General features: G+C 43.4%; 2 protein-coding genes and 2 pseudogenes across 2 annotated transcripts; all 4 read right to left on the bottom strand.

The window, feature by feature from the left end:
• Positions 1 to 17,017: 17,017 nt before the first annotated feature.
• LOC142198319 (cytochrome P450 2K1-like) lies at positions 17,018 to 35,314 on the bottom strand (annotated as a pseudogene).
• A 2,472-nt stretch (positions 35,315 to 37,786) lies between these two features.
• LOC142198320 (cytochrome P450 2K1-like) lies at positions 37,787 to 61,014 on the bottom strand. Its single transcript, XM_075269292.1, has 9 exons — positions 60,829 to 61,014; positions 59,182 to 59,344; positions 50,909 to 51,058; positions 49,471 to 49,631; positions 47,571 to 47,744; positions 47,151 to 47,292; positions 45,962 to 46,146; positions 40,574 to 40,715; positions 37,787 to 37,968 (listed from the first exon to the last, which is right to left on the bottom strand). Exons 1-9 carry the CDS (start codon positions 61,012 to 61,014, stop codon positions 37,787 to 37,789), a joined length of 1,485 nt encoding a protein of 494 aa, XP_075125393.1.
• Positions 61,015 to 63,260: 2,246 nt separating this feature from the next.
• LOC142198586 (cytochrome P450 2K1-like) lies at positions 63,261 to 89,741 on the bottom strand. The gene is made up of 9 exons (XM_075269616.1): positions 89,556 to 89,741; positions 86,794 to 86,956; positions 84,616 to 84,765; positions 84,243 to 84,403; positions 82,571 to 82,744; positions 81,431 to 81,572; positions 78,829 to 79,013; positions 67,963 to 68,104; positions 63,261 to 63,442 (listed from the first exon to the last, which is right to left on the bottom strand). The coding sequence occupies exons 1-9, from the start codon at positions 89,739 to 89,741 to the stop codon at positions 63,261 to 63,263; spliced, it is 1,485 nt and encodes a 494-aa protein (XP_075125717.1).
• A 7,401-nt stretch (positions 89,742 to 97,142) lies between these two features.
• LOC142198587 (cytochrome P450 2K1-like) lies at positions 97,143 to 112,232 on the bottom strand (annotated as a pseudogene).
• Positions 112,233 to 123,345: the final 11,113 nt, after the last annotated feature.

Here is a 123,345-nt window from a genome sequence, read left to right on the forward strand (position 1 = left end):
AATGATATTCAGGTCTGGGGACTGGGATGGCCATTCCAGAACATTGTAATTGTTCCTCTGCATGAATGCCTGAGTCGATTGGAGCAGTGTTTTGGATCATTGTCATGCTGAAATATCCATCCCCGGAGTAACTTTAACTTTGTCACTGATTCTCGGACATTATTCTCAAGAATCTGCTGATACTGAGTGGAATCCATGCAACCCTCAACTGTAACAAGATTCCCGGTGCCGGCATTGGCCACACAGCCCCAAAGCATGATGGAACCTCCACCAAATTTTGCAGTGGCTAGCAAGTGTTTTTCTTGGAATGCTGTTACTTTTTGTATGACCAAACAACTCAATCTTTGTTTCATCAGTCCACAGGACCTTCTTCCAAAATGAAGCTGGCTTGTCCAAATGTGCTTTTACATACCTCAGGCGACTCTGTTTGTGGCGTGCTTGCAGAAACGGCTTCTTTCTCATCACTCTCCCATACAGCTTCTATTTGTGCAAAGTGCGCTGTATAGTTGACTGATGCACAGTGACACCATCTGCAGCAAGATGATGCTGCAGCTCTTTGGAGGTGGTCTGTGGATTGTCCTTGACTGTTCTCACCATTCTTCTTCTCTGCCTTTCTGATATTTTTCTTGGCCTGCCACTTCTGGGCTTAACAAGAACTGTCCCTGTGGTCTTCCATTTCCTTACTATGTTCCTCACAGTGGAAACTGACAGGTTAAATCTCTGAGACAACGTTTTGTATCCTTCCCCTGAACAACTATGTTGAACAATCTTTGTTTTCAGATCATTTGAGAGCGGGCTGTCCATGCTCGGCGACCATCAAACTTAACTGAACTTGAATTGTTTTGTAAAGAGGAATGGTCCAAAATCCCTTCATCCAGGATCCAGGAACTGATTAAAAGCTACAGGAAGCGACTAGAGACTGTTATCTTTGCAAAAGGAGGATCTACTAAATATTAATGTCACTTTTCCGTTGAGGTGCCCATACTTTTACACCGGTCAAATTTTGGTTTAATGCATATTGCACATTTTCTGTTAGTACAATAAACCTCATTTCAATCCTGAAATATTACTGTGTCCATCAGTTATTAGATATATCAAACTGAAATGGCTGCTGCAAACACCAAAATATTTAGAACTAAAAATGATTGATTAATAGGGGTGCCCAAACTTTTTCATAGGACTGTATACAAAATACTGGGCCTCTCTATACACACAGTAATTGTGGCTGTTCTCATCCCCTACACCACTAGCAGATTATACACCTGCTGGAGCTGCTCAGTCCAGTGCGACCTCCACTCTTGTTGTGTGTTTTTAAATGTTTTTATGTGTTTGTGTTTTCCTGATACCAATATTTTTTACAATTAAAAACATTTTTGTAACAATAAATTTAGACTTAAAATCAAAAGAATTTTTTGTGTTATTTATACATTGATACCGTATTTTTCGGACTATAAGACGCACTTTTTTTCCCCCAAATTTGGGGGGAAAAGAAGGGTGCGTCTTATAGTCTGAATGTGGCGCCTGGCACCCGCCGTAATAGAGAGGCGGAAGCCGGCAAGTGATAGACGCCGACACAAGTGCCGGGGCCTGAGACATCGCTGCGCTCCTCTGCCCTGCATGAAGCCAGCAGCGGGAGGAGTGATGCTATTCCGCTCCTCCGTCCCCCCACCGCTGGCTTCATGCAGGACAGTGGAGCGCAGCGATGTCTCAGGCCCCGGCACCTGTGCCAGCGTCTATCCCTCCCCGGCATCCGCCTCTCTAGTACAGCGGATGCCGGGTCAGTATCAGTGGCCCCTTCTCCCCCGGGGCCGATCCCCACCGGCCCCGTACCTGTGAAGTTGCAGGCCGGCTCCTGCGCGTCGATATGACCAGCCGTAATACTAATAGACAGAATGTCCCATAGACGGCAATACAGTTGTATTGCCGTCTATGGGACTTGCAATCAAGTGACCGCAGGTTCAAGCCCCGGGTGGGAATAAAATAGTAAAAAAAAAAAAAAAAAAGCTTTAAAAATATAAATAAAAGTTCTAAATCACCTTCTGTCCCTAGAAAAAAAAAAAATATATATATATATATATATATATATATATATATATATATATATATATCATAAACCACCGTTTTTTTTTTTTTTTTTTTCAATACAAGGTGATCTAAGCAATAGATATTCCCCAAAATGGTATAACTAAAAAGTACAGCTGGCCCCTCAAAAAAAAAAACACTCTATGCGTCCCCGTACAGCTGCAGGGTCACCTGTCAATGTGGCCTTGCAGCTGTTGCAAAACTACAACTCCCATATATTAAATATTTTACCAGTTTTTGCTTCAAAATTTTTTTGCCCTATTTTCCTCCTCTAAAACCTAGGTGCGTCTTATAGTCCGAAAAATACGGTAGTTGGTGCTTTGAGTTTTTGCGGGTATCTTTGTTTTTTATCTAGTATTGAGATTGCTTTGGGTTTGATATTGATTTAAATTCTTCACAAAATGACGTGTATAGTTTTGGGGTTTACCATCTGTGCTCCTGGAACTAGATGTAGAGTATTGAGTAGTATTACTTCCATTGGAAATCACTGAATTGGAGCGGGGACGATCAGATAACTCCCGCATTTTCCATTTATAAATCCTGTTCTCTGTTAAGTCAGATAAATCACGCTGGTATTTTTTCATCTTGCCATCTTGTATATCTGACTCCCATTTTTTGTAATCCAATTCTAGTTGTCGGTCCCAATTGATGGTATGTTCAGGAGTCGCCATGGTTTTAATCTTCTCCTGTAGGGAAATAATCTGAGTTTCCAACAGCTCCAATGATTTTTTATCCAAACCAATCAATAATTCTATGAATGTTCTAGAACATACATTGCACGCTTCTTCCCACTTTTTTCAAAAGGTGTCATCCTCAACGGAGTAGGAGGGAAACAATTGAATACGAAGGCCTCTAGGAATCATGTGTTTGCACAAATATTGCTCCAGGGTGGCCTTATTCCACCAGGTTCTGGCTCTTTTAAATAACAAGTTGCGCAATTCACGTTGAATATCCTTCAATTCAGAGGGTGATTCAGACGCTATAGTTGTCCCATCTGTAAATATAGTATTCAAACGACTGGCCCACTCATTTTCCTTTAACCAAAAATCCATATTGGTTTCAAAAACATACACACATAGTATATACAAGAAATAAACGCAAACATAATGAGCAGAATGATGAACCGTCTGAGCTGAAGGTAATTAATCTGTCCAATCATTCTTTATCAGATGCACAAGTCTCGGTACTATCATTGGGACTCACCTTTTGTCCCACTGCACCCCTTGACAAATTTACAGCCATAAAAGATGTCTTTCTTTTTGCTAGGAAATTATTGCTTAAAAAACATTTTTTTAAAGAGGACATGACTTCTTGTTTCACAGCCCAAGAAGAACTGGAGGCACTCCAGATTTTAGAAGAACTCCTCGCAGAACAACTGGAACAGCAGGTGAGTACATTTCCTCCCAACATAGCCAGGAAATCCACCACATTCCCGCCCTTGAATTTAAGTCCGCATGTAGATATTTTTGTGAGATCTATGTGTGATGGCATCATGTCGATTCCTGCACATAAAAAATATGACAATCTAACAGGGTCACAGAGAACAGCCTTGAAAGAATTGAAGAATATGAAAGATGTGGTGATTAAACCAGCAGACAAGGGCGGGAATGTGGTGGTCTGGCCGGTTTTGGCTTATGAAAAAGAGGCATTTCGCCAATTAAACAACAGCAGATGTTATAAGAGGTTAGAACGGGATCCAACAACTACCTTTAGGAAGGAAATTGAAAATATTCTAAGGAAAGCTTTGAGTGAAAACCTTATCACACAAAAAGTATATGATGGCTTAATGGTAGAACACTCCATAATACCGACTATTTATTTCCTTCCAAAGGTACATAAGAACAGTCTCAATCCACCTGGGAGACCCATTGTTTCTGGGAGAGGTGGATTGTGTGAAGTGATTTGTAAATTCCTTGATTATTACCTCAAACCAATCGTACTCACCTTGCCATCATACATAAAGGATTCAACGGAGGTTCTGCAGCGGATTGAGGATATTACTCTGGAGGATGATATGTATTTGGTCACAGCAGATGTGGAATCGTTGTATACCTCCATTGACCATCCCTTGGGTATGCAAGCGATCAGGTTCTATTTGAGATCAAGTGGCATGGAAGCTGAGCTGATGGATCTTCTTCTTATACTATTGGAGTATGTCCTCAATCATAATTTTTTTGTTTTCAAGGACCGCCTCTTTCTCCAGATCCAAGGAGTGGCTATGGGGGCGGCTTGTGCCCCCTCTTACGCCAATCTTTTCCTTGGATTCTGGGAGAGGGAGGCGGTCGATCATACTTACCAGCATGGGGGACAGGTTTTGTCCTGGATGCGTTTTATTGATGATATCATCTTTGTTTGGCAGGGTACCAGACATCACCTGGATGAATTCTTGACGGAACTAAACAATAACACGCTGAATATTAAACTTACCTACAATATCTCTCAGAAGGAAGTTGATTTTTTAGATCTAAAAATTAGTGTAGATGATACAGGAAATCTACATACTACTATCTTCCGTAAGGAAACCAGTGTGAACGCGATCCTGCATGCTAACTCAGCTCATCCCTATCATGTCATAAGAGCAATACCGACTGGACAATTCCTCAGGGCTAAACGTATCTGTGACTTACCTGACAAATTTGAAGAAGAATCCAACCTTCTGCAACAACGATTTTTGGCTCGGGGCTATCAATCCAGTGATATTGAAAGGGGATATAACCGAGCAGTGGAAGAACCTAGGAGTAATCTCCTCAACTTCAAAAAACGGCCACGAGCAGGAAATCAGATACGGTTTATTACCAACTACAATAACAGGTGGAAAGATCTACGTAATGCTATGTCCAGATTTTGGCCGATTCTAAAACAGGATAAGACACTTGAAAAGATCTTGCCATCAGAACCCCTAATGGTGGCTAAACGTAGCAAAACCCTAGGGGATCACCTTGTCCGAAGCCACTACGTCCCTCCACCATCAAGATTTATCTTTTCTAGCAAAGGTCCAAAATGGGGCTCCTCTGAGTGTGGTCACTGTACAGCATGCAAATTTATGATAAGAACAGACTCCTTTCAGGACCCACAAGGATCTCGCCAATATAAGATAGTACACAGTATGAATTGCCGCAGTGAGGGTGTTGTATACCATCTGACGTGCCCCTGCGGACAAATCTATATTGGTATGACCACACGCCAATTACGTGTACGAATATTGGAACATATCCGTGACATCAGAAGGGCTCAGGATCCAAATGATGTATCTTTGCAACTGAACATAAAACCTGTTGCGAAACATTTCCGCGACCACCACATGGGGGATGTTTGCATACAGGTAAGGGCGATTGACAAAGTACATTTGGGTGTATGTGGGGGGGACATTAAGAAGAGGTTGTTACAATTGGAAACGAAGTGGATAACAATGTTGCAAACTGTATCACCTAAGGGATTAAATGATAAGGTGGGCTTTGGATGCTTCCTTTAATATAGGTTATTCATTCTCTGGCTTTTATTGTTTTTGAATGATTTATGTGATGTTTTGTATCGTACATTTTGGGGAGGGGGGCTTTTTATTGGGGTCTGTTTGGAGCTTATTTTGATGCAGTAAAGTGTACATATTATGTTTGTTTGTTTTTTTTCTCATGTAAATAAATAAAACATTCTTTTCAGTGTTTTTGCCATGAGACGGAAGGGATCACATATGTGGAGAGTTGCAGCCATCGTTCTCTACCATCGGAGCCTTCTACATATGGACTCCATATTTGTAGATTTGCAATGAAAAGAATGGATTTTTTTTTTTTCCAAATTTATTTTTAATTTTTTATTTATTTTTATTTTTAAATATTTTGTTAACCTATACAGACATAATTTTATTTTTTGCACACTTTCACTATTTATTATATTGTCACTTATTTGATTCACTTTATTGCCATCGTCTTATTAAATTTCATTGGCATCTTCAATTCACGTTTTCAAATTTGTTTTATTCGAGTGCATATTTCACTTGACTTTTCACATTCTTCTCTTGCACCTTTATCACATTTATCTTGAAAAAAACTTTGCTGGTTTACCTCTTTTTATCTTATATGTAGTATTGTAACAATAGTTCATATCTTTTTGAAAACCTTTTGTGTATATTAACATCATCCATAGTTCACTTTTTCTCTCTGGTGGCTATACACAGGCGTATATAAGATATTGCTCTTGGTTTATATGTGCGGTGGCTGTGGTTTTCCCCTCTATACACGCTGTATGTGTGTCTCCTTTTGACACTTCTACTGTTTTGATTAGCTCAAGCATTGTCATGTGATGCTCTCGCACCATTGTGATGCGGGAGCCGCACCTGAATGAATTAATGGCGCCATTAATTACTATTGTGTACCCTATAAAAGCTTCCCCTCCTGCCTCCACTCTGTAGCCCCCTGAAGAAGCAGGGGCGAAACGGTCCGTCAGGGCTCAGAGTGGAGGTCGCAGCTGGTGAGCAGTGGTTTAAGTATATGCTTCACATTTTGTCCTATGTAGGTTGGCTTATGTAACACTGGCATGTGTGTGTAACTTTACATTGGTTGTGTTACCTTATATGCTCTAACTATATAGTGGTGATGTGGGTATGATCTTTGCAATGCTACAGGTATTTTTCAATTATTGCCCTGATCTTGTGATATTGTGGGCAATAGGAGCCTATTTACATTTATATATACAAAATACAGGGCCTCTCTATACACACCTTTATTGTGGCTGTTCTCATCCCCTACACTACTAGCAGATTACACACCTGCTGGAGCTGCTCAGTCCAGTGCGACCTCCACTCTTGTTGTGTGTTTTTAAATGTTTTTATGTGTTTGTGTTTTCCTGATACCAATATTTTTTACAATTAAAAACATTTTTGTAACAATAAATTTAGATTTAAAATCAAAAAGAATTTTTTGTGTTATTTATACATTGATACTTAGTTGGTGCTTTGAGATGTTATTTTTATACCGGGCGTCGAGGATTGCAAAAATTCAGAATTGTTTGCTCTCCATGATGTGAACAATGCCTTTGTCTCTGGAAAAGCAGTCCAACATGAAATCAGCCATGTGTGTCAGAGTATTACTTGGCATGACTTTGCTGCCCCCACCGGAAGGGTCACTCTCCATTACCTCCACTTTCTACTTCCCTTCACACCATCTGCGCTGAAGCAATGGGATGCACTGAACTTCCCCGCTAGCCTCGTGTGAGACAGTGACATGAAATGCCACTTCATCCCCCTCCTCTTCCTCTGTCAGCCAATGGTGCGAAGATGACAGGAGTGCGCTCTGAATGTTTTCAGCCTAGCAGTGGCTACTTTAGACTTATGAAAATGGCCGCACTTTCACCAGTATATCAGGCACAATGGGGTAGGTTTTTAAAAACCTTTGTACCAACAAGTTGAAAACGTGGGCCAGGCGTGGACCATGTTTGAGTCTGGCAAGCTCCAGATCTGCTACAAGGTTCCAGCCATTATCACACATGACCATGCCTGGGCCCAGGTGCATCAGCGAAAACGACATTGCCGTTTCCTCTAGGATGGCATCCCTCACCTCGGGGCAGTGTGTTTTCTGTCGCCCAAGCTGATGAGCACGACCTGCTGACGTCTCCACACACCAGTGCTGCAGTGATTACAGCTCGCAGCTGGGGTCAATGTTGCAATGGAGGAGTATGCTTTCTGAGAACCCCTGGCATAAATTTTGGGCTGGGAGAGGAGATAGGCTGCCCCAGTTTGCGAGCCGGGCCCAGCCTCCACTACATTCACCCAGCCTGTCATTAGAGAGAAGCAGCGTCCCTGACCGCATGCGCTTGTCCAGGTGTTGGTAGTCAAGTGGACCTTAGAGCAGGGGTCTCAAACTCAATTAGCCCGGGGGGCCGCTAGAGGTAAAGTCTGGGTGAGGCTGGGCCGCATCAGGTTTTTCCCAATTTTTTTTTTCTCTAAAAGTCATATTCTGACACTCATAACTTTTTTATACGTCCGTGTACGGGGATGCATAGGGCGTCTTTTTTTGCGGGGCCGGGTGTACTTTTTAGTTCTACGATTTTGGGAAATTGCTTTTGCTTTGATAATTTTTTTTATTCAAATTTTTATCAGACTCAAAACAGTGAAAAAACGGCGGTTTGGCACTTTTGACTATTTTTACCGCTACGGCGTTTACCAAACAGGAAAAATATGTTTATAGCTTTGTAGAGCGGGCGATTTCGGACACGGGATTACCTAACATGTATGTGTTTCACAGTATTTAACTACTTTTATATGTGTTCTAGGGAAAGGGGGTGATTTGAATTTTTAATACTTTTTTAAAAAATTATATATATTTTTTTTACTTTCATTTAATTTTTTTTTTAGCATTTATTAGTCCTACTAGGGGTACTGAACCCCAGGGGGTCTGATCACTAATGCAATGCATTACAATGCTAATGCATTGCAAAAAATCATAATTTCTTTTGCAGGCTGCATAGACCAGCTTGCAAAAGAAAGAGATTGCAGTCTGGCCGGGAGCCTTTAACAAGGCTCCCTGCTGTCATGGCAACATGATGTCGGTCCTGGAGCTTTCTGGCAAAATGGCGGCGCCAATGCACCGCCGGTAAAATGGCGCCTCCGGCGCCTTTGATCGTGGCACTGGAGGGGTTAATGCCTCCGATCGGTCCGGGGACTGATCGGAGACATTAGCGCCGGTTGTCTACTGCTTAAATCGGTTGCCATAGTTAATCACTATTTTGACGTATGTCAGGAAGGGGTTAAACACCCGGCATCCGCCGGGGGGGCGCAAACTATTGTCCAGAGGGCCGCAGTTTGAGACCCCTGCCTTAGAGCAAAGCGCAGAATTCAGGGCCCGACTGATGTCATGGGACACGTGCAGGCGCAAGGTGGGGACGGCACACCAAGAGAAGTAATGACGGCTAGGGGCAGCATTGCGAGGTGCCGCAGCTGCTATCAGGTCATGGAAGGCCTGAGTCTTCACAGGCATAAACTCCACAAGCAGTTTAAAGTCCCCCTCCAGCTGCCCAATGGATTAATGTTCCTCACAAGCTGCCCCAGTTTAATGTCTCCCTCCAGTAAACCCAGTTTAATGTCCCTCTCAGATGCCCCCATGATTTAATCTCCCTCTCTAGTTGCCCTAGTTTAATATTCCCATTTAGTTACCCACAGTTTAATGTCCCTTGTGAGTTGCCCGAGGTTAAAGTCCTCCTCAAGCTGCCCCATGGTTTAATGTTTCTCACAAGTTGTCCCAGTTCAATGTCCCCCTCTGGTTGTCCCAGTTTAAAATTGGACAGCTGCAGGGTGACATTAAACTGTGGGTACCAAGAGAGAGACTTTATACTGTGGAGAACATTATAACATACCTCCCAAAAGTTCCGGATCCAATTGCACTTCGTACAACTCAACCTGGAACATCTACTTTACGATGGGTTTGCACAAAAGTTATCACTTTTCGGGCCCAAAGAAATTGAATATTTCTGGATTGTTACTGAAAATTTGCGAGTATCTCAGAAAATTTTTAATTATCGGCTACAATGCTTTGAGAAATTTTATATATATTTGTAATTATGCATTCCTTTCTTAGCCATGAAAAGAAAAAGAGAATTATAGTCATGACTAGCGTTGAGCCAATCTTGAGATTTCAAGATTGATTTTAAAATCCGATTTCCGATCCTTTACCAACCAAATCGGGAAATTTGCTCGATCGCCAATCGGAATCCGATCTTTTCTGATCCCGATCCTGAGATAACCTCCGATCTCGATCCCGCTGGAAAAGATCGGGTTGGAATTCCGATCGCGATCATGAAATTTACTCTGATTTTTTCCTATCCCGATCGCTCAACCCTAGTCATGAGAACTAGCCGTGAGAGGGCGTTGCTGGTGTTTTACTCTATAGTATCCAATTACCACGTCCATGACTTTCTTACTTCCACTGAGTCAAACTGCTATTCAGTGTCCAAATAATACAACCAAATATTTAATTCTGAATGTTTACTTGGACCATTGTGAGTCTGACCCTGGGAATATTTCCTCACAGGTCTCATAGGCAACATAACGCTGGGTAAAAGGTGACTGTACACAACAGGTACATACTGTACATACATAGAAATCACCGGGCCCTGTGGGGAAATCATTTATAGGTACAAAGGTTTAACTCTTGTGCTCAGTGTTGCAGAGGAGTTGTCTCCAATGTGTCGGAACACCCTGTGTAATTGGTATAGTCCTTGTGATACACAGTCCATGTATCAGTATAATCCTTAGATGGAATCCATAGCTTAGGTGTCAGAGGAAGAAGGAAGTCCGCTGACTCCATAGTATTTGCCTGCCCTGTCATCACTGATATTTAGTATGTTCTTTATAGTGTAGAATCTTTCAAAATCGTTTCTACACTTGTTCAAGTTGCAAACCAGCGGAAACAGCATTGAATATTTGCTCGTTTCTTTAGCAATCGTGCCGGTCTGTGCTACTGTCACGTCACTGGTTTATTCCTTGGAATTGGTATTGTCTTTAACCCACAAGAGTGGCGACTTTTTATAGATAGCTCATCTAGAAGTTTAAAGGCTGTGCTGCTACAGAATGGGAACAAGTATCCGTCTATTCCTTTAGCTCACTCCATACACTCAGAGGACTACAACAACGTCAAGACTGTATTGGAGATGCTGAAATATGCTACTCATTGTCGGGATGTTATTGGAGATTTTAAGATGGTAGTAGTGTTTTTTATGGGTTTACAGGGTGGTAACTAGAGATGAGCAAGTAGTGTTCGATCGAATACTACGGTATTCGAAATACTTGTACTCGAACTACTAGCTGTTCGAAGTTTAAGGTTCGATGCAGAACCAGCATTGATTGGCCGAATGCTATACATTCTGCCAATCAACGCTGGTTCTTCTCCTACCTTTAGAAGTCTTCTCCCACACTGTTCGGCTGTTCGAACGGATTTCAAACCCCATTATAGTCTATGGGGGGAAATGCTCGTTTCAGATAATAATTCGATAAAATTATTTTTACCAAGTCCCTTGAAGTCTTCTCCCAGCGCAGCGCCCCCGCGGCGTCTTCCGGCTGGAATTCACTCTGTCTAGGCATCCCGCCTAGGCAGAGCTGACTGCGCATGCGTGGGCATGCCCTCGCATGCGCAGTCGGCTCTGCTCAGGCGTCGGGCTGGGCAGAGCCGATCGCGCATGCGCAGTTGGCTCTGCCTAGGCCCCGATGCCTAGGCAGAGTGAATTCCAGCCGGAAGACGCCGCGGGGGCGCTGCGCTGGGAGAAGACTTCAAGGGGAATCCAGCCTGACCGTCACTTGTGGACTTGGTAAAAATAATTTTATCGAATTATTATCTGAAACGAGCATTTCCCCCCATAGACTATAATGGGGTTTGAAATCCGTTCGAACAGCCGAACAGTGTGCGGCTGTTCGAATCGGATTTTGAACCTCGGACATTTTAGTGTTCGCTCATCTCTAGTGGTAACACAAAATATCCCTGCTACCTTTGCCTATGGGACAGCAGGGACAAGAATGCGCATTACCACCAGAGGGACTGGCCACAACGTACTGAGTTCTCTTTAGGAAAGAGCAATGTAAAATGGGATTCGCTGGTGGAGCCCCACAAGGCATACCTCCCAACCGTCCCGATTTCCATGGGACATTCACGATTTCAGTGATGTGTCCCGCGGTCCCGGTTGGAGGGAGGTATGTCCCGATTTCAACTCAGATCTGTGTCTGCCGCACATTTTGTCCCTCTTTCTACTTTTCAAAAGTTGGGAGGTATGCACAAGATGCTAATGCCACTCCATATCAGATTAGGGCTCACAGCTCTAGATAGAGTCTCCAGCTTTCACATACCTTCAAAATATCTTTCCGAAGCTGTCTGAGGCCAAGATCAAAGCCGGCATTTTTGTGGGTCCTCAGGTAAATGAGGTGATGGAGTGTGTAGAATTTCCTCAGCTACTCATAAAGGAGAAAGCGGCTTGGCACATTGTTCTTGAAGTGCTGCGAGGTTTCCTTGGTAAGCACAAGGCAGAAAATTATGTAGATCTCGTCCAAACTCTTGTGTGCAAGTACCACGAAATGGGCTGCAGGATGTCTCTTAAAGTTCATATTCCTGATGCCCACCTTGACAAGTTTAAGGAGAATATGAGGGCGTTCTCTGAGGAGCAAGAAGAAGGCTTTCATCAAGATATACGGGATTTTGAACATCGCTACCAAGAACAGTACAACGAAAACATGATGGGAGATTACATTTGGGGACTTGTTCGAGAAAGCGACTTACAGTATAATCGTAAATCTAGAAAGCAAACACACTTAAGTTGAATATCTCGACTCTTACAGTTCTGTATAATGACATTTTTCTATGACATATTGTTGTTATAGATGAAGCTAGACAGCTGAATATAGTCATTATTTTTACCAATATCAGACATTTTTATTGTTTCCGATGCCCTGGTCATAAAAACAAAATTGATTACCGTATATATTCGAGTATAAGCTGACCCGAATATAAGCCAAGCCTAATTTTACCACAAAGAACTGGGAAAACTTATTGACTCGAGTATAAGCCTGGGGGGGTAGCAGCAGCTACTGGAAAACTTCAAAAATTAAAATGGTCAGAATTTTTGGGTGCAGTAGGTGCTGAGGGAGGGGAGGGGGTGTTTTGTTTGTCTGTCTTCCCCTTCCCTGAGCTTGAGGACTGAGGACTGACTTTTTTTTTTCTTTTGCTTGACTTGAGTATAAGCCGAGGGGGGGCTTTTTCAGCACAAAAATTGTGCTGAAAAATTCGGCTTATACTCGAGGGACTCCCAGGGACACTGGGATTGAGCGATCATGCTATACTTGAGTTTGGGGTTGCAAGAAGAAGAAGACCTGAGAAGACACAGACTTCAAGGCTCGACTTTAGCAGGGAAGACTTCAAGAGCCTGAAGGCAAGGGTTAGCAGAATTCCATGGTGCAAAATTCTTAAGCACAAAAATGCACATGAAGGGTGGGAAATCTTCCGTAGGGAAATCATTAAAGCACAGGAACTAACAATACCTAGAAGGAAGAAAAATGGGAAGCACCTAAAAATATCAGGATGGATAACCAAAAAATTATATAACCTGCTAAAAAGGAAAAAGGAAACATACAAAAAGTGGAAGATGGGAACTATACCTAAGGAAGAGTACACAGCAGTCTGCAGACTCTGCAAGACAAGCATCAAAGGAGCTAAGGCTGAACACGAATTGAAGCTTGCAAAAGAGGCAAAGGATAAGGTAAAAGGATTTTGGGGATATGTTAAAAGCAAAAAAAAAGTGAAGGAGACCATTGGAGTCCTGAAGAATGACAAAGGAGAAACAGTTGACATGGTGGAACAGCAGGTGGAGCTACTAAATTCATATTTTGTATCCGTCTTCTCCCAAGAAACTAATGGAAATATCGACATTAATGGTGATGGAGATGAGGGGAAGGAGGACTCCAAGCTGACTATAAGCGAAGGTCTGGTAAGAGAGCACTTAGCCAAGTTACAGGAAACCAAGTCCCCAGGACCAGATGATTTACACCCTAGAGTCCTGAAAGAGATAGCAGAGGAAATAACAGAACCCCTTGCTATAATCTTTGGTAAGTCATGGGAAACAGGAGTGGTCCCTTTAGATTGGAAAAGGGCAAATGTTGTCCCCATCTACAAAAAGGGGAAAAGGGACGATCCAGGAAATTACAGGCCGGTAAGTCTGACCTCGATAGCAGGAAAAATCTTTGAGCAAATTGTCAAGGAACATTTACTTCGGTACCTGGATGGGAAGGCATTAATTAACCAGAGCCAGCACGGCTTTATGACCAATAAATCTTGTCAGACTAACCTGATTTCCTTCTACAACAAAATCACTGAATGGTTGGACCAAGGGAATGCCGTGGACATAGTATATCTTGACTTCAGTAAGGCATTTGATAAAGTATCACATAACCTTCTTATTGAAAAAATGATTAAGTATGGCTTTGACAAAAAATCAGTTAGGTGGATTCACAACTGGCTTAATGATCGGGCACAACGAGTAATACTAAATGGCTACACATCGAACTGGAAGAAAGTCAAAAGCGGGGTGCCGCAGGGCTCTGTTCTGGGCCCAGTACTTTTTAATATCTTTATAAATGATCTGGACGATGGAATTATTGGGGAACTCATAAAATTTGCAGATGATACGAAGATAGGAGGAATAGCCAACACTAGAGAGGAGAGAGAGTGTATTCAAAAGGACTTAGACACACTGGAACAATGGGCTGAGGCCAACAAAATGGTATTTAACAGGGACAAATGCAAAGTTCTACATCTGGGTAACAGAAATGTAAAAAACATATATAGTATGGGAGGAATAGAACTAAGTGATAGCATAGGGGAAAAGGACTTGGGCATAATAGTAGATCACAAATTCAACATGAGCCAACAGTGCGGTGCTGCTGCAAAAAAGGCTAATACAATTCTGGGATGTATTAAGACAAGCATTGAATCTAGATCAAGAGAGGTCATTATTCCGCTGTACTCTTCCCTGGTCCGACCACACCTGGAATACTGTGTACAGTTCTGGGCGCCTCAATTCAAGAAAGACATCGATATATTGGAGCAAGTCCAGAGAAGAGCAACCAAAATGGTGGAAGGTCTGCAAACCATGTCCTATGAGGAGCTGCTAAAAGAACTGGGATTGTTTAGTTTGCAGAAGAGAAGGCTGAGGGGAGATTTAATAGCAGTCTACAAATATCTGAAAGGTAGTCACAGTGCAGAGGGATCTACCCTATTCTCATTAGCACAAGGAAGTACAAGAAGCAATGGGATGAAACTAAAGGGAAAGAGATACAGATTAGACATTAGGAAAAACTTTCTGACAGTGAGGGGAGTGAGAGAGTGGAATAGGCTGCCACGGGAGGTGGTGGGCGCTCCATCAATGGAAATCTTCAAGCGGAATATGGATAAACATATAGCTGGGATGATTTAGGAAGACCTGCACTCGCAGGGGGTTGGACTCGATGGCCCTTGAGGTTCCTTCCAACTCTACCAAAAAAAAAAAAAGTAAAAAAGAGTATAATAATAATTTGTATTTTCTGTAATGCCATCCTATGTACTGTTAGGAAATAACATTTGATGAACAAGGACAAAGTTACATAGTGTTATACCATTTTGTTTCTTACCTACTTTATAGATGTGAATTACTTATAATGGCAAGGATTAGAGAATCCCGAAGGCAAATTTGGAAAGGGAGGCGCTTTCCCTTATTATTTTGATATTGTTTGCTTGTATTCATATATTTATTACATCATTTTTTTCTGTAAGCACTCTACTCTTTGTGTATATTACATTTAAAATTTCAGATTGTTCCGGGCTCTAAACATTCCCACAATTCCCAAAGGTTGCTAGCCTTTTGTTTGCCATTGTGTGCCAGAGGGCTCAGGTGTGAGTGGTCTGGGTATATTGGTCTCTTGGCTACTGTGAGTACCAGGTGGGTGCAATTGTTTGTGTGGATGGTCGGAGAGTGGGGTCACTGCACTACTTTGAAGCCTAGTGTAATAGGTTAGTGTGGAAGAAGAGTTCCTCTTTAATGGTCACATTCGTAGTTACACCTTCTTGTGGCACTTGTTCGGAACATTCCAATCCTCTGATAGAACTATTGTGGGGGTCAGCAGATGTCTATTGTGAAATTTTAGTTGCTTCCACCTTAATGAGAAGAGGTACTGGAGGTTGTGTGAGGGTAAGTTCACAGGGTTTTTTTTGGTCTGGAACCTGAGGCAGAGGCCGCCTCAGGTTCTGGACCAAAATACAGGTAGCTGTGACTGGATGCCGGTGCGTTGCACCGACACCCAGTCGCGCACTCCGCTCCAGATGAATGGGCCTAGTCTGGAGGGAGTGCCTTCAGGCGGATGTCATGAGGCGAATCTGCCTGAAAGAATGAGCATCTCGCTTCTTTTTCCTGGAGCCGGAACAATTTGCTCCCAGAAAAAAGAACTGTCTGGCTCCCACTAATTTCAATGGGAGCTGTCTTTTTGGTCAGGATTTTTTTTTTTTTTTTTAAATGTAGATTGTGAGCCCCACATAGAGCTCACAATGTACATTTTTCCCTATCAGTATGTATTTTTTTGGAAAATGGGATGGAAATCCATGCAAACACGGGAAGAACATACAAACTCCTTGCAGATGGTTTTTTGCCCATGGCGGGATTTGAGCACCAGGACTCCAGCGCTGCAAGGCTGCAGTGCTAACCACTGAGCCACCATGTGGCCCCACTTTTTGGTCAGGATTTTGAGGCAGATACGGCCTCAAAATCCTGACCAAAAAACCCCATGTGAACTTACTCTAAGAGGCTGTATCACATCACAGCCTTACAGCTGAGAATTTATGCTCCAGTTGGAGTACTGTACATATTAGGGGAAGAAAAAAAATGCAAAAACTAAAAATATTGGTAAATATTTGGTAAATTCTTCAACTCTGCATATTCACAACACAAATGTGTACAGACTTTCCCTAGTAACAGCTAGAAGGATGCTAAAGAGAAGGTTATAGCCAGTTTTCTATTAAAAAGGAAGTTAGATAGGTTACATAACCTATATATTACAAAATGATCACCAAACACTCCCTCCCCAATACAATAGCAAAAAAATAAGAGAGTTACACTTTAAAACTTTTTATTTTATTGTTTTACCAATAAATGTATTAATAAATTATACAGTCATTAAAAGATGCATCTCATCACTCAATAAAATAATCCCTCATATGACTAGATACATGACACAGACACATATATGATACAGATATACACACAGTAAACTGAATTTATCATGTAATGGTTTATTGGATAAATCTTGATAAATCGGTGGAATCAAATATTTCCATGATTCTACATGAAACTTAGAGGAAGCCCCAACATAACAACAGCACATAATACCGGATTGTACCAAATGTTGTATCTTAGATATACTATGACACACGGTGGGTTTATTTTAATTACGAGGCACAGCACAAATCATGTGGGGTTTCGGTGAATTTGTAATTCCAAAGATAGGGGTCATGTCCACATCGGTGACCCCCAGGGGAAAACAGAAGGTGAATTTCTGCAGAAGGCTTGTAAAAAAGATGAAGAGCTCCATTCTTGCAAGTGTCTCTCCAACACAAACTCTACGACCTGAAATGGAAGAATTACGAGAGCTGTAGGACAAACAGGAAACTTGTATAGGAGTAAAATTCCAATAATCTCCAGTAGAGATAGCAGAAGAAGCAATGGTTGTTACAAGCGACCCGAAATAATCCCTTTTTGGGAAGTAGCAACAGGTTTGGTATTATTGTATTGAAGCTGGAATGTCCTCTCTGACAGTACATGGTAGGCTGGAGAAGACATATCATACCCTGTGGTCAGGAGAGATGCCAGAGAATAATAATAATAATAATAATAATAATAATAATAATAATAATAATTATTATTATTATTATTATTATTATTATTATTATTATTATTATTATTATTATTATTATTATTATATTTTTTATTATTATTATTATTATTATTATTATTATTATTATTATTATTATTATTAGGCAGCGGGGTCTGGGGGTGATTTTGGCACAAATTTGAAATATGTCTTTTATGTATATTCCAGTACACCTGGAATTCCTGAAACCAGCAAGTGACAATAAGGGGTGCGGTGTTGTTGATAAATATGGTGTTCATAATGCCCCAGGGGGCGCTATTGCAGAACCTTGTTTTGATGGTGCTTTCTGGTATTTTATTAGTAATTCACAGGAAAGTTTAACTGGGGTGCGTACTGTGAGTAGTTATATATGAGAATGAAGGGTGTGGTCTGGGAAGACAGGTATGTCCCAGCCAGGCAGCTAAAGAGTGTATGGTAAAGGCCCACACCAGGGAGGTCAGCTGACTAATCAAGGCCTGATATTAGTCTGAGTGTGAAGACTAGGAGTGTGGCACCACACTGACAGAGCTGACCTGTCCAGACCAAATCTACAGATCAGGTACTGTGCCACCCTTTATCCTCCCAAAATGGCAGCATTCATAGTTATCATCAGTTTTCTTATACATCTAATGCCCCTCATGACTGTCTAAGGCAGGTCTAGGCAACCTTCGGTACTCCAGCTGTTGTAAAACTACAACTCCCAGCATGCATCCTTGCTCTGCTGTTCTTGGAACGCCCATGGAAGTGAATGGAGCATGATGGGAGTTGTAGTGTCACAGCAGCTGGAGTGTGAAGGTTGCTGACCCTTGGATTAAGGGCTATCTGGAAGGCATTACAAGAACGCCTGAACACCAGAGGTTAAGTGATCCTCCTTTTTCTCTGGCTAGCTCTGTTCTGTGAAATGGTGACCGCCATATTGAGCAATCAATCAAAAACTAATTCTTAATAACTTAAAAAACAAGTTTTTGCTAAATCTCCCCCTTTGATTTTTTTTCGTAACTTTGTTATATATATATATATATATATATATATATATATATATATATATATATATAGATCACACGTGAATGTATTTTTCTCCATTTAATGTGAGATTCACATGTTTGGTGTGAGGAATTCTGTCATATTTGGGGAATTTATATCATTGATTATAATTCCCTAACTTGCCCACCATAATGGAGATTTTTCAACCCTGAGGAAAGAAAAGTACGAGTGGGATTACAAAAATCTTATATAGTGGTATTTACCTCTATATGTCATATTTATGATGTTCATTATATACTTACCTGCAGAGAATGGCATGAAGGCTTCCTTCTTTGTGAAATTTCCCTTGGAGTCAAGAAAATGCTCTGGATAAAACTCTTGTGGTTTCTTAAACTATGTCTCATCTTTTAATACCGATGTCAATAATGTCATTATATAGGTGCCCTTTACAGAAATGTAAAGTAAAAATACTGCAATGAGAACTCTGTTTTACAGCACACAAGACATAGCATAGGACACACACACATACTTTACACAAACATATCTATCTCCTATCTATCTATCTATCTATCTATCTATCTATCTATCTATCTATCTATCTATCTATAAGTTTCTCACAGTTACATGCACATTCACACATAGCACACATGTACATACAAAACACACACGTGCGCGCATACATACAAAGTTAAGATGATTATGGTTATGGATGAGTGTATCGCTATACCGGCCTAGTTCGTACATGTTACTTACTTTTGGAATAAAATACCCTTTAAATGTAACATCTTTAGTTGTCTCATGGCCCAGACTTAAAGGAATCACATCGGCAAACCTCTGGATTTCGTGTACTACTGCGTTTGTAAAGGGCATTTGCCGTCGGTGGCTGTACGTGGGCTGTGCAGAGCCAATGACTTTGGATATTTCTTCCTGGACCTTTTCTAAGTAAGATGAGAACAATGTAACAATGAATTAAGATGTTCTGAAGTGGTTTGTTTGTTTTTTTTTTGTTCTTTTTATATAGCTGACCCAAATTTGCTAATAGTTTGACAATGTGAACTGAAATGAAAGAAATTTTTTGAGAGAAGTCCTCAGTAGTTGATACCTTTTTTAATGGCTAACTCAAAAAGTTTTTTGATGACATATCAAGCTTTCGAGACTCTATAGAGGTCTCTTCATCAGGATGGTATAACACAATTTCTGAAGGTAGGCATATATATACACAGAGAAATGGAGTGTTAGATGCAAAATAGATGGAGAACAGAACACAATGTAAATAAACATATATATCAGTTCCCAGGGAAGTTCTCTGGGTTTATAGCTTCTTTGATCAGTGACGTGGTGTCTAGTGGTTGTAAAACGTCATAAAACCCTGGGCCTGGTTTAACCCCCTTTGGAGCGTGTCAAAGTTCGTCATAAGTTTAACCTCCCATATGAGGCGATGTTTTCTGCTCTTGAAATTCCCTCTCAGTACCAGGATCTTCATATCCTGGGTCATATTATGATTTCGATTGCAGAAGTGTTTTGGCACAGGGAGGTCCAGTCTCTGTTCTCTAATCGTATGTCTGTGTGAGTTCATCCTCATCCTAAGTTCATCCTCCCTGTGCCAAAACACTTCTGCAATCAAAATCATAATATGACCCAGGATATGAAGATCCTGGTACTGAGAGGGAATTTCAAGAGCAGAAAACATCGCCTCATATGGGAGGTTAAACTTATGACGAACTTTGACACGCTCCAAAGGGGGTTAAACCAGGCCCAGGGTTTTATGACGTTTTACAACCACTAGACACCACGTCACTGATCAAAGAAGCTACAAACCCAGAGAACTTCCCTGGGAACTGATATATATGTTTATTTACATTGTGTTCTGTTCTCCATCTATTTTGCATCTAACACTCCATTTCTCTGTGTATATATATGCCTACCTTCAGAAATTGTGTTATACCATCCTGATGAAGAGACCTCTATAGAGTCTCGAAAGCTTGATATGTCATCAAAAAACTTTTTGAGTTAGCCATTAAAAAAGGTATCAACTACTGAGGACTTCTCTCAAAAAATTTCTTTCATTTCATATCCACTGGCTAACACTGTACAAGGATATATATTTTTTCTTTTAATGTGAACTGAGGCAGTCTAAACATGTGCCAGATCACAATGGACAAGGGTGGATATTACATCTTTAGACTACTTTGTGTACCTTTTATACCAAAAATTTGTGGCAATTTGAGAACATTTTGGTGCATTTAAGACATAACGCTTTTCTGATTCATATAGGACTAAAAAAATAATACAAAACTTTACATGTACTGATATGTGCAAAGAATAGAGTTGAGATTTCAGGATCGATTTTAAAATCCGATTTCCAATCATTTTCCAGCCGATCGTGAAATTTGCTCGATCGCCGATCGGAATCCGATCTTTTCCGATCCCGATCGCTCAACCCTAGTCAATGCTTCTCTATGGGAAATGTCACTTTTAGGGTTGAGCCAATATTGAGATAACCTCCGAGCTCGATCCCGCTGGAAAAGATCTGGATCGGAATTCCGATCGCGATTGTGAAATTTCTTCGATCGTCGATCGTAATCCGATTTTTTCCGATCCCGATCGCTCAACCCTACCAAAGAACAATATTACACTATAGCAAAGTGCACTCATAAAACCATGTTCGTGGACAAAGGACCACCTTACGGGATCGTGAAGAGACAGCTTGGACCTTGGTAGATGGAGACTTGATAGGTGGGGGATAGAATCAACTTATCCCTTTCTATACCCTATACTGCAACATATAACTCGCAGCCTTACAAGGACGGTCCAACAAGAAATCTCTCCCCATTTCTCCAAGATATTCCATTTATTACGCATTTAATGCCAAACACAAAGATGGGCCATCTTTATGGGATTGGTAGTCTCAATAGAGAAAGAAGATAAGACCTAGTGTAATAGGTGAGTGCTATGAGCATATCAGCAACTCAACCCCTAGTTCAAGGGAAACGGTCAGATTGGGCTGAGCCCTTTTCTGAGAAGCCATGTCTTATAAGTAGAAAAATACGCACTAAGATGCATCTAACATGCCCCACATATCCAATGTGTAACCACAATAGCAAGTCTGGATCAATGTCTAAAGAAGTTTTGTTACTCTTTACACCCTGTTTGTTAGCCATAATAGTGAAAGCGTTCCTAAGCTCTGTTAATTCTCACACAGTTAGAATATTTTCTCTAGTCCCTACCATTCATGAGCCATCAATGCTGTTATTTTTGGTGTCTGATATGCTGCTTATACTCTGTACTGTCAGGAGGGCGGTGTCAGGCAGGAGTAGGAAAGGGCTGAGGTCCAAACAAAAGTGAGAAGTGCCAGATAATGGAGTCACGCTCCCTTTCCTGCTTCTTCCTGACACCGTCCAACTGACAGTAGAGGACCTAATTAGCATATCAGGCACCAAAACTAACAGTAGTTTTTGCTTGGGAACAATGGAGGCTAGGGAATAAAACTCCAATTCTTCCAGAATCAGTGGAGCATAGCCTATTGTATGATGCCAGAGGTGATTTAGACTCATGCTTAAGATATCATAGGAGCACTAAAGAATAAAGAAGGAAATGTTGTAGAAACACAGAAAAGGAAGCGCTAAACATAATAACATGGTGTGACATGATCAAGATTTAAGCCAAATGGCAAGAACATCTCTGCCCTACCCGTACCTTGGATTTTTGGATGTTTCATCATCATCAGAATTCCCCAGCGCAGTGTGGTGGACGTTGTCTCCATTCCTGCCGAAAACAAGTTTCTTACAACTTTTGTTAGATTCTCATTATGAAAATGTGACTTGGGGTTTCCTGCTTCCTGGAGAAATGAAGTATACACAGCAAGTAAATATCAGCTCACATAAAAGGAACAACTTTTAGATTGTTTCAGATCATGGAACTGTTAATGTATCATTATGCAGATGGCAGGGTGTAAAATACTGCCGACCGTTTCCAGAATGAATGGACCAGTTAAGATCAAACATGAGCGGACCAGTTAAGATCAAACCAGATTTCAACTAAGTTTTCTTAATGATTCAGGCTTGACCTGAGCCCAAAACTTTTGGGGTTCATCTCCCATAAACTCATACCACATCATGTGATAGGGTTTCTTACAGTTCATTGGACAAAGAACTCTAGTAAACCTACTTTTGGTAAACAGACCATAATGTGACACCTCTCAAGAGCTCAGTTCACCAGACTTCCTACTGAAGCTGTGACTACAGTCAAAGGGCCAATTGCAGTCATGGCAAGACCGCAATTAACCCATTCTTTGACACTCCGCAATTCCACGGCTTAGGTTCACACCTGAGCCCGATCTCGGCTTTGAAGGTTTCTGTCTTCTGCCCGAGAAACTGGACAGGAGACGGAAACCAGCAGTCAGTTTTCAAACCCATTCACTTGAGTGGATTTGCAAAGTGACCACCCGTGAGCGTCTTCTGCCTCTCCGTGGCAAAACCGTTTTTTTTTTACCGGACACAAAGTCGCTCAGAGGCTAAGTGCCATTTTAGCCATACTGAGTATGATCGGTGACGTCATGCCACCGCCCCTGTTGGGTGGGACTAGCTTTTATATAGTGTGAGCCGATGCCCATCCGGTGCTTGACTTTGACTGAAAATACCTTGAGACAGGAGGTCAGGGCTAGGTTCCAGTGTAAGGCAGGAGCCAGTGGCGGATCCAGGGTTTGCGGGGCCCTGGGCAATTGACTTTGGCGGGGCCCTACTTACTGGGGGTCTCGCACTTCTAACCTGTACTTCCCAACTGTTGAAGACTAGAAAGAGGGAACAAAATCGCGCCACAACAAATTAGGCCCCGCCCACTTTTATGTTGACTCCACCCATTCTCATTCAATTTTCATGTGATTCCACACAGTATAATCCTCCTACAGTCACCCGTAAATTATATCTCCCCCCCATTTTCATATACACCCTTCATCTACCTCTAGTTTCATGTCCCCCCTCTATCTCTGTCCCCAGTTTCATGCCATTCTCTCCCTTTATCTGCCCACAGTTTCATTTCCCCCCTGTCTCTGCCCCAGTGTCATGCCATCCCCCCCTTCATCTGCCCCAGTGTCATGCTGTTCTCTCCCCCTTCATTTGCCCCAGTGTCATGCTGTTCTCCCCCCTCCATCTGCCCCAGTGTCATGCTGTTCTCCCCCCTCCATCTGTCCCAGTGCCATGCCGTTCTCCCCCCTTCATCTGCCCCAGTGTCATGCTGTTCTCCCCCCCTTCATCTGCCCCAGTGTCATGCCGTTCTCCCCCCTTCATCTGCCCCAGTGTCATGCCATTCTCCCCCCTTCATCTGCCCCAGTGTCATGCTGTTCTCCCCCCCTCCATCTGCCCCAGTGTCATGCTGTTCTCCCCCCTCCATCTGCCCCAGTGTCATGCTGTTCTCTCCCCCCTCCATCTGCCCCAGTGTCATGCTGTTCTCTCCCCCTCCATCTGCCCCAGTGTCATGCCGTTCTCCCCCTCCATCTGCCCCAGTGTCATGCTGTTCTCTCCCCCTCCATCTGCCCCAGTGCCATGCCGTTCTCCCCCTCCATCTGCCCCAGTGTCATGCTGCTCTCCCCCCTCCATCTGCCCCAGTGTCATGCTGTTCTCTCCCCCTACATCTGCCCCAGTGTCATGCCGTTCTCCCCCCTCCATCTGCCCCAGTGTCATGCCGTTCTCACACACACACACACACACACACTCACCATTCCTCGTTCCCTCGCAGCTCTCTCCCTCATACACATATTGTAGCCGCGATGTGATGACGTCATCACATCGCGGCTACAAATGCCGGAGACCCGGGGCTAAGCGCGGGGCCCTGGACGGTTGCCCGGCTCGCCCGGCCCTGGATCCGCCCCTGGCAGGAGCTGAGTAGGGACCAAGTTAGGATTCCTTGGCTTTGCCAGTGGTAATCAGTAAAGCCTTTTCACTGTCTAATTGCATTGTAGATCCTAGCGGGTTAAGGAGTTCTTTGTGTTACTGACCAGGGGTGAAGTTAACCCCTGGCAGTCTTGTTTGTTCAGCAGAGTGAAGCATATGCTAGGGCCTGGTTCCCCTGCTGTAATTAGCAAGTGCTTCTTGCAAGGCTTCATTTGGCTTCACTCAAACAGCTATACACAGGCACGCTTTGGAGTGAAGTTAACTGGAGAGAGTCTCTTGCAGCCTGTTCACATTGGTGCCGCACAACATCACTGCCAGTGCAGTTTAACTGGTGGTTCATATTCAGGCAGACGGCTGCCCATCTGGGCTTGTGGACCTCGCTGCAGTGTTCTGCAGTTTAGCAGTTCTATTTGTGTTAATTATTATTTTTATATATACGCTCAGAACTATAACAGAGGCTCAGTGAACGACAATGAATACCGCTGTATCAGTGGTATCGGTAGTAATATCAATGCATGGTGTATATAATATATCAGCCCTATGATATATTGTAACCATATAGCTGGCTACCATAACAATTGTTCTTTGGGCACTTAGCAAGGCGTAGAAGGACTAGCACCCACTTTAGGACCATGTGAAACGGATTTGCCTGAAACGATTCCCAAGTCTCAAATGGTTTCATTGGGTTTCATCATCGGAAATTTTGAGACATTCTAGTCAAATCAAGTTTTGTTCAGAACCAGATTGCCCATCTCTAGTAGTATTGCATTGTATTACTTTGTATGGTCTCCCTATGGTATATCAGCATTTGGATGCTACCACTAATTTCCACCAGTCATGACAGCTTATATTCAGAGCACCCCAAAACTTACTGTACCTCTTTTTGTCTGACGAGGAAAGCATCAATAAAATTTCTTTGATCATTTTCATCCAAGTTCTTCAGACTTTCTACCATATTTTTTAGAATAAAGTCAGATAGTTCTTCAACATTTTTCACAATTGTTTTGTGACGACCAGGAAAAATCCCGAGGAATGGGAACATGTTATAGAGCTGTTAAAATAATCAAAATAGATTGTGATAGGGTAAATTTAACAATGGCGGTGGCATCACCTCACGAAAAACGTATATTCAAGAATTTTGGTTTGTGTCTGTTGTAACCCAAATGTATACAAGATAAGCACTGCGGAAGGAAGGAATATCCTGTATGTGTGTGATCAATGTTATTCTATGTGTATCGAACAGGAGGATGTATAAAAATCTTCTATGGACTGATGTTATTCATAGGGAATAGCAGATAGGTCAGGAGGGTGGTCTTTAGTAACTTGCAATTCTGCAGAATTCTCTTTTAATTTATTTCAGACTAATGTTATGCTTTAAATCGATGTCCATGCAAAGGATCTGGAGCTCGGTATCAGAACGAAACTGAGCGCTGAGCAACAAAAAGATGCAATAAAAATACATTAGTATAGATTTTAGATCATGACTAGCTGTACCTGTGACTTCGTCCGTGACCTCCTCACCCTTTGTGCGGCCCGTTGTCCCCGATGCCCCTTTCCTTCCGGTCGCAGTGAGCCTCTCCCACAACTGGTGGGGTGGTCCCCAAAGCCCCGCTTCTGTTTCCCTGGCTCCCTCCTGACTACCTAAGTGTACCCTTGGTCCCCCCCCCTTACCCGCGCCCCCTCTCCCCTTTAAAGCCTACAGTCACCTTGCACATTGCCAGCCCTGCGCCCACCACTACCCACCCGTGACACCAGTGATCCTCACACACCCCCATTTAACCTGTGGAATCAGCCTCCCCCCTACTCACCCTCGGCTCTCTACTCCCAACCCCCCTCCCTAATCAACACTTGAACCCCCCCACCTACCCCACCAAACACACCAACTGTTGAACCCACCCCAAAGAACGTGCCGTTGACAGAAGTCGCAGCACTCACCTTGTAGATGCTGGTGAGGTCTGCTTATGGTGACTGCAACATGAGCCGGTAGCAGCGGGGAGTTTGGCAAGACGTCTATGTTGTGGTCCGCACAGTATGCAGGTACGGGCGGCGTAGGGCTGGAGGCGTGTTTGCGCTGCTGCATGTTATGCCAGCATGGGGGGAGTGTGTGGCCGGCCGGCATGTCAGCGCTGGGAAGACCGTGCACGGGTGGCTGTGTGGTGGAGGCGCCATGTTGAGTGAAGTGTCCGAGCATGCTGGCCACGCCCACATATCGGTGTCAACCTATGGGGCCGCTGACCTGTCTCCCTATCCCACTCACACACCGTCCTCCACCAATAGGAGCTGCATGTAACAACCTGCGTTGACGTTATGGCAGGGACGAAGTGGAGCCGGAGACAACTTTTGAGGGTCGTGGTGGCGTTTTGGGGTGAGTGACACACTTTTAAAGTAGCCTATTACTCCTTCCTGGCCAATATGTAGGTGTGTGTGATATTTCTATGAAATCCAATTAGCCGTTTGGGTGTGATTGAGTAACAAACATCCAAACACACAAACCCACAGACATGCAAACTCACAAACTTTCACATTTATAATATTAATAGGATAACAACCTAACTATAAAAGGTGGATATTGACTTAAATGTTTTATATCTGATTAAAGGTGTTGTCCAGGCAAAATTGGATAACCCCTTTAACTTTTAAATTAGCATCAACAAAAAATGCATACTTACCCATCCTCAATGCTCTGGTGTCCTCCCAGTGTGTCCTAGTTCTTCTGCACCAGCTGTTTCTCCTTGTTTTCTTCCAGTGTTCCGCTAATTGGCCTTAGTGGTTATGTGACTGATGAGACCAATGAAGGCTTCATCAGAACTCCAGAAAAGATCTTTTCAGCAGAAGCCAGCAGAGGAAGGACCAACCTGACCGATATCAGGCCAAAGTACAGCGCTCACCCAAGTAGTTCCAAAACACCTTCTTAATTGAAATTGGAACAATGGATATGGCACAACGCGTTTCGGACCCATATGGTCCTTTGTCAAGTGCAAAATGACGGGCCTGGATGACTCAAAACATGAGGTTGGTCCTTTCTCTGTCGGCATTTTTCATGTCTCACAGCTGCTGCCCCACTCACTGTTTGGGATCTTCCAAGGATCCACATGTATTGATGTTGGGTTGTTGTGAGTTCCTCACATCCCATCAAGGTGAGAAGACATCTGTCGTTCTTTATATTTCCTACTGTGGCCTTGACATATTACACGAGGATTGGCTCGGTATCCCCCTTTTGTCTCTTCTGTTCAGCAGAAGGACCAGGATGTGTTAGGTGGACACCAGTGCCTGGACAACCTATTTAATTCTCTGATATATATTGATATGTTCCTTCTTTCCCTTTCTTTCTGGCAGGACATGTCAACATATTTTGTTTCACTAGATGACCAGCTTTTAAAAACAACATGAACAAACCACCTGTACCATATCGTAGTGAATTAGTTTCATGAGAAATTGGAGTCCTTTACCAAAGCTGAGCTAAGATATGGGTGGACTCATCTATATATCATTCTGATTTCAGAGACGTCATCATTAATGTGAATTAATATATGGAAAATGACATTACCGAAACGATTGGAGCTCCCAGAAATCTACCGATCTCGTTTACCAGGCGTAACAGTCTCCTATACTGAGAATCATCATAGTCCATTCGCGTCCCAAGTAAAATCGCCACAATTATATTTGCCACAGCGGCATTCAAGATCGTAATGTTATTAAATGGCTTCCCTAAAGGGACAGAATGAACAAAAATGTGTAAAATGAAGCAGAAAGTTGGATGTATCAGACAGCAGTATATAATCCTATGGAGTTGTGACCAAGCAGTGGTGTAGCTAGGAAAGAAGGGTTCCCATAGAAAACTTTTAACTGGTGCCCCCTCGCAGATATATTCCCCTCAACATACTGCCCCTTTTCCCAGAGGCTCCATATTATCCTGTTAGACACATGCCACCACCCTCCATAATCCTGTCAAACACCCTCTCAAAAAAAAAACCTCCCCTGAGCCTCCCAACACCGTCATCTCTGACACATTCCACCCAGCATACCACCACCTGACCCCAGGGACCAACCACAATTCTCTCAGACCACATTCCCTCAACCAGGCCCCACCTGATTCTCTCAGGAACATATTTCCACTCCTAGTCCCCCACAGTCCTCTCAGATACACTGAACATATTAATGTGCCACACTGGGCCTTCTCATGTTGTGGGCCCCATCATGGCCGCTATTGGGCACCACACTGATAGTTATACTCCTGGAACAAGTTTCTCACAGTGTTAGGGTGAGTTCACGCGGCGTATATGTGCCACATCACGCGGCACTTTACTACGTGTGAACTCACCCTTAGAGTTATAAAGTACTGTACCTTTAAAAGATTCAAAGTATTTAGTTAGGTGTGCACACTCCTCAATGATTTTCTCTTCTATAGTGCTTTTTCCCATGCCAAAGTCCCGTAATGTTGTCACTGTAAATTTTCTCATAGCCTTCCAGATTTCGCCTTTTGAAGTCGTAAGTCCTGAAATATTAAAAATGTCAGTATCTTTGATATGTATTGTTGATGCATTTTTTAAGTATTGATGGCTTAACCTTAAGGGTGAGATAAGCTTTCCTATTGCCCCTCCCACTTTAAAATACCCCATATAGAGATGAGCGAACACTAAAATGTTTGAGGTTCAAAATTCGATTTGAACAGCCGCTCACTGTTCGAGTGTTCGAACGGGTTTCGAACCCCATTATAGTCTATGGGGAACATATACTCGTTAAGGGGGAAACCCAAATCCGTGTCTGGAGGGTCACCAAGTCCACTATGACACCCCAGAAAATGATACCAACACCCTGGAATGACACTGGGACAGCAGGGGAAGCGTGTCTGGGGGCATATAAGTCACTTTATTTCATGGAAATCCCTGTCAGCTTGCGATTTTCGCAAGCTAACTTTTCCCCATAGGAATGCATTGGCCAGTGCTGATTGGCCAGAGTACGGAATTCGACCAATCAGCGCTGGCTCTGCTGGAGGAAGCGGAGTCTAAGATCGCTCCACACCAGTCTCCATTCAGGTCCGACCTTAGACTCCGCCTCCTCCGGCAGAGCCAGCGCTGATTGGCCGAAGGCTGGCCAATGCATTCCTATGGGAATGCAGAGATTTAGCAGTGCTGAGCCAGTTCTGCTCAACTACACCGTGTGCCGGTCAGCCCATCTGATATAGCAGAGCCGAGTGTGCACACTCGGCTCTGCTACATCATATGTAGCAGAGCCGAGGGTGCACTAGAACCCTTATGCACACTCGGCTCTGCTATATCAGATGTAGCAGAGCCGAGGGTGCACTGGAACCCCTGTGCAAACTCAGCTCACGCTAATAGAATGCATTGGCCAGCGCTGATTGGCCAATGCATTCTATTAGCCCGATGAAGTAGAGCTGAATGTGTGTGCTTAGCTCAACTACTCCACCGGCGTAGTTGAGCTAAGCACACACATTCAGCTCTACTTCATCGGGCCAATAGAATGCATTGACCAGCGCTGATTGGCCAGAGTACGAAATTCGACCAATCAGCGCTGGCTCTGCTGGAGGAGGCGGAGTCTAAGATCGCTCCACACCAGTCTCCATTCAGGTCCGACCTTAGACTCCGCCTCCTCCGGCAGAGCCAGCGCTGATTGGCCGAAGGCTGGCCAATGCATTCCTATGGGAATGCAGAGACTTAGCAGTGCTGAGCCAGTTCTGCTCAACTACACCGTGTGCCGGTCAGCCCATCAGATGTAGCAGAGCCGAGTGTGCATAAGGGTTCTAGTGCACCCTCGGCTCTTATCATTCCGATATAGTAAAAATGATGTTCTGGGTACAAATTAGAAAAGTAAGCTTCGGTCTTGCTATAGCCTAGGTATCAGATATATCAGCATGCTATGCGTTAAGGCTTCCATGGCTACCAAACAAATACTTCTTGGGTCTGCAAAGCCTGTCAGAACTTGTAAGACACAGACCCAATTAGAGATTTGCCTTTTATTCCAAATAAGAGCTAATATGGGTTCTTTAAACTTTCTCACTTATGTTCAGTCATGTGCCTGATATTGTCTTGTGCAGCTTGGCTCCTTACTCTACCTTGTTTACTGCTGGTTAACCCGTTCGGCTTCTGATTTGGATATTCTGGTGATTTCTTGGATTTGACTTTGTTAGAGATAATCCTCCATGAGTAACCCTCCATTTGGAATCTGTCATGCATTTTGTACTCTAATATATATATATATATATATATATATATATATATATATATATATATATATATACAGTATATATATACAGTATATATATATATATATATATATATATATATATATTAACAACTATATACATGCTACGAGGTGAGGTGACTGTGATTGTGAAAGGACGTAGACCTAGACATGTCTGTAAGCTGCTGATTCTTATCTCTGAGGCCTCATTGTGAGAGGATACATTTGTGTCCCGTGTCTTGTTCTTATCTTCTTTCTGTCAATGAAACCTACACCTATTAAGCTTGTAGATCTAAGCACTTGGACATATTGATACAATCAACAGAACTCATCTGATTCAGAGCTGTGTGTGCACAATGATTTCTCTTCAGATCTAAATAATATAAATCAATATGGATCTCTACAACATACTCTATTCAGGGGACCCCTTGTTGTCCCGAACAACTTTGACTTGGACTCTGACTCTCTTAGGCTGGGTTCAGATGGGGGATTTTTTGCCCAGATATTGACGTGGAATCCGCGTCAGAATCCGGCTCAAAAAACCTTCTCCCAATGATAACAATGGGAGTTGGCCAATTCCATTTTCCGTAAGCGATTTGTTTCCACTTGCGGACAAAAGAAGCCACATGCACTTTCTTCCGTAGATGATTCAGCCACGGACGTCTGCCTCGCGACACTCCCTCCCGACTAGGCCCTTTCATTTGAAAGACGTGACTGGATGCCGGTACACTGTATGCACTGCACCGGCATCCAGTTGTGACTAGCCATTTTTTGGGCCTGATTCTGAGGCGCCCTCCGCCTGAAAATCCGGTCCAAAAAGCCCCTTGTAAACCCGGCCATAAGCTTCTGTTCCCCGTACACTACTAGTATGACCTCGGCTTGTTTATTACTCCTTTAGTCCCCCTAAAGGTAATTAATTTTGTTCTATATTTCTACAAGTGCACCTGTTTTGTGACCGGGGTCCCGAGTCGCTAAGTCCCTCCTGCCTTTCAGCAGACTCTGGTGAAAACATGACTTTAGACTCCACATTCCAAGGTAGTGTTGGATTATAGGCAGCACTTTACTTGTGGAATTCAGGACTAATCTGTATCTGGTGCTGTACAGAGAAAAGCTCAATCGGGGAGTTGCCCTCATCCTACTTACAGAGGAATAGCTTGCAGGGAGAATGGTGGGAGGGTGATGGCCCAAAACCCACTGGCCCACCCCGAGGCCATCATAATACTTGCTGTACTTTTTACTGCTGTGTTATCTTGCAAACCGCAAGCCTGTTCCAGTTACATAATAACGTAGCTTTCTACTATCTACTTGACCTTGAGGCTGGGTTTTATCCTTTGTAATAAATATAATACTTTCCGAGAACTCACCCATTCCATGATCTATATGCTCAAATATTTTAAGCAATCCTCTTTCTCCAAACTCTTCTGCATTATTGATAAGTGCCTCTTTGACTGCGTCATATCCGGCGATGACCACCATTTTTTTCGTACCCATCTGAACAGTGAAGACCGGCCCATATTTCTTTGCAAGCTGGAATAATGCAAAATTATTATTATGGACATATCTTAGTGCATCCCCTACACAGTATGTATCTATCTCTTGTCTATATTTTTAGGCTTTGTATGTATATGGGCCACTGCAGTAAGATATTAATGAGCATGGTTGGGGCTGATGTCCGTGGTGACCTCCATGCGGGAGAACAAATCCCACTCCATGTATGAGACCTTGATGGGACTCGGCAGCACTGTAAGTGACCGTCTGCTTCACCCCAAGAAGGAATAGAAGGAGCTATCGCAAGTCCTTCCTTCCAACCGCGACCAGGCTGTATAATCTACATCAGACCAAGCGAAGATCACTCCGCACAAAGAACTAATGATTATGGCTATGAAGTCTTCCTTCTGTCTCTTACTTTCCTTAGCTGCTATGGACTCCTAGTATATCTTCTCTTCTCAGCATATGGGTGTCTCTACGCCTGTAATATATTACTGTGTATTATCCTGTATCTGTATTACTATGCTGCTGTAACATGCTGAAATTTATCCACTGCTGGACTATTAAAGGATTCTTATCGTATCTTATCGTATCTTATCTTATCTTATAGCACTGGGATGACAGGCTTGTGCATCTACAGTGGAGCATTTATTTTCTTCTTCTCTCGAGTTTCTCGTATTAACACACTAGTAACGTAGATTAGCAGACATGTATTGCAGGACTGGGCTCCTGAGTTTATTCCCATGAGGTGTATAGGACTAGTGGCGTAACTACCAGCAGCTGCCACAGGACCTGGGATATTAGGGACCCAGCGACAGCTGCTACACGCTGTGTTTTTTTTTCTTTTCTTAATAGGCCATTACCGGCTGGAGTTACTCCAGACGATAACGGGCCCTATTTACTTACCGATCCTGGCAGGGGCCAGGATAGGTAAGTGACACCGCAGGCCCCACAAGCACTAATATTATACTCAGGGGTCTTTTCAGAGTATAATGATCGGAGGCCCAGGAGAAATAAGGGAACCTAAAAAACACTGTTATTTACCTCTCCGGGCTTCAGACAGACTTTGGGCCTACTTCTGTGACGTCCCTGATGTCACATGACCGGGGCCTGCATCCCAGGTAATGTGACGTCCTGGACGTCATTGAAGATGGCCAACACCACTGAGCAGTGCAGTGGAGCCAGGGAGAGGTAAGTAACAATGTTTTTTATGTTGGTATCCTTCCTCGGTCACCAATTATTATACTCTGGGGTATGAAAAGATCCCAGAGTGTAATAATTGTTCAAGGGTTTCCACTATGGGGTATAATACTGTGTGCAGGGGCCACTATGGGGGATAATACTGTGTGCAGGGGCCACTATGGGACATAATACTGTGTGCAGGGGCCACTATGGGACATAATACTGTGTGCAGGGGCCACTATGGGACATAATACTGTGTGCAGGGGCGACTATGGGGGATAATACTGTGTGCAGGGGCCACTATGGGGGATAAAACTGTGTGCAGGGGCCACTATGGGACATAATACTGTGTGCAGGGGCCACTATGGGGGATGATACTGTGTGCAGGGGCCGCTATGGGACATAATACTGTGTGCAGGGGCCACTATGGGACATAATACTGTGTGCAGGGGCCACTATGGGGCATAATACTGTGTGCAGGGGCCACTATGGGGGATGATACTGTGTGCAGGGGCCACTATGGGACATAATACTGTGTGCAGGGGCCACTATGGGGCATAATACTGTGTGCAGGGGCCACTATGGGGTATAATACTGTGTGCAGGGGCCACTATGGGGGATGATACTGTGTGCAGGGGCCACTATGGGGGATGATACTGTGTGCAGGAGCCACTATGAGGCAATAATACTGTGTTTAGGGGCCACCATGTGGCACAATGGAGAGCGCAGGAACGGGGGGTGGGGGGGTCTTCGTCAGGGGTTGGTCGGGGGGAGAAATTTAAAGGTTCGCCACAGGGCCCGCCATTCCTAGTTACGCCACTGTATAGGACAACATTTGCCTGAGGTTTGTATGTTCTTGTTTGTTTTTTTTGTTTTTTTTTAAATGTAGATTGTGAGCCACACATAGAGCTCACAATGTACATTTTTCCCCTATCAGTATGTCTTTGGAATATGGGATGGAAATCCATGCAAACACGGGGAGAACATACAAACTCCTTGCAGATGGTTTTCTGCCCTTGGCGGGATTTGAACACCAGGACTCCAGCGCTGCAAGGCTACAGTGCTAAACAATGAGCCACCATGTGGCCCCCGTATGTTCTTGTTTATGTAACCTATATATAATTTTGTCACACTCATCTTATACTTCATGGTTTGGTGGTGTCCTACGAGCCCTAGGGTGCATTAGTGTGTGTGGATTAGATTATGAGTCCCCTGAGGACAGGGACAAACAAGTCACTATGTGACTTTTCTCTCTGCCAATTTTAGCTGCAATCTGGACACTCCAATGCAGATTTGAACCTAGCCTTAGTTTGAAAGATCTTTTCACACCTGCCTAAAATTTTTTGCCCAGTATGGTAAGTCATTAGAAGCTAAAATGTTTGAATACAAAAAATATTTTTGTGCCTCGGTGAATTTTCTGCAGTTAGCTATTACATCTAAGTGCAATGGGTAGAGCGTCTTATCCCAGGTCTATTGGAATAAGACACATTACAGTCCTGAATATATGCATGTGGTTATGGTACTGCAGCTTAAAGAGGACCTTTCATGGTTTGGGGCACAGGCAGTTTTTGGTAGCCCACTCCCTCTATAGGAAGAAAGATCTCTGAGAGATTGCTGGGGTCACCTAAAACTTTTAGGTTGTCAGCAATATTTGCAAATCATCAAGCCGTGCCATATTCCCCTATCCTCATGGCAGAACACCCCTGTCTACAAGAAAACAGTTCTGTTGCTTCATTTTCCATATGAGATAGACAGGTTGGCATTTCTAGACATAGGAACTTCTACCAAGTAAAATCTTGGCTATCTCCGTTTTTCAAAGTTTAAGATAAAAATTAAAAAAAAAAAAAAAAACATAAAAACTGATTTTTTTTTTTCATTTATCATCATATCTGAGAATATTTACCTTTACATAAGTGAGTGGAGGATTCTTAAAATCCATGAGATGCAAATTTCCAATAAGCGGCAAACATCTGGGTCCGGGAGGGAAATTGTCGACATGATTTTTATTCCAACTTTTTAAGAGATTCAGTATATATAAAAAAGTCAAAACCAGCACAAAATAAGAGGTTATAGAGAACGCAAAATCCATAGCTGTGAACAAACTGAAATTGGACAAACGATGGGCAGCGCTGGTTGCCTGGTCTAACCTTTGGTCTCCACCTTTGTCTCAATTACATTGGAGAATTATTAAAGAGGTTGCATAACGTGAATACTTGTTATAGAGAGGGCAACAAATACAAATTATACAGTCCAGTCACATTCATGTGACCCCCTGTCAGAATCCAGAATACCCACCTGTGGCAGAGTGGACCGCTGCGAGACGTGCAGGAAGAGAGGGGATGCTGTGATGATGTCACTGGGATGTTGAGCCATGCCGACTCCAGTGCTGTGGCCAGCTGTGCTAGATTACGTGGTTGAGCATCCATGGCACGTATAGCCCGATCGAGGTGGTCCAACAGATTCTCGATTGGGTTCAAGTTCGGGAGTTTACTGGCCAAGGGAGTACAGTAAACTCATCCTGGTGCTCCCCGAACCACGCACGTACACTGCGAGCTTTATGACACGTCGCATTGTCCTGCTGGTAGATGCCATCATCCTGAGGAAAAACAATTCTCATGTAGGGGTGAACATGGTCCACAAGGATAGATGCATACTTGTGTTGCTCCATCGTGCCTTCCACAATGATGAGTGCACCCAGATGGCTGATGACACGCGCCTTCTGCCATTGGTTATTTAACGTTGATGTCAAAAGTAGGCGGTGGTCACATTAATGTTATTGATAGAAATGGGACCTCTCTCTATATATAACCTGTACAAAAGAGCTGCATAGCCAGAGGACATGGGCTTAGGGTTTTGGTCCAAGGATTATGGGAAGGCCATAGATGGATAAAAAAAAACACCCTCACTTTTCATTGGATTTTGTCATCTACTGTGATCTGATATCACGTTGGTGCAGTTTAACCAATTGCAAAAATTCAGGTTAACGTTCTACATCTGTACATTTATAGCGTGGATTGGAGAGCATAAGCTGTACCTGGAAAATGAAATTTTTAAGCTCAATGTTATCTGAACAATATATTTTCTCAGTATTTGCTCCTCTGCATATTTCATCTACAATTTTCAGTCCATCCTCAGTTCAGCTCCAGAAATGTCAGGCACTGCACTTGACACCTTGTACCCACATGGATCAGCTCATCGAAGGGACTGCAGCATTTAGGCATTTCAGCCGCGAGACTCCCTCCCGACTAGGTCCATTCATTTGGGCCTAATTCGGAGCAGAATGCCACAACTGATGCCATGCACTGCATCGGCATCCGGTCGCAGCTAGCTGCGGGAGGCGATTTTTGGAGCCGGATTCTGAGGCGTCTTCTCGCTTCAAAATCCAATCCAAAAAACAGTGTGAACTCAGCTTTACTGATCTGTAGGAACCGATTATTAGCTTGGTACTGGAAATCCTTTGTCTCCTTACTCTGGCTCAAATGTTTCCTCTTAAACTGGCCTGGACATTTACTATCTTGAATTGTCCTCATCATCTTGACCGACTTTGTAAGTTTATCATGGTTTCACAAAGTTTACATAGTACATCGAGAAGCCCTGCCAATTGCACCATACTGTTACAGCACATGTCTGGAAGGTTGAGTTACTTAATGAAGTCAGTTCGTAGTGGAAATGGGGATAATCAGTCTAGCATTGCCTTCAATTTTGGTGGGCAGAAGATACACAATGCCTTGTATTTGGTAGCATTGATTTTAAAGTGAGAAAGAGAGAAAATTGTCAGGTATTGTGGCTAAATGTCGGAGAACTTCAGACGACTTAGTAATGATAATGGGAAGGTCTTCTATCAATATGGCTGTTTTATGGACCATATCGCCAGTCTTGATCTTCTTCACCATTGGTTTGGACCAGTTCTGCTGACTTATTAGAATTCTCTAGTAATAACCGGCTTAAACCATCAGCCTATTTAGCTTGAAAAAATTTGCCTTAGAAATGACGTTAAATAAAAATTTATTGAATTGAAAATCACAATATTGAACAAATTGGAGAGGAGCAGGAAATACGATGGAAAATCTGGAATAAAAATACAAAATTCCACATTATAATATCTAGATGCAGAAAATCTACTAATTTACTAAGACTAGACGGTACCGAGGTGACAATTTGAGGAATTTGCACCAAATTTATTCAAAGTTGCAAAACATTTTAATAAATTTGGTGCACTTGGAATTAAGTATCAGAAAATCAAATGTGCACCAAAATTTTCTCCATTTCAGGATTCCTTCTTCATGAATAGGATCTGCAATAGAACTGCTATTACGTTGCTTAATTCTAATATGAATGAGATGACTCTGCTCGTCATGTCCTAGTCTATGCAATAATCTTAAAGGGGTTGTCCGTGATTTTTTTTTTTATGATCACTTACAATAGCCAATAAACATCTGAATGGTGAGGGTGCAACTGCCAATTATCATTAGTAATCTAGAATTTTGGTCACTATAATAGTTTACAATGAAGTATATTATGTAAAGTCAATGATATACTTCGATTGCACATTCACGATATTCTAATAGCGAGGCACAGCACAAATCTTGTGCGGTTTTGGAGAAGTTGTTATTCTAATGACGGGTGTCATGTCCAACTCATTGACCCCAGAGGGTAAGCAGAAGGTAAATTTCTGCAGAAGGTTTGTGAAAAAGATGAAGAGCTCCATTCTTGCAAGTTTCTCTCCAACACAGGCTCTACGACCTGAATAGAAAAAAAATAAAATACAGCTGTAACCTGGACAAAAACACTACAATTTTGAATAATTTGAAAACATATGAACTTGTTAGTTGCAGAACAAACAGAAATTCTGCAATAGTATATATGTGCATACTATGTATACAGTGGCGTAACTAGGAATGGTGGAGCCCCGTGGTGAACTTTTCACATGCCCCCCCCCAACCGACACCGAAGACCTTGACCGACCCCCTCCTCTGCACTCTATTATGTCCCATAGTAAGCCCTGCACATGGTATTATGTCCCTTAGTGGCCCCTGCACACAGTATTATCCCTCATAGTGGCCCCTGCACACAGTATTATCCCTCATAGTGGCCCCTGAACACAGTATTATGTCCCTTAGTGGCCCCTGAACACAGTATTATGCCCCATAGTGGCCCCTGCACACAGTATTATGTCCCTTAGTGGCCCCTGCACACAGTATTATGTCCCACTGTGGACACCCATAAACAATGATTATACTCTGGGGTCTTTTCAGACCCAGAGTATAATAATCGGAGACCTGGGGGAATAAAAACATAAAAAATTACTGTTTCTTACCTGTCCCCTGGCTCCTACGCTGTCTTCTCCACTGCCGTCCTTGTTCTATGACATCGGACGTCACATGACCTGGGAAGCAGGCCGGGTTCATGTGACGTCAGACACGTCAGACAAGAAGGAAGGAGGCCTGGCAGGATCGTGGAGCGGTAAGTAACAGTGTTTGTTACCTTCCCTTACCTCTCCCAGTCCACCGATCATTATACTCGGGGGTCTGCAAAGACTATGGGGGATAATACTGTGTGCAGGGGCCACTAATGGACATAATACTGTGTGCAGGGGCCACTAATGGATGTAATACTGTGTGCAGGGCTTACTAAGGGACATAACAGAGTGTGGAGGAGGGGGTCGGTCGAGGTCTTCGGTGTCGGTTGGGGGGGGGGGGGCATGTCAAAAGTTTGCCACGGGGCCCCAACATTCCTAGTTACGCCACTGGCCTTAACGTACAAGTGCCCTGGGGGTAAAGGTGTCTCCCAGGGTGCCTGAACTCACTGGGTGATGGCACATTGCACAGCACTTTGTACACTTTAATAGCACCTACCCTTATGGCTGGTCTAACCAGAATGGATAATTTTTATAGATCGGGTAGACCGGGTCTTCCCTGGCACTCTATCCACTTATTTCTTATGCATATCACTGTTTTGCCACCTTTTGTCACTGTGTGTTTTTGAGGATGAAGGGGTATGGATAGCCCTTTTGACTCCCTCCCAATGTCTAGGGGTTGGGTGATGTGACCATTAGGTTCCTTCCTCCCTGGTTTTTGATTCACCTTTGCTTTTGTGGAGGTGAACATAGTTGTAGGCTCTGGGAGTACTCTTGAGGAAACTAGAGCAAGTAGCCACCCCGCTATGGGAGGAGGTAGTTGTAAGCCTCAAGCTGCTTGGTACCTTTTGGTCAAGAATTCTGGAGAGAGTTGGGAGCCTATTCTCTTTTGAGATGGGCTTACGAAAAACAGACGCATCATGTACACATTTTATTTAGTGGCACTCCCACTTTTTTGTGCACTGGGTATAACGTTGGCACAGTTTTGGGCCTTCAAAAAGAAAACACTATATATGATCATTATTAGAGATGAGCGAGTAGTGTTTGATCGAATACTACGGTATTTGAAATACTCATACTCGATCGAACACTACTAGCTGTTCAAAGTTTAAGGTTCGATGCAGAACCAGCATTGATTGGCAGAATGCTATACATTCCTTCCTCGCATGCGAAGTCGGCTCTGCCTAGGCCCCGATGCCTAGGCAGAGTGAATTCCAGCTGGAATACGCCGTGGGGGCGCTGCGCCGGGAGAAGACTTCAAGAGGAATGCAGCCCGACCGTCACTTGTGGACTTGGTAAGTATAATTGTATCAAATTTTGCCTACCCCTGAAACGAACATTTTCCCCCATAGACTATAATGGGGTTCGAAATCCGTTCAAACAGCCGTACAGTGTGCGGCTGTTCGAATCGGATTTCGAACCTCGGACATTTTAGTGTTCGCTCATCTCTAGTCATTATATGACTTATATTCTGCAGTTTTGAACAGTTTTACGCTTCTTCTTCTGCATCTGGAAATTGCAGTCCTCTCTGAAATATGTATTACACTGCACACAGTAAGTTGAGGAGAATCTGCTCTATATAATTGTTTTTCTCTCACTCAGAAACAGATCTAAGACCATGCAGGACATATAGAGAGAAATACTGACAGTGAATGACATAAATAACGTTCTCTGGTTATAAAAGAAGCTTTCTATTCATCTCTACCATTTAAGTCTAAGGCCCAATTGAAATCTGTGTACTGTAATCCGTTCGGGGAGTCTGCATGGAGACACCCCCGAATAGAATACTGGACACATTGTCAAGTGGTGAGCTTATGAAATCACATGGGCCCCATAGACTATAATAGGGTCCATGTGTTTTCCGTGTAGTGTCCACATGGTTAACAGCCGCAGTTGGTGCTGATATACATGCACCTGTTACTGATGGGTACACCCCTATATATGGAGATGGCTCAACTCTTGAGCCACCTCTATGTTCTCCACCATACTCACCTACAGAGAATGGCATGAAGGCATCTCTCTTTATGAAATTTCCCTTGGAGTCAAGAAAATGATTTGGATAAAACTCTTCCGGCTTCTCAAACTGTGTTTTGTCTTTTAACACCGAGGTCAATACTGGGATTATAAACGTCCCCTGGAGTAAAAAATATAATTTAGAAAATAAAATACCGCAATTATCCTTCTGTTTCCTATGACAAGTTTGTGTTATTCTAGAAAAACATGCTTATTTTTAATTAACAAAAACAATCCATTTCTTATTTAATCAGTAACTTTCTTTATGAAAATTAAGGGGCGTTCCCACCTTGGTAACTTATAGTTTACCCACAGGAGGAGGATCCCAGTCTGGTTGGAATGGTGACCAAAGTGGTGAGGCCCTACTCCATTTATTTAAATTGGACCTCCAGAATAGCCAAAGTCCAGTCTTTCCACTTTCCTTTCCATTCATGAAGGACATATCTGCCCGAAACGTTGCATTATATTGATTACATATTGATTCCCTGATTGGATATCCAATACATCAATACCTGGCCACCAGTGTAAGCTGAATGTCTACTACTCCATGACACATTCTACCCTCCAACCTGATTGTGTCTGGGCAAACAACAACCAAAAAAGTACAACAAGCAGTATGGAGACCAGCCAAGCACACATTACGGGGACGTCAGAGCAGCAACGGACATGGACCAGCCTCCTCAGAAGCACAGGCAAAAAAGGCGCTTACCCCAATGAATTAAATTTGGAAGTTTTATTAAGCATGACGCGTTTCAGGCTACTTGAGCCCTCGTTGAGGGGGCACAACGAGTCATTAGAAGACATCACTCGTTGACATGTTCCCTGTCTTTTGTCTTACTGCTGTATATATGCAGAATTCATTTATAGTATGTACGCATGCCACCATTGTTGATTGTATTTACATGATGAATTGTATTCAATTTTATTCTATTATTCATATGTAATTGGTGTATTTTTATGATTCTCAAACAATTTTGATACGTTTCTATCCTTATTGACTTATGCACTGCATGCCTAATATTAGTACTCTATGTATTTATTTATTCATAATATTATTACTGTATGTGCTTTTAACTTTTTGTATTGCCCCTTATTAGCTATAAAAGTTTTTTAGGACTAAGTCTGATCCTAGGGCCTACTAGCCTTTTCAGTCTATATATGTCCTTCTAATACCCTACTAGCGGGCTTATCACACTAATAGTGCAGTTACGCTCTGTTTAGGGAGCTCTTGCCGCGGCTCTCATATCTTACTCTGGCCGCCTGCTGGAGAGCTGGCTTCTTCCCATTGCGCATGCGCGAATCGGGACTTTCACGCATGCGCAGTACTTGGATCTGGACGCGGCTGGGTAAAGACACGTGCGGTGAGCAAGTTTACTGTGTGACACTGCTTCCTGCAGGTTATCCCTTTCAATCAGCTTATAAATCGAGACTGCTTTTTTTTTTTTTTTTTTTTTTTTTTTAATCATTCAAGAAACAAGAAGGTGGTCCTGACTAGAGATGAGCGAACAGTAAAATGTTCGAGATTCGATATTTGTTTCGAGTAGCCCCTCAATATTCGACTACTCGAATCGAATATCGAACCCCATTATAGTCTATGGGGGGAAAATGCTCGTTTCAGGGGTAGGCAACGTTCGATCAAATTATACTTACCAAGTCCACGAGTGAGGGTCGGGCTGGATTCTCCGAGAAGTCTTCTCCGTGCATCGTCCCTGCGGCGTCTTCCGGCTCTGAATTCACTCTGCCAGGCATCGGGCCTGAGCAGAGCCGACTGCGCCTGCCCGCACTACAAGCGAACATGCGCAGTAGGCTCTGCCCAGGCCCGATGCCTGGCAGAGTCAATTCAGAGCCGGAAGATGCCACGGGGAAGCTGCACGGAGAAGACTTCTAAAGGTAGGAGAAGAACCAGCGTTGATTGGCTGACTGTATAACATTCGGCCAATCAATGCTGGTTCTGCATCGAACTTTTACATTCGAACAGCGAGTGGTACTCAATCGAGTACGAGTATTTTGAATACCGTAGTATTCCATCGAATACCTACTCGCTCATCTCTAGTCATGACTAGAGATGAGTGAACCTCTCAAGATTTGTTTTGCATACAGGTGGTTCAGCCCAAAGATTTGTTTCAAATGAAATAAGTTCAGTACGAATCATAGCTTAACCCATTCCCAACTTCCGTCATAATACTATGATGGATTTCGGATGTTTAAATATTGTGGTTGTTCAGGAGTTGAGTGACCACCATAGCTGCCAGGCCTCTGCTGTATTAAATCCCCGGGGCCTCAGTTAAAGCGGATTAAGGAGTTATTGTTAGGACTGTGTGGCAGGTGCGGCCAAGGTATTAGGGTCGCAGCCTGTTCCGCTGTTACTGCTCAGTCCAGTATATCAGGGGTTAATCCCTTTGCAGCCTTTAGGCATGGTCAGTCTGCTGAATGACAGTGGTGTCAGCCTATGAGCACCTGGCTTGGGCACTTGGGCTGGCTGTCATGGCCCGCCTTCCCTCCATTTACAGAGGCAGGTTTGGGCAGCCCAGTGAGCGGCTGTATGACTGAACTGAAATGTGAACTACTGCAAAGACACTGCAGCGCGGTACTTAATGTGAACAGCTGCAAAGACTGCAGCCTGAACTCAATGTGAACTGTGGGTACTGTGCGACACTCCATGTGAACAAGGTGCAACTAAAACCCTGCCAGTTTAGCTCACTGGCCAGGTGCACCAGTACAAGTGAAACACACACGGCTGCCAAGGGTTAACACTCACCCCAGGCCAGCAAACACACACACTTACCCCTGCAACAGCTAGGGGCCACCAAGGAAGTTTTAGAACATTCTCCTGCACACAGCTTGGAGTTACCAGGGGGGATTGCATGGTCCTGCACAAGCTTGGAGCCATCAAACACCCATGCTCCCGCACACAGCTAGGAGCCATACATGAAGTCAGACAGCACACATAGGCTATCTCAGAGACCATACAAGGCACAACAACAACATGACACGGCTACTCAATAGTATAATAACATCAACGTAACTAATAAACAAGCCTGTCAATACCCTTATTTAACACGTATAGGTTTCTCCATATAAAATGACAAGAATTATGGAAAAGAAGGAGAATAACACAATACTCAAAGTAATGTATGAAAAATAAAACCAATTTTTATTAAACATCATTCAAAACTGACAAGACAAAAATACAAAAAGAAAGGTTTCTATCCCAACAAACCGACAAACAGTGGATACTGGTACTTGTGAAGTAACTTATAGATAAGAAACTAAAAAGTTTGAGATATTGTGAGTCAAAGTATATTTAGATAGTCAACGTAGTTACAAGAGTTCACCACTAAGTGGCGTAAATGTCACACATAACGGAATACATTATTGGAACAGCAGAGTTATACAGATATAGAATATAGGTATAGGGTGTATTATTGCCCAAAAGGAATTTCAATGCTTAGGGATATGTATATATACCAATGTCTAATTATTATATTGACATAGTCGCCCATTGGTATACAGGTAGCTATAACCCAAGTGTAACAGCATATGCCCAATAGTCGCAAATGCATAGGTAGAGCAAAGAAATATCATTTAAACCCTAAGCAGAGCAAAGACTAGTGTTCAAGCAATAAAAATATATAAACTATACCACTAATACTGACTGCTCACCATGATGAGATAGTGTGGTGTGACAAAGTATCCAATGTCCACGGGTCGGACACCCAACGCGCGTTTTGACCGCTTGGACACCTGTGGACATTGGATACTTTGTCACACCACACTGAGTATCCAATGTCCGCTCATGCTCAGTAGGGCGGAAATGGCACTTAGCTTGTGAGCGGCTCCAAAAGTCTGAGCATGCTCAGTAGGGTGAAAGCTGGATGGTTAGACTGACCCGCAGGTGGCGCTGTGCACTATGATAGCAACCTGCGGGACCCAATCCTAGCACTGTATTTACCCAGATGGTGGTGTAGCCCAACAGTGACATTAACTGTCGGGTCTTGTTCACACCAGGCTGCTCTGTGGTTCAGAGCCCAGTTGGGCTCCACAGGATATTATTATTATTATTATTTAATTTATTTAGTTTTATTAATTTAATTTATTGAATTTTTATTGAATTTTTATTAATTTTTTTTAATATATTTAATTTGATTAATTTATTTAATTTATTAATTTAATTGTTTAATTTTTTTAAAAAGTATCCTGCCAATCATAACAGTCATTTACATGTGGATTAGCAGTCCTGAGAATGAGATCCAGTGCTGGTGATCTATTACTATAATGACCAGGAGCCTAATGAAGGTTCCCATGCTTGTCATTGTAAGGTCGGGTTCACACGGTATTTTTTGGTCCAGAATCTGAGGTGGAGACCACCTCAGGTTCCGGTCCAAAATACAGGTAGCTGCGACTGGATGCTGGTGCAGTACACCGACATCCAGTCATGCACTCCACTCCGGTTTAGGCCCAAATGAATGGGCTTAGTCGGGAGGACGGAGTGTCTTCAGGCGGATTCGCGAGGAGACTTGGCTTGAAGAATGAGCATGTCTGTTCTTTTTTCCAGGAGCCAGAACAAACCGCTCCCGGAAAAAAAGAACTGACCGTCTCCCATTGATCTCAATGGGAGCCATCTTTTTGGTCAGGATTTTGAAGCGGATACAGCCTCAAAATCCTGACCAAAATAACCCATGCGAACTCAGCCTAAGTATTCTATTGCAGGATACGCATAGCAGTCTGTAATAGAAGTATTGGTATTTTGCAATGCAGAGTGGGTTTAATAGTTAAAGTTAAAAATAAATAAATAAAAAGAAATGAAAATGTAAATCACCCCACTTCCCTAGAACACATAAAAGTAGCAAAAAATAGTGAAACACATACACATTAGGTGTTCTGTGGATAGTCACAGATTAAGTTTCTCTATTGCAAAACAGACTTAGTCAAAATTAGATTATTGACAATGAAATGGTTAACTAACCAGTGTCTGTTCTGCTGCAGCATGCACAGGCGGCTCATACAGCACAGTGCAGATATTCTCCCTCCCTCCCTTCTATGATTTATCTCAATATCTGCCTGTAATTGATTAAATCAGAATAAATGTTACTCTATTTCTAAAAATTGAACAAATTGGAATTTTGGTGTCTTTTGACCAATTCTAGCCAAGATTCTTGTACAGAGGTTAAAGGGGGAATAACAAGGCGTCAAGTTATGTCCTCAGTAGTGTCTCAAAGTCAAACCGATTAGGTGACACAATGGATCCGCACCCACTGTGTGTCACAAGTACCTACCAATAAATTGATGTGATTTGCAGTTATAATCGATTTGGGCAGATAACATGGATGAAACACATTATGAGAACAGGTCATACATGGTACTTACTTTTGGAATTAAATATCCTTTAAAGGTGACATCTTTGGTTGTTTCATGGCCCAGGTTAAGAGGCACAATGTCAGCGAACCTCTGGATTTCGTGTATTACTGCGTTTGTAAAGGGCATTTGTCCTCGATGGCTGTACATGGGCTGCGCGGAGCCAATGACTGCTGAAATCTCCTCTTGAACTTTTTCTAAGTAAGATAAGAACAATTTAAACATAATCAAGATGTTGTCATAGTGTTCCATCGTGATTCTTATTCCCCACATTGTGTGGAGCCAAATCTCTATTTTTAGCAATGTTCACATCCTAATTCCAGATGTGTCTAACCTTATCTTTGCTCGAATATGGTAAATAGAGAGGCCGTACACTTAGTGGATTACACTGTGGTTCACCAACTAATGACATGCTTTCAACTACAATGGAGAATATCTAGCCTCCATGGTTTCTCTAGGAAAGCCGTCCCTTCTTTAGAAAGCCATGTGTTAGAGAATGTTGGTCTTTCCTTGGGTATGTTAGTCTTGGGAAGGTTGCACGCCACCATCAACACATGGGCGTAGCAATGATGGATAAGGACATGACTTTCATTGCCCATTGGGTAGGACAGCCTAACTCAATTCTCCTTTCTGGAATATTATCAGGATAGGCTGTATACACTTCGCAGGTGTTCGCAATCTATGGAATCTATGTGCCATATCTACATGTTTCACGTGTGAAAGCAGTAGCAGCAGTCAGTTTAGTATCTGTAGCATTATAGAATTATAAACCAATTTTTTTCCACCTGGAAGCACCAACTGGATATACAACAAGCAACTGACAGCCACAGTTGACCTAGAGTGCACATATATTCCAGATGATAACTAATAATACCATCCAGAGAAGAACCCTCTGTGGAAATTGGTTCTAATGCCTAACAAGAGGTTGTGGTGTACCATAACCACATCAGGTGAGCCTTAAACTATTTTTGTCTGATTTTCCATATAATTGAATTACGCTGTGGAGCTCTCGTTCTTCCATGTTTATAAGCTATAAAAGCTACTATGGCACGGATTGTAGTCAGATATAGACGTGTACAGATACAAAAGATCGTAAGTTACAGGACTGTTCTCACAATTTAGTAAGACTCAATAAAATAATGCATGGTGAAGTGACCAAGACTTGGGCCACTTTCCATACTCATCCTTGTTCTACCAGTACCTTGGATTTTTGGATATTTTATCATCAGAAGAAGTCCCCACAAAAGGGTGTTCGATGTTGTCTCCATTCCTGCTGAGAACACGCTTCTTACAAGACTTAACAGGTTCTCATTGTGGAAATAAGATTGAGCGTTTTCCGCTTCCTGGAAAATACATCAAAATACTAAATGAGTATTTTTGCACCCACAACCAGGGTTGTCATAACTCCAACATGGCACCACTGATTTTATTCACGTAACCCAGAAAAAGAAAACTCATGATGACAAAAATTACAGAAGAAAAGAATTTGCAAAAACCAAATTGTTATTAGGTGGATCAAGACTGCTCAATCCTACGTTGCTCCTAATAGCTACTTCTTCAGATGTAATTTGGACACTACTATTCAGGGTGAAGATGTGGAGACCCCAAAAACTTACTGTACCTCTTTTTGCCTGACGAGGAAAGCATCAATTATACTTCTTTGATCATTTTCATCCAAGATCTTCAGACGTTCTACAAATGTTTTTGTAATAAAGTCACAAAGTTCCTCAACATTTTTCACAATTTTTTTGTGGCTACCAGGGAAAAATTTGAGGAACGGGAACATGTTATAGAGCTGTTAAAATAATCAAAATAGAATAAAAAGGTAAGGGTTAATCTCTTTCTTACATTCCAAAAGACATACATTTGCTTGCCAAGAACTTATATATAAGGCGCTGTTCTCTTTGATAGAATTTTTTGAAAAAATAATAAAATATTGCTAAATTTTTGACTACGTGCAGCCAATTCCATTAGGAGAGGGGGTTCAGTATTTTGATCTTTGACAACCATCATATCACTCGAATGACTCTTTTCTGAGATGGGCCTATGTCTGTGAAGGCATTTAAAGCTTCATCCATCATCACTTTTAGGCTGGGGCCCCATGCATCGGAAATGCCGCTATTTGCCCATTTTAGGCTAAGGCCCCACTGGGAGGAAACACAGCGCTAAAGCGCTGTGGGAAGAGCCGTGGCGTGAATGTATTGCGGTTCTTCCCGCAGAAGTTTTCCTCCACGGACTTTTTGCTACAATTATATCTATGGGAAAGCCTCCGGTGTTTCCGTAGATATAATTGGCATGCTGCAATTTTCAAAACTGCTTTAATCCCATCCACTTTGCAAGTACTGTAGAACGCCGCGATTTTTACTGCAGCGTTTCGGCCGCGGCCACATCGTGGTGTTTCCGGCCAGTGGGGCCCCGGCCTTACAGTACAGGTAAAGTGAATGGCATTCTAGAAAATACCATGCCCACTTTATGGTAAAAATCACGGTGCGGTACAATTATACCTACAGAAACACCAGCGTTTCCCCCATAGGTATAATTGTAACAGAAAGATGGAATCTCCGCACACTTTTTAAAAAAAAAGTATTGTGGGAAGAACTGCTTTATTACTGTGGAACGTCCCGTGGGGCATTAGCCTTACACCAAAATTTATGTGTGTCCTTATTTAATTTGTGACTTTTTTAGTGGTTGTGCCTAACTTGTTAAAGGGGTTTTCTGGACTCCAACTAATGCCGGATGCACACGACCGTGTGCTACCTGGCAGCCATGAATGAATGGCATGGGTGGCTCCAAGATCACAAATGGATGTCATCCGTGTGCTGTCTGCGCATCGTGAGTGCTTCCGAAGCCGGTTTCACTCAATGAACAGGAGCCACGGAAGCATGGCTGTAAAATCGGACAGAGATAGGTTCCATATTTTAGCACACTGACCCATTTTTTTTCTATTGGCCCATACACATGATTGTGAATTACATGGTCTCATATACAGGCCCATAGAAATAAATGGGTCGGTGTGCTGTATGGTAAAAACCCGGATAGCACTGACCAGCCATACTGTCATCTACAAAGGACTTTATCCATAGACCCTTCCACTGGTACTTTATGACACCTAATGCAATATGATTTTAATAGGTCATAGTTGTACAACTAATATAATATGTCAAATTTTTTAAAAAAACATCCTCTAAATCAATTACAACAAAATTAGTTTCTGAACTCTGGAGCCCACTAAACCAGAGAATTGTGGTTCATTTATGAATCAGTGTGAGAGATTTTGATAAATTTGTCTCAAAAATCACACTAAAAAAGGCCAAGTCTGAAAGTGACCTGAAAGATTGCCCTCATGACAAATCAGCCCCATTGTCTTGAAAAGTTGGACATCTTGTGAATCATCATGAGAAAATCTCTTCTCTGTTCCTTCACTGACAGTCCAATTCATTGCAAATCTCCAACCTGAAAAATTATTTGCAATATATTGTAAATAAGAATAACAATATAGAAAATGACATCAATAACATTACCGAAACCATTGGAGTTCCCAAAAGTCTAAAATTCTCGTTTATCAGGCATAACAGTCTCCTAAATTGAGGATCTTCATAGTCCATCCGATGCCCAAGTAAAATGGCCACAATTATATTGGCCACAGCAGAATTTAAAAATATGGTGGAGTCAAACGGCTTCCCTAAAGGGTCAGAAAATAAAAAAAAATAAAAAATTAGAAAGATATAACAGAATGTTGATAGTGTATCAAAGGGGTCACTTGAAGATCCTGGAACCCAAAGCAAAATTTGTAACAGGTCCCCACACACCATGTCCATATATTTCCTTTTTAGAAGAAAATGCACAAGTTTTTCTAATCTAGGTCAATCCCGTCAAGTATCAAGTCATGGCTAGAATTAGGATCTGTGTACTGTACTGTAGCACTCAGGAGGGCCAGGGCTGGTATCACGGGTAATATATCAGATGTGGCCGGATTTCAGAAGGTCCCTGGGTCCCAAATGTGCACAAAATCTCCTTTTTGATGTCCCCGACTACCCACCCCCACGTTGATATCTGACAATGACAACAGACAACCAAGTCTCGGGGGTAGTCGTTGCTGTTTTACTAGCAGGACAAAGTAATACAAATGTACATATGGAGTAATTCTTCACATACAATACAGCGATCTTTGTAGGTAGTGTCCAATTAAGCAGGTGATAGAGTTTGGAGCAGGAATGCTTTGGATAGTTTAATTAGTAGTTGCTTGGGTAGTTAAATTTGTATATACTTGTAAAGATGGCCTGTATCCAGGGGGTTAGTCCTCAACAAACTGGGTACACGTATGTAGAAGGGCGAATACAATTGCCAGCAGCGAGGGACCCTCGGATTCTGCCAGACTAGCTATGGGCTTCTTAAATATAGATTTGTCCCAAAGACTTACTTGAATAGAGAGATACGTGTAGACGTCCCAGATGTATGGATAACCAGGGCCATCAACTTTTAGTGCTTGTAGGCTTGGAGCTTCAGAGGAAAACGTTCTCTGAGGAGAATCTTGAGTACAGAGGAAAAGACATCTCTGCTTGCAATGCTCTGAGGGTTGGCTGCCAATTTCAGCTTTCCATGTGTCTGTCTCTGCAGCCAGCTCCACACCAAAAGAGAGCAGACAAAAGGTCCCCAACCCCCCTAGAGGGGGCTGTAACTCCTCCTCCAGGCCTTGATTGGTCCTGAAGGTCACCTGATCATAATGGACACTCCTTCACAATGACAACTCAAATTACAATGGCAAGTATAGGCAGGTGTAGTTCACAAAAACATCCACAAGATGGCACATTAATAGACCCCCTGTGTGCTGGCTCTGGTAATATAGAATGAAGGGGGAGGAAACTCTTCACCTTATATGCAAATGTCCATACCATCTCGGTCTGCAAGGACTATTAAAGGGAATTGGACGAGCAGTACCGGGACATTACAGTATTGTACCTTTAAAGGATGCAAAATTATTGGATAGGTGGGCACATTCCTCAATAATTTTCTCTTCTATGGTACTTCTTCCCATGCCCAAATCCCGTAATGTGGTTAAGGTAAATCTTCTCATAGCTTTCCAATTTTCACCTTGTGAGAATGAAATTCCTGAAAAAATAAAATTATTAGTATTTTGAAGACAAATATTCTTAAAGATTGTTCCTTTCATTATATATCTATTCCCTAAATGTATATATAATGCTGCAAGTATTGTCTTATTAGTTTAATACAGGGGGACTTCTCCTCATTTAGGATAAAAAATATCTTTCTTTAGGCCAGGAGCAGGGTCGGACTGGCCCACTGGGGAATCGGTGAATCCCCCGGTGGGCCCCGACCCCCGACTGTTAATTCCTCATTTACCCACGGCAGATGCATTGTTCAGGGGCCTGAACGGGATCCTGAGCAATGCATTTGCCTCAACACACAGCGGTCCCCATTAGGTGATGCAGAAGCTGTACATGGTGCCCTCCCGATATATAGGGAAAGTATATATATAGGAGGACACCAGGTAAAGCTTCAGCATTAGCTAATGGCCACTTGTAATCCCTCACTTAACTGCTGTAGCGATCACTGCTTTCTTCCCTGTCCATGCTGCCTGAACTTCTCCCCTCCCCTTCATAAACTATTGCCTCATCTCTCATATTGGAGCGTGTGGGGAAAACAGCGACAGTCTGCTCCGATGCTTCGCTTCTGACAAAGGTGAGTATATTATTTTGGTAAAATATGTATGTTTAATATGTATATATGTGTGTACATTTGTTTAAAGTATGTGTCTTGTATACTGTGTGAGTATTGTGTGCTTGTATACAGGTATGTGTGAGTATATACAGTATGCTATAATAATGTGTATGGGTGAGTGTATGTATATATGTGAGTATATATAGCATTCATAGAAGTATATATATGATATATATGGTATATGAATGTATAGAAATGTATATGTGTGAGTATATATGCTATAATAATGTATATTTGAAAGTATATATAGTATATGTATAAGGCCTGGTTCACATCTGCATTTGGTAATCCATTCTGGGAATCCGCATGGGGACCCCCCTAAACACATTAACAAAAGCATTAGCAAGTGGTGTGCATTGATAGCACATGGACCCCATAGAATACAATGGGGTCCGTGTGGTGTCCGCGGACAGGAAATTAGATTGTGAAGTACTTTTCTGTCCACATGTTCTCTGCAGACACCACACGGAAAGCACACGGATCCCATTATAATCTATGGGGTCCGTGTGCTTTCACTGCACACCGTTTGCTAATACGTTCGGTAGCCTGTTTGGGGGGGGGGGGGCATGAGGACTCCCTGAACGGATTACTGAACGCAGATGTGAACCAGGCCTGAGTGTGTAGGTACATAGTGTGCGCAGTCCCATCCACACATTGCAGTAAGATACACACAGCGGACACACTGCAATTTCTAAAACTGTTGTGGTTTTGGAAATTGCAGCATGTCACTTATATCTACAGACACACCGGCGGTTTCCCTATAGATATAAAGGAAGCAGAAAGTCCTCAGAGGAAACCTCTATGGAGTGTCTGCAATAAGCGGTGTGGGAAAAACTCATACGTTGCCGCCGGGGTTTTTCCTGCAGCGTTTTTTTTTTTTTTTTACTGTGAGATGCTACATGGGGCCTTTGCCTTAGTGTCCATTCACATGGAGGAAAATGGCGCTGTATTTGGTGCTGATTTTCAGCGCTGAAAAAAAGCCTTCCATTAACGTCAATGCTTTTTTCTGCTAGCATTGAAATCAATGGGAGGCTTTTTTTCAGCGCTGAAATTCCACACCGAATTCAGCGCCATTTTCCTCCGTGTATATTGAGCTGATCAGGATGAGGCCCAACAGCGAGACTCAGCTAAAAACCCTGTGGAAAAAATAGCAGTGAATCACAATGTATTTTTTTCATAGTGTATATTATTGCGCTTTTGATGCATTTTCCCTGTACTTTGACCCGATTGTGTAGCTGAATGTAACCAGCCATGTTTTTTGAAGCGCACACATTTAAGAGGTTGCGGCTGTTCTACATCCTATTTTTTCCTGCAACGTGTGGATGAGGTAAATTTTTTTCACTTTGCTGATTCTGTAAAACACATTTTTTTATGTAGTAGCCAAAGACGACGTGTTTATGCAATGTGGGGTTTCAGGTATTTATAAAATATATAAAATAAAATAATGAAATAAAATATATAAAAAAGTTTAACCCTGCACAACCCCTTTAATATGTCCCACACAGTTTAACATCCCCCTTCCGCATAGGATGTTACCCCATCACTGCTCCCACACAATATAATGACCCCATCACTGTTCCCCATACATTAGGGGGACCAGTGAAGAGGCCACTGTATGATGGAGAGCAGTGAAGTGGCCACTGTATGATGGGGAGCAGTAAAGAGGCCACTGTATGATGGGGAGCAGTGAAGAGACCGCTGTATGATTGGGAGTAGTGAAGAGGCCGCTGTATGATGGGGAGCAGTGAAGAGGCCACTGTATGATGGGGAGCAGTGAAGAGACCGCTGTATGATGGGGAGCAGTGAAGAGGCCACTGTATGATGGGGAGCAGTGAAGAGGCCACTGTATGATTGGGAGTAGTGAAGAGGCCGCTGTATGATGGGGAGCAGTGAAGAGGCCACTGTATGATGGGGAGCAGTGAAGAGGCCACTGTATGATGGGGAGCAGTGAAGAGGCCACTGTATGATGGGGAGCAGTGAAGAGGCCACTGTATGATGGGGAGCAGTGAAGTGGCCACTGTATGATGCGGAGCAATGAAGAGGCCACTGTATGATGGGGAGTAGTGAAGAGGTCACTGTATGATGGGGAGTAGTGAAGTGACCACTGTATGATGGGGAGCAGTGAATAGACCACTGTATGATGGAGAGCAGTGAAGAGACCACTGTATGATGGGGAGCAGTGAATAGGCCACTGTATGATGGGGAGCAGTGAAGAGGCCACTGTATGATGGGGAGCAGTGAAGAGGCCACTGTATGATGAGGAGCAGTGAAGAGGCCACTGTATGATGGGGAGCAGTGAAGAGGACACTGTATGATAGGGAGCAGTGAAGAGACCACTGTATGATGGGGACCAGTGAAGAGGCCACTGTATGATGGGGACCAGTGAAGAGGCCACTGTATGATGGGGAGCAGTGAAGAGGCCACTGTATGATGGAGAGAAGTGAAGTGGCCACTGTATGATGGGGAGCAGTGAAGAGGACACTGTATGATGGGGAGCAGTGAAGAGGCCACTGTATGATGGGGAACAGTGAAGAGGCCACTGTATGATGGGGAGCAGTGAAGTGGCCACTGTATGATGCGGAGCAATGAAGAGGCCACTGTATGATGGGGAGTAGTGAAGTGGCCACTGTATGATGGGGAGCAGTGAATAGACCACTGTATGATGGAGAGCAGTGAAGAGGCCACTGTATGATGGGGAGCAGTTAAGAGGCCACTGTATGATGGGGAGCAGTGAAGAGGCCACTGTATGATGGGGAGCAGTGAAGAGGTCACTGTATGATGGGGAGCAGTGAAGAGGCCATACAAGATTTGGCTCAGAAAACCCCTTAAAAGAGGTCGTCTATAAACAGGAGTTATCACTGTAGCGGCCACCAGAGAGGTGTAAAAAAAAAAGTATACTGACCTGTCCCAGCACCCCGTTGTCCCTGCCTGTGTCTGTTCAGTCTCATGGCGGCAACTCATTTCTGGAAATCCTGTACCTAATTGGTCTCAGCGATCACAGGACTCCCAGCAAGGAGGCGCCAGCACAAGACTGAACGGACACTGGCGGCGGACACCGGAGACAGGTGAGCATGCTTTTTTATTTGTTATTTATTTTACACACACACCCCCCCCGGCACATGAGTTGCTCCAATTCCTGGACAACCACCTTAAAGGATTTATCCATGTTTCTAATATTAATGCTCTGTCCTTAGGATAGGCCATCAATATTACATATGCGATGATACAACAGCCAGGACCTCTGCAGATCAGCTCTTCCAGGGACAGCATGGCTACAAGTAATGGTAACATTTCTAGGAGCCGCACTGTTCACTTGCCATACAAGGTGTAGCAGTAGGTTTATGGTATAGTGTGTGAGCAGCATGGCTCCGGACATGTTATTACCTTTAGCCGTCGTGTCTCGGTACCGCTGATCTGCATGGTCCTGGCGGTGGGCGGCTAGAAACAATTCCACTGGTGGGCCCTAGACACCCCAGTCCGACCCTGGCCAGGAGGGTACTTAAAAATGTAAATATAATAATAATTTATATACCATGATGTGTTTGCAGCCCATCCTCAGTCAATGACCTGGAGCCAAGGACGTTATGGAGAGAGATTGATGACACTGATAACTGCGGAGCAGACCAGAGGCCATGTTGGAGCCCAGGAAAGTATTAGGTATTTTTACACACCTGGCCTCTAATTACTAGAGTTTGGGGTCTATGGAGACTGCAGAGTAAAATAATCATTCTTGAGTGTTAACATCCAAAAAGGTTTTTGAAAATATTTGTTAAAAACCAAGGTTATTTCTGTAGAATCCTTCTACACTGGTTTATATACACTTGTATGGGGCGTGAGAATGAAAAAATCTTGAAGACATAATGTAGGTAGAATACGGGTCATCCATGTGTAAGGGTGTGAGTTAGTAAGCAGTCAGTAACTAACTTTGGTCAGTAGGTGGCAGCCAATTGCTACATGCCCAGAGTGAATTAATGCAATTAATTATTGTGAATGTAAATATTTTTCTAGGATGCAAAGTCTGATTAGAGGTAATTACTGGGACATTTTGGACTCCTACAAGCCTGGCAGGGTGCTGGGATTGCAGTTTTGATGCCTTGCACTGGAGATAGTCATCTGCATCATCCCTTACCAAGAAACAGCAAGAGAGTTCTGTGTGATGAAGGGTCCTGTGCTGCAGGTGATGTGCTGAGGGGAGTGGAGACCTGAACTGTGCTGGATGGAAGAACTGCCATGCTGGCTGTGGACTGAGTCTGGAGACACATAGTTTGTGGTGCTACTTTTGGGACTGAGTCTGGAAACCTCTGAAGCTCAGAAGCAGTGGCGTAACTAGGAATGACGGGGCCCCGTGGCGAACTTTTGACATGGGGCCCCCCCAACTGACGCCAAAGACCTCGATCGGCCCCCTCCTCTGCACTCTATTATGTCCCTTAGGGGCCCCTGCACACAGTATTATCCCCCATAGTGGCCCCTGCTCACACTATTATGTCCCTTACTGGCCCTTGAACACAGTATTTTGTCCCTTACTGGCCCCTGCACACAGTATTATGTCCCATAGTGGCCCCTGCACACAGTATTATGTCCCATAGTGGCCCCTGCACACAGTATTATGTCCCATAGTGGCCCCTGCACACAGTATTATCCCCCATAGTGGCCCCTGCACACACTATTATGTCCCTTACTGGCCCCTGCACGCAGTATTTTGTCCCTTACTGGCCCCTGCACACAGTATTATGTCCCATAGTGGCCCCTGCACACAGTATTATGCCCCATAGTGACCCCTGCACACAGTATTATGTCCCATAGTGGCCCCTGCACACAGTATTACCCCCCATAGTGGCCCCTGCACACAATATTATCCCCCATAGTGGCCCTGCACACAGTATTATGTCCTATAGTGGCCCCTGCACACAGTATTATGTCCCTTACTGGCCCCTGCACACAGTATTATGTCCCATAGTGGCCCCTGCACACAGTATTACCCCCCATAGTGGCCCCTGCACACAATATTATCCCCCATAGTGGCCCTGCACACAGTATTATGTCCTATAGTGGCCCCTGCACACAGTATTTTGTCCCTTACTGGCCCCTGCACACAGTATTATGTCCCATAGTGGCCCCTGCACACAGTATTATGTCCCATAGTGGCCCCTGCAAACAGTATTATGTCCCATATTGGCCCCTGCACACAGTATTATCCCCCATAGTGTCCCCTGCACACAGTATTATCCCCCATAGTGGTCCCTGCACACAGTATTATGTCCCTTACTGGCCCCTGCACACAATATTATGCTGCATAGTGGCCCCTGCACACAGTATTATTCCCCATAGTGGCCCTTGCACACAGTATTACCCCCCATAGTGGCCCCTGCACACAGTATTATCCCCCATAGTGGCCCCTGCACACAGTATTATCCCCCATAGTGGACACCCATAAACAATTATTATACTCTGGGGTCTTTTCAGACCCCAGAGTCTAATAATCGGAGACCCGGGGGGATAAAAACATAAAAAGTTACTGTTTCTTACCTGTCCCCGGCTCCTACGCTGTCTTCTCCGCTATCTTCTGAAATGACGTCAGACGTCACATGACCCGGGACGCAGGCCGGGTTCATGTGACATCCTCTTTCAAATGTACTATTTAGTGTGACATTAGATACTTAAACCCAACAACTGTATAACACATATGGACATGTCCTAAGTCTCCCATGATCTACACAGGGGATAAGATGCCTCCAACAGGAGCAAAGAAACTGGTTATACCTCTAGCTATACAGTCCATAATCCTACTGGTTATACCACTATCTATATCACTGAGCATTCTATTGGTTACATCTCTAGCTATACAGAAAATCATGCTACTGGTTATACCACAAGCTATACTGCCCAACACCTTACTAGCTATACCTCTAGCTCAATAGCCAAGCATCCTACTGGTTACATATTTCGGTATACAGCCGAACATCCCACTGGTTATACCACTATCTATACCAACGAGCATCGTATTGGTTACATCTCTAGCCATACAGCAAATCATGCTACTGGTTATACCACAAGCTATACTGCCCAACACCCTACTAGCTATACCTCTAGCTCAATAGCCAAGCATCCTAATGGTTACATATTTCGGTATACAGCCGAGCATCCTACTGGTTATGCCTCTCTCTATACAACCAGGTATCTACTTACCTTCCCAGTTATCTGGCTGCATTGACCACTTACTATGAAGGTGTCTGATAACAGGACCCCAGATCCTTCTCTACTGAAGTCCTGGATAACACAGAACTGCCCCTACAATACTCAGATAAAGAGTTCCTCCTCACTAAGTGCATTGTTATACATTTGGAAACACTGAACGACAGTTTTCATTTTTTGTGACCATTTATCCAGTGGAGCGAAATCTTTTTCCATGTTATGCTGAGGTCACAAAGCGTTTTTGGGGCCTAATCCGCGGCATTCAGCTCTGGATTAAGTGAATGTGCCTAGTTGGGAGGGAGTCGCACGCCGCGAACGCCGATTCAGCCGCAGATAGGGCAGCTTGCTTTTTTTTTTCCACGAGCAGGAAAAATCCACTAGCAGAAAAAAGAAGTGAATGGCTCCCATTGAAGTCAATGGGAGGAATTTTTTGGAGCCAGATTTTGAGGCGGATTCAAAGTCAAAATCCGGACCAAAAAACTCCCATCACTACAAATCCCTACAGGAGTTTCAACCAATTTCAAACACATTTGTGTCCCTAGCGAACAGCCAGACCTTACCTACCAAACCTGACTGTTATACCCCAAACCACCTGCCCCACGCCACCCCACCTTCCCATATAGCGGTCACCAACTGAGAGGAAGTTGAGACTCCATGGACTGTTATACCCCAAATCAGCCACCCCCCACACCCCCTATACTCTCCCCCTCGACTCCAACTCCCCCCCACACACACACACTTTACTAGCTTTGGCAATGCCAAATACCCATTCGGACGTGCCAATAAAGTCGATTTGATTTGATTTGAAACCTTCTCCTATGTTACCTGTAAGGCTAGATTGGAATCCAGGTAGGTAAGACCCACTATACCATCTTCAGCAAACAATTTTTAAACATATTCAAAAAAAAATCTTTAAGATTAGTTAATCTTATCTGACTACCAAGGTCACACTAACTGGTCTGTAGTTCTCAAAGGTGTTCCAGCATGTTTGAGATCGAAGAAATAGATGTTAGCTGAAAAATCGTTCCAGCTATAGTATTTCAGTGTATGGTGACCTTTAGCCGATTGCCAATTTGCGTACGACAGTGTCAAGATAGGGTGGCAGATACTTAAAACATATTGTGAGCACCAGTGGGGGCCAATGTATAAACCATAAAATTCATTATGCACGAGGAGCCAAATATTAAGAACCACCCATTACCCACTACATCATACCTGGCATTGATGGCGTTGAGCCTTGTGTGTCCTAACAAATTTTATACTCCATGTTCAATGCTACTAATAATGAATAAAAGACTCACCTACTCCCTTGTCCATATCATGAAATATTTTAAGCACTCCTCTTTCTCCAAACTCTTCTGCATTATTGACTAGAGCGTCTTTCACAGTCTCATATCCGGTTAAGACCACCATTTTTTTCATACCCATCTGGACGCGAAACACCGGGCCATATTTCTTTGCAAACTTAAATAGAATAATTAAAAAATACATTATGCTATAAATTACTAAGAATTAGAGATGAGCGAACAGTAAAATGTTTGAGGTTCGATATTCGTTTCGAGTAGCCCCTCAATATTTGACTACTCGAATCGAATATCGAGCCCTGTTATAGTCTATGGGGGGAAATTGCTTGTTTCAGGGGTAGGCAACGTTCGATCAAATTGTATTTACCAAGTCCACGAGTGAGGGTCGGGCTGGATCCTCCGTGCAGTCTTCTCCGTGCAGCGTCCCCGCGGCGTCTTCTGGCTCTTCATTCACTCTGACAGGCATCGGGCCTGGGCAGAGCCGACTACGCATGCCCGCACTACAAGCGGACATGCGCATTCGGCTCTGCCCAGGCCCGATGCCTGGCAGAGTGAACGAAGGGCCGGAAGACGCCGCGGGGACGCTGCACGGAGAAGACTTCTAAAGGTAGGAGAAGATTGTATAGCATTCAGCCAATCAATGCTGGTTCTGCATCAAACTTTTACATTCGAATAGTGAGTGGTACTCGATCGAGTACGAGTATTTAGAATGTGTCCTAATATATGCCCCATACCATACATCGCTCTCTAATCTAGTGTCTGTTTTGGGTCTTGATTATATTCTAGTAGAGATAGATGCCCGTATTCATGGTTGTCTTTCAGCACTTGGGTATCTATAGTGGAGCTTGTTTTTCTTTGTATTTCTGGGAATTTGCCTGAGGTTGGCTTTCTACCAACATGACAAAAAAATCTGCTCAGTTTAACTAGTTTCCTACCGTATTGCATCACAGATTTGCCTAAAACATTGAAAAATTGGGAAGCCCATTGGATATGGACTGGCTTGAGTGAATGTATTCCTTTAGGGTGATGTCGATTAAATGGGATTGGCTACATCAAGGGTCCAATTAATGGGCTTGGAGTGATGTAGATGCATTGCTAAGTCAACGCTCAGGGTAAGTAGGGGTCCCAAAGACTGGACCCCACCATTCATAAAGTGATGCCGTATTCTACCGATTGATAAGATGGGAATAACCCTTTCAGTGACTACATACTTAGTCTTTAGATGTTGTCTGTACAATGGCCTTTATTAACGTCATTGGTTTGGATTTAAGCAGAGATCCATAAGTCTTCAAAAGTTGACCTAGCCACCATACTTAATATTACACCACCATCTTAATCTTATATCAATTAGAATTTAGATAGGTATAGTGAAACCTCTCCAAAAGACAACACCTCTTTGAGAAGACCAAAGCCACATTTTCAATTTTCCATATTAACCACCATCTTGGAAGAGCTCCCCCCACCCAGAAGACCACATTTTAATGCAATTTGGAGTGGTCATCTCGAGGTTTCAATGTATATATGTCATTGTGGTCTTCTATAGAATAATTATGGCTCGATAAAAGAAAATTCACCTGCTTTCCCAATAGAAGTAAAATTTTGGAAACCTCATTCCATCAGTGGTTTGGATAGAGGTGTCCTTACCTCTAGATAAGTGAGGTGAGGTCTCTTCAAATCCATGAGATGCAAATTTCCAATGAACGGCAAACGTCTGGGACCAGGAGGCAAATTCTTCACATGATTTTTATCCCAACCTTTTAAGACATTCAGGATATATAAAACAGTCAAAACCAGCACAAAATAAGAAGCCAAAGAGAATTGGAAATCCATAGCTGTGACTGGAGCTAGTGCCAAAGCCGAAATGTGCCATCTAACCTTTGGTCTATATTTATGTCTCAACTACACTGGAGAATTATTACAAAAAGGAGAGCTGAGTGAGCATTCTTATGGAGATGTCAACAAATACAAATTATGCAGCTGCAATGGGGCCCTAGAGATGGGGGATGTTTCTTCTTACTGCTGGATGGTGTGAATCTGTAGAAGACTATGCTCTACAAAAGAGCTGGTACAGAACATGAGGGAGAGGTACTGGACCAAATGTCATGGAAAGATGGTAGATGGCACAACAAACTCCAGGCTCTTCCGTCTCTGAATTCACTCTGCCAGGCATCGGGCCTGGGCAGAGCCGACTGCTCATGTCCGCTTGTAGTGCAGGCCAGGCCCGATGCCTGGCAGAGTGAATTCAGAGACGGAAGATGCCGCGGGGACGCTGCAAGGAGAAGACTTCTCGGAGGATCCAGCCCGACCCTCACTCGTAGACTTGGTAAGTATAATTTGATCGAATGTTGCCTACCCCTGAAACGAGCATTTTCCCCCCATATACTATAATAGGGTTCGATATTCGATTGGAGTAGTCGAATATTGAGGGGCTACTCGAAACGAATATCGAACCTCGAACATTTTACTGTTCGCTCATCTCTAATTATAACCAGAATGGGAGAACAATTGAATCCTGGATGTGACACGGGCACACAGCTCCTTTGATTAAATGAATAGTAGCCACAGAAGCACAAGCCCACGAAATAAGACAGGAATAACGCCTGTTCTATATTTTTCATCCCGGAGTGTTGGCCCGCACATGGGACCATGTAATTTGCGGTCATATGTACGGGCCCATAGAAAAGAATTGATCAGTGTGCTATCCGTGAAATACATGGACCAAGACCATGGTCACCTGCAAGGGACCTTAAGCTAAGGCCCAAGTTGCAAATATAAGGGTAAGTTCACACAGGGTTTTTTGTCAGGATTTTGAGGCCATATCCATATCAGTTCTTTTTTCCTGGAGCCGTTCGTTCTGGCTCCCAGAAAAAGAAGCGAGATGCTCATTCTTTCAGGTGGAGTCGCTTCGCGATTCGGCCTGAAGACACTCCCTCCTCCGGACTAGGCTCATTCATTGGGCCTAATCTGGAGCGGAGTGCGTAGCTGGATGCCGGTGCAGTGCACTGGTTTTCAGTCGCGACTACATATAGGTCTCACAATGTACATTTTTCCCTATTAGTTTGTCTTTGTAGAATGGGAGGAAATCCATGCAAACATGGGGAGAACATACAAACTCCTTGCAGATGTTGATTCAAACCCAGGATTCCAGCACTGCAAGGCTGCAGTGCTAACCACTGAGCTACCATGTTGCCCTCGAATGTGCTTTGTTTCTGTATTGTCTGCATAGACAGTGCAGTAGGGTTTATGATCTACTACATTGTATGAAGTTGGAAGCTTTATACAGTGTACAGAGCTGGGTAACCACAGTTCTGATCTTATTCACTTGAATTGGTGTACAGCTACTTCTGGCAGCCTAAACATTGGATTGGTGTCCAGGTGTCGAATCCTGATTAATCTGACACTGATGATTTATCCTGTAGACAGTTAATAAGTATCCATTTTGCCCGGCTCTTGGACAACCCCTTTAATATTAGATGTTATTATAAATCAGTAACATAAAGTGTAGACAAAAAGCAGGATAGAAGATCGAAGCTCCTGCTTTTTGTCTACACACGTATGGCCTTTCGTAGTCCAAAGGCGTAGGATCGTGCACCCCGAAGACTCTTCTCAAAGGTGAGCGATTAGTCAGGAGAAAGTTCTATTTTTTGCAGTAAAATAAAGTATTTCAGTGATTTTTTACCTGCAGCTCAAATGGAAACCACAAATTTCAAAATCCTATAAGATTGAATCATGGCAAATGGCATTCTTAGCACAATTTTATTGACTAAGCTCCGACCATAAAGCGCCTATTCTAATAATTACACATGGAAAAGAAGAAAATTAGTTACAATGAATATACTAGGTAAAGTGAACGCTATCTGAGTATTATATACTGCGACTGTAGATTTACAGTATTCTAACAGGGTTAAGGGGATATTGTCACTCCTTGGGGAGAGACCACCATATAGGTGTGTGGAGACTTATTAAGCCTTTGCACATTCCAGTGAGCGCCCTCTATTGGTTTGCAACACTGAGGCAGCAGCTGACTTCCTAATTACATCATGGAAGACAGATTTGCATATTCTTCCCAAAGTATTCTAACAGCGAGGCACGGCACAGATCATATGGGGTTTTGGTGTATATGTTATTCCGGTGACAGGTGTCAGGTCCACATCAGTGACCCCCGGGGGTAAGCAAAAGGTGAACTTCTGCAGGAGGCTCGTGAAAAAGATGAAGAGCTCCATTCTTGCAAGTGTCTCTCCAGCACAGGCTCTACGACCTGAAATGAAAACATGATGACATCTGTATCATAGACCATATAACTGCATAGAGTAACATGTTAAACAAATTATGGAATATTAAATTCATTTATTCATATATATACAAAAGGGTTGGCCAATGCCGCTATTGAATTCAATCATCTCATCATGGCAACAGTTTTAGTGCGTCCGAAACAAATCCCTAATGAACAATTTGTAATATTTGGATTGAATCCTGTTTGTTCCAAACCGATTCACTCATCTCTAATTACAATATGAGAGCCAAAGGTGAAGATTATTGGTCAAGACTGTACAATTGAGCAGAGACTCTGGTACATTGTTGGGCCACCTCTATCCTGGATACAAAATGAAATAAATGGGACAAATTCACCCATTCATGTTGCAGATAGGTCTGTAGATCCTGCACACTTGTAGGTTGCTGAAGCTAGCACTGATGAAGTGCTCTACTGATGATTGATCTGGTGGCCAGGCAAGCCAAGGAAGTGCTGCAATCTGGTGGAGACAATCATGGTAAAACCTTGCCGTTTGTGGGCAAGCATTATCCTGCTGAAAAATTCCAGTTGGAACACAACACACCCACGTTTCCTCGTATATCAACGCCAAAAGGCCACAAAAATAGCACACAAACACCACAACAACCAAAGATATGTGGCCATGAATAATTGAACAATAATAGGTAAAATACAAAATATTTATTTAGTCATATATCATAAAATGACAGCAGATGGTAAAGAACATGAACCGGACAACACAACACTAGAGAAATATACAAGGCAGGTGAGAGTATAGATAAATATCATACATAATATGTCATAGAATGTATAATTGCAGACACAATAGGCAAAACAGGTACACACATTCAAATCTTATGCACTTATGAAATCAACCAGTAAAACACTGGACAAATGGATGTAGATTAGAAAAATAGTAAATCGATATATAACTAATTCCAAAAACAACCACCTGGACATATAACTGGCTCCTTCAATAATATCACCACAACAAGTAGCAAAGACTAAATGATACCAAATGGTATCTAGGCCAAATAACACGGAGTAAATACATATACCCACTATATCTATTTGAATAACATGCCCATAAGCCAAATTAAAGTGTATATGCCTAAGTCAAATAAAGAGCCAGTGTAAGAGCCATATATCCCCACACATTAAAGGGTTAAGTACCTGTAGCCATATCTGCAACACTGCCACACCTGCCCTGAAAGAGATGCACCACAAATGCGGGTACCCGGAGGGTCGCCTCAACGCGTTTCGCCAGACGGCTTCCTCAGGAGGCATAACCATACTCCATACACGCAGGATATATATAGAGAGAAAGAAGTAAAGGAGGAGGGGCCGATCATGCATCCGATCGTGCGTCCAAAACAGGTGTATGAGCGCGCCAGCATACGTGATGCTGTCGCACGAGCCGGGCTGCGCATGCGCACACGATGGGCACAGTCAAAGACGTGCCGATCATGTGACTCAGAGGCACATGACCGGGTCGCACGAGAGCAGCGCACGCACGCTGCGCGACTCACCTGAGAGGACATCAAAAGAGATGATAGTGATATATGTATGTGCATCTCTTTTCACTTTTCACTGCAACTTTTCACTTTTATTGTAATTATATTGTTTTTACAATAAATTGGTATTTGTCACTTTTGCACGTTTCACTTTCATTGTCACTTTTGTTGTCACTTTATTGTGTATAACTACACATATATAACCTTATACTTACCTTTTTTGGCACTGGTCACTTTAGCACCTTTCACTTTTAACATTTTAAATTTAATATATATATATATATTGTCACTTTTGTGATATTTTCCTGGTATTAAAATTGTGTACAGTTATTGACACATATATATGATTTTCTGTATATTTGTGAGTCATTAAGGAGGCAGCATGATTACATCTAGAGAGATATATATATAATGTTATTAAAATTTTGCGGTGTCTTGAAGGCATGGTTATGTTTAGATGCGCATATGTGTATATGTATTCATATTGCTGCCAACTCCTGCCACGTTCCCATTGCATTGTTATATCCAGATGCACATACATATATCACTATCATCTCTTTTGATGTCCTCTCAGGTGAGTCGCGCAGCGTGCGTGCGCTGCTCTCGTGCGACCCGGTCATGTGCCTCTGAGTCACATGATCGGCACGTCTTTGACTGTGCCGATCGTGTGCGCATGCGCAGCCCGGCTCGTGCGACAGCATCACGTATGCTGGCGCGCTCATACACCTGTTTTGGACGCACGATCGGATGCATGATCGGCCCCTCCTCCTTTACTTCTTTCTCTATATATATATCCTGCGTGTATGGAGTATGGTTATGCCTCCTGAGGAAGCCGTCTGGCGAAACGCGTTGAGGCGACCCTCCGGGTACCCGCATTTGTGGTGCATCTCTTTCAGGGCAGGTGTGGCAGTGTTGCAGATATGGCTACAGGTACTTAACCCTTTAATGTGTGGGGATATATGGCTCTTACACTGGCTCTTTATTTGACTTAGGCATATACACTTTAATTTGGCTTATGGGCATGTTATTCAAATAGATATAGTGGGTATATGTATTTACTCCGTGTTATTTGGCCTAGATACCATTTGGTATCATTTAGTCTTTGCTACTTGTTGTGGTGATATTATTGAAGGAGCCAGTTATATGTCCAGGTGGTTGTTTTTGGAATTAGTTATATATCGATTTACTATTTTTCTAATCTACATCCATTTGTCCAGTGTTTTACTGGTTGATTTCATAAGTGCATAAGATTTGAATGTGTGTACCTGTTTTGCCTATTGTGTCTGCAATTATACATTCTATGACATATTATGTATGATATTTATCTATACTCTCACCTGCCTTGTATATTTCTCTAGTGTTGTGTTGTCCGGTTCATGTTCTTTACCAAATTCCAGTTGGAAGCCTTGCCATGAGAGTCAACACATATGACTACAAGATGTCCTGTACATATCGTAGAACTGTTAGTGTCCCTCATATCACTATTAGTGGGACCGACTTTCATACGTGATGACTCCCCAGATCATCACACCAGCATCTGGGCCAATGTGTTCTCCTCAGCAATGGCACTCACTACTCAAGGGCTTAATCCAAGCATCATCAGATCCCAAACAGAATCTGGAATTATTTCCAAAGCCAATAGGGTTCTAGTATGTAGCGGTACAGGTTTCTTGTTCATGCCACCACTGCAAACGAAAGTGGAAGTGACTGGCCGTCAAAGGCAAGATGTGTAATTGACAGCATGACATGGTTTCCTTCTCTTAAGTGACTGGAAATGGTCTGGGCAAATGATCCTGTCTACAAATGGTCTTTCTAGGCCCATCAATGCCTGTTCACTTTTGAACATGCCCTCACGTAAATACTGATCCCAACATCCCCTAACAACTAGGTCCCTACTTAATGGTGAGGATATTGGGGGTGGACCTTCTCACTCGAGGGGAGAACAGAAGAACCACGCTCGCTCGGGTAAATCAACAAACTATATTTGCACAACACATCATCCACTGTGGGAAGGTTATCTGTATGCACTTGAGAAAGAGCAAGATAGGCTCGAAATGCGTTGTGCAAATATAGTTTGTTGATTTACCCGGGTGAGCGCAGTTCTTCTGTTCTCCCCTCGAGTGAGAAGGTCCACCCCCAATATCGTTGCCTTGATGTCTCCCAGACGTATATCCAGCTGCCACCCACGTTTACCTGCGCCATCCATTCCTAAGATACACTATAGAGGTGGTTGTGTCTCACACAACCCCACCAGGTGAGCAACCATTTGTTTCTGCTTCCCCTGACTTTTTGATTCAAAAAATACTACACCAAGGTCGGCTCAGTGCCTCTTTTCTACTTAATGGTGAGGACTTTGTTGAAATAAACAACCGGCTTCTCTTAGATCATTGATCTACCCCCCTCTATGTCATTGCTCTACCCCCCTCTATGTCATTGATCTACCCCCCTCTATCAAAGTCTGCCAACTGAGCAAAATGTATTCAAGTATCAGAGCAAGTCTAGCAGTCAAATATCTTTCACCAAGAAGTAAACTACTCAAAGTAACCTCTGAGAGCCTTGTTATAGGGCAGCTAGTTGGGAACTGTTACTCTCTGTTGTGGCAAAACCCAGTGTATGATCAGAACACAACTGCAATCATTTACATATCTGCTTGAGACACAACTGGAGCCATCCAGCGTTTCGATGTGGGTGCGTTATTTTTATTTTACCGATTTCTAACATGGGGAAAGGAGATGATTTTTTTTTTTTATTTTGACTTTTTTCTATATATATATTTTTAATTCCCCTGGGGTGAACCAAAGGGGTTTGCGCACTAAGAACAATCTACTGCAATAGTGGGTAATATCTTTTACAGCTGTGAGTGGCAAGTGTTGACTGTATAATATAGCTGTCCCCTACTGTATATATAGAGATCCACCAGATCCCCCACCCTATATTATAATATACATGTATGTCAAACATCTGAAGGGGTTAGAGTGCTCAGAATATACTTACCTACAGAGAATGGTATGAAGGCGTCTTTCTTTACGAAATTTCCCTTAGAGTCGAGAAAATGATTTGGATAAAACTCCTCCGGCTTCTCAAACTGTGTTTTGTCTTTTAACACCGAGGTCAACACTGGGGTTATATAAGTCCCCTAAAACAACATAAAATATAGCGCACAAAATAAAATATAGGAATAAACCTTCTCTTTTATACAAAACGAGGCAAGTAATGGGTTATTCTGGAAAAAAGGGAAAAGTTTTGGTGATAATTACCAAAAAGATACATGTTTTATTTAACCGGTAACTTTCTTCTCCATAAAAATGAAAGTTGTTTTCTAGCCTAAGGAATTCATCCCTATGGACAGAACAGGGAATAAGTTGGAGTCCAATTGGGTTCCGTCATCAATCATGAACAAGGTGTTTTTTTTCTTCTTTAGTCTGAATGAAATCGTGGTCACAACGGCTAGGCCTCACTCCACTTCAGTGGGACCACTGGAAATATTTGAAGTCCAGTGCTTGTCTCTCTCCAGTGGACCAATAGAAATGAATAGAGTGGGGTTGTGTTTCTCTGACCTCCATTCTATTCAGACAGGAGAGGAACACTATCTCATTCTCTGATCTGTAACCTATCCCCTGTTCCTGTGCATAGTGGATATATTGCTGATGTGGGAAAACACTTTCAAGTAATGATAGGTTTTTCCTGCGGTCGTATGGAAAATACAGTAACAATATAATATCACATTAAACTGTAACCCTTGACGCACTCCACTTAATCGCACATGCATAAGGCATCATCCACATGATAGAGCTAGTACAGAGGCAGAGAGAGTAGTTACAATCTGTATTACAGATTCATAGATCTGTCAAATAGTGTTTGACACTGTCAGGGCTCCTAGGAATCCGTCTATAAAACATAGTGTAGAACACTGTCAAGACACCTAGGAACCTACCTATAAAACATAGTGTAGAATACTGTCAGGACTCCTAGGAACCTATCTATAAAACATAGTGTAGAACACTGCCAGGACTCCTAGGAACTAGAGATGAGCGAACACTAAAATGTTCGAGGTTCGAAATTCGATTCGAACAGCCGCTCAATGTTCGTGTGTTCGAACGGGTTTCGAACCCCATTATAGTCTATGGGGAACAGATACTCGTTAAGGGGGAAACCCAAATCCGTGTCTGGAGGGTCACCAAGTCCACTATGACACCCCAGGAAATGATACCAACACCCTGGAATGACACTGGGACAGCAGGGGAAGCATGTCTGGGGGCATCTAACACACCAAAGACCCTCTATTACCCCAACATCACAGCCTAACAACTACACACTTTACACACTCAATACCACCTCTCTGACAGTAGGAAAACACCTTGAAACATGTGTATTTGGCACTTGCAGTGAGGAGAGCTTGTCACCAGCAGTGAATTTGGCCCTTGTAGTAAGTTGAGGTTGGCACCAACATTTGTTTTGAAAATCAGGGTGGATTGAGCCTCTAACCAGCAGAGTTTGGGCAAATTCATGGTGGAGGGAGCCTCTAAACACCCCAGTTTGGGCAAATTCATGGTGGAGGGAGCCTCTAAAAAACCCAGTTTGGACCAATTCATGGTGGAGGGAGCCTCTAACCAGCCCAGTGTGGGCAAATTCATGGTGGAGGGAGCCTCTAAAAAACCCAGTTTGGACCAATTCATGGTGGAGGGAGCCTCTAACCAGCCCAGTTTGGGCAAATTCATGGTGGAGGGAGCCTCTAAAAAACCCAGTTTGGACCAATTCATGGTGGAGGGAGCCTCTAACCAGCCCAGTTTGGGCAAATTCATGGTGGAGGGAGCCTCTAAACAGCCCAGTTTGGGCAAATTCATGGTGGAGGGAGCCTCTAAACAGCCCAGTTTGGGCAAATTCATGGTGGAGGGAGCCTCTAAACAGCCCAGTTTGGACCAATTCATGGTGGAGGGAGCCTCTAACCAGCCCAGTTTGGACCAATTCATGGTGGAGGGAGCCTCTAACCAGCCCAGTTTGGACCAATTCATGGTGGAGGGAGCCTCTAACCAGCCCAGTTTGGGCAAATTCATGGTGGAGGGAGCCTCTAAACAGCCCAGTTTGGACCAATTCATGGTGGAGGGAGCCTCTAAAAAACCCAGTTTGGACCAATTCATGGTGGAGGGAGCCTCTAACCAGCCCAGTTTGGACCAATTAATGGTGGAGGGAGCCTCTAAACAGCCAAGTTTTGGGAAATTCATGGTGGAGGGAGCCTCTAACCAGCCCAGTTTGGACCAATTCATGGTGGAGGGAGCCTCTAAACAGCCCAGTTTGGGCAAATTCATGGTGGAGGGAGCCTCTAAAAAACCCAGTTTGGACCAATTCATGGTGGAGGGAGCCTCTAACCAGCCCAGTTTGGACCAATTAATGGTGGAGGGAGCCTCTAAACAGCCAAGTTTGGACCAATTCATGGTGGAGGGAGCCTCTAAAAACCCCAGTTTGGACCAATTCATGGTGGAGGGAGCCTCTAACCAGCCCAGTTTGGGCAAATTCATGGTGGAGGGAGCCTCTAACCAGCCCAGTTTGGACCAATTAATGGTGGAGGGAGCCTCTAAACAGCCAAGTTTGGACCAATTCATGGTGGAGGGAGCCTCTAAAAACCCCAGTTTGGACCAATTCATGGTGGAGGGAGCCTCTAACCAGCCCAGTTTGGGCAAATTCATGGTGGAGGGAGCCTCTAAACAGCCCAGTTTGGGCACATTCATGGTGGAGGGAGCCTCTAACCAGCCCAGTTTGGACCAATTAATGGTGGAGGGAGCCGCTAAACAGCCCAGTTTGGACCAATTCATGGTGGAGGGAGCCTCTAAAAACCCCAGTTTGGACCAATTCATGGTGGAGGGAGCCTCTAAAAAACCCAGTTTGGACCAATTCATGGTGGAGGGAGCCTCTAACCAGCCCAGTTTGGACCAATTAATGGTGGAGGGAGCCTCTAAACAGCCAAGTTTGGACCAATTCATGGTGGAGGGAGCCTCTAAAAACCCCAGTTTGGACCAATTCATGGTGGAGGGAGCCTCTAACCAGCCCAGTTTGGGCAAATTCATGGTGGAGGGAGCCTCTAAACAGCCCAGTTTGGGCAAATTCATGGTGGAGGGAGCCTCTAACCAGCCCAGTTTGGACCAATTAATGGTGGAGGGAGCCGCTAAACAGCCCAGTTTGGACCAATTCATGGTGGAGGGAGCCTCTAAAAACCCCAGTTTGGACCAATTCATGGTGGAGGGAGCCTCTAACCAGCCCAGTTTGGGCAAATTCATGGTGGAGGGAGCCTCTAAACAGCCCAGTTTGGGCAAATTCATGGTGGAGGGAGCCTCTAATCAGCCCAGTTTGGACCAATTAATGGTGGAGGGAGCCGCTAAACAGCCCAGTTTGGACCAATTCATGGTGGAGGGAGCCTCTAAAAACCCCAGTTTGGACCAATTCATGGTGGAGGGAGCCTCTAAACAGCCCAGTTTGGACCAATTCATGGTGGAGGGAGCCTCTAACCAGCCCAGTTTGGGCAAATTCATGGTGGAGGGAGCCTCTAAACAGCCCAGTTTGGGCAAATTCATGGTGGAGGGAGCCTCTAACCAGCCCAGTTTGGACCAATTAATGGTGGAGGGAGCCGCTAAACAGCCCAGTTTGGACCAATTCATGGTGGAGGGAGCCTCTAAAAACCCCAGTTTGGACCAATTCATGGTGGAGGGAGCCTCTAAAAACCCCAGTTTGGACCAATTCATGGTGGAGGGAGCCTCTAAACAGCCCAGTTTTGACCAATTCATGGTGGAGGGAGCCTCTAAAAAACCCAGTTTGGACCAATTCATGGTGGAGGGAGCCTCTAAACAGCCCAGTTTGGGCAAATTCATGGTGGAGGGAGCCTCTAACCAGCAGAGTTGGTGGAAATCAGGGTGGAGGGAGCCTCTAACCAGCAGAGTTGGGGGAAATCAGGGTGGAGGGAGCCTAGTATTAGCAGAATTGTGCAACGCTTATGGTGGATGAGTATGAGGATGCGGAGGAATTGGAGAGGTTGAGTACAGACATGGAGTTTCATGTTGGGGTGCTTTACACAGGTGGGCACAAAAATGACGGCTCTACCCAGTGGTGGTTCATTTTTATCAAAGTGAGCCGGTCGGCACTCTCAGCTGACAGACGGGTGCGCTTGTCAGTGATGATGCCACCGGCTGCACTGAACACCCTCTCAGATAGGACGCTGGCGGCAGGACAGGACAGCACCTCCAAGGCATATAGGGCAAGTTCAAGCCACAGGTCCAACTTCGACACCCAATACGTGTAGGGCGCAGAGGGGTCGGAGAGGACAGGGCTGTGGTCGGAAAGGTATTCCCGCAACATGCGCCTATACTTCTCACGCCTGGTGACACTAGGACCCTCCGTGGCGGCACTTTGGCGAGGGGGTGCCATCAAGGTGTCCCAGACCTTAGACAGTGTGCCCCTCGTTTGTGTGGACCGGTGAGAACTTGGTTGCCTACTGGAGGAACTGCCCTCCCTGCCGCCAACGTCACATGCTGGAAACATCTCCATCATATTCTGCACCAATTGCCTGTGGCAAGCATTGATGCGATTGGCCCTCCCCTCTACCGGAATAAAAGACGAGATGTTGTTTTTATACCGGGGGTCAAGGATAGCAAAGATCCAGTACTGGTTGTCCTCCATGATTTTGACAATACGCTTGTCGGTTGTAAAGCACCCCAACATGAACTCAGCCATGTCTGCCACAGTGTTAGTTGGCATGACTCCTCTGGCCCCACCGGAAAGTTCAATCTCCATTTCCTCCTCATCCTCCATGTCTACCCATCCGCGCTGCAACAATGGGACGATTCGAAGTTGCCCGGAAGCCTCTTGTATCACCATCACATCATCGGACAACTCTTCTTCCTCCTCCTCCTCCTCCTCCTCCTCCTCCATTAAACGCAGTGAAGCGGACAGATGTGTGGACCTACTCTCCAGCTGTGACGGATCGGATGCTATCCCTAACTCCTCTGTGTGAACTGAGTTATCCCTGATGTCAATCAGGGATTCTCTCAGAACACACAAGAGCGGGATTGTAAGGCTCACCATCGCATCCTCAGAGCTCACCCTCCTTGTGGACTCCTCAAAGACCCGTAGGATGTCACAAAGGTCTCTCATCCATGGCCACTCATGGATGTGAAACTGAGGCAGCTGACTTTGTGGCACCCTAGGGTTTTGTAGCTGGTATTCCATCAAAGGTCTCTGCTGCTCAACCACTCTATTCAACATCTGAAACGTTGAGTTCCAGCGTGTGGGGACGTCGCACAAAAGCCGGTGTTGTGGCACATGCAGGCGTTGCTGGAGAGATTTTAAGCTAGCAGCGGCTACTGTCGACTTACGAAAGTGGGCACACATGCGCCGCACTTTCACCAGTAGCTCTGGAACATTGGGGTAGCTCTTTAGGAAACGTTGCACCACTAGGTTGAAGACGTGGGCCAGGCATGGAACATGTTGGAGTCCGGCAAGCTCCAGAGCTGCTACCAGGTTCCGGCCGTTATCACAAACGACCATGCCTGGGCCCAGGTGCAGCGGCTCAAACCATATTGCCGTCTCATCGAGGAGGGCATCCCTCACCTCGGAGGCAGTGTGCTGTCTGTCCCCCAAGCTGATCAGCTTCAGCACAGCCTGCTGACGTCTACCAACGCCAGTGCTGCAACGTTTCCAACTCGTAGCTGGGGTCAATCTAACAGCGGAGGAGGAGGCGGTGGCGGAGGAGGAGGCGGTGGCGGAGGAGGAGGCGGTAGAGGAGGAGGAGGAGGGGGGTGTTCTTCTCGTGTCCCTGCCAGGAATGTTAGGCGGGGAGACGAGGTACACCGGGCCAGTTTGGGAAGCAGTCCCAGCCTCAACTACATTCACCCAGTGTGCCGTCAGTGAAATGTAGCGTCCCTGTCCGCATGCACTTGTCCACGCGTCGGTGGTCAAGTGGACCTTTGTGCAAAGCGCGGAACTAAGGGCCCGCCTGATGTTGAGTGACACGTGCTGGTGCAAGGCGGGGACGGCACACCGGGAGAAGTAGTGACGGCTAGGGACGGCATAGCGAGGTGCCGCAGTTGCCATCAGGTCCAGGAAGGCGGGAGTTTCAACAAGCCGGAACGCCAACATCTCCTGGGCCAGCAGTTTAGCGATGTTGGCGTTCAAGGCTTGCGCGTGTGGGTGGTTAGCAGTGTATTTCTGCCGCCGCTCCAATGTCTGAGAGATGGTGGGTTGTTGTAAAGAAACGCCTGATGGTGCCTTTGATGGTGCAGGAGAAGGAGATAAGACAGGACCAGGGGAGGATGAGGTAGAAGTCAACAAAGTGGCGGAGGCAGATGAAGTGGTGTCCTGGCTCGTCCTCTGGAGTGCATCGCCAGCACAGTCAGCAGTGGCAGTGGCAGAGGCAGAGGCAGTGGCAGAGGCAGTGGCAGTGGCGTGAACGGCAGGCGGCCTTTGTCCTGCCGTTGCTGCCTGCCACTGATTCCAGTGCTTGGATTCCAAATGACGGCGCATTGAAGTGGTGGACAGGTTGCTCTTCTCAGAGCCCCTAATCAATTTCGAGAGGCAAATTGTGCAGACAACACTATATCTGTCCTCGGCGCATTCCTGGAAAAAACTCCACACCTTCGAGAAACGTGCCCTCGAGGTGGGAGTTTTTCGGGGCTGGGTACGAACTGGAACATCTTGGGAGATTCCGGGTGTGGCCTGGCTTCGCCTAAGCTGCTGACCTCTGCCTCTGCCTCTAGCTACCCTTTTTGGTGCTGCACCTGCCTCAACATCCACACTACTTTCCCCGCTTGACATCCCCCCTGTCCAGGTCGGGTCAGTGTCCTCATCATCCACCACTTCCTCTTCCAACTCCTGTCTCATCTCCTCCTCCCGCACAATGCGCCGGTCAACTGGATGCCCTGACGGCAACTGCGTCACATCATCGTCGATGAGGGTGGGTTGCTGGTCATCCACCACCAAATCGAACGGAGATGGAGGAGACTCTAGTGTTTGAGCATCTGGACACAGATGCTCCTCTGTTAGGTTCGTGGAATCGTGACGTGGAGAGGCAGGTTGAGGGACAATGAAAGGAGCGGAGAACAGCTCTGGGGAGCAGGGACAGTTTGGGTTATTGTTCTGTAAAGCTTCGGAATTTTGGGAGGAAGGAAGACAAGACTGTTGGGTAATAGGAGGAGAGGAGGCAGAGTCTGACTGGCTGCTGGACAATGTGCTGTAAGCGTTCTCTGACAGCCATTGCAAGACCTGTTCCTGGTTCTCGGGCCTACTAAGGTTTGTACCCTGCAGTTTAGTTAATGTGGCAAGCAACCCTGGCACTGTGGAGTGGCGCAATGCTTGCTGCCCCACAGGAGTAGGCACGGGACGCCCTGTGGCTTCACTGCTACCTTGCTCCCCAGAACCATTCACCCGACCTCGCCCACGGCCTCGTCCACGTCCCTTTCCGGGAGCCTTGCGCATTTTGAATTCCTAGTTAGAAATTGGCACTGTATACCAGTAGTAAAAATTGTGGGTGCACGTAACCCCAATATATTCTTTGAATTACCAGTCAGAAACTGGCACTATATGGCAGTAGCAAGAAATGAGGGTATTTATAACCCCAATATATTCTTTGAATTCCCAGTCAGACAATGGCACTGTATACCAGTAGTAAAAATTGTGGGTGCACGTAACCCCAATATATTCTTTGAATTACCAGTCAGAAACTGGCACTATATGGCAGTAGCAAGAAATGAGGGTATTTGTATTCCCAATATATTCTTTGAATTCCCAGTCAGACAATGGCACTGTATACCAGTAGTAAAAATTGTGGGTGCACGTAACCACAATATATTCTTTGAATTACCAGTCAGAAACTGGCACTATATGGCAGTAGCAAGAAATGAGGGTATTTATAACCCCAATATATTCTTTGAATTCCCAGTCAGACAATGGCACTGTATACCAGTAGTAAAAATTGTGGGTGCACGTAACCCCAATATATTCTTTGAATTACCAGTCAGAAACTGGCACTATATGGCAGTAGCAAGAAATGAGGGTATTTGTATTCCCAATATATTCTTTGAATTCCCAGTCAGACAATGGCACTGTATACCAGTAGTAAAAATTGTGGGTGCACGTAACCCCAATATATTCTTTGAATTACCAGTCAGAAACTGGCACTATATGGCAGTAGCAAGAAATGAGGGTATTTGTATTCCCAATATATTCTTTGAATTCCCAGTCAGACAATGGCACTGTATACCAGTAGTAAAAATTGTGGGTGCACGTAACCCCAATATATTCTTTGAATTCCCAGTCAGACACTGGCACTATATGGCAGTAGCAAGAAATGAGGGTATTTGTATTCCCAATATATTCTTTGAATTACCAGTCAGAAACTGGCACTATATGGCAGTAGCAAGAAATGAGGGTATTTATAACCCCAATATATTCTTTGAATTCCCAGTCAGACAATGGCACTGTATACCAGTAGTAAAAATTGTGGGTGCACGTAACCCCAATATATTCTTTGAATTACCAGTCAGAAACTGGCACTATATGGCAGTAGCAAGAAATGAGGGTATTTGTATTCCCAATATATTCTTTGAATTCCCAGTCAGACAATGGCACTGTATACCAGTAGTAAAAATTGTGGGTGCACGTAACCCCAATATATTCTTTGAATTCCCAGTCAGACACTGGCACTATATGGCAGTAGCAAGAAATGAGGGTATTTGTATTCCCAATATATTCTTTGAATTCCCAGTCAGACAATGGCACTGTATACCAGTAGTAAAAATTGTGGGTGCACGTAACCCCAATATATTCTTTGAATTCCCAGTCAGACACTGGCACTATATGGCAGTAGTAAGAAATGAGGGTATTTGTATTCCCAATATATTCTTTGAATTCCCAGTCAGACAATGGCACTGTATACCAGTAGTAAAAATTGTGGGTGCACGTAACCCCAATATATTCTTTGAATTCCCAGTCAGACACTGGCACTATATGGCAGTAGCAAGAAATGAGGGTATTTGTATTCCCAATATATTCTTTGAATTCCCAGTCAGACAATGGCACTGTATACCAGTAGTAAAAATTGTGGGTGCACGTAACCCCAATATATTCTTTGAATTACCAGTCAGAAACTGGCACTATATGGCAGTAGCAAGAAATGAGGGTATTTATAACCCCAATATATTCTTTGAATTCCCAGTCAGACAATGGCACTGTATACCAGTAGTAAAAATTGTGGGTGTATATAGCCCCAATTCTATTGCTAGGGGACTTGCAGGGTATTTCTGGGGTGAAGGTGGGGGGGCACACCGTTGGAACAGGTATCGGGGTATATATCGGGTATACGGGAATACACTGACAGTGTATTCCATTCAGGATCCTGGGAAAGCTGGGTTGCGGCGATTGAGCCCGTCAGTGCCACGTTACACTGACAAGCTTCTCCCTGGAATTTAGCTCTTACAAGAGCTGTTGTGGTTGTCTTCTCCTTCCTATCCTAGCCTGTCCCTGCCTACCCAGAATCTAAGCCCTAGCTAACTGGACGGAAACCTCCGTCCTCGGTGAATTGCAAGCTCAGAATGACGCGAACCTGGGCGGCGCTGTTCTTTTAAATTAGAGGTCACATGTTTTTGGCAGCCAATGGGTTTTGCCTACTTTTCTCAACGTCACCGGTGTCGTAGTTCCTGTCCCACCTACCCTGCGCTGTTATTGGAGCAAAAAAGGCGCCAGGGAAGGTGGGAGGGGAATCGAGTAATGGCGCACTTTACCACGCGGTGTTCGATTCGATTCGAACATGCCGAACAGCCTAATATCCGATCGAACATGAGTTCGATAGAACACTGTTCGCTCATCTCTACTAGGAACCTATCTATAAAACATAGTGTAGAACACTGTCAGGGCTCCTAGGAACCTATCTATAAAACATAGTGTAGAACACTGTCAGGGCTCCTAGGAACCTACCTATAAAACATAGTGTAGAATACTGTCAGGACTCCTAGGAACCTATCTATAAAACATAGTGTAGAATACTGTCAGGACTCCTAGGAACCTATCTATAAAACATAGTGTAGAATACTGTCAGGGCTCCTAGGAACCTATCTATAAAACATAGTATATAACACTGTCAGGGCTCTTAGGACTCTTTCTATAAAACATAGTATTACACTCCAAGGACACCATGTCCATTAAACAGGCAGAACTTTATCTAGCTCATTTTTAGCTCTGTAATTCTAGCCTTACACACACAATATTTTTTTCTCCCTACTAGATTCAGGACTTTTCATCAAGGTTAGGCTGAAGTGTGATTAGAAGTAGGGCTAGCTAGGCCAGCACACACAGTATACCTGTGCTACACTCGGTCTATATTTGTGTTTAGTATAATTTGTGGACTTAATATTTACTTTAGGATGATTTAGGACCTTATCTATATCGGACAAGTTAGGGGTTATGGGCCACATACTCCCTCTGGTATTATATATGTATCTTGGGCTTTTACAGTAAGGCCTTAAGGATACACTATCTTGTATCTCTCTGACAATTAACCCCTTGCATTCATGCTATATCCTTGTGTAGGATGATAGGGCCTCAGTATTTAGCTCCACAAGTTATTTGTAGGTACATTAACATTATCTTAAATGCTCACTTTTTGGTGTGTCCTCCTTTTAATACTATATTAAAAGTTAAGTTTTATTTTTATTTTTCCAGTAGCTTTATTCCATTCTGTGACACACAAGGGTCCTATTGGGTAATACTTGTACCAAAGTGTTGCGATCTGCTGTAAGGTTGGTTTATGAAGTTCATACAGTACTTCCTAAAACAGTAAAACACTATGAAGAAATACCTGCACTGATCGTACATGTCACTTACTTTTGGAATAAAATATCCCTTAAAGGTGACATCTTTGGTTGTTTCACGGCCTGGACTAAGAGGGACGATGTCAGAGAACCTCTGGATTTCATGTATTACTGCGTTTGTAAAGGGCATTTGTCCTCGATGGCTGTACATGGGCTGCGCAGATCCAACAACTTTGGAAATCTCCTCCTGGACTTTTTCTAAGTAAGATAACAAAAAAATCAAGGTATGTGTTTCATGGCGTTTTTCAAAAAGACATTGGCCTAGATTCACTATTGTGTTCATGACTCAACATTGACATAAACATGGTGCCTCATTGGTGCAATGTGGTGCATCTTTGGAGCATCTTGCTGTCATAAAACACCGGCTCAAAGTAAGCCATTGACTTAGAGGAGATAGTCTAAAGATACACCAGATTTATCATCCACTAGCTGGTACTCGCGACTTCGTCTGCGGTGATTGTAGCAGTGGGTATATACAGGCGCGGGTAAGGTTTTCGTACTGTGTATAAGGTATGGGATATAAAATGTAACTGTGTATCTTGTTTTGCTCTAATTCTGAGAGCACGTGAGACTTTTGTGTTGTGTAATTTGTATTTGAGCTGCTATACGGTGTTGGTATAAACTGTACATAGTGACTTTGGGACAGAGGGATTTGAAGTTAATAGACCTCGATATACGACATTGTATGCTTTGTTATTTTCTGCCAGTAGTGTGTTGACATTTTTTTGTTTGTAAAAGTTGCCATATTCTGACAGCAGTCACTTTTTTATTTGTCTGTGTCGGGGGATGTGTTTTTTTGCAGGGCCGGGTGTAGTTTTTAGTTGTTGCATTTTCGGGAAATGCTATTGGTTTGATCACTTTTGATTGATATTTGTATGATAATGAAAATAGTGAAAAAACAGCGGTTTTGGACTTTTCAGTATGTTTGCCGCTACGGCGTTAAGCGTCCAGGCAAAATATTTGTATAGCTTTGTAGAGCGGGCGATTTTGGAGACAGGGATACCTAACATGTATCTGTTTCACAGTATTTAACTACTTTTATATGTGTTCTAGGGAAAGGGGGGGGTTGAATTTGTAATACTTTTTTTTTTTTTTTTTTTTTTAGTTTTTTTTTAGTTTTTGCATTTATTAGACCGCTTAGGGGTATTGACATGGGTGGGTGGTGTCGCGGATTGTCAGAGCGGTGGGGGTCGGCAAACATGGCTGCTCCGGAGCGTTAAAGAGAGCCTCCTGGATTATCGGTAAGGTGAGGGGCAAAGTGGTAAAGTATATGTGTATGTGATTGTGTGGGGTTAGGGGCGAGGCTGTAGAGGGCAATAGGAATTTTGTGGCTTGCTATGGTCCAAAGTGTGTGAGATTGCAGAGATGGTGGTGTGAGTTTGGGTTTTGTGGGGGTCCTGGCACAAATGTATGTGCGCTATTGTGACGAAAAGTAGCCTATTGTGCAATCGGTCGAGCGGGTTTTGCGTGATTGAGGAACAAACATCCAAACACACAAACCCACAATTATAATATTAATAGGATTGTGATATATCTGACATATATTCAAGCTGCCTAACTTTATAAGGTTAAAATATTAGTAAATCTGCACCATTGTGTACATATAAACCAGGGTGTTGATATAGGGAGTGAAGTGGTAACAGTTTCTACTGGGACTGGATCCTGAGGATCCTGATCCTGGTCATATAAAACATACAACAGTCAATGGCACAAAGTAGGTAGGGGACCCACTATCAATGCTGCATTGGGGATCAGTATCATCAAGTTACGTCCTTTGGATCCAAATGACCGTCTTCATTGATCGATCTTGATTTATAGTAGTTACAGATGTGTCCATCCTTACCATTACTTGAATTTGGTTAAGAACTCCTATTTCTCATGAAATAAAATCAGTACACTATTGTCAAATTAGCCAAACCCATGATAGGCTGCAAGTCACAACAATCACTGGGTGGTGGAGGGTGTAGGGGAGACATCTGATGGCAGAGCGTTGTCATATCACGCAACACATAGTGTGCCAACATTTACACAGATGCAGATTTGGATCCATGCCTAAGACATAATAGGATCAACTAAAGAGAAGAGATGGAAATGATATAGGGGCACAGAGCACATGTTCTTGTTTCTATACATTTTTGTGTGTATACGTGTATGAACATTGACACACATGCTGATTTTAGATACAATGTCCCTAAGGGCTACAGTGGCACAGAGAGGGAAGTGTTGGCATCAAGGTGCAGAGGCGCGTCCCGGTTCTGCTGCTCTAGAGGCTTCCCGAGCCTCTTCCGGAGTTCCACTGAAACAGTGGTCACATGACCAATGAGGCCAATCAGAGAAGGGCCTGCATTGTCTACATGTGACTTCACAAGTCCTCTACCTCAGGCCTGTTGAGGCCAATCACCAACTTGCGCGGAACTCCAGAAAAGACCGGGAGAAGCCGTCAGAGCAGAAGAATCGAGACTTGCAAAAGCATTGGGGACAGGCGAGTATGCTTTTTTTTTTTTTTTTTTTTCAAGGCCCCGGCTCATTTACAAGTTAAAACAGTTGTCCATTTTTGCCTAGACAACCCCTTTAATTGTAGCCAATTTTCAAACTTATCTCTGCTCCACCTGTACCTTGGATTTTTGGATATTTCATCATCAGAAGGATTCCCCAGCGCAGTGTGGTGGACGTTGACTCCATTCCTGCTCCAAACAGGTTTCTTACAAGTTGTGTCAGGTTCTCATTGTGGAAATGTGATTGAGGGTTTCCCACTTCCTAGAATATAAATCAGAATACTGAGTGAGTAACCTGCACCTAAGTCCACTTACAGTATGCTGTGTACTTAAAGGGGTGTTTCCATAACCAGATCCTCTAGTGGTCACCACTAGAGATGAGCGAACACTAAAGTGTCCGAGGTTCGAAATCCAATTCTAACAGCCGCACACTGTTCGACTGTTCGAACGGATTTCAAACCCCATTATAGTCTATGGGGGGAAATGCTCGTTTCAGAGGTAGGCAACATTCGATAAAATCATACTTACCAAGTCCACGAGTGAGGGTTGGGCTGGATTCTGCTTGAAGTCCTCTTCCGGGTGGAATTCACTCTGCCTAGGCATCCGGCCTAGGCAGAGCCGACTGTGCATGCGCTTGCGGCTCTGCCCAGGCCCGACGCCTGAGCAGAGCCAACTGCGCATGCGCGTGTATGTGCGTGCATGCCCGCGCATGCGCAGTCGGCTCTGCCTAGGCCAGATGCCTAGGCAGTGTGAATTCCACCTGGAAGAAGATGCGGGGACGCAGCGCGGAGAAGACTTCGGAAAGGTAAGAGAAGAACCAGCGTTGATTGGCAGAATGCATAGCATTCTGCCAATCAACGCTGGTTCTGCATTGAACATTAAACTTCAAACAGCTAGTAGTGTTCGATCGAGTACGAGTATCTTGAATACCGTAGTATTCGATCGAACACCTACTCGATCGAACACTACTCGCTCATCTCTAGTCACCACCAATGACAAACCCTATAGCAATGAGAACGCTGCAGTTTATTACTCACCCCTACTTTCCATACGAGCTACAATCACCATTGAGGCTAACAATTATAAAAACTTACATATTCAGTCAGATAGTGACCGACAGGGATCAGTGGAGGATTTGCCCTGGAGGTCTGGGGACTAAGCAGGTGAGCATCGTTGGACTCTTGAACAACCCCTGGAAAGCAGCTGTATATCTTTGACTGACCATTATATAACAACCCCAAAACTCGAAACGCACTGTACCTCTTTTTGTCTAACAAGGAAAACATCAATTAAACTTCTTTGATCGTTTTCATCCAATATTTTCAGATGTTCTACAAATGTTTTCTTAATAAAGTCATTGAGTTTCTTGACGTTTTTCAGAATTGTTTTGTGACTGCCGGGAAATAATCCGAGGAATGGGAATATGTTATAGAGCTATTAAAAGAATCAAAATAGAAAATCAAAGTAAGATTCAATCTCTTTCTTCCCTTCCTGGTAAGGAAATACACTTGCTCTTTTTAAGAGATGGAACACAAGACAATGTTTTTGTTTTTTAGAATTTTTGAAAAAATAATATTGGAATTGGAGAAATACTACATTCCTTTGTCTTTCTTACAGGCTTTGTTTTTACGGTGTTCACTGCACAGCCAAAGTGACATGTCACCTGTATTCTACGGGTCAGTATAATTCCGGTGATACCAACTTTATATAGTTCTATTTACATTTTGACCCCTTTAAAAAAATCAAACACATTGCAAAAATAGGGCTCAAAATATATATATTTTTCCCTATCAGTATGTCTTTGGAGGATACCTATATAAACACGAGGAGAACATACAAACTCCTTGCAGCTGTTGTCCTTGGCAGGATTTGAACCCAGGACTCCATTGGTATAAGGCTGTAGTGCTAACCACTGAGCCACTGTGTTTCCCCTACAATTTTCCAATCCCGCTATGCCAGTTTTATGATGTAGAGCAGAGATATTGTGATGCCCATTTTGCACAAGGTCCTTTCTTACTGCAAAGGTGGGTCACAACCCTCTTCTACACTTTGACTGCCACATTGTGCGACATGGGGACACCTCATCCCTACATATTTATTCTAACTTAGGCCAATCTATGCCAATTTCTAACTAGTGCAGAACTCCATTCGGATGAACAGCCTTGTACCTGATTTATGAAGAGGCCTCTTCATAAATCCATCATGCCCTGCGCTAGTCATGGTCTTGATTAAGGCTGGTATGTGAAACACCAGTCTTTATAAATCTGTCCCATTGTATTGAAAAGCTGGTCATCTTGTGACACGTACATTGGAACCTGCTGGACTAAGGCCTTGGTTCACATCTGCATTTGGTATTCCATTCAAGAAGTCCACTTGGGGACCCCCCGAATGGACTAACAAATGCATTGATAAGCGGTGAGAAATGAAAGCACACAGACCCCATAGACTATAATGGGGTCCATGTATTTTCCATGCAGTGTTCACATGAGTCATGCGGAGAGGAAAGTAGTTCATGAAGTGCTTTTCTTTCTGCATGTTCCGTGCGGATACTTTGCGGAAAACACACTATAGACTGTGGATTCCACGTGCTTTCATAAACTTACTGTTTGTCAATGGGTTTGGTATTCTGTTCCGTTCCGTTCCCCAAGTGGACAGAATGCAGATGTGAATCATGCCATAGAGGAAAGGAAGGAAGGACCTATTTGCATGTGTAATATTAATCAGTACACAATCCTGGACCTAAGAACACAATGATAAAATTGGATATCGATTATAATATTTTATAAAATACTCATCATGAGAAAATGTCTTCTCTGTTGCTTCACTGAAATGTGTATCACTCCAATTCATTGCAAATTTCCAACCTGAAACATTATTTCCATGATATAGTAAATAAGAATAACAATACAGAAAAAGGTATCAGTGACATTACCGAAACCATTGGAGTTCCCAAAAGTCTAACATTCTCTTTTACCAAGCTTAACAGTTGCCTAAATTGAGGATCATCGTAGTCCATTCGATTCCCAAGTAAAACTGCCACAATTATATTTGCCACAGCACAGTTGAAAATCATGGCGCTGTCAAATGGCCTCCCTAAAGGGTCAGAAAATTAACAAAAATGATTAAGATGAAGCTGAATGTTGATAGTGTATCAGAGGATGTTTAGGACTAGAAAACATTTCTGCCATGGATGAGTGTGGTGTTTGAAGAAAGTAGGCAAGTTTTTTTTTTTCTAATCCTGACCAATCCCTTTAAGTATCTTATATCATGGAAGTCATTTTCTGACTTTAGATCACCTACTCTACCTTTAAAGGATGCAAAATGATTAGTCAAGTGGGCACATTCCTCAATAATCTTCTCTTCTATGGTTCTCTTTCCCATGCCAAAATCCCGTAATGTGGTTAATGTAAATCTTCTCATAGCTTTCCAATTTTTTCCTTGAGCAAAAGTAAGACCTGGAACATGAAAAATAACAGTATTTTGATGGCTAGTGAAGACACATTTCCTTAAGTATAGCTGATCTGGAGGAGCAGGACATAGCTGTTTCAACAAACTTTGCATGAATCAATACCACAGTAAAGTCTGTGACCTTATTACAGAAAAATGTCTTTTCTTTGTTTAGTTGTCAGACTTATGGATGGACAATTATACATTTACGGTCAATACTTTCTGCCATCCACCATGCTTTAGCATACTTATTTATAATGCACACCCCATATTTCTTTCCACCCCATCTATGGCAACGTTCACTGCTCCTCCCCTCACCACACTTTGGGAGCCTTCATATGGAGTTACGCTGCACTCATTCTGAACGTAAAAACATGTTCAGAATGAGCGTGTAAAAAGCAGCTCCCATTGACTTGAATGGGAGTCGGCATACGTGTGCTACCCATTGAAATCAGTCGGAGGTCTTTTTGGTACTTTTCCCTTATCGGGCCAGCATCGCAGTTCAGCATCAGCATCGGGACATGCTGAACTGCTGACTGTTGGCCCAATGCTGGCTGGCACTGGAGCTATGTATAAAGGAGCAGCAGATCACAGGATGCCAGAGAGGAGCGCCCAGACCCTGCCCTCACTCGCAGTGCGGAGAGAATGGTGGTGCCCGGCCTGGTGTGAGCAGTGTGCCACCGTGACAGATGCTGTGTGCGTGTCACTGCAGCCGCAGCATCAGGGGGTGACATCCAGCTACACTGGGACGTGCAACCCGGCCGCTGACAAGCTTGTGCTCACCGACAATCACCGAGTGGGTTGACTTGGTGATTGTCGGTGAACACAAGCTTGTGAAGCCAGACATCACCCCTGATGCTATGGCTGCATCTGTCACGGTGGCACACCGCTCACACCAGGCCGGGCTCCACCATCCTCTCCACACCACGAGTGAAGGCAGGGTCTGGGCGCCCCTCTCTGGCATCCTGTGATCCGCTGCTCCTTTATACATAGCTCCAGTTCCAGCCAGCATCTGGCCAACAGTCAGCAGTTCAGCATGTCCCGATGCTGATGCTGGACTACGATACTGGCCCGATAAGGGAAAAGTATCAAAAAGGCCTCCCATTAATTTCAATGGGGAGCATACGTATGCCGGCTCCCATTCAAGTCGATGGGAGCTGCTTTTTACGCGCTCATTCTGAACGTGTTTTTACGTTCAGAATGAGCGCAGCGTAACGCCGTGTGAAGGCTCCCTTAGAGATGATTTTCAGTAAACATGGTTCTTTGCTGCCCCTTCATTGTACTGATTGTTTTTAGAAGACACTTAAAGGGGCTCTATTATTGGGAATATGCATTTTAAACTATGGACACGTCAAAATAGCCTTTAGATCCTTTGGTTCATTCCTCAACACCTAACAGATATCTGGGTAAGGAAGGGGCCACACAGTAGCTCAGAGGCTAGCATTACAGCCTTGCAGCCCTGGAGTTTCTATGTTCTCCCTATATTTTCGTGGGTTTCCTCCCATACTCCAAGATATTATGGTCAGAAAAGGATTGGACACTTGAAATTTCGAATTGCCAGATCCATTGCATGAAGTAAGACTCCCCAAGCAGCAGCTTAGTTTAGTCTCGTCTCCCTACAATTGGTTGAATTTGAGTCTGAGTATGTGTATGTTGGAATAAATAGCTGAACAAGTATACAGGGGAGGTGGTTTGCCCCATTGTGAATTCAGTCTGAATATAGGCCAGGGGCCAGACAGGACATATCCTCACTTACATTCACTTCAATGGGAGCACAGGAGATGGCCAAAGTCAAGTAGGTTTTCACCATTGGTGGAGGTTTCAGCATTTAGACCCCCACTAATCAGCTAATATACTTTTTGGCATAATCATTTTAAAAAATTATGACCACAAGTGGAGGCCAATGTACAGCAGAAACTAAGAATCCATTGTGCAAGGGGAGCCAAATGTTCTTTTCCACCATACTGTACCATAATAAAGCTATTTAGAGTATACCTGGCATAAAGGATGTATTGGTTTATATATAAAAGACTCACCCATTCCATTATCCATAGACTTAAATATCTTAAGTATGCCTCTTTCCCCAAACTCTTCAGCATTGTTGACTAGAGCTTCTTTCACAGTCTCATATCCGGTTAAGACCACCATTTTTTTCATACCCATCTGGACACGAAACACCGGGCCATACTTCTTTGCAAACTTAAATACAATAATAAAAAAAATACATCACACTATAAACGACTAAAGATGTATCCAAGTATGAAGTATAAAAATGTTCTTATCAAAACTGAAACTCGTCCCACAAAACACAGCTACTTCGAAAAGAAAAGTACCAAAGATATGACTGTGTGAAGACAGGAGACATAAATGTTACTGGACATAAGGTCAACATTAATGATCTTTACCATGGAAGCACTGTTAAAAATTTACAAAGCTGAACTTTTTGGGGGTCACCAATAACAGAGTGGCCCCAGGTCACCACTGAGAACTGTGATTGGGCCTCAGTGGACACATGGGGGACATCCAAGTGGTGGTTCTTTGATGAAAGTATCATGATGCCATTGCCACCTACACATGAAATCCAACACTCAGGGGTAAGTATGAATGACTGTTAAACATGGCGAAAACCAGTGGCAGATTCATACTTTCCCATGAGTAAAGGCCTGAGAAGGTTGGAGGACACAAAGAATGCCTGGAAAAGTAGACCAGACACTGCAGTGGTGGAGCCCAGAGAAGGTGAGCAAAGGTGAGTATGAGTGTTAGGGAGCATTCACACGGCGTAACGTCCCGCGAGATTTGGCACGTGTACGCCGCGTGACCCTTTGCGTGCCGTACACGCTCCCATTCATTTCAATGGGAGCGGGGAGCGTATGCGCCGCGCTAGTTTGCGGCCGTGCATTTATTCACGGCCTCAAACTAGCGCGGCGCATACGCTCCCCGCTCCCATTGAAATGAATGGGAGCGTGTACGGCACGCAAAGGGTCACGCGGCGTACACGTGCCAAATCTCGCGGGATGTTACGCCGTGTGAATGCTCCCTAAATGAGTACGATTATACTCTCAGGTCTGGAGATGAGCAAATCTTTGAAAAATTCACCTAGTGAGTAGAGATGAGCGAACAGTAAAATGTTCAATATTCATTTCAAATAGCTGCTCAATATTTGACTATTCGAACGAACATCGAACCTACCATTCGATCCTAGGGGATCCTACCATTCGATTCAGGAGGGTCACCAAGTCCACTATGACACTCCAGGAAATGATGCCAACACCCTGGAATGCAACTGGGACAGCAGGGGAAGCATGTCTGGGGGGCATCTAACAAGCCCAAGTCACTGTATTATGTCGGGACCCCTGTCAGCTTGCAATATGCGCAAGCTGACTTTTTCCAATAGGAATGCATTGACCAGCGTTGATTGGCCGAATGTCATACAGAGAACGGCATTCGGCCAATCAATGCTGGTTCCTGCTGGAGGCTCACCTCTTAGACTTCACCTCCCCCGGCAGAACCAGCGTTGATTGGCTGAATGTTATAGCATTCGGCCAATCAACGCTGGTCAATACATTCCTATGCCGAGATGTAGCAGTGCTGGCCGATGTAGCAGTGTCCGATGTAGCAATCCGATGCAGCAGAGCTGAGTGTGTAGCAGGTTCCGCTGCTGGCCGATGTAGCAGTGTAGCAGTGCTGGCCAATGTAGCAGTGTAGTAATTTCCGATATAGCAGTCCGATGCAGCAGAGCTGAGTGTGTAGCAGGTTCAGCTCTGCTTCATCTCGGCATAGGAATGCATTGACTAACGTTGATTGGCCGAATGACATACTTCTGTATGGCATTCAGCAAATCAACGCTGGTCAATGCATTCCTATGGGAAAAAGTCAGCTCGCACATATCGCAAGCTGACAGGGATCCCGACCAGATAGAGCCCCAAAGAGCTGGGTGAGTGACATTCCCCCCTAAATAAAGGTAATCCCTAGCTAACCCTGCCTGTACATATGTCCCTGTCTCACAGTCACATAGTTCACAGTCCCAAATTAATCAAATGTTAAACTCACCATTCGTCTAAACTGGAGATCACCTGATTTTGGCTGCCAATTCCTTTTTCCGTTTTTTTTTTTCACTGCCTCCGTTGTCGTAGTTCCTTTCCCACCTCCCCTGTGCAGTTATTGGTGCAAAAAAAGCACCAGGGAAGGTGGGAGGGGATATGAATTTTTACTGCATTTTCCTTGTGGTATTCGATTGTAATCGAATACCTCAAACGGCCTGATACTCGATCGAATATGTATTTGATCGAACGGTGTTCTCTCATCTCTACTAGTGAGCATTTTGCCCAAAAAATAACTTTTGTATTACACCTTTGTATTTATTTTATATCAGCCAATAGAACTGAACTGAAATGTTAGAATTTGGGACTGTGGTCTTATATGCAACAAATATGGCCCCATAAAAGAAAATTCACTTGCTGGTCCAACAGAAACCATGTACGCATTGATGTAAAATCCTAGCCACCTGTTTCCTTCAGTGGTTTGGATAAGGGGGCATTCACACGCTGAAACTCGCGTCAGAATCCGCATGGAATTAAAGACTCCCATTGACTTCAATGGATTCTTTTTCACGCGGAACCCATTGAACGCAATGGAAAAATAAGCCTCCCATTGATTTCAGTGGGTTCCGTACGGAATACGGAACCCATTGAAGTCAATAGGAGGCTTTTTTTTTTTTGCATGTGGATTCTGACACGGGTTCCTCGTCAGAATCCATGCCAAAATACTCCATGTGAATGCCCCCTAAAGATGTCCTTACCTGTAGATAGGTGAGGTGAGGTCTCTTTAAATCCATGAGATGCAAATTCCCAATGAGTGGCAAACATCTGGGTCCAGGAGGGAAAGTCTTCATATGATTTTTATTCCAACTTTTTAAAACATTTAGGATATATAAAAAAGTCAAAAACAACAAAAAATAAGAAGAGAAAGAGAATCCAAAATCCATAGCTGTGACCTGAGCTAAAGTCTGGCAGACAATGGGCAGTGTTGGTTGGCTTGTGTGACCCTTGGTCTCCACCTTTATCTCAGTGACATGGTGGTAAATAAATATTTGTAATAAACAGAGGCTGAGGAATTATTAATGGAATGTGTAAGTCCCGGGCTACTAGAATCCCCAAGCGCTGGGGCAAAAACAGTCCTGGGTGTGTTATGCTCTCCCAATCGGAGTGGAACCAGGCCCCAGAGATCTGCACCAGAGCTCCTGATGATGGAGTTGGACTTGGTAAAAGTCTGAGGCCCAGATCTGCAACTGCCCAGAGAGCGACACACACCCAGCGAACCCCAAGTAGGAAGACCCAGAAGGACCCAGACACTAACCTTAGAGTGAAGTCCCAGAGAGAAAGATGGTCTGGAGTCGTAGGTGAACAGGGAGTTCACACAGATACCCAAGGAGCAGATTCGTAGTCAAGCAAGCCGAGTTGATAACCGGAGGTCACGTGGTAGCAGAAGGCAGAGGCAGAAGCGTAGTCAAGGAAGGCGGGTCATACACAGGAGATAAATGGAGTAGCCAAATCAGGATCCAAAAGGGAGGTCAGGGGGAAGCCAAAGGTCATACACAGGAGGTCAGGAAGATGCCAAATCAGGATCACGGAGGGGAGGTCTCTAAGGCAAGCCGGGTCATATACATGCAGAGAATCCAGGTACAGGGAAAGAGGCAGGGAGGTAGCAGGACATGACACAGAGAACTGGAGAGAGGCTCGTCACTAGGGGAGCTGATACCGTAGGGAAACAAATAACCAGCGACGGGCCAATACCAAAATGAGGCCTAAATAGCCTCAGGTCCACCGCTGACCAGCCTGACCTCAGAAATGCCAGTCCCAGCCCTAGGGGGAAACCGGAACCTCCACACACTCAAGTGGAGGCTACCCCAGAACAGGCCAACATTTCGGCATTGGACAGGGATCGGGTCGGGTACCTCCACCCAGCACAGCAGAGGCCCCAGCCCGTCCTAACACATCCCTTCTGGATTGTCAGCAAAAGGATGAGTGTAGGGGTATTGGCCAAAGAATCCTGTAGGGGGGATATAGGACAAAATCTATATCAGGTACTTCTTTAGCAGAATATGGTATATCAGGGTGTATTTTGATATTTGTTATAGGGCCCCTTCTCTCCCATGTACACTACATCAGTGAATTATGCTGCAAATATTTAGACTTAGTTTTCAGTTCAATTAAGTGGTAGATGGAAATAATAGGGCCCCCGTAACATAACTGGGCACCCCCCCCCCCCTTTAAGCACTTTGCCTAATGGATTAAACCTTTATTAAATTTAAAGTGGTTTTCCAGCTCCAAGTGGTGTTTCTACTGATAACCTATCCATAGGATAGGGCATCAGTATCCTAACAGACCCCGAAAACAATCAGCTGATCTGACTACCTGCTTGTGCGAGAACTTTCTTTCCTTTGCTCCTCGCCGGGTTGTTTCCCCATTTTTTTTCCCCATGATATGTTTTTTATATATTAATAGATTCAATAAACTGGTATATTTTTTGTGGGCTGTGGTGTATTAGTGTAATCATACTTGATCCACAATGTGGGATATAAAAAACCAAAAAAATCCAAATCTTTGGAGCAAAGCCAGCTATGCACCAAAAATAGTAATTTTTTAATGCAAAAAAATTATAAAATGAATTAATTGTACATCATGGTGTGTCAGAGGTTTACATCGTTGCCTTGTAGAGCTGGAGCCCTAGGATTGAATGCAGCCAAGGATAACATCTACAAGGAGTTGGTACTAGGATTGAGCCGATCTTGAGATTTCAGGATCGTTTTCAAAACTCAATTTTCAATCATTTTCCAGCCGATCCCAATCGTGAAATTTGCGCTCGCCGATTGGGATCCGGTCTTTCCCGATCTCAATCCCTCAACCCCATTAATGATATATACATGAATAGGGCTGAGCCGATCTTGAGATTTCAGGATCGTGTTTAAAATCTGATTTTTGATCATTTTCCAGCCGATCCTGATCATGAAATTTGCTCGATCGCCGATCAGGATCTGATCTTTCCTGATCGCTCAACATCCAGCTTCTCCAGTTTGCTCCCATACTCCAGAGACATGCTGAAAGAGAATTTAGATTTTGATCCTTACTAGAGATGAGCGAGGAGTACTCGATCGAGTAGGTATTCGATCGAATACTACAGTATTCGAAATACTCGTACTCGATCGAGTACCACTCGCTGTTCGAATATAAAAGTTCGATGCAGAACCAGCATTTATTGGCAGAATGCTATACAGTCGGCCAATCAATGCTTGTTCTTCTCCTACCGTTAGAAGTCTTCTCCGTGAAGCTTCCCCGCGGTGTCTTCCGGCTCTTCATTCACTCTGCCAAGCATCGGGCCTGGGCAGAGCCGACTGCGCATGTCTGCTTGTAGTGCGGGCATGCGCAGTCGGCTCCGCCCAGGCCTGATGCCTGGCAGAGTGAATGAAGAGCCGGAAGACGCCGCGGGAACGCTGCACGGAGAAGACTTCTCGGAGGATCCAGCCCGACCCTCACTCGTGGACTTGGTAAGTATAATTTGATCGAATGTTGCCTACCCCTGAAACGAGCATTTTCCCCCATAGACTATAATAGGGTTCAATATTCGATTCGAGTAGTCGAATATTGAGGGGCTACTCGAAACGAATATTGAACCTCGAACATTTTACTGTTCGCTCATCTCTAATCCTTACAAGTGACAATGAGTGGTGATAAAGCTACTCGGAACAGGATGGTTTTATATATTATATAAGTTGTTAAAATAAAATAAAGTAATAATAATAATTCCTTAACAAGTTGTACCTACAGCAGAAGAAAAATGGCTGCCTATGTCTTTAACCCTCTACTTGTGCAGTGTCCAGGGTTTTGCTTCATCAATTCCATTATATTGTAACTCATTCAAAATAAACACTGGCAAAAAAGTGTAAAAGTTCATCTGTACCGAGGACAAAATGTTCCTTTAGTTATACATTTCTGCAGACTGTTAGATATCTACTCCATACATATTCATTGACGTTCACTCACACAAGGTTGGTCGTCTCGCACCATACATCGAGGGCTATTTTGTTCTAAGTGCAAAGGTAAGCAATAGTAAAGCGAAGTATAACAACAGCAAACATAAGAGGTATTTTTTTTTATGTTACATGTGTCCCAGCTCCTCTTAAGAAATATGTCCCATAGAACACATAGTATAATGTCCCATAGTGGCCCCTGTACACAGTATATTATCCCATAGTGGCTCCTCTACACAGTATAATGTCGCATAGTGACCCATGTACACAGTATATTATCCCATAGTGGCCCTTCCACATAGTATAATGTCCTATAGTGGTCCTTGTACACAGTATATTATGCCATAGTGGCGCCTCCACACAATATAATGTCCCATAGTGGTCCCTGTACACAGTATATTATCCCATAGTCCTCAGGCTCCTCTACATAGTATAATGCCCCAGTCTGTGGAGTCTCATCTTCCTCTTAGTTGGTGACCGCTATATGGGGAGGTGGGGCGGGGCAGATGGTTTGGGGTATAACAGTCTGTGGAGTCTCATCTTCCTCTTATTTGGTGACAGCTGGACACGTATTGGGCAGCGATCTCCACAGTGGCCTCTTCTTCTCCCAGTAGGATGTAGAGTTTCCTCTTCTCGTCTGCAGATATGAAGTGTGGGATGTGGGCAGAGAGTCTTTGGTAGCAGACGGCCCTCACAGCTGAGTATTTGGTGCAGTGTAGCAGGAAGTGGGTCTCGTCTTCTAGGGCCCCCTGGTCACAGTGCTGGCACAGTCTGTTTACTTTTGTATTGACACTTATTCTATACTTTATGAAGCTGATTGTTTATTGAATATCATATTCTTTTTGATGTACTGTACATTATGGCTTCTTTGTATGTTATGTTTGATGTTAATTTTTTAATAAAGAAAAAACTGTTTTCACACCCCCAAAAAATAAAAGAAATGAAGGCAGCCACATATAAACCTTAATTCCAAAAAAAGGTGGGATCCTGTAAGATGTAAAGAAAACAAGAATGCAATGATTTGAAAATCTCATATAATATTAATCATGTTATTCATAATAAAAAATAGATCACATATCCAAAGGTGAAAGTTACACAAAAGAACATAGATCACATATCAGAAGATGAAAGTTACACAATAGAAGACATATCCTATATGAGAAAGTGAAAGTTAAACAATAAAAGACAGATCCTATATGAGAAAGTGAAAGTTACACAATAGAATACAGATCACATATCAGAAGGTGAAAGCTACATAACAGAACATAAAATACATATCAAAAGATGAATATTTAAAAAGTTTGTAATATCAAATGTTTTCAATTGGTGAAAATGCCTGGAGTCAGCTGAGAAGTCATTCTGTTGTGATAGATGCAGTATGTGGTTTAGAATTGAATTGTCTTAATGAAATATTCCTTAAAAAAGTCTTTGCCTGTGAGAATGTGTTCTTCTTAAACCTTCATATACTGCTCAGCATTAATACTATACTGCCCTTGCCATAGACACTAATGCAGCCCCATATGATGACAGCTGCTAGGGACATGGCACTGTGTGGAGGACAAACTGAAACTGAACCTGAACCAAGTGCACTGGTGAGGAGCTCCTGAGAACTGTTTCTGTGCAGGTGCCACACGGTGGCTCAATGGTTAGCACTGCAGCCTTGCAGCGCTGGAGTCCTGGTGTTCCAATCCCACCAAGGGCAAGAAAACCATCTGCAAGGAGTTTGTATGTTCTCCCCATGTTTGCATGGATTTCCATCCCATATTCCAAAGACATACTGATAGGGAAAAATGTACATTGTGAGCTCTATGTGGAGCTCACAGTCTGTGCCCCTGAAATTAAGGGCGGTTTTTGTTACCTTTTATTTTTGTTTTTGCTGAAGTAAGCTGTTTTAAGTTGCCATGTATGGACTGTATCCAATAAAAATGAACATATGAACTGGTACATACACCTACGTGCACCTTTCTTAGGTGGTGACAAGCCCAATCTGAAAGTCTCACGATTACACTGCCTATAAATACACCCCAAGAAATCCAACGAACACACAATACATTGTTAATTATTATTGTTATTCCTGCATGTGATATTAATTGTATGGCCAATATATATACCTCCCAATTTTAAAACATGTACCCAACGGTTTAATATCCACCTTCATCTGTGACCTGCTTAATGTTCCCCTTCATCTGCCACCAAATTAATGTCCCCATCCATCTGCCCTTAGTTTAAAGGGGTATTCCCAACTCGCCTGTTCACCCATTCGCAGGCTGTCTGCTCTGTTCACTTCCTTGTTTTCTCGGTACATTGGTGAGCAGGGTTTCATTGCTGTCTCACAGACAAAGCCAGCTCTGCTATCTCTCTTTATAGCAGTACATGTTTGCAGTCAGTAATGAGGGATGGTTGTAAATAAATTAGCACAGTATCACTGGAAGATGCACAATATGAAGCTGATGTAGCAGAGCTGGATTTGATAGGTGATGAGAATCCCAAATTTCCATGCTACAGGACCACGAGTCAGCTTGCAATACACTCACTTTTAGGTCTGTGTTTACACACAGAGGTAACAGACTCCGTGTCTCAGCCCTTATCAGCAAAATTCAATTAGCCGACCTGATAACTGGGCGATAAACAGCTCAGAAATACTCAGCTCCTCCTCCCTTCCCTGAGAGTAGGAGCTATGTTACTTGTCCTGGGCGGAGAGATAAGATCATCCCGGGTCCGTGGTTATGGAAACGCAATGTAAACAATGAAATGAATAATCTCAGATAGTGGCCAAACAAAGCAATTTTGTTGAAGTAATGTATTAAGGTAAAGTCTTAATTCCACATAAACTAGCAGTATAGATGGGATCCTTGAATTGGGACAACCGCTTTAATTGCTCCCTTCCTCTGCCACCATCATAATGTACCCCTTCATCTGCCACCAGTTTAATGCTCCCCCCAAAGTTTAACATAACAAAATCACTGATACTCTCCTCTCCTCCCTGCTGCTCTGTCTCTTTTCTTGTAGTATACAGGGAGTATAAGGTGTGATTTGAGTGACGTCACCACATCGCTCCTACAGCTCTTGGGGGGGGGGCAGTGGTGAAAGAAGAGCTGTCTGCTCTTGCTTCACCATTGTATTCAACTCATCTGCGTCCTCTCCAGATGCAGATGAGTTGAGTCCGGGAGATAACTCCTGCCGTCCAGGATGGCGGGACTAGACCCACAATCTGGAATGGTTGGGAGGTATGAATATACAGTATATATATTGTTCATAACAGCCCCTCTTATCAATATATTTAGAATGGTGGATACAGTGATGACTTATGTAATAAGGGTCTGTACTGATGATTGTATTCCTGTGTAGACAGTCATTTGCTATATTAGTTTTTGGACCTTCTGGTTGTCAGCCATGACCCTCCTTCCTCCCCTTATGCTTTCAGATGTTTTTAATGTTTAATTCTGGCTTTTTAATATTAAAGTATGATGAATTTGATAAAGTTGAGCCTGTTTACTTATTGGATTCGTTGGGATTAGAGATGAGCGAACACTGTTCGGAACAGCCGTTACGAACAGCACGCTCCCATAGAAATGAATGGACGTAGCCGGCACATGGGGGGTTAAGCGACCAGCCGCCGGCAAAGTGTACGTGCCAGCTGCTTCCATTCATTTCTATGGGAGCGTGCTGTTCAGAACGGCTGATCCGAACAGTGTTCGCTCATCTCTAGTTGGGATGTATTTCCAAGTGGTAACATAGTAACATCTAGTGGATACATAAGAATATTGCATCATATTTCTCAGAATTGATTATACACAAATTGTTACATTGTCATTTATACTGACATACCATAACACAATAGACACAATAAATTTGAGACATAACAAAATACTCCAGATCTTTATTAGTTCACTTGCAGTTTAATGAATTCCTAATATACTGGATTCTCATGGTGTATCTGTATACAGCTTATAGTCTACTTTATTAATGACATTGCCATATGTGGCCCAATGGTTAAGCCACTGGTGATCAGATAATTTTTGACTCTTTTGGATCAAGAATAAGTGTCCTAATGCCACAACCCCATGTGATGAAAATTTTTTAATGATAGATTTAATAAAGATTATGATTTTTACTAAGTTGGATTGTGTTGCCAAATAACAAGTCCCTGACCATCGGTCTACAGAGTAGCCTCCTTGTGTCATGTCCTCCTAGACCTGTGGTCACTGAAATAGAAGATATTAGTGCTCATGTCAATACATAAGGTGCGTATTATTAAAATCACTCCTGTAAAAGCAGCAATGGAGTGAGGAGGATATTTCTATAGAAGTGTATATGATGTCTTAGTACCGTATACTGCAACTGCAAATTCGCAGTGTTCTAACAGCGAGGCACAGCACAAATCATGTGAGGTTTCGGTGCATTGGTTATTCCAACGACGGGTGTCATGTCCACCTCAGTGACCCCTGGGGGGAAGGAGAAGGTGAATTTCTGCAGGAGGCTTGTGAAAAAGATGAAGAGCTCCATTCTTGCAAGTGTCTCTCCGGCACAGGATCTACGACCTAAAGTAGAAAAAAAATGGCAGCTGTATCATAGACAAAAATATTGAATACAGTAAAATTTTTAATAATATGGATTCCATTATATCCTATTAATATTATTATTAATGTGAAAGTTTGTGAGTTTGGATGTTTGTGGGTTTGTGTGTTTGGATGTTTGGATGTTTGTTCCTCAATCACACCCGAACGGCTCAATGGATTTCCGAGAAATTTCGCACACACCTACATATTGGCCAGGAAGAGGTAATAGGCTACTTTAAAAGTGTATCATTCACCCCAAAATGCCACCACAACTCTCCAAAGTTGTTTCCAGCTCCGCTGTTGGCCCGGGCATCATGTCAGCGCAGACAGTTACAGACAGCTGCTATTGGTGCATGGAGGTGTGTGGGCGGGTTAAGGAGCCTGCACAATGGCCCCATAGGTTTGCACAGAATTGTGGGTGTGCTCAGCGTCCCAGGACACTCTCTTCAACATGGCCCGCAAGTTTCCACAGGCCGCTCATATGCCAGCCGGCCAAACATGTTCTCATGCTGCTGCTAATCTGCCCAACTGCACAAATACACGTACTGTGTGGCCGGGAAACCAGATATGCTGGCCGCCCACACATCTCCTCATGCCGGCGTAGCAATCAGCAGCAGCGTGCCCAGCCCTCACGCGCCCAGCCGCACAAACCCACTGTGCGCCCGGGAATCCTGACGTCTCGGCAAGGACCACACAGACCTCCACAGCATCTACAGGGTAAGTGCTGCGGGTCCAATGATTGGCGGGTTGCTTAAGCGAGGGGGAAAGAGGTGATGGCTAGAGGGCAGGTGGGGTGGTGGGGGGGCGGGGGGAGTTTGGAGGAGGTATTGGGGGTTAGGAAGGGGGGGGGATTAGGACCAGAAGGCATAAGGTAAGTAGGGAGGGCCCAATTGAACATGCAGACGGGGGGGGGGGGGGGAAGGTAACCAGGGTCACAGGTGGGTAAGAGGGAGAAGGAGGTCGGGGACGCGGATAGGGGGTAAGGGGCGGTCCGGGGGTGTGGGTGGGGGGAAAGGAGAGGGCCCCAAGCACAGAAGCGTGGCCGTGGGGTCCCGACCCACCATGCTGTGGGAGGGGCCCGAACTGGCTGCAAGTAGAGGGGCACTGGGGCCCACGGACCACGCTGCAGGTGGTTTGCGCAAGCATCAAAGGGCTGCCAACGAAGTTGCGGGTTATAGCTAATATATATATATATATATATATATATATATATATATATATATACCCATAAAAACATAATATATTACCCCCATCACTCAGCAGATTGGTAACACATCGCGGCTCTTCCTTCAGTACTTTAAACAGAAAGTTTACGGAGTTGGACTTTTCTCTTACAATTCTACCTATGGAGGAATCGCCAGCGTTTCCATAGATATAATTGACATGCTGCATTTTCCTAAACTGCGCTGGAAATCCTAAAGTTTTCCTAAACTGTTTTGGAAATCGTGGCATGTCCGCACAGAAGTTTTTACTGCAAAGTGAGCATGGGATACACTTTGCCCATACTGTAAAATGATGAGATTTTTCCCGCAGCGTTTCCGTCCCGTGGGTGTGTCGGGCAGTGCTAACAAAAATGAGTTCACCGCATCATAATAACATAAGTTTAAGAGTTTATGGAACATTTTGAAGCATTAATAGAAGAAAAAGAATTTGAGAATTTGATTATACCAATATCCAATTTCGAGTTTTTGTTAAAAATTTTTAAACTTTTTCAAAACTTGTCAAAAAATTGTCTCTGAACCTCGGTGCTCTGACCTTGATACCTTATTCTTACATTTCTGTGTGCAGAACTGTGCAGGACGAGCTGTTACTTATATAGGTATCTGAATAGTGTACATGGGACTTTTTGATCATTTCTTATTCAAATTTGTTTGGGCGAGTATTTTGAATTTTTTTTTCATACCAGTGTTCATTGTGCGTGATAAATATTTTTATATTTTAATAGTCTGGGTATTTTTCGATGGTCAGATACCTAATAGAATGCTTTTATTCTCTTTTTCTTTAGTTGTAAAATCAGGAAAAGGAGTTGATTTCCATTGTGGTATTTTATATCTTTGAATTTTGGGGGGTTTTTTTTACAAGTTTTATTTTATTTGCAGCCCCCTTGTGGTATTTGAGTTCACACTGGGTATCTTGGTCAGGAATTTGAGGCTGCATTCACCTCAAAATCCTGACCAAAAAGATGGCTCCGATTGAAATCAAAGGGAGCCAGTCAGGTTTTTTTTCCGGGAGCTGTTTGTTCCAGCTCCAGGAAAAAAGATCGAACATGCTCATTCCTCAGGCGGATTCACCTCGCGAATCCACCTGAAGACACTCGGTCCTCCTGACTAGGCCCATTCATTGGGCCTTATCCAGAGCGGAGTGCGCGACTGGATGTCGGTGCACTGCATTGGCATCCAGTCGCGGCTACCCGTTTCTTTAGTCCAAAAGCTGAAGCGGTCTCCGACCAAAAAAACCCGTGTGCACTCAGCCTTAGGAGTTTGATCACTCATACAATCTACTGCATTAGTGGGCAACTATTTCGGGCTGATTTCTGCTGTACAATACATCTGACACACCCAGTATACATAAAGAGGGCACAGCTCCCGAACCCTTCCCAGATCCTTCACCTTATTATATACCTGTATGCCAAATGTCAGAATAGAGTGTTTAATATATACTTACCGGCTGAGAACGGCATGAAGGTATCTCTCTTTACGAAATTTCCCTTGGAGTCAAGAAAATGATTTGGATAAAACTCTTCGGGCTTCTCAAACTGTGTCCCATCTTTCAATACTGAGGTCAATAATGGGATTATGTAGGTCCCCAAGGTAAAAAAAAAAAAAGAAAAAAAGAAAAGTATAATATACAAAATAAAATATAGAAAAAATACTGTTTCCTACAATACAAGACAAGTTTGTTTTAAATATTTTTATGGTTTAACAATCTGGGCGTTTTTTGAAAAATGGACATGTAATAAAGTAAGTTTTTATTTGCTTTTTTAGTTTATGTATCTTAATTTGTAAAATTGGGAATGGAGGTTTTTTTTAGATTTTGAAAAAAAAATTTTTTTCAAAAACATTTGGATTTTTGCAACTTTTATTTTATATTCAGTTCCTCTAGAGGTTTGACCGCTCGTACAATCTACTGCAATAGTGGACATTAGAGATGAGCGAGTAGTGTTCGATCAAGTAGGTGTTCGATCGAATACTACGGTATTCGAAATACTTGTACTCGATCGAACACTACTAGCTGTTCGAAGTTTGAGATTCGATGCAGAACCAGCGTTGATTGGCAGAATGCTATACATTCTGCCTATCAACGCTGGTTCTTCTCTTACCTTTAGAAGTTGTTAGAGTTAAGTCCTCCATCTTTGTATTTTGGCAGCCATCTTGTGCTCTTTCACATATAAACTGATTTTTCTGCTTAAGTCAAGGAGGCCCTTTGTTAGACTTTAAGGAATGTGATAATGAACGTTAATGCAGAGGTTGCTAATTATTATCTCTCAAGGGCCTCATTTTGAGAAGATACAGCTGACTTTGTATATCTCTTACCTCCTTTACATGATGTATGGACACATAACCAACAAAAGTATTAATCTTATGGTATCTGGGCACTCTGTCATATTTTATGGTATATGAAGGTCACTTAGAGTGTATAGACACAGGGTCTATGGAACGTGTCATCTTATCTCTTTTGCCATGATATATACATATAGATAGTCTGGGATGTTAGCTCACACATAAGTATTTGAATCCTTCTTTGTTTCATGGGAAAGTTCATCCCAGTTCTGAAAATTATAATAAGATGCAGATTATACCAGGCCTCAGCCAATAGTCATGTGCCAGGCTTGTCTTATATCTCTATAACCAATCGTGTTGTACCTGATTAGAATAGCCAAGCCAGCTCTTTGTCTGTAATGTATTTAAACTACCTTTTTCTTATAATAAATCAGAACTCTTTTGATACACCATCATCTTGTGTCTTTAATAAGTTCTCCAGGCTTAAAAGAAAGATGGCTGCAGTCCATCTAGGCCTGTTAATTAATTATCTAATTTGGAACTCTACAACATACGGAGGGATCCATTGCTGTCCCTATCAAAGTCTTCTCTGTGCAGCGTCCCCGCGGGGTCTTCCGGCTGGAATTCACTCTGCCTAGGCATCCGGCCTAGGCAGAGCCGACTGCGCATGAGCGGGCATGCCCTCGCATGCGCAGTCAGCTCTGCTCAGGTGTCGGGATGGGCAGAGCCGACCGCGCATGCGCAGTCGGCTCTGCCTAGGCCCCGATGCCTAGGCAGAGTGAATTCCAGCCGGAAGAAGACGGGGGGACGCTGCTCCGGGAGAAGACTTCAAGGAGAATCCAGCCCGACCGTCACTCGTGGACTTGGTAAGTATAATTTTAGCGAATTTTGCCTACCCCTGAAACGAGCGTTTCCCCCCATAGACTATAATGGGGTTCGAAATCCTTTCGAACAGTCAAACAGTGTGTGGCTGTTCAAATTGGATTTCGAACCTCGGACATTTTAGTGTTCGCTCATCTCTAGACATCATCTACGATCAGTGTTGTCACCTTTCACAGCTATTACGGGCAGGTATTGGTTGTATATTAATCCTGTCTCTCAACACCGAGGTCAATAATGGGATTATATAGGTAAAAAAAAATATAATACATAAAATAAAATATAGAAGACATCCTCTTGTTTCAAAGACACAAGCCAAGATGGTTTTATTCTAGAAAAAATAATTATTTTTAACGAAAACATCAATTTCTTATTGAGATTTCTTCATAATGTAAATTAAAGGTGTTTTCGACACCTAAAAAACTTATCAGGATAGGGGATCAGTTACAAATCAATGGGGGTCCGCTACCAACCATGAAAACAGGAGTGGTTTTTTTTTCACGATTACGTGCATTGTCCGGAGAAAGATATTCCCAACTTATTTATGTCCGACGCCCCATGATATATCAAGCTAACCTTTCTGCTGTGCAATAGAGATGAGCGAACAGTAAAACGTTGGTTCGATATTCGTTTCGAGTAGCCCCTCAATATTCGACTACTCAAATGGAATATCGAACCCTATTATGGGGCGGAAAATGCTCGTTTCAGGGGTAGGCAACGTTCGATCAAATTATACTTACCAAGTCCACAAGTGAGGGTCGGGCTGGATCCTCCGTGCTGTCTTCTCCTTGCAGCGTCCCCGCGGGCATGCTCAGGCCCGATGCCTGGCAGAGTGAATGAAGAGCCGGAAGACGCCGCGGGGAAGCTGTACGGAGAAGACTTCTAAAGGTAGGAGAAGAACCAGCGTTGATTGGCCGACTGTATAGCATTCAGCCAATCAATGCTGGTTCTGCATCAAACTTTTCCATTCGAAAAGCGAGTGGTACTCGATCGAGTACGAGTATTTCGAATACCATAGTATTCGATCGAATACCTACTTGATCGAGTACTACTCGCTCATCTCTACTGTGCAACAAGGTTCTCCAAGATCAAATTGCAATACGCCACTATTGATGAATGTTGTTCAATTTGTCTCAAATTTGCGTAAAGTTGGCCATGGCTGTAGCCAGTTGGACAATGCTAATGTTTTTGTCATGCTTTTTGGGGTCTGATAAAAATGGAAAAGCTCACAGAGAAAAGTTTATATGTAGCCTATAGGGACCACATTGGGAAGTACCTGCGGTGGGAATCATGTGGATTTGAAGTAACGTCAATTTAGAAAGCTACACACATGTTGAAAAACTTTTTAAGGAAAATACCTGCACAGGTCATACACGTTACTTACTTTTGGAAGAAAATATCCTTTAAAGTTCAAATCTTTGGTTGTTTCATGCCCCACATTAAGAGGTACAATGTCAGTGAACCTCTGGATTTCATGTATCACTCCTCCTGGATTTTTTCTAAGTGAAATAAGAACGATTCAACAAAAAATAATTTTATTGACCTGTTGCATAAAGCCAAATCACTGAGGCTAGACCCTAAAAGTCTTAACCCCAGGAAGCCCCTTTAAGTAGACATGATACACCTTCTGACCCACCGTATAGTCAGACACATTCAGTAACACACATTGATTTGAGCAGATTTCCAAACTCATCACAGCTCCGTCAGTACCTTGGATTTTTGGATACTTTATCATCAGTAGAAGTCCCCAGCATACTGTGGTGGATGTTGTTTCCATTCCCGCTACAAACAAATTTCTTACAAGATATGTCAAGTTTTCATTGTGGAAATACGATTGAGGGTTTCCTGCGTCCTGGAAAATAAGTCAGTATACTGAGTAATCCACAGCTAAAGACACTTAACCTATGCTATGTTGTTAAAGTGGTTTACCCATATCCGAGGTTGCTGTGGCCTCTACCAATGATACTCATAGAAATTTTTGGGTTACATCTGTGTGACCACAACAGCCAATGACTGGCCCATTAACCATTACTCTCACACTGACCACTATATAACAACCAGAGCACACAAATCTTACTGTACCTCATTTTGTCTGACGAGGAACACATCGATTAAACTTCTTTGATCATTTTCATCCAAGATCTTCAGACGTTCTACAAATGTTTTCTTAATAAATTCACAAAGTTCCTTGACATTGTTCAAAATTGTTTTGTGACTACCGGGAAAAAATAGTAGGAACGGGAACATGTTATAGAGCTGTTAAAATAATTGAAAGAAATAGTAAAGTTTAGAAGACAAACATGTTCTTACTAAGCTTAGGTTCACAGAAGTGTGGTCAAAAGCAAAAATAATTGAAGCAAAAAGTTATCAGACGACCTTCTGTGAAAAATTCTATAGGAAAAAGCTTTTTTTACTGCTGTTCGCTACATGGGGCCTTAATCTTAAAGGGGTTGTCCCGTTATAAACACTTATACCCTATCCACAGGAAAGGGGATACGTGTCCAATCGCTGGGGACCTGATTACCAGTGAGCACTGAACAGGGCACTGAAAGTGTCACTAAGGCCTCCTAGGAAGAATATGCAAATCTGTCTCCGAAGATGTAAACATGGAGACAGTGCCTCTGTTATGCTGCCCTCTATGGGAAGCACTCTGAACATCATGCCCGACTTTCCCAGAAGTCTTTACTGCATAATGCGGGGTTATAACCAAATCAATTTTTCAGCTACGAGCGGCACCATTTCTGTTTGGTTGGACTTCATCAGTACAGCCTAGAGAGAATTGATTTGGTAGAAGTGAGAGGCTGAGAGACCAGATTATGGGGATAACGTCCATACTTAGGGAGTGACCACCTATTCAGGTGTGTGGAGATTTATACAGAAACGGTGCCGTCCGTAGCTGAGAAATTGATTTGGTTATAACCCTGCATTATGCAGTAAGTTGGGCATGATGTTCAGGGTGCTTCCCATCAGTGGCGTAACTACCACAATAGCAGCGGTAGCAGCTGCCACAGGGCCCGGGACATTAGGGGCCCGGTGACAGCTGCTACCGCTGCTATCATTATTCTTGGAGGTCTTTTCGGACCTCCGAGTATAATGATCGGGCCCCCTGTTGGTGGAATACTTTCCACCAACAGGGGGCCCCGAAGCTGCAGCAACGACTGAGACACAGGAGCTGCAGGTCTGGCTCCTGTCAGCGCTTCAGGACGCTCCCCCTCCCCCCTCTCCCCCCTCCCTTTCTCTGCTGTCCTCTGCCCACCAATGAGAGGAGGAGGCGGGGCTTATCCCTGCCGAGCTCCTGCCGTCCTGCACTGGAGGAAGAAAGGAAGAAGGAAAGTGAAACTAAAGCTACACAGGTACGTACTGGGGTTACTTATTAATGTCAGGCATTTGGGGTGATTACTTGTGTTTTAGTAACTCCATGTGCCTCATATTAATAGCAGTTAACCCCATCATCTCCCTCACATTAACCCCTGTGTGCCTCACCATAAGAGTTACTGATATGTGAGACATATGGGGGTAATAATAATGAAGATACTTTATTATTACCTCCATGTCTCTCACATATTAGTAACTCTTATGGTGAGGCACACAGGGGTTAATGTCCGGGACATGATGGGGTTAACTGCTATTAATATGAGGCACATGGAGTTACTAAATTGTAATGCACATGACCAGATTTTTTATCCACAATTTGTCCTAGTATAGCGGTCAGCGGGTGACGTGACAGTATTTAGTCCTGTAGGGGCCACTAAGGGGCATAATACTGTGTGCAGTGGCCACTATTGGCTATAATACTGTGTGCAGGGGCCACTATGGGGTATAATACGGTGTGCAGGGGCCTCTAAGTAACATAATACTGTGTGCAGGGGCCACTATGGAACATAATAGAGCGCGCAGGAATGCGTAGGAGGGACTCGGTCGAGATCTTCTGTGTCGGGGGGGCCCCATGTCAAAAGTTCGCCACGGGGCCCCGCCATTCCTAGTTACGCCACTGCTTCCCATAGAGGGCGACATAACAGAGGCACTGCCTCCCTGTTTACATCTTGGGAGACAGATTTGCATATTCTTCCATTGTTCCCTTGCAGTGGAGAAACTATGGCTGTATAAGTCTCCACACACCTGAAAAAGTGGTCTCTCCCTAAGGATGGATGTTATCTGAATAATAAGGCCTCCTATGAATTGAGCACCATTGTTCTTGTGTTATCAGCACTTTATTCACTTCTATGGGGCTGCTGGGACTATAATGTGCCCACAGCCCCATAGAAGTGAATGGGGCACCGGTCATGCAAATGTACTGACACTCCATTGACAAAAAGCCATAGGGGAACTTTTCGGTCCCCGGACTCCTGATCACTGGGGGACTCAGCAATCGGACCCACAGCAACCGAACACTTATCCACTGTCTTTGACCTAAAAAGAACCTGATAATAAGGTGAGGTGAGAAAATTAAATTTGATGAGGTGTATAAAACTTCAATTTACTGCAAGTCTTGAACCTGAATCTGGAACCTGGAAAACTTAGGTTACCATTTCTAACCATCCTAGTTATAGCAAATAGGAAGAAATGTACAGAAAATGATATAAAGAATATTACCGAAACCATTGGAGTTCCCTAAAGTCTAACATTCTCATTTGTTAGGCTTAACAGTCTCCTAAATTGAGGATCATCATAGTCCATTCGATTCCCAAGTAAAACTGCCACAATTATATTTGCCACAGCGGCATTTAGAATCATAGCGCTGTCAAATGGCTTCCCTAAAGGGACAGAACATTAACAAAAATTAGTGAGATTAAGCAGAATGTTAACAGTGTATTAGGTTACTTGAAGCTCCTGGGACCCATTGTATAACATGCAACAAGCTCCCAACTATTAATTATACTGGTGTCTCCTTCTTCTAAAGCCCAGGTATGACTGCTACCTCGATATTCCCTATAGTGATGATGCTGCACTATATAATGGTCTTCCTATGTGCCCAGGTGTGACTGCTTCATTCTCTATAGCTATACCCCATACCATTGCACCCATACCGGGTGCAAACTTCTGGGCCCCCCAGCACCCCCTCCCGCCCCCAGCACCAGGAAGCCTCAGGCACATGACAGAAGATGCTGTAGAGGTAAGTTTACCTATTTATTATTATAAGTCACCTCCCCTGGCTAGTATCTATTGAAAAGAGGCCCGGCGACATGCCGGAGCCCCTTTTCATTTACAATATGTATAGTGGTCGGGGAACCAGGCTTTTCCCTACCACTGTCACAATGGTACTGGGCCCCAGTCATCTCCAGCTGGCTGCGGGCCCTATACCTTGCCATTCCTTGTAACCACGATCGTTACGCCGCTTCCCCATTCTGTGTAACAGTACTAACCCAAAAAATAGATTGAATGACGCTCAAAAAATATACAGTTTAAATTAATCCAGTGGAAGTTTATTCTTTTCATGGCATTTGGCAATAAAACGACATCCTAAAGGGTTGTCTAGAACTAGAAACATGGCTGCACTGGAAAGATGTGGCACTAGTTTTAGAAGAAAACAGATACATTTTACTAATCCAGGCCAATCACTTTAAGTATCTGTTGAAGTAAGTTGGAGCCACACTGAGTGGCTGCCTCAATACAGAGCTCCAAGCTGAGAGCTACCTTTATCTTCCTTTTCACTCTTTTTGTCTGTATCTTCAAGAATCCTGTAACCAAGCAAACTAGCACTATGAATTAGCAACTATAAATTGAATGGAAGACCCTGTGGAGTACTTTTCTCCTTTTGTTTCTATTGTTAAGCATGGACAAGACTCAAGACGTGGAGTTTTCCTGTGTGCACATGTACCTGTTACCATCCCCCCAGGAGCTAAGGACAGCATGGACACCATGCGGCATGTAGGAGAAACCTGCATGGAAGTGTGGACTTCTTCTTTTCAAGGAGATGATTTTTGGTGTCTATTGCTGATGTGTGAAGATACCTACAGCTGACTGGTATTTCTCTCTATTACTGTGGTCACGTGGGACTCTGTTACAGCCTGGGAACCATCACCCACCTACCCCAGGAGTTTATGGAAGCTTGGCAAGAGAGCAGCACCCTGTCTACCTGGATGGCTTCAGACTTCTTTGGGCAGTAGAACACAGTGGTAAGAAGGAAGGAGGAGGGCTTGTGATGAAGGACATTTGGGGAATTTTTTGTGGTTAATGGACAATAGTGCTGATGCAAGATACCAAACTATCAGCTGTGAGCAGGAGATCTCACCACCTACCAAAGGAACTGCCACATGTTATCATGATAACTGCCTATGTCCCCCACCTCTGCAAAAAAATGTTTCTGCCTGTTATATCTACATGCTGTGACCCCTCCTCATGTCCTCCAACCACGGTCGGGCTGTATTAACATCAATCTGCACAGAGAACTAAATGATCCTGCAGTGTGTCTGTGTTTCTTTCTTTTTTTAGTTGCTATGATTCCTAGGATTTCTCTATCTGCCATGAGCTTGTATGTGTTTCTCTCTTGTTATATACTACTGTACCATCTATGAAACTGTATCACTGAAATTTCCCCATTGTGGGACTATTAAAGGATTATCTTATCTTATCTTATCATGGACATGAAATCCTTATACAGATAGAAATAGGATCAGCGTACTGTACTGTACCTTTAAAAGATGCAAAATGATTAGTCAAGTGTGCACACTTCTCAATAATCTTCTCTTCTATGATACTTTTTCCCATGCCAAAATCCCGTAATGTGCTTAATGTAAATCTTCTCATAGCCTTAGAATTTTCGCCTTGTGAAAAAATAAGTCCTGGAACATTTTGAATAGAGAGAATACATTTTATTAAGTATGGATGGTTAATCCTCAGGGGCAGGACACAGATAATTCAACAAACATTGGATGAATTAACAGAACATGCAAACTGAACCCCCCCGTTCGAAAGCTCATGGATGGACAATCATAAAATTTCTGTTTTTACTTTCTGTCATTTCTTTTCCTCACCATGTCCTAGCATTCCTATTTATAATACATACTCCATACTCTGTCCCCTGCAATTCTGTCAGATAATACTCAGTTTCTTCCAGAAAATGATTGCAATCACAAATTCTTTGGTATTCTCTTCATTTAATTTGTCTTCAATGGAAAACCACAAAAAGAATTGTCAAAAAGCCAAATTGGATGTAATTCCACACCAAACATAAAAAAGGGGTGGACAAAAGTATTGGCACTGGTTGAAAAATCATGTGATGCTTCTCTAATTTGTGTAATTAACAGCACCTGTTACTTACCTGAGGCACCTAACAGGTGGTGGCAATAACTAAATCACACTTGCAGCCAGTTGAAATGGATTAAAGTTGACTCAACCTCTGTCCTGTGTCCTTGTGTGCACCACATTGAGCATGGAGAAAAGAAAGAAGACCAAAGAACTGTCTGAGGACTTGAGAAGCAAAATTGTGAGGAAGCATGAGCAATCTCAAGGCTACAAGTCCATCTCCAAAGACCTGAATGTTCCTGTGTCTACCATGCGCAGTGTCATCAAGAAGTTTAAAGCCCATGGCACTGTGGCTAACCTCCCTAGATGTGGACAGAAAAGAAAAATTGACGAGAGATTTCAACGCAAGATTGTGCGGATGGCGGATAAAGAACCTTGACTGACATCCAAACAAGTTCAAGCTGCCCTGCAGTCCGAGGGTACAACAGTGTCACCCCGTACTATCCGTCAGCGTCTGAATGAAAAGGGACTGTATGGTAGGAGACCCAGGAAGACCCCACTTCTTACCCAGAGACAGAAAAAAGCCAGGCTGGAGTTTGCCAAAACTTACCTGAGAAAGCCAAAAACATTTTGGAAGAATGTTCTCTGGTCAGATGAGACAAAAGTAGGAAAAGGCATCAACATAGAGTTTACAGGGAAAAAAAAGAGAGGCCTTCAAAGAAAAGAACACGGTTCCTACAGTCAAACATGGCGGAGGTTCCCTGATGGTTTGGGGCTGTTTGGGGCTGGCACTGGACTGCTTGACCGTGTGCATGGCATTATGAAGTCTGAAGACTACCAAAAATTTTGCAGCATAATGTAGGGCCCAGTGTGAGAAAGCCGGGTCTCCCTCAGAGGTCAGGGCTCTTCCAGCAGGACAATGACCCAAAACACACTTCAGGTCAGCACTGGAAAATGGTTTGAGAGAAAGCATTGGAGACTTGTAAAGTGGCCAGCAATGAGTCCAGCCCTGAATCCCATAGAACACCTGTGGAGAGATCTCTTGATGGCAGTTTGGAGAAGGCCCCTTCACATCTCAGGGGGGACCTGGAGCAGTTTGCCAAAGAAGAATGGTCTAAGATTCCAGCAGAGCCTTGTAAGAAACTCATTGCTGGTTACTGGAAGCGGTTGTGCGCAGTTATTGTGTCTAAAGGTTGTGCTACCAAGTATTAGGCTGAGGGTGCCAATACTTTTGTCCAGCCCATTTTTGGAGTTTTGTGTAAAATGATCAATGATTTGACTTTTTTTCATTCTCTTTTGTGTTTTTTCATTGCAAGCAAAATAAATGAAGATATTACCAAAGAGCTTGTGCTTGTAATCATTTTCTGGAAGAACACGAGTATTATCTGACAGAATTGCAGGGGGGCCAATACTTTTGGCCAACACTGTAGATCTAACTACCCTATATTAAGGCACATATCCATGAAACAGTATTAGATTGCTATTGTATGTAGAATAAGGGGCACATCATGCAGATTACCAGTACACACTAAGGCAGGTACAGACACTTACTGTAGATAGCTTATCGTTCATTCAGTGGCATAGCAAGCTGGCCAACCATTGAGTGTGAATATTAGATACCCTTGTCTAAACCCAACAACTGTATAATGTGTATGGAACCTCCCAACCTTCCTCAATGACAGATAATGGGGTAAAGAAGGATCAGACGCTTGGAATTTTTTAGAGTACACCTGGCATAGAGTTTGTGTTGGTTCGTGCTTGCTTTGTCTTTCCTATTAAATGTAAAACTCTATGGTATTAAAAACACAACATAGACTCACCCTTTCCATTGTCCATATGATGAAATATTTTAAGTAATCCTCTTCCACCAAACTCTTCTGCATTGTTGACTAGAGCCTCTTTTACAGTCTCATATCCAGTTAAGACCACCATTGTTTTCATGCCCATCTGGACACGAAACACCGAGCCATATTTCTTGGAAAGCTTAAATACAATAATAAAAAATACACCATGATACCGGATGCATCCTAATATATATCCTCTTTACCATGTAGTCTTAATTTTTGATCCATGAATATGCTCCAGTAGAGTAAGACGGGGACGTTTGGGGTTGCTTTTTGTTTCAGCACTGGAGCATCTACAGTGAAGCTCACATCGACTTTGTGTCTTTCTGTAAGTGTCCTTGGATGCGGATGCGGATTCTGTGTCAAAATCCTGACCAAAAACCCTGTCTGAACTCAGCCTAAATAGTTTCCTATTGTATTTCCCAAGGGTTTACTTACAACATTTAAAGATTATATTGAAACCAATTTAACATTGACTGCTGATGAATATGTTGGAGGCATCTGCTGTGCAGTAAACTGCTGCAGGACTCCATTTAATTGGCCACTAACTTTTCAAACAACTTAGTCTTATTTAATAGAACAAGTGATTCTGGATCAACGTGTAATGCACTTTATTTCAAAACTAACTTTTTTGCCTGAAAAACTTTTTTAAAGTTCCTATCATTAGTTGTTGCCATCCTTTCTAATTTGCTATTCACTCCCTGTTACTAGGGAAAGTCTGGCTTTAGAAACCAACAGGCTCAAAATGGAAAGCAGGAGGTGGAGAGGGAGGTCTCTCTTCACATCCTCTTCACAACCTCTGCTCTACTGCTCTGTGCTCCAAGCCTTTACACTTAGAGATGAGTGAATAATATTCAAAACTCTAGTTTCGAATACCTCGCTCCATAGGAATGAATGGAAGTGGCCGGCACAGCCGGCGCTTAACCCCTTGGTGTTATCATTTATACCACCTGTGAAGTGCTGTATCAAAAAATGATACAACACAAAGTCTTCTCCATACACAAATAATAAAAGTCATCCTGTATATTATTTTATACCCCAGATCTGTTATCTTATCAAAACTACAACTTTTCCCACAAAATACAATATCTCAAACCACTACTTTGAATTTAGAAACACAAAAGTTATGACCAAGTGAACCAAGTGTGGCGAAAAAAATGTTCACAACCAAACATGCCATTACGAATTTATGGACACAAAGTTTTGGGGATCAGCACCCAAAAAGTGGCATCAAGTAACTAATGAAGCCTCGGATTGGGTCTCAATAGGCAATGGTTTGGATAAAGGTCTCCGTACCTGTAGATAAGTAAGGTAAGGCCTCTTAAGATCCATGAGATGCAAATTTCCAATGAGCGGCAAACATCTGGGTCCAGGAGGGAAATTCTTCACATGATTTTTATTCCAACTTCTGAAGAGATTCAGGATATATAAAAAAGTCAAAAGCAGCAAAAAATAAGAAGCTAAAGAAAACCCGAAATCCATAGTTGTAACTGGAGCTGATGCTAGACCTGAAGTCTGGCTGCCGATGGTGCTGGGTGTCCTGTGTGACCCTTGGTCTCCACCTTTATCTTACTTACATCTTGGTAAATAAATGTTTCTTAGAAATACAGGCTGAGGAATCATTAATGGGATGGGGTCATCTTAACAATCACGTAAAAATTGGGTTGAAGGCGAAAGCATGAATACACAAAACGAGAACCTCATAATGAAAGTGGGAGTGAATTATCAGGTGAGTGTGGGGGTCTTGGCCTAAGAATGATATAAAGTGAGTATAGGGAAAACTATACATCATGACTTTCTGTCTTGGGTAGCAAAATATGGGTCTACAACGGGGTCTATTTTGATCTTTGCTATAGGGCTCCTTGACTTCCATGTACAATACATCATTGGATAATGGCGCAAAGATTAAGACTTACCTTTAAGTCCAATAACATGCTGAGCATGTACATAGAAATTATAGGGAGACATCTTTGGTGCTCCTGTTGAACTGGAGACATCTTTGGAGACATCTTTGGTGCTCCTGTTGAACTGGAGACATCTTTGGAGACATCTTTGGTGCTCCTGTTGAACTGGAGACATCTTTGGAGACATCTTTGGTGCTCCTGTTGAACTGGAGACATCTTTGGAGACATCTTTGGTACTCCTGTTGAACTGGAGACATCTTTGGAGACATCTTTGGTGCTCCTGTTGAACTGGAGACATCTTTGGAGACATCTTTGGTGCTCCTGTTGAACTGGAGACATCTTTGGAGACATCTTTGGTGCTCCTGTTGAACTGGAGACATCTTTGGAGACATCTTTGGTGCTCCTGTTGAACTGGAGATATCTTTGGAGACATCTTTGGGGCTCCTGTTGAACTGAATGGAGTCATTGCACGAAACTGACCAATCACCATGCTGTCTTTCTCCTGATCAGTGGCGGGCTGAGTGATTGGACGCACATTGATCTGCAAGTTGTTATTTATGAATAGGGGATATTTTTTTTGTGGGAAAGTCACTCTAGGCTGAGGCCCCACGTTGAAGAAACACAGCTTTTTGGCTGCAGATTTTGGTGCGTTTTTTGGAGCCAAAGCCAGGAGAGGATTGAGCAAGAGGGAGAAGTCTATGGGCTTCCTATATATTTACCATTCTTGTTGTAGAAATTCTTGGCTTTGGTGCAAAAACCGCAGCAAAATCTGCAACAAAAAAGTTGCATTTCGGCAATGTGGGGCCTCAGCCTTAAGTTAAAATTTTGGCCAGTTTCTGGTGTGAATTGTAATAGCTGTCTGACTGTAAGGCTAAGCACACCTCTGTTTGGAAAAATGGCATACAGAATGCAAAAAGCAAACAAGTCACGGTTATTAGAGAAAAATCAGCCAGTGCCAAAAATGGTGGCTAACAAAAAGGGGTTGTCCGAGCTATCATGCTATTATTTTGTATGGCACGCTGCCCTTTAACCATTTACCGAAGTTCAGTCTCTGCCATTTGCTTTATCCATTTCATTATATTGTATCTAGAGATGAGCGAGTACTGTTTGGATCAGCCGATCCGAACAGCACGCTCCATAGAAATGAATGGAAGCACCTGGTACTTCCGCTTTGACAGCGGCCGGCCGCTTAACCCCCCGCGTACCGGCTACGTCCATTCATTTCTATGGAGCGTGCTGTTCGGATCGGCTGATCCAAACAGTACTCGCTCATCTCTAATTGTATCCCATTCAGAATAAACCTCTTGAAAGCTTGCTATACATCACACAACCAGTGGACGGCCACGGCTAGATACACATATCACAGATATTATATAACAAAGCATTGTTATATTATGTCATATCATGGTTTTATTTTAAGATGGTCATCTCACAATGCATATCCAGGGTTAGGCCTGGTTCACATCTGCATCGGTAATCCATTCGGGGGAGTTCGCATGGGGACCCACCAAACGCACTACCGAATGCTTAGGCAAGCGGTGTGCAGTGAAAGCACACGGATCCCCATAGACTATAATGGAGTCCGCGTGCTTTCTGCACAGTGTCCGCATGAGTCATGTGGACAGGAAAGTAGATCGTGAGCTACTTTTCTGTCCAAATGTTCTGTGCGGAGAATGTGTGGAAAGCACATGGACCCCATTATAGTCTATGAGGTCTGTGTGCTTTCACTGCACACCACTTGCCAATGGTAATGTGTTTGGGGGGGGTTCCTAGGCGGACCCCCGAACTGATTACCATCACAGATGTGAACCAGGCCTTACTCTGAGCCAAGTGTAAAGGTAAGGAATGACAAAACTTTATATCAGCAGCAGTAAGGAGAAGTAAAACGTGGTATTGTAGGTGTTGTATAATAGGTGTCATATGTCATGTTGTATAATAGGCGTTTTTACACTTAGAAAGAGGACAGCAGACAAGTGGGTAAAACATTACCCAATGTGCATCAACGGTCCACACCACCACCTTTATACAGTATTCACCAGACTAATCCATGCCCCCCCTTACCGCCCGTGAGACTCTTCCCTTATTTGTGACAAACTTATTAAACCCATAAATCTTTGGGTTGAACAACCTGAACCCGAAATGAACAGATCTTGATAGGCTTGGCTACCTCTACCTGTTATGTGTCAGGGTAGATTCTCATCTGGAAACTATTACACTGTATACGATGACACTAGGATTCCGTTCCTAAGTACATTTCCCTTTACCAGGATTATGTATGGTGTTCAAGAGAGGGTTAATAATTGTGAATTGTTTTGTCCCTTCCATTCACATTATGTAGATTGATCTACAAATTACAATGCTTCAATACAGAAATGAGTTTTATATAACAAAGTACTTGTTGTTACTATATAATAGGAATGTCTATTTCTGTTCCAGATTTGTGATATAACAGGTTTTATTCCATTATCAGATGTTGCATCAATAACCAAACATGTCTGTATTGCATGCCCATGTACTTTATAATGTGGCTATCTCAGCTAATGTAATACATCTATCCAGCCCTACTCATTGAAAATAGCAACAATGTGTCAATTGTATTGTAAGAACAAATAACAGAGTAACAGCTAGTGGGGACATAAGGATATTGCATCACATGTAGCAGAGGTTGTTCAGAAACAAATTGCTACATTGTTATTGATGTTGCAACACAGTAAAATGATAGACACAATAACATAGAGACACAAAGCTCTCTCTCACCTGGAGAAAACCGGGAACACTGTGAGAATAATGTTCTTTGACTTCTCCAGTAGAGATGAGCGAACACTAAAATGTTCAAAGTTCGAAATTCGATTCGAACAGCCGCTCACTGTTCGAGTGTTCGAACGGGTTTCGAACCCCATTATAGTCTATGGGGAACATATACTCGTTAAGGGGGAAACCCAAATCCGTTTCTGGAGGGTCACCAAGTCCACTATGACACCCCAGGAAATGTTACCAACACCCTGGAATGACACTGGGACAGCAGGGGAAGCATGTCTGGGGGCATAAAAGTCACTTTATTTCATGGAAATCCCTGTCAGCTTGCGATTTTCGCAAGCTAACTTTTTCCCATAGGAATTCATTGGACAGCGCTGATTGGCCAGAGTACGGAATTCGACCAATCAGCGCTGGCTCTGCTGGAGGAGGCGGAGTCTAAGATCGCTCCACACCAGTCTCCATTCAGGTCCGACCTTAGACTCCGCCTCCTCCGGCAGAGCCAGCGCTGATTGGCCGAAGGCTGGCCAATGCATTCCTATGGGTATGCAGAGACTCAGCAGTGTTGAGCCAGTTCTGCTCAACTACACCATGTGCCGGTCAGCCCATCAGATGTAGCAGAGCCGAGTGTGCATAAGGGTTCTAGTGCACCTAGTTCCTGGGGAATCAATTTTTTTTGGAGTTTGCCACGTGATGTTCGATTCGAATCGAACACATTGAACAGCCTGATATCCGATCGAACATGTGTTCGATAGAACACTGTTCGCTCATCTCTATTCTCCAGTGCTTTCAACACCATTCAGCCAGGGCTACTGAGGGAGAATCTGGACCTTGGTGGAGTGGAACATCACCTTGTTAACTGGATCCTAGACTACCTAACTAACCGCCCTCAGTATGTGGGAGCCCGGGACTGTGTGTCTGACACTGTGATCTGTAGTACGGGGGCACCACAAGGTACAGTTCTTGCCCCATTTCTCTTCACACTGTACACTGCTGACTTTAGGCACAACTCCTCCAGCTGTTACTTACAGAAGTCCTCTGATGACTCTGCTATAGTCGGCCTTATCACTGATGGCGACGATAGGGAATACAGAGACTTAAACCGGGATTTTGTTGAATGGTGCCAGCAGAACCAACTCAGGATTAATGCTGGGAAGACCAAGGAGATGGTGGTGGACTTTAGTAAACTGAGAAGTGCTCCGACCCCGGTGGAGAGCCAAGGAACATGTATTGAGATAGTCAGGACCTATAAGTATCTGGGTGTGCTCCTCAATAATAAACTAGACTGGGCTGATCACCTGGAGGCGCTGCACAGAAAGGGCCACAGCAGACTCTACCTGCTCAGGAGGCTGAGGGCCTTCGGAGTCCAGGGGACACTTCTTAGGGCCTTCTTCAACTCTGTGGTTGCCTCAGCCATCTTTTTCGGTGTGGCCTGCTGGGGGAGCAGTATATCAACCAGGGACAGAAATAGACTTGACAGGCTGATCAGGAGGGCCAGCTCTGTCCTGGGGAGCCCCCTGGACCCAGTACAGGTGGTGGGTGACAGAAGGATACTGTCTGTGGTGACCTCCATGTGGGAGAACAAATCCCACCCCATGTATGGGACCTTGATGGGACTTGGCAGCACTGTAAGTGACCGTCTGCTTAACCCCAAGTGTGAGAAGGAGCGCTATCGCAAGTCCTTCCTTCCAACCGCGACCAGGCTGTATAATCTACATCAGACCAAGCGAAGATCACTCCGCACAGAAAAATTTATTGTAGGGTTTGAGTGAATACTTTCGGTCATAAGACCTTTCTCAGACTCTACATACAACATAAAAAATAAAAGTGTAAATAAACAAATATAATGATACATGTTAAACGTCACATGTAGGTGATGGCAAAATAAGAGGCTCTGGATTACATTACATTCATCTGATATATAAATGTCGTACGTATAAATCAAAGCAGGTATGTTAGAGGGAGGGTCTGATAAACCTATGGATGATACAAGGTAAGTAAATACCAGGGGTTATTTTTGGCAAAGTTATAGTGATCATGAAGCTCGTTGTCAGGGCTCCTTACCTCCCGTCTCGCCCGTCCAGGCCCGCAAAGTGGTCAAATTGCAATGGATAGATGCCAAATGAGCAGAGTATATGTGCAGCAAACAGAAATAAAAAGCCCACGGCTGTATAAAATGGCACGTCTGCTCGGCATCCCTTCGGGTAGTTAAAAATGGCGCCGGACCCATGTGATTGGTCCGCGTGGTGATGCTCATATGGAGCGATGTGCTCTATAGAGGAAGAGCGGTGACATAACGTTGTGTGATGTTCTATAGAGGAGCTATCCCAGCATGAATGAATCTCAGTGGATAATATAGATAGTAATACCAGGTAATAGAGAGTAAGAGACGCAATCAACCAGGGTTATAGAGAATAAGGAATGACATTGACACCTACAATAAGAACAAATAACACCTACAGTGTTGGCCAAAAGTACTGGCACCCCTACAATTCTGTCAGATAATACTCAGTTTCTTCCAGAAAATGATTACAAGCGCAAATTCTTTGGTATTATTATCTTCATTTAATTTGTCTTCAATGGAAAACCACAAAAAGAATTGTCAAAAAGCCAAATTGGATATAATTCCACAGCAAACATAAAAAGGGGGGGGGGGGACAAAAGTATTGGCACTGTTTGAGAAATCATGTGATGCTTCTCTAATTTGTGTAATTAACAGCACCTGTTACTTACCTGAGGCACCTAACAGGTGGTGGCAATAACTAAATCACACTTGCAGCCAGTTAAAATGGATTAAAGTTGACTCAACCTTTGTCCTGTGTCCTTGTGTGTACCACATTGAGCATGGAGAAAAGAAAGAAGACCAAAGAACTGTCTGAAGGCTTGAGAAGCAAAATTATGAGGAAGCATGAAAGTGGAGAAAACATGGAAAAGAAATAAAGATAAAATAATAATAAATAGACCAAAAAAAAAAAAAAAAAGAGAGACATAACAAAATACCCCGCATCTGTATTTGTTTTGCTCACCGTTTTTATTCTGAAAAAGTTTCATATGATATTACAATACAGGTTTACTTAATTATTAAAAAACAATATATATAACAATGCAAATACTTCTTAGCTTTATAATGCAATATATTTATTTATATAAAAGTAACCCATAAGGAAAGCTTTACTAATATATTTCATATTGGACCTTGTTCCTTTCAAGGATGTTCACCTGTGACCTATGTGCTATACATGTCTTCTGCCTACCAACTCCTGAAATCTTGTTTCGGAACGGCTAGGCCTAAAGATTAGAGTGACTTGCTTGTTGTTTCGATCACATAATTCTTTTTGTACAATTTACTGTATGTCACATGCTGAGCTTGCGGAGTCAGAGTCATGAAGTTGGAGTCGGAATCAATTTTGAGTGGCGTAAGCAAAAATTGCTGACTAATTAAAAATAATATAATTATATCATAAAATGATTAATATTGCATAATTAATTAGAGGCATAGTTTGTTGTATATTTATTTTTATACAAATGTAATCAATGGCTATTTAATGAATTAGGGGGATTTATGGAGGAATCAGAGCAACAGTTGGAGTTTGAGTTAGGCTTGGTTCACATCTGCGTTTGGTAATCCGTTCGGGGAGACAGCATGGGGACCTCCGCGAATGGAATACCAAACGCACTGGCAAGCGGTGAGCTTATGAAAGCACACAGACCCCATAGACTATAATGGGGTCCGTGTGTTTTCCGTGTGGTCTCCGCATGGAACATGCAGACAGAAAAGTACTTTCCTCTCCGCATGACTAGTGCGGACACTGCGCGGAAAGCACATGGACCCTATTATAGTCTATGGGGTCCATGTCCTTTCACTGCTCACCACTTGTCACTTTGTTTGGTATTCCGTTCAGGAACAAATTACCGAACGTAGATGTGAACCAGGCCTTAGGCTTTGGGAAAATTGAGGAGTTGGAGTGAAAGTCGGTGGTTTGGTCTACCTATATCACAGCCGTGGTCACATATATGTATGCCAGCTCTCCTACTAGAGTGATATCGATTGTAAGGGAACATTCTTATGGTTAGTTGTCAGAAATTTGTTTTTTAAGAACCCCTATTTTTGGAATACGATTCAGACGTCTCCATCTCTTTCATTGCCACGTTTTTCTTTTTCATGTATTTCAATATTTTGGTTACATCCCCTCTATCTCTGAGTCTCTATTTGTTGTAACTCTGTTTCTACGTAAACTGTTTTTATCCACCAGATGTTTTTTAAGTTTTTGGACAACCTTCAATATACCTTACACAGGATCATGAACTCTGACCCCAATCCTTGGCCATTTTCCCACTTTCTCTTTTCCAACAGTATGTTTATTCTGAGACTAAAACACGAGGATTATTTACAAAAACAGTAGTGTGCATTCTACTGAAATTTCTCCTGATCTTTGTACCCTTGGTGGGGTGAATCTAAAAACATGTTTCAGGGGATCAAAAAGGAAGGAGCATTGTTTATTCTTCCAGTTCTCTACCTTGAATCCAGATACGACAAGACCATGTGGTGACCCGCAGGGAAGGTCCGCACCAGTCCAGATTATTAGTTATGTGACCTCTGACCATTAGGGTAAGTTCAGACAGGGTTTTTTGGACCCGAACCTGAGGCGGCCTCCTGTCCAAAAACCGTGTAGCCGCGACTGAAAGCCAGTGCACTCCGCTCCGGATTAGGCCCAATGAATGGGTGTGTCTTCAGGCCGAATTGCGAGGCGAAATGGCCAGAAGAATGAGCATCTCGCTTCTTTTTTCAAGGAGCCGGCTTCATTCTTCAGGCCGTTTCACCTCGCGATTCGGCCTGAAGACACACCCATTCATTGGGCCTAATCTGGAACGGAGTGCGCGGCTGGATGCCAGTGCCTGCACAGCTCCCATTGATTTCAATGGGAGCTGTCTTTTTGGTCAGGGTTTTGAGGCGGATATGGCCTCAAAATCCAGACCAAAAATCTCAGTGTGAACTTACCCTTAAGTACACAACAACCAAAGGTGAGACAAACCTCCTTCACTCGTTGTATATACGATAGGTCTCCCCTGTATTCACTGGAATATGAAGTTCAGAACAAAATAATGTAACGCCAGATCTGTTAAATAATTTTAACTCACTGAATTGAACAATTTCAATGTTTTTACCACTCAATGGGAAACATAAATATGAGAAGTGTCTAACAATAGATATTACTAAGTTTCTTATATTCAGCTGTGTTTTACATAAAGTGCATGGGACATAACATACAAATAAGAATTCCTTAATGGAAAACTTGATACTCTAATGCCGCCATTTGGAAGTTGGGTCCTTATTAGAGATGAGCGAACAGTGAAATGTTTGATATTCGATATTCGTTTCGAGTTGCCGCTCAATATTCGACTACTCAAATTGAATATCGAATCCTATTATAGTCTATGGGGGGAAAATGCTCGTTTCAGGGGTAGGCAACGTTCGATCAAATTATACTTACCAAGTCCATGAGTGAGGGTCGGTCTGGATCCTCCTAGAAGTCTTCTCCCTGCAGCTTCCCCGCAGTGTCTTCGGGCTCTGAATTCACTCTGCCAGGCATTGGGCCTGGCCGGAGCCGACTGCGCATGCCCGCACTACAAGTGGACATGCGCAGTCGGCTCTGCCCAGGCCCGATGCCTGGCAGAGTGAATTCAGAGCTGGAAGACGCCGCGGGGAAGCTGCACGGAGAAGACTTCTAAAGGTAGGAGAAGAACCAGCATTGATTGGCCGACTGTATAACATTCGGCCAATCAATGGTGGTTCTGCATCAAACTTTTCCATTCGAATAGCGAGTGGTACTCGATCGAGTACGAGTATTTCGAACACTGTAGTATTCGATCGAATACCTGACTAGCTGACTATAAGCAAAGGTCTGGTAAGAGAGCACTTAGCCAAGTTACAGGAAACCAAGTCCCCAGGACCAGATGATTTACACCCTAGAGTCCTGAAAGAGACAGCAGAGGAAATAACAGAACCCCTTGCTATAATCTTCGGTAAGTCATGGGAAACAGGAGTGGTCCCTTTAGATTGGAAAAGGGCAAATGTTGTCCCCATCTACAAAAAGGGGAAAAGGGACGATCCAGGAAATTACAGGCCGGTAAGTCTGACCTCGATAGCAAGAAAAATCTTTGAGCAAATTGTCAAGGAACATTTACTTCGGTACCTGGATGGGAAGGCATTAATTAACCAGAGCCAGCACGGCTTTATGACCAATAAATCTTGTCAGACTAACCTGATTTCCTTCTACAACAAAATCACTGAATGGTTGGACCAAGGGAATGCCGTGGACATAGTATATCTTGACGTCAGTAAGGCATTTGATAAAGTATCACATAACCTTCTTATTGAAAAAATGATTAAGTATGGCTTTGACAAAAAATCAGTTAGGTGGATTCACAACTGGCTTAATGATCGGGCACAACGAGTAATACTAAATGGCTACACATCGAACTGGAAGAAAGTCAAAAGCGGGGTGCCGCAGGGCTCTGTTCTGGGCCCAGTACTTTTTAATATCTTTATAAATGATCTGGACGATGGAATTATTGGGGAACTCATAAAATTTGCAGATGATACGAAGATAGGAGGAATAGCCAACACTAGAGAGGAGAGAGAGTGTATTCAAAAGGACTTAGACACACTGGAACAATGGGCTGAGGCGAACAAAATGGTATTTAACAGGGACAAATGCAAAGTTCTACATCTGGGTAACAGAAATGTAAAAAACATATATAGTATGGGAGGAATAGAACTAAGTGATAGCATAGGGGAAAAGGACTTGGGCATAATAGTAGATCACAAATTCAACATGAGCCAACAGTGCGGTGCTGCTGCAAAAAAGGCTAATAAAATTCTGGGTTGTATTAAGACAAGCATTGAATCTAGATGAAGAGAGGTCATTATTCCGCTGTACTCTTCCCTGGTCAGACCACACCTGGAATACTGTGTACAGTTCTGGGCGCCTCAATTCAAGAAAGACATCGATATATTGGAGCAAGTCCAGAGAAGAGCAACCAAAATGGTGGAAGGTCTGCAAACCATGTCCTATGAGGAGCGGCTAAAAGAATTGGGATTGTTTAGTTTGCAGAAGAGAAGGCTGAGGGGAGATTTAATAGCAGTCTACAAATATCTGAAAGGTAGTCACAGTGCAGAGGGATCTACCCTATTCTCATTAGCACAAGGAAGTACAAGAAGCAATGGGATGAAACTAAAGGGAAAGAGATACAGATTAGACATTAGGAAAAACTTTCTGACAGTGAGGGGAGTGAGAGAGTGGAATAGGCTGCCACGGGAGGTGGTGGGCGCTCCATCAATGGAAATCTACAAGCGGAATCTGGATAAACATATAGCTGGGATGATTTAGGAAAACCTGAACTCGCAGGGGGTTGGACCCGATGGCCCTTGAGGTCCCTTCCAACTCTACCATAAGAAATAAGAAATAAGAAATGAAACCTACTCGATCGAATACTACTCGCTCATCTCTAGTCATTATAGATCAGTCCCTTTAACTTGTGATTAAAGTCAAATATCTTTCCAAAAAGAAGACCTATCCATAAGGTGCTACCTTCCAAAAGGTGGGGCTAGAGCAAGCTTTCCTTGACTATCATGAAGAACTTATAATCAGACAGCTGTTTTGGGGTTATTGCCCCTTGTCAGTGCAAGGCAGAGTACTAGATGGCTAGGTGCGAGGCCATAGAGGTGGGTCAGGAGGGGTACTAGATTGTAAAGACATATGAGAAGGGCTTATTACCCTGTCATTTTGTCTGTACACAAACCCAACGATTTGTAAAGTGCTGAGGAATACGTTGGTGCTATATAAATAACAATATCATAATAATTATTAGTAGTACTACTATGGCTCCTTAAAAAGACTTCCTTCGCAGACAGCTTTTTCCATTTGTCTAGAGTC

This window comes from Leptodactylus fuscus, chromosome 3 (genome assembly GCF_031893055.1).
Source record: "Leptodactylus fuscus isolate aLepFus1 chromosome 3, aLepFus1.hap2, whole genome shotgun sequence".
Classification (NCBI taxonomy): Eukaryota; Metazoa; Chordata; class Amphibia; order Anura; family Leptodactylidae; genus Leptodactylus; species Leptodactylus fuscus.

Coding starts and splice junctions, on each gene's coding strand:
- LOC142198586 (XM_075269616.1), bottom strand. CDS start 89,741: ATGGATTTTGGATTCTCTTTCTCTTCTTATTTTTTGTTGTTTTTGACT. Junction 84,404..84,615: donor TCATTTTGCATCCTTTAAAG/GTAGAGTAGGTG, acceptor CTGACCCTTTAG/GGAGGCCATTTGACAGCGCC. Junction 82,745..84,242: donor TGGGAACTCCAATGGTTTCG/GTAATGTCACTG, acceptor TTCTTTTAATAG/CTCTATAACATATTCCCATT.
- LOC142198320 (XM_075269292.1), bottom strand. CDS start 61,014: ATGGATTTCCAATTCTCTTTGGCTTCTTATTTTGTGCTGGTTTTGACT. Junction 59,345..60,828: donor CTCACCTCACTTATCTAGAG/GTAAGGACACCT, acceptor ATTCTATTTAAG/TTTGCAAAGAAATATGGCCC. Junction 46,147..47,150: donor AAAATATCCAAAAATCCAAG/GTACTGGTAGAA, acceptor TATCTTACTTAG/AAAAAGTTCAAGAGGAGATT.